The sequence below is a fragment of the Dendrobates tinctorius genome, unplaced genomic scaffold (genome assembly GCF_039654945.1).
Source record: "Dendrobates tinctorius isolate UK_male_01 unplaced genomic scaffold, ASM3965494v1 ptg000233l, whole genome shotgun sequence".
Lineage (NCBI taxonomy): Eukaryota > Metazoa > Chordata > Amphibia > Anura > Dendrobatidae > Dendrobates > Dendrobates tinctorius.
In genome coordinates, this window is record NW_027361900.1 from 3714002 (window position 1) to 3858180 (window position 144179).

Below are 144179 nucleotides of genomic sequence, written 5' to 3' on the forward strand. Positions count from 1 at the left end.
ATGACACAGGCCTTTTAGTTTATGATATTGTCATGCCTTCTGCATGACATTTATGTTTTCAGACTAAAGGTCCTTTCACACAGCCAACTATGCGCAAACTCTGAAGGAAGACGTATTGCTTCTGGAAAGAAAAAAACTTGGAAAGATATCTCACGAGATGAGCTTTATGCTTATATTGGACTAACACTTCTGGCAGGGTGTCAAAAAGCATATGCTGTACCTATCAGAGAATTATTTCTGGACCGACATTCTGATCCTTACTATAAAGCAACGATGTCGGTGAATAGATATTCGGATATTCGGAGAGTGCTTCGATTTGATGATAAGCGAAGTCGTCCTACGAGGTTGGAAACGGATCAACTAGCGCCTATTAGTTACATTTGGAATATTTTTATCGGGAATTGTACCAAGCTCTACAATCCTGGTGAAAATGTAACTGTGGATGAGTAACTTGTAGCCTTCAGAGGACGTTGTAAGTTCATTCAATATATGCCTAGTAAACCAGCCAAGTATGGACTGAAAATATTCTGGATGTGTGACTCTGCCACTTATTATGGGATAAATGGACTTATCTACTGTGGAAAAGAACTTGGCGCACCAGTGCACAGAGACCTTGGTGCCCACATTGTAAAAAACTTGCACTACCCATTTACAATTCTGGTAGAAACATAACAATGGACAATTACTTCACAAGTGTAGAACTTGGCAATTTTTTGCTTGCAAAAAAACTTACAGTGCTTGGTACTATGAGGCCAAATCGACGAGATATTCAACCGGTGATGAAGCACAGTCCACAGAGAGAACTTTATGACAGTGTATTTGGGTTTGGCGACAAATCAACAATGGTCTCTTACAAAGCTAAGAAGGACAAATCCGTTACATTACTCAGTACAATGCATCATGATGCCATTGTTGACATCAATACCCGGAAAAAAAAACCTGAAATCATCATGTACTATAATAAAACTAAGGGAGGTGTGGACAAGATGGATGAAATGATTGGGGAATACACATGCAAAAGGCAAACACAACGTTGGCCTGTAATCTTGTTTGCAAATATGCTTGATGTATCAGCCCTGAATGCCTACATTCTTTATTGTAAAATTCATCCCGATTTTCATGCTAAGAGGAGTGACAAGAGGCGCCTATTCTTGAAGGACCTTTGCCATGAACTTATAATGCCACACATGATGCAGCGAAGGGACACACAGTTCATGCCAAAGCAAAGTAATACCGTCATAGAAGGAAATTAAATTAGTCTGACATGACTTATTAGTTACAAACCCATGCTGACTAATAAGTCATGTCAGACTAATTTAATTTCCTTCTATGACGGTATTACTGATTGGGTGGATCAAGGAAATGCTGTAGATATAGTATATCTTGACTTCAGCAAAGCATTTGACAAAGTCTCTCATACAATCCTTATTGAAAAAATGACTAAGTATGGAATGGACAAGGCAACTGTTAGGTGGATTCATAACTGGCTTAGTGATCGGACCCAAAGAGTGGTCGTAAATGGCTGCACATCCAGTTGGAAGAATGTCTCAAGTGGGGTACCACAGGGCTCTGTCCTGGGCCCTGTATTGTTCAACATCTTTATCAACGATTTAGATGAAGGAATTGAGGGTAAACTGATTAAATTTGCTGATGACACAAAGCTAGGAGGGATAGCTAATACTAGAGAAGAGAGAGAGAGGATTCATAAAGATTTAAATAAACTGGAGAAGTGGGCAGCAACTAACAGAATGGTTTTTAACAGGGAGAAATGCAAAGTACTACATCTGGGCAATAAAAATGAAAAAAGCATATATAGAATGGGAGGAATAGGGCTAAGTGACAGCACATGTGAAAAAGACTTGGGTATACTAATAGATCACAGACTGAATATGAGTCAACAGTGTGATGCAGCAGCAAAAAAGGCAAATGCAATTCTAGGATGTATTAACAGAAGCATACAGTCTAGATCACGTGAAGTAATTATTTCCCTCTACTCCTCTTTGGTCAGACCTCATCTGGAATATTGTGTCCAATTTTGGGCACCACATTTTAAAAAAGACATCAACAAACTGGAGCAAGTTCAGAAAAGAGCGACCAGAATGGTGACCGGTCTGCAAACCCTGTCTTATGAGGAAAGGTTGCAGGATTTGGGAATGTTTAGTTTGCAAAAGAGAAGACTGAGAGGAGACTTAATAGCTGTCTACAAATATCTAAAGGGCTGTCACATTGTAGAAGGATCAACTTTATTCTCATTTGCACAAGGAAAGACTAGAAGCAATGGGATGAAACTGAATGGGAGGAGACACAGATTAGATATTAGAAAAAACTTTTTGACAGTTAGAGTGATCAATGAGTGGAACAAGCTGCCACGAGAAGCGGTGAGTTCTCCTTCAATGGAAGTCTTCAAACAGAGGCTGGACAGACATCTAACTGGGATGATTTAGCGAATCCTGCTTTGAGCAGGGGGTTGGACCAGATGGCCCAGGAGGTCCCTTCCAACTCTACCATTCTATGATTCTATGATTCTATGATTAAACGATTGAAGCTATGAAACGTTGTGGTGTAAGTTTTCCAAGAATTCAACATCGAGAAGAAAGAAAACGAAAGCGTTGCTTTATTTGTCCATCAGAAAAAGACAGGAAAACCGAGCGGTACTGCACCATTTGTGGAGAAAATGTTTGTAAAGAACATTCTTTAGAGAAGATAACATGCGAAAATTGTGATGGAGAGTAATAAAATTGAAAAGTAAAGGAAAAGTTAGAAACGAAAACTAGTTGCAGGTTTTGTTTACTTCAATTTACATGTTATTTCTCTTTATAACACTTATAATTGTGTGCATTTGTCATATCTGACTTTACAATTTTGAAATAAACTAAAAAAATGCTTTCTTATTTTTTTTTTGGTCAATTCCTTCCATATAAGTTGCAAACGGGCCTAAAAGGCCCGGGATATGTAAGAGTGAAGATTCCGAATGTCATGCATCGTAGGGTTAATCTTATCTAACAGTACATCTCTGTTATCTAAGCATGCTCAAATCCTAACTACAATCATAAAGATCTGAATATATATGTTATATAGTGAAGATTATCCCAATTAATCCTATTTAATAATACACCACTGTTATCTAAGCATGCTCAGATCCTAACTACAATCACAAAAAACCAGTGTATATCTGCACAGTTCCCTCAATATAGCAGAGTACAGTATATATCTATACAAATTTCTCAAGATATAACAACAAAAAAGGAAATAAATATGTATCATTGCAAAAAGATCCATCAGGATACATAACAATGAATAGAATAGCCATTCCATGCGACCTTACAGAAATATAACAGCATATTCAACTACAAACATAAGAGACGCATTGAGAGGTATCTTGAATGAAGATATATCTATTAGTCCTAGAGAAATATCCCAACAGCTCTCCAGATGAAAGTAAGGAAGTATACAGGACAGGATTACCAAGGATATGAAATGATGGAAGCGACATAATCTAAATAAAACAAACAAAGTTAATGAATAAAACATTAAAACACAAACCCACCCATAAAAACTACCACTAAAGGACCTACATAGGAATATCAATGAACAAAATTATCACAAAAAGGAGGCAAATCCCAAGCGTTCATTGAGGCCTAATGGACTCATGGTACCTAAACCATAGATCCATTGACTTTCTTTTTGGGCCAAAATCCTACTTAGATCCCCACCTCTGATGTCCAGGGTGAGTAAATCGATTCCCTTGACTACCAAACCACTAGCATTACATTGATGATAGCACCTAAAACGTCTGGGCAAGGTTTTGAGACTAGAATCATCTTCAGCATTAGCCGCCTTCTCAATGTCTCTCACATGTTCCCGTACTCTTTTTTTAAGTTCACGTGTGGTAAGACCAACATATATCCTACCACATGGACATTGTGCATAATAAATGACACCGTGTGATGAACAGGTAATGTGTTTCCTAATCTCAAAAGCTCTGGCTCCATCCTGACTAGAGAAGGAGTTACTTCTAGTCATATTCAAACATCCCTTACACACACCACATGGAAAGAAACCTGGTTTACCTGAGTTTTTAATCATTTTCTTCTTATAGTCACTAGATATATAGTGACTGTGCACTAAGATATCTGTCAGGTTTCTGGATCTTTTAGCTACAAAAGCCGGAGCCGAAGGGAGTAATTTCTTCAAGATAGGATCAGCGAGAAGTGTATGCCAATGCTTCCGTACAATATCTGTCAAATGTTTCCATTGATTATGAAACGTTGATATAAAACGCACAGTACTTGTATTGACAGATTCTTCTTGTTTTTTAGACGGCCCATAAAGCAATTGATCTCTATTAACCTTGGAAGCTCTTAAGTATCCCCGTTTGATAGATTTATTGCTATAACCTCTTTCAGAAAATCTCCTAGACAAATCCACTGCTTGTTTCTCAAAAGTCTGGTTATCCGAACAAATCCTTTTAATTCAAAGAAACTGACCTATGGGTATCCCTTTTATCATAGATCTTGGATGAGATGATTGCGCCAAAAGAAAAGTATTGGTTGCCGTAGGTTTGCGAAAAACATCCGTGTTCAGATGACCATCAGGGGAGGCCGAAATGAGAATATCCAGCAATTCCAAACTTCTTCCATATTTGAACGTAAGTTTCACATTAATGTCATTTTTATTAAGCCTGTCAAAAAGAGCACATAGATCATCACACATGATTGGATAAGTTAACTACCTTAAAATGATCTTTCCCTCTCCGTCCACGTTGAGGTCTGTTAAACATATCAGGAAATTTTCTCTTCTGATTATTGCTTCTTAATGAAAAATCTCTCCTATATTCACCATCGCTACAGTTCATCCAAATTTTGGTGCATAAAAATACTGTCTCATTACAAGAAATCGATGAAGAATTGGAGACTATACAGAGAAGTTTACAAAAAGATATCTCTAAGGAGAATTTTGAGAAATGGTTAAAGGAACTTGAGGAGGATTCTGCTAAATGGGATGAGGAGGTGAGCCTCAATAAATGAAAGAAATTTCAACGGGATTCGATTGATTTTCATACCGATAAGGTTTATAGATGGCAACAGAAAAAACGTTTGCCTCAAAGACATAGATCACGGGAGCCTTCAGAAACATCTGCCTCCGCTGCAAAGAGTAATGTTTCACTTAGTGATGGTGAATATAGGAGAGAGAAGCAATAATCAGAAGAGAACATTTCCTGATATGTTTAACAGACCTCAACGTGGACGGAGAGGGAAAGATCATTTTAAGGTAGTTAACTTATCCAATCATGAGTTATCTCCAGTTCAATTGAATGTATTGGAGAAAGGGTTAACGTTCTCACCATCTTCAAACATTGATTCATTTTCAGCGGTAAAGGACACACATTTGTTCTCAAGAAAATTGATATTGAAAAAACTACATTTCAAAAATCAAAGTAATGATATTTTTACTACTAAGGAGGAAGTTGAAGCTTTGGAGGTCCTTGAATCTCTTGAAGAAGAAAATTCCAGTAAACAAGTAAGTATGATACCTAGTCGCTTATTTGACAAATCAAAAAAGTTTCCAGCTTTGGGGATCTGTCCAGCTATTGGTATTTTTACACAACTAGTAACCAATGATATTGAAACCTTGTGTAAATCAAAGCAAGGGAAATCCAATCTTACCAGGAAAGATATGTTGGCTCTGGAGGAATTAAAAGAGTGGGATGACGTTGTTTTTAAAGCGGCAGATAAAGGCGGCAATTTAGTCATCTGGCCAGTTGATCTATATGAGAAACAGGCTAACTCACTTCTTAATGATACAAGATGTTACCGTAAGTTAACTTATAATCCATTGTCTTCATTTCAGGCTAAATTAGTCACTATTCTCGAGGAGGCCTTCTCACAGGGTATCATTTCTAAGAAACTTTTGGATAATATACGGAATTTACACCCTAAATTAGCTACCCTTTATCTCATCCTCAAATTGCACAAGGATTCACTTGATCCACCGGGACGTCCTATAGTGGCAGGTAACTCTAGCTTGTGTGAAATTATTTCTGACATTGTAGATTTTTTTCTAAAACCGCTGGCTGCAGAATTACCATCTTTTATTAGGGACACCACATCTGCATTACAAAGAATTGATCAGATTCAATTAGATGACAATATGCTGTTGGTAATGGCAGATGTGGAGTCCCTATATACGTCCATTAAACATCAGGATGGATTGGCAGCGGTCAAGTTATTTTTAGACTCCAGTAACATTGATTGTCTCATGGCCGATTTGATTTTGACTTTATTGGAATTTCTTTTGAATCATAATGTTTTCACTTTTAATGGAGGAACTTTTTTGCAATTACAGGGCACCGCCATGGGTGCTTCCTGTGCCCCGGCTTACGCTAATCTGTTTTTAGGGGCCTGGGAGCGGAGTATTTTTCAGGGTGACCTCATCCAGGATGTGGACCATGTCCATAACTGGATGAGGTACATTGATGATATTTTGTTTATATGGGAAGGCTCCGGTGATGATCTATGTGCTCTTTTTGACAGGCTTAATAAAAATGACATTAATGTGAAACTTACGTTCAAATATGGAAGAAGTTTGGAATTCCTGGATATTCTCATTTCGGCCTCCCCTGATGGTCATCTGAACACGGATGTTTTTCGCAAACCTACGGCAACCAATACTTTTCTTTTGGCGCAATCATCTCATGCAAGATCTATGATAAAAGGGATACCCATAGGTCAGTTTCTTTGAATTAAAAGGATTTGTTCGGATAACCAGACTTTTGAGAAACAAGCAGTGGATTTGTCTAGGAGATTTTCTGAAAGAGGTTATAGCAATAAATCTATCAAACAGGGATACTTAAGCGCTTCCAAGGTTAATAGAGATCAATTGCTTTATGGGCCGTCTAAAAAACAAGAAGAATCTGTCAATACAAGTACTGTGCGTTTTATATCAACGTTTCATAATCAATGGAAACATTTGACAGATATTGTACGGAAGCATTGGCATACACTTCTCGCTGATCCTATCTTGAAGAAATTACTCCCTTCGGCTCCGGCTTTTGTAGCTAAAAGATCCAGAAACCTGACAGATATCTTAGTGCACAGTCACTATATATCTAGTGACTATAAGAAGAAAATGATTAAAAACTCAGGTAAACCAGGTTTCTTTCCATGTGGTGTGTGTAAGGGATGTTTGAATATGACTAGAAGTAACTCCTTCTCTAGCCAGGATGGAGCCAGAGCTTTTGAGATTAGGAAACACATTACCTGTTCATCACACGGTGTCATTTATTATGCACAATGTCCATGTGGTAGGATATATGTTGGTCTTACCACACGTGAACTTAAAAAAAGAGTACGGGAACATGTGAGAGACAATGAAAAGGCAGCTAATGTTGAAGATGATTCTAGTCTCAAAACCTTGCCCAGACGTTTTAGACGCTATCATCAATGTAATGCTAGTGGTTTGGTAGTCAAGGGAATCGATTTACTCACCTTGGACATCAGAGGTGGGGATCTAAGTAGGATTTTGGCCCAAAAAGAAAGTCAATGGATCTATCGTTTAGGTACCATGAGTCCATTAGGCCTCAATGAAAGCTTGGGATTTGCCTCCTTTTTGTAATAATTTTGTTCATTGATATTCCTATGTAGGTCCTTTAGTGGTATTTTTTATGGGTGGGTGTATACTATGATTTATTTTTAATGGTTTCAACACTCCAATTAATTAATACCAACTATTAATATAGTTTCAATCAGTTATACTATATTCAGCTCTTTGAACCTTCCTAGAAGGTCATTGAAATTTGTTTCAACCACATGGTCAAATTGTCCAAGCAGAACAAATAACTGGCTTACACTTATCTACCAACAAAGGACCTTCATTGCCATAATTAGATTGGGTGTGTTAACTTTGCCCATGGATTGTCAACTGGTGAAATCTCATCTATTTGGCCTCAGGGGGTCATCTCACTGGCATCCAAGGATAGATACTGTTTAAGTCTCACACTTACTTTGGGACATCAAAGGCTTTAGAGAAGTTTTTACATAGAAAAGGAGGGTACTGATTAGCAGAGGGAGAGAGAGAAAGAGATGTGACAGACCAGAGAGGACTGAGATGAGACTATCTGAATAATGTAATGTATGAATAATGCCTGTTTCTGATTAATGCATACGTATTTATAGATTTATATTGTTTATTATTTGATCTTATCACTTTATATAGTAAATCAATTTAGTAAATTCAATTCTTGTGTGAGCATTTTCTTATTCATCACAATCCATTGGAACCCTTACAATACAAATTGGTGTCAGAAGTGGGATTGTTTTGAATAAAAATGTTTGCAAAATTGAATAAGTTTGTTAAGAGTAGGAAAGCCGTTGAGAGTAGTGTCAGATTTTTGCCAGAATGGGTGTTACCAGGAAAGTGGACCCCAATGGCACAGGAATGTAACAAGTATATGGAGGGACAGCGGTTATCAAATCCTCAGGATGTGGCTGCAAAATTTGATCTCCAAGGTATGATGCAAAAGAGCAGAAAGCTGCAGCAGCTGTTGGATGGATTTTTGTGCAAGTGTCTCAAAGCTTACAGGAGGAGATAGATGATTTGCGTTTAGAGCTGCATACAGCTATAGAGCAAAGGATTAGCTTGCAATCAGCCTTGAGAGACCAAATGAAACAGCATGACAATATGCAAAGGAATTTTGAAGCTTATGTAATGAAAAATGTGAATAAGAATAGGCGCAGGAGGAGACAGCGGCCAGTGTCAGATATTTGTACTGCACAGATTAGCACCATGATTGCACGTGAGAAATGGTCAGATTTGCTAGAATGTGATTTCTGTAACAGTGAGACAGATGAGGAAGAAAAGCAAGCCAGACCGATTGTGACTACTAAAACTAGGAGAGAAGTCACACAGCGTAGTGGAGATAGGATGGATGCAGGAAACGCAGCTACAGGAGCAGAAGCTTCAATGACCGAGGAAACTAGGAATTATACAGCCGGAGAATTAACAGAATTAGCTACCAGGTACAGGCAGCAAGCAGGAGAACCTCTGTTAGCATGGATTCTCAGATTATGGGATCAGGGAGCCGATACTGTAATCTTGAACCGTCTTGAGGCAATAGGACTTTGTAGTATTTGTACTGATCCTATGGTACGTCTAAAAATGAGACGTGCAAGGGACACTACAGAGACTTTCTCTTTGTTGCATTTGGTGAGGGATTCTGTGGCACAAGTGTATGACTCTCCCATGGAATTAATACCACAGACACGATGGGAGACTCTTGCAGATGGAGTTCAGAGATTGAGAGAAATCGCAGGCATAGGAGGTATAACTCGCAATCCTTTGCCTGATCTGAATGATCACTTTGCTGTTGTTGAGGATTGGAAGGGACCAGATGCTGCAATATTGACGGTATTGATGAAGAATAAGTGCATAGAAGGTGCCCCAGCGTCACACAAAGCCCCATTATTCACTATGTTCAGTGCACTTATGGGAAATTCCACTACTGTCTACACAGCATGCAATTTAATCTCCCAGCTATCTGCTCTAGAGAGAGCAAAAGTATCAAAAAATAGTACAGTAAAGAGAGTAGATCAAGAAAGGAGAAAAGAGGATGATGCCCAAATTAGAAAGAGCAAGACAGAGTTGTGACCTGATAGCTAGTGGAGTTCCATTCCAGGAGATAGATGGGATCTCTACAAGTGACCTGCTGAGGAGATGGCACGATCTGAGGAGAAAAGGTAAATTGCAACTCGCCAGACCCAAGAGGGTGGCGACAAATGAGATAGGGGGTTGGAAAGGTAGAGGTGGGACACCTGATGGAGGCATGCAAAGCCCCCACTGTAACCGCCCCTTGCACTCTTCCAATACCATGGCATACTACACCCCCTGCCAAGATTCCCTCATGGACTAATTATAAAAGTTGTGGAACATCTCTGAAAATTATTGTTTGAACAGTTTTGCCATGTTTTGATGTCTAATGATGTTGTTTTCATTCTAGAGTTTCTTAGAGAAATACTCCTGTGAGCATACTGTGACGTATGCGCTGGCTGATATATGAAGAGAAATACTCCTGTGAGCATACTGTGAAATATGCGCTGGCTGATATATGAAGAGAAATACTCCTGTGAGCATACTGTGAAGTATGCGCTGGCTGATATATGATGATAAATACTCCTGTGAGCATACTGTGACGTATGCGCTGGCTGATATATGAAGAGAAATACTCCTGTGAGCATACTGTGATGTATGCGCTGGCTGATATATGAAGAGAAATACTCCTGTGAGCATACTGTGACGTATGCGCTGGCTGATATATGAAGAGAAATACTCCTGTGAGCATACTGTGATGTATGCGCTGTCTGATATATGAAGAGAAATAATCCTGTGAGCATACTGTGAAGTATGCGCTGGCTGATATATGAAGAGAAATACTCCTGTGACCATACTGTGACGTATGCGCTGGCTGATATATGAAGAGAAATACTCCTGTGAGCATACTGTGACGTATGCGCTGGCTGATATATGAAGAGAAATACTCCTGTGAGCATACTGTGATGTATGCGCTGGCTGATATATGATGATAAATACTCCTGTGAGCATACTGTGACGTATGCGCTGTCTGATATATGAAGAGAAATACTCCTGTGAGCATACTGTGACGTATGCACTGGCTGATATATGAAGAGAAATACTCCTGTGAGCATACTGTGACGTATGCGCTGGCTGATATATGAAGAGAAATACTCCTGTGAGCATACTGTGACGTATGCGCTGGCTGATATATGAAGAGAAACACTCCTGTGAGCATACTGTGACGTATGCGCTGGCTGATATATGATGATAAATTCTCCTGTGAGCATACTGTGACGTATGCGCTGGCTGATATATGAAGAGAAATACTCCTGTGAGCATACTGTGACGTATGCGCTGGCTGATATATGAAGAGAAATACTCCTGTGAGCATACTGTGACGTATGCGCTGTCTGATATATGATGATAAATTCTCCTGTGAGCATACTGTGACGTATGCGCTGGCTGATATATGATGATAAATTCTCCTGTGAGCATACTGTGACGTATGCGCTGGCTGATATATGAAGAGAAATACTCCTGTGAGCATACTGTGACGTATGCGCTGGCTGATATATGATGATAAATTCTCCTGTGAGCATACTGTGACGTATGCGCTGGCTGATATATGAAGAGAAATACTCCTGTGAGCATACTGTGACGTATGCGCTGGCTGATATATGATGATAAATACTCCTGTGAGCATACTGTGATGTATGCACTGGCTGATATATGATGATAAATTCTCCTGTGAGCATACTGTGACGTATGCGCTGGCTGATATATGAAGAGAAATACTCCTGTGAGCATACTGTGACGTATGCGCTGGCTGATATATGAAGAGAAATACTCCTGTGAGCATACTGTGACGTATGCGCTGGCTGATATATGATGATAAATACTCCTGTGAGCATACTGTGATGTATGCACTGGCTGATATATGATGATAAATTCTCCTGTGAGCATACTGTGACGTATGCGCTGGCTGATATATGAAGAGAAATACTCCTGTGAGCATACTGTGACGTATGCGCTGGCTGATATATGAAGAGAAATACTCCTGTGAGCATACTGTGACGTATGCGCTGGCTGATATATGATGATAAATACTCCTGTGAGCATACTGTGATGTATGCACTGGCTGATATATGATGATAAATTCTCCTGTGAGCATACTGTGACGTATGCGCTGGCTGATATATGAAGAGAAATACTCCTGTGAGCGTACTGTGACGTATGCGCTGGCTGATATATGAAGAGAAATACTCCTGTGAGCATACTGTGACGTATGCGCTGTCTGATATATGAAGAGAAATACTCCTGTGAGCATACTGTGACGTATGCGCTGGCTGATATATGAAGAGAAATACTCCTGTGAGCATACTGTGACGTATGCGCTGGCTGATATATGAAGAGAAATACTCCTGTGAGCATACTGTGACGTATGCGCTGGCTGATATATGATGAATTGGGTTTGGTCTTGGTGATGCATAAATGTGCATTCCTCACCTGAGGGTTTGTAATAGACCTTGATGTTTTAAATGGCAAAAGACCACAGCAGATATAAGATGATTCTGTATGTGGGAGCCATTGTGAGAGGAACATACAAGGCAAAGAGGGAGTGACAGTACAGACAATGAATGTAAGACTGACCTAAAGTTAGATGACTGATAATATACTGGGGGTTGACAAGATAAATAGATGACTTATTTGTACTAAGTGTTTGTCTTTGTCACTGTATGTGCTTTGTGTATTTGTCATGGATATCCCTTGATTAAAATTGGTTCACAGCCAAAGAAAAAACCCACGTGGTGTTTTTATTTTTACTTTTTATTTGGTATATTTTTTATTTTAAGAGCTCATTTTCTGAATTTTAATTGTACTGTGTTTAGCATTCTTGGTTTTTAAAGGAATTGTTTTTTCTCTTTTCAGTCCACTACATGTTGGATTGGGGGGTGTAATTAACCTTTCGTTTGTTTGCAGGAGTGAAAGAAGAAACCTTGGCCATTTAATTAACATGTAAATACAGTGCACAGTAAATTGTTCATTCCTGCAGTAGTGAAAAAGGAGTCCATCTAATATAAGATTATATTTTATGACTTATTTTTGAGTTTTAACATTTTTTATTTTTTGGGAGCTCCCGTGCAAATTGGGTTTTGAAGAATATATATGTTAAATGATTTCAATGAATGCTAGTTTGTTAATGTCTTGATATAGCTTTGTTCACCTACACCTGAGTCATGCAATGCAAATGTGTGGGCACCCAAAGTGTGTGTTTGTCTATATGTAAAGGAGAATCTCTCCTGCTTACTGAATGAGTGCAATAGGTGAAGCCAGAGTGTGTGTATATGTAATGTGTATATTATGTAAAAATAATAATTTGCTTGGATTGGGTTAATAGCAAATTGGTGTGGGTTCTGTTTTCCTTAACATGTAATTGTACTGATTGTGATTAGTAGTAACATTATTTTGTGATCTCCATGAACACGATTGTACTGGTAATTATGATCATCGTTATTATGCAAATGTGATTGACATGAATCTGATGTGTTTGATCAGTGTATAAGTCCATACACATGATATATATTTTATGTAGTATTATTATCTAGAGTAGAAATATTTGCTACAGTAGAAAATTTCAAAGGTCATTCTGGGCACAATTTGGACCAACAAACCTACAGTAATTTTGTTTGATTAATTTGATCAAGGGGTGGAAAACAAGCCACCAGGACTGAGCTATTTTGGACTGTTGCTTTGGACTGAGTTAGCTCTGCCAAGACTTTGGAACTTTCAAGTATGATTGTGAACTTCACTTTCCCTCAGTGCAGGCTGTGTCTTGTGTGTAGACTGAAGATGTCCAAATGAGCGCTGAGACTGAGCCCAGATGATGCTGAACCGTCAACCAGGGTGAATCCTCATGACTGCCAGCTGATGCAAATGGCATATAAAGTGAGGCCCTGAACAGCTGCAGCAATAGAAGATTAAAAGTACTCTTATGCTCAGCCATGGACACCTGCACTTCCCTCACCCATTGCTTTGGAGAAACGAGGGGTTAATGTCATGAAGGGCAGGGACAGATTGCTCTTTAGAGTCTGTTCTTTTGCTAACCAGGGAAAGTAGTGAAGTCACCCCAAAGTGATGAGGGCATAATAATCCCCATGTTTCCCTGCAACAGAGACCCAGAGACCTCCTGGAGGATGACTGGTCGACATCTATCTGAATAATGTAACGTATGAATAATGCTTGTTTCTGATTAATGCATATGTATTTATAGTTTTATACTGTGTATTATTTGATCTTATCTCTTTATATAGTAAATCAATTTAGTAAATTCGATTCTTGTGTGAGCATTTTCTTATTCATCACAATCCATTGGAACCCTTACAATACACATGGGCAAAACGCTACTCAGACAACACAGGCTGAGGGTAAAACAGTGTGGCAATGCTTTATTGTACCACAAAACAGGCAGATAACACATGGAACAGTCCCAGCAAGTTCCCAAGATGGGGCACATTACAGAGTCTCACCCTTCCGCTGACCTGCTGGGATAATAGCTGCTGTGACTACAGATCTTCCAGGGTCACTACCCCAGCTGTGTCACACACACAGAGAGGAGGTAACAACAAGCGTAGGAAGATGACAGTCCATACAAGACCAGTTGATCCGAGGATCACAACCTGGCTTCATCTTCCAGGGTCGACTATTCCACCTGTGGCATGCACACAGAGAGGAGGTAACGACAAGTGTAGGAAGATGACAGTCCATTGAGTCCATACAAGGTACAAGGCCAGTTGATCCAAAGATCACAATCTGGCTTCTCCAAACATATCCATGGTTCAGTGACGGTCAATGGAGCAGATCTGTATTCTTCTAACCGATGCTGAAAACCCCTAGGTTGTTTCCTGTAGAATGATATATCCATGTCCCTTGTGATGATGTTGAGGCTGCTGTCCTGTCTCTTGTCCTTTGGATGTATAGATGTCTTGGCAGAATCTCTCTGGCTGTTTCTCTCTCAGTCTCTTTATACAGATGCATGTAACCCTTTTTTACACTTAACAAGTGTCCCTCATTCAGTATTTACATAAAGGGTAAGAATGGAGATGAGATCAAGTAGCATTACTTGATTATTTAAACTATTTGCATAGTTTTTCCCTCTCTGCTTTAGAAGTCAACAAACTGGCTCCATAACACAATGTATAATTAGCATATCAGCAAACATCAGTAGTGATCAAGGATAAGTGCACAATAAAAGTCAATATTACCGGCTTACACAAACAAGTCTGTTTTCTTGACCAACTAGAAATCAACACTTAAATTTAAAGCCAACATACAGATAACATTCTATTATTCTTCATTTGCTAAAATATAGTCGTATAGTTATTTAAGATACAATGCTGCATGTCTTCACAATGCCAAAAGTAAAAATAAAATTTTTAAAAAATATAAAAAACAATATAAAAGTTCAAATCACCCCCCTTTTCAAAATAAAACGATAAAAAAATCAAACATACACATATTTGTTATAGCCGTGTTCAGAATCGCCCAATCTAGCAATATAAAAAAAGAATTAACCCGATCGCTAAATGGCGTAACGAGAAAAAAGGTCAAAACGCCAGAATTACTTTTTTTGATCGCCGCAACATTGCATTAAAATGCAATAAAGGATGACCAAAAGATCGTATCTGCACCAAAATGGTATCCATTAAAATCGTCAGCTTGGTACACAAAAAATAAGCCTTCACCCAACCCGAGATCATGAAAAATGGAGATGCGACGGGTATGGGAAAATGGTGCAATTCTTTTATGCTTTACCTAATAAAGATGAGCTATTTTTACTGATATAGTGGGTAAGGAAAGTATTTAGACCCATTTACATTTTTCACTCTTTATTTCATTGCAAACGTTTGGTAAATTCAAATTCATACTATCTATTCTTGACACGGGAGGGGCTTATAAACTTCCGAAGTATATCATTTGGTGTTTGAGATCTGCCAATATGTGGCTAGTTTTCTGTTTCTGTGTAAACACCACCTCACCCTATATACTGAGATGTGGGGTACATGTTTTTTCTATTAGTCACTTTCCAAGTAACCTTCAGGGGGTGAATTATGGGTATAGTTTTACATTTGCAATAAGGTTTAGTTTTATCCTTTCGTCAGCAAACATGCGGAATGACAAGAGACAACCCATTTAAGAAGATTCAATTTTGATTAAAGCTATTCCAACATTATAACATTATGAACATAAAAAAGGCTTCTCCCCTGTGTGGATTCTCTGGTGCTTAACACAATTGGATTTATGGTTAAAACATTTCCCACATTCTGAACAGGAAAAAGGCTTCTCCCCTGTGTGAGTTCTTTGGTGGGTAACAAAATGTGATTTATGTGCAAAACATTTCCCACATTCTGAACATGAAAAAGGCTTCTCTCCTGTGTGCATTCTCTGGTGCTTAACACAATTGGATTTATTGTTAAAATATTTCCCACATTCTGAACAGGAAAAAGGCTTCTCCCCTGTGTGAGTTCTCTGGTGCTTAACACAATCTGATTTATTCATAAAACATTTCCCACATACTGAACATGAAAAAGGCTTCTCCCCTGTGTGAGTTCTCTTGTGGGTAAGAAAATGTGATTTCTGTACAAAACATTTCCCACATTCTAAACATGAAAAAGGCTTCTCTCCTGTGTGGATTCTCTGGTGCTTAACAAAATCTGATTTAGTGTTAAAACATTTCCCACATTCTGAACAGGAAAAAGGCTTCTCCCCTGTGTGAGTTCTCTGGTGACTAACACAATCGGATTTAGTGTTAAAACATTTCCCACATTCTAAACAGGAAAAAGGCTTCTCCCCTGTGTGAGTTCTCTGGTGGGTAACAAAATTTGATTTATGTTCAAAACATTTCCCACATTCTGAACAGGAAAAGGAAAAGGGCATCTCCCCTGTGTGTGCTCTCTGGTGTCTATCAAGAACCGATTTCAGATTAAAACATTTCCCACATTCTGAACAGGAAAAAGGCTTCTCTCCTGTGTGGATTCTCTGGTGCTTAACACAATCAGATTTATTATTAAAACATTTCCCACATTCTGAACAGGAAAAAGGCTTCTCCCCTGTGTGAGTTCTCTGGTGGATAACAAAATGTGATTTCTGTGCAAAATATTTCCCACATTCTGAACAGGAAAAAGGCTTCTCCCCTGTGTGAATTCTCTGGTGAGTAACAAAATGTGATTTCCATGTAAAATATTTCCCACATTCTGAACATGAAAATGACTTCTTTGCTTTAGGAGCAGTTTGTTTTTTAATGCCTCTTTTGTGACTTTGATTTTCCTTAGTAGTCAGTAATGAATCAGAAGATGGGACCTGTTTCATAGGATCAGGTGACAGATCTTTGCTTTGAATAGATGATATATCTGGAGTAACAGCAATCACTTCAGTTGTATCTTGTAAGATCTCAAGATCATCAGATTTAAAAATTGAAGATGTCAGCTGTCCCTCTGATCTCCTGGTACAGTCATCTGCTAAGATAAAAAAACTTTTTTAAATAAAATATCCTTGAGTTTTTTATATTTTTGAGCGTTTCTACTTATACCGTCCATAAAAATGGCAAGCTATGTAAAAAACTTTAATTATTTACCAAGACAATGACAGTTCACAGTCTAATAGGAAACCTTGTTGGATGAGCCAGTAGTGTGTGGTGTTCAACTGTTTGTTCATTCTGCCTCCCAAATATCAAATATAAAGAAACCAATCAATGTTATGTAGGCAAAAATAATACTAATTCTCATCTCTCAAAAAACAAGTCCCCATTCAGGTCTATCATCTCTCAATGGAAAAACAGAGGTTCCCACACTATTAGTGGCTTAAAGGCTGTTGAAAAGCAACAAGGTTTCCATAAACCAATCCAGCAAAATCCGCTCTCACTTCGGAGTCTTGCAGTGTGCGCAAACAACATTTAGGATCCCTGTATTTAGCAATATTATACTGAGAAGAACCCACTTAATTTGCGGTGTGTGTCTCCTGGAGCACAATCTGGGCACTATGTGCTGGATAATAAAATGGCTAATGTGTAATTTTCACTCTCCAACATCCACTGCATGTTAATTTCCTGAAAGTGGCGGTGGAGTCAAAATATTCACTCCTCCTATAGATTATAACCCTCAGTGAATTAATTTATAACATGGAATCACTTTATGGGGATTTCCACTGTTCTGGTTTTCTGTAATTTAGTTATATTAGGGCTTCTGCATATGGTGTGTCCAATCTCATCTGGGATCTGTTCCTGCTGTCCAGCAGGAGTAATCTGCTCCCTACTTCAGCCAATTGGAAAGTACCACACCCTACTAAAGCGCAAAGCACATGGCCGGAATCTGCCAGGCACAGCGCTGTTCTCCTCTGGTTCAGTCCTCTGTGCTCAGCTTGCGGCTTGTGTATTTGTTTCCTCCTGTGACCATGGCCCGTTTACTGACTACTCTTGTGTCTTCTGATTCTGGCCTTCTGGTTCTGACCCAGCTACCTGACTATTCTTCCTGCCATCTAACACCACAGAATAGCAGGTAACACCATGGTCCAAGCCTAGGGGTCCCAGTGTAAGTCCATATTCCATGTAAGGGTGTTAAAGGGCGATGAGCAAGGCAATCCTTGGGATATGGAAAGCAAAGAAGATAGAGCCAAGCATGTTCATGGTGGACATCTTTTGAGCTGCCAGGTGACCATGAACAGTGCTCCCAATACATTGTGTCTTCAAACTATTCCAGCTAGATCTGCATTCAAATAGCTAAATGGCGCTCCTTCCCTTCTGAACACTGCCATGTGCCCAGACAGTAGTGTACAACCGTATGTAGGGTATAGTGCGAAGCCGGAAAATAATTTGTAAGATCCATTTGTTTTCTATTATCCTTTGTGAAGAATTCCAAACTTACCACCACATAAAGTGACACACGTCAGATATTAAAAATGGGGCCTGATTAGGAACTACTGAAATGATCAAACTCCACAGTCTCCATCAGTAATAATGAGTAACTAGTGGTGAAACCTCTCTGGTGTAATTAGAGTATGAAGCCGCATAAACCATATGAAGCGCATCAATCCCTCTAATCTTCAATAAGGTCGCATCGCTATTATGACATGATCTATAGTGTTGGGGAATGGTTTTCAGATCCCCAATATCGGACACTGTCTTGGCCGCGCCAATGTCCCACACATGCTCGCGCACTCGAATCCTGAGTTCTCTTGTTGTCAGACCCACATATATTTTGGGGCAAGGGCACGTGGCATAGTAAATCACGTTTGAAGTTCCACAGGAAATTCTCTGTCTAGTCTGGAATTCCCTTGTCCCATCTGATGAGAAGAGAACTAGAGGGATTGATGCGCTTCATATGGGGATTAGGGGTGGTGACAACAAAAATTTTTTATCACAGATGGAACTCAGGTGGTTCATTCAACTGGACACCATGACCCCTAATGGACTCAATGAAGTTTTGAGCTTGGCCCCATTCCTATAGTCTTTGGAGATTTAACAATTATGCATCAATTGGTCCCGGATATTATTTTCTTTTTTGTTAATGGATTCCCAATGGGATGATTTGCATTATTCTCTTTATAGTATATTCCATATGGAGATATGGGTATATTTATAGGCATATAATATATAGGTAATGAGAATTCCTCCTGTCCTTTTTCCTCCACAGGTCTATATCACACTCCCTCCTTTTTTCTGGCAGTGTGTTGTTTTTATATTGTTTTTAATTTTTACTCTTTATTTTCACTAATCTTTTCTTGTATGTCAATAATTTATATTTAGTGACCTTGAGGACACCATATGTCTCCTTGGACCCTCACCCTGTACCATATCTATGTGAACCGCATCCAGCAGTCTCTACAGTTGGGGGAATCATGACCATATATTGTATTCTATGTATTTTATGTACTTAGTATGTGAGATTTTTTCACTGTTTATGTCATATACGATGCACATTTATATATATGTGATGACTTTTTTTACGGTCATGACCCGCTTAGGATTATTGTCTGCATGGACCTTAGGGTTCTTCCCATGTATGGGATATAATTATGAGCATATTATATCAAACATGTGAATCGGATCTAGTGGCCTTTATAGTTGTATGTGTCATGACCATATATTCGTTTTATGCATTTGATGTATTTAATATATGAGACTCTTTATCGCCTGGGCTATATGTGATGTATATCCATGTATGTATGTGATGATTCTTTTGTATGGCCATGACCCCTTTAAAAATCATTCATCTTCCCGGTATGGATTTTTGGGATTTCCATTTACCCTATATATGGGATACAATTATGGGCGGCTGTGTGCATCTCTCTGCGGTGGTAATTGTGCTGCTGACAGATGGGCGTCTTTATGTTGTACACGGGCGCCTTGATCTTTTGACCGGTGTCCTGTGTTCAGCATGACGCATGTTCTGTGTAGCGGTGCTTGCCGACCTCAGAGCGCATGCGCCGATGAGGCCGTGCTGATTGGTTGATCCCGGTCACGTGACCGCGGTCACAGGGTACATGAAGGTCCTGTGGAGATATGGTTACTATCTCCTTGATAAAGCGGCCTTTCTGCACCGCGAAACGCGCGTCAGGGGTCACTGCCAGACGCTTCCCCTCTTCCTCCTGCATCCTCTGGTAAGATTTTGATCTGACATTTATTTCTGTCTTTCATTGGTGGTCGCCCTTGTTTATGTCCAGATTCATTGCACCCTAAGGACATTATATGTCTCTCCTCCTTACTTTTTGAGCTTTGCTCAGGGGATTTACTTGGAGTAATCTGGGCCATATGGCCATTGATTTTTGTAGGGCGGTATTATATTTTGGGCTTCCACTTTATAGGCATGATGTCTAAAATACATATATGAGGACATTATTTCCATCTTGGATGGATGAGGGGATGGTCGGGTATGTGTTCATCTGCTTTATATTGGCACCTCATCATGATTTTGTGCACTTCTTTGTACGATGTTTAATAAAAATTATTAATATTTTTGCAGTCGTCGTTTTGCTCCCTTTTTTCTCCGGTGTTTCCATGTTTATAGGAGCTGATGTGACTGGTGCCAAGGGTGAACAAATTGTTTTGGTATCATCCATAGGCATTTTAGCATTTTACATGGGATTCTTGTTATTAATCCCAGGGGGTAGGTGGATCCTCCAGGTTGTAAGTTCTATAGAAATGGGCTTTCAATGCCCAAAGTCACTTGAACAGTTTTGGGTGGAGGAGAATGTTGTGGTCTAGAGGCAAAATGGCGATCATGGTAATACGGCCGGACTACACCACCGATAAAGCAGCCACAGCCGGTGACTGAGAAGAATCTGTGACTTCTCTGCATTCAGTGGTTACTACTCACCTGGGTAGTCATATGTGGGAATCTCCTCTTTACACCACTCATCACCCCTCACATATGTCTCTGTAGTATTAATATGGGTCAGATCTTCACCCTGAAACAAATATTGTAAAAGTCACAGACAGATGGAGAAGTCCCATCTATGATCAGCTCTAATCCTGCCATCTCCACTGTTCTCATTACACAAGTATAAAACATATAATACTGGTGGATAAAACAAGACTGAGCACAAGACCTTCACAGCCGTCTACACATCATAGGGGAGATCTCCTGACACCTTCTCTCCATCTACCTGATGATCCTGAGGAGCACTGGGATCTTCTTGGTGACAGGCCTGTGGTGGAAGAAGAGGACGGGGACATCTTTCTGGTGTTGTCCTCTTACTGGATAGATCTGGAGGAGACACATACAGGGACTGAATTCATTCTCTACATACAGATAATTATAGGCCGTGTGTATTTAGTCCTGTCTATTACCTGGTGATGTGAGGGGCTGGGGAACCTCCATTATGACGTCCTTGTACAGATCTCTGTGTCCTTCTAAATACTCCCACTCCTCCATGGAGAAATAGACAGCGACATCCTGACACCTTATAGGAACCTGACACATACAATGATACCGTCATCCCCCCGATCCCTTCATAGTGTTACTGTATAATGTCCCAGCATTCCCAGCAGTGTCACCTCTCCAGTCAGCAGCTCAATCATCTTGTAGGTGAGTTCTAGGATCTTCTGGTCATTGATGTCTTCATGGATCAGAGGGTGAGGTGGAGGTCCCGTGATTGGGCTTAGGGGTCTTCCCCATCCCTCAGACACAGGGTCCTGACAGCGATCACTAGAGGTCTTCTTCACCACTGTGTAATCCTGGTTATGGAGAGACACATTAATAAATCTCACTACAGACATTTCCAGAGTCCTCACCTCTCCAGTTCTGTCCATCTGTTATTCCCATAGATAAGAATGATGTAATGTGACGTCATCAGAATCTCTCACCTCTCCAGTGAGACGGAAGAGGATCTCTAGGGTGAGGTGTAATATCCTCTCCGCCATCTTGTCTCTGTCCATATCCATCCTTGATGGGTAAATCAGGAAAATTCTCTTCTGTAGAAGATCTTCACTGAGAGGATCCGATATTGTAGAGACCTGAATGAGAAGAAGATGAGCCGACATTTCCAGGTTTCTTCTTGTGGGAATTGGCTGCGATATCCCCTGTGCAATATATTTCTAGTATTAATGTGCTCAGTAATGGGGAATCTCCACATACCTCCACCTGCAGAGCCGCACTCCACATATATGGCTGCTCTGTGCACAGGACCTGTGATGAGGTCACAGGAGGGGAGGAGTCAGGGGTCACATGATCTCCGGAGTGAAGACACTCCATGGAGCCTTCTCCTCAGTCAGTGACATTCCCGCCATTATTTGCCCCTCACTACTGGCACAATTACCCCGCGCCGCCTTTTCTACACAGTGTTATGTGTGGAATGTAACGTGTGATTTCTCTGGAGGGAAATAGACCCCACACAGGAGGGAATTATCCCCAGTTACCGGCCGTCTACTATATGGTGGCATATGATTGTGCTTTCGACTCCAAACCAGGGGCTAAAATGCCCAAATCTCATTTATTTCCTCCCTTCCAGAGTCCGGCTGAGGCTCATACACGGCCATGCTCCTCTCCGGTCACCGTGGGGGGTTTGGTAGAAGGATGGAGGGTTGGGCCTGTGAGTCATGGGTCACCTTCCCTATCCTTTACCCCTTATACCTGACCTGATTATCCAATTATCTGGAGCTAAATGGTTTTACAAACTTACAGTGAGAGGGGAATATAACCTTATAAGTGTACGTCAGGGGGACGAATGGAAGACCGAATTCCATACACCTGAGGGGCAGATATAAAACCTGATGCTGCCATTCGGGGTAACCAATGCTCCGGCAGTCTGTGAAAATGTCATTAATTATATTTTTTCTCACTGATTGGTAGATTTATGGTAATTTTCCTGGATGATATAGTGAGTTACTCCCGTCCTCTGGAGGAGCATGCTGAGCATCTCAGACAGGTTCTCCAGGTTCTACGTGACAACTCTTTATTTAGTAACCTGGAGAAATGACAATTTGTGGTCCAGCAGGTCCAGTTCTCAGGACATTTGGCTTCTGCACTGGGGTCTCAGATGGACCCCGTTGCGGTCCCAGCAGTCCCTTCATTGGTTTTAACCAAGTAACCTGAAAGTGTTACAGAGATTTCTTGTAGTCGAGATACTGAGGAACAAACAAGCGAAAAATAGGGTCTTACCTGATAACCAGATATAATGGAAGTAGGGGAGTATTACACTCACCTGATGGAGTGGTGCCTTTATACCATGCTCAATGCATAAATCAGCTGCTGCAGGACCCGGGGCCAAAGACCGAGCAGAAGAGCTGATCCGGGTATAACGTGTCTGTACCTGCGCTGCTGATGGAGACGATCGGAGATGGAGATTTTCCTTAAAAACATTTATTCTAATAGGTTTTTCAAAGTCAACGCGTTTCACAGTCACGCAGGACGTCTTCCTCAGGACGAAACCTGATAGCGGATAAACATGTCAAGCTTGGAACATTTTATATGCAGTCTTTTGGAAAAAAAAGCCAAACAAAGCACAATATGTCAAAGTTCATGAGAAAGTTCATCACACAAAGATAAATTATGGTTCATGAAAAAACAAAAAAAAATTTACACACATTAATAATATTAAAAAGTACTTATGAATTAAGTGAGGTCACCTAAAAGAATGAATAAACATGAATGTGAAATGAATGAGAAAGTTCTTGCCAGTAAATAAATAATTTATAAATGGTGTTATTTAGTTGTGTCAGTAGTTTCCTATATGAGATGTGAGCTGGTGTTCTGTAAGTTTCTGAAGTCACAGGTATAGTGGTGTAAAGCTGTGCACCACTAGTGAGCTTGATGGATCAGCATCGGACTGAAAACATAGGATTATTGGAAAAGAAACCATTGAACTAGAAGACCAATGCGTAACCCAATGGTTAATAAGGTCTCTTTCACACATCAGTTTTTTTGCCATCAGTCACAATCCGTCGCTTTTTAAAAAAAACGGATCCAGCAATTGATGCCACCGGATCCAGTTTTTTCTCATAGACTTGTATTAGCGACGGATGGCTGTCCGTTTCATCCGTCGTTCGACGGATCCGTCAGAAATTCTTTGTCCATCGGTCGGAGAAAACAGACATAGGAAAGTTTTTTGTGTCAGTCGAAAAGTCAGACAGCGAATCCGTCGCTGGATTTTGTTTTTTAAACTGAGCATGCTCCAAGGATCATTTTTTAGCCAAAAGTAGCATTTTTCTTTCTTGCACGCACAAAAAATCTCTCTCTCTCCTCCAGACCCACAATGTAAAACTAGACTAGTGGATTAATAATGGATACATGTCTTATTGACGTCTCTCTATTATTAACCAGGTTTAATGTCCCCTTACAATAGCAAGGTGACATTAATCTCTTATTACCCCATATGCCACCCGCTACAGGGCAATGGGAAGGGAGAGGGTAAGTGCCGGAATTGGCGCATCTTACAGATGCGCCTTTTCTGGGGTGGCTGGGGGCAGATTTTTTTAAGCCAAGGGGGCCCAAAAACAATGGTCCCTCTCTAGGCTATTTATTTCTGCCCTCAGTCGCTGGCTTGCCCTCTCTGGCAATGAAAATTGTGCAGGACCCCACGCCAGTTTTTTCCGTGAATTAATCCTCTAATTTAACACCTACAGCTCCAAAATTTTACACACACACTACTAACATTATTAGTGAGGGACATATATAAATCTAATTCTTCTGCAATGATTTACTGTATGTAAACCAAGTCTCATGTCCTGTCGGGTTCTGTAATATTTTTACAGATGCCGATAATTGATTTTTCACCTATTCTGCTATCTATATCTCTATGAAATATAAATATATGTATATGTATATATATGTGTGTCAATGATATATATATTATATATATATATATACACTGCTCAAAAAAATCAAGGGAACCCTGGACACTCTTTCTGAGCAGACACATGGATGTCAGTGACTTTCCTATCATTTCTAACTGTTGTTTATTCCATTGACACAACAGCAGGAGAAATTGAAATACAATCAGTGTTGATCTCACAGAAGTGTGGCTGACTTGGAGTTACATTTTGCTGTTTAAGTGTTCCCTTTAATTTTTTGAGCAGTATATATATATATATATATATATAGTAAGGCAGAGCTCACTGAGTGCATTGGGGAATGCCCGCTTGACAGCGCTATAACATACAGGAAGACTCAATTTCCTTAAAAGTTCTCCTGGGTTTATTGCTCCATATCCCCAGCAGCACAAACACAGAGTAGTCAGCCTTTAGGTCCGGCAACATAAAATAATAATGTCCATAAACAGGGCTTTGTTTTCTCAGACCCTGATCACACACAGGCCAGGGCAATGTCCGTTAAACACTCAGTTCCATAGGACAGTACAGTCTTTTACTGACCGAGGTCAGTGCCACTCATGGTTGTTCGACCGTCCACTCTGGAGGTATCTCACAGGCCTCATTCCTCTGGTTCAGGAAAGCCAGCACTGCTTCCCTAGGCTGTGCAACATCCAGCAAGCAGGGTTGGCCTGGGGCCACACACACAGGGGGCCTTCTACCTTCCAGGTCACAGACAACTCTGTAGGTTTCCACCTGGACACATGGAAGTCTGTGCACAATCCAGACTCCCAAGCACTCTATCATGTGCTAAACACACCTTCATTATATAGGCTGCAACCTCACCCCCAGGTGAGGTATGGATCACATGCAGGGCCAGTTTTAGGCAAAGTGGGGCCCTAGACAAAGTTTAAAATGGGGCCCCAAATGCATGCTAACATATTGCACATCACACAGAGGCATTTTGGTTGTAGTTACATGCGCTGAGTTCAGGCCGCTAAATGAGTGTGATCAACAATATTGAAGTCATTCAACACTTGTTTCCCGGCTTCTTTCCACCATCTGAGAAAGAATGACGGTGACAGAACAATCATTAATGGATCACTAACAGATCACCATACAGTATCATGTTATCAGCAGCACATCTACAGTTTACACCACATAGTCCTCCATATCGTATAATACACTCCTCATAGAATCATAGAATCATAGAATCGTAGAGTTGGAAGGGACCTCCTGGGCCATCTCGTCCAACCCCCTGCTCAAAGCAGGATTCGCTAAATCATCCCAGTCAGATGTCTGTCCAGCCTCTGTTTGAAGACTTCCATTGAAGGAGAACTCACCACTTCTCGTGGAGCCTGTTCCACTCATTGATCACTCTAACTGTCAAAAAGTTTTTTCTAATATCTAATCTGTGTCTCCTCCCATTCAGTTTCATCCCATTGCTTCTAGTCTTTCCTTGTGCAAATGAGAATAAAGTTGATCCTTCTACAATGTGACAGCCCTTTAGATATTTGTAGACAGCTATTAAGTCTTCTCTCAGTCTTCTCTTTTGCAAACTAAACATTCCCAAATCCTGCAACCTTTCCTCATAAGACAGGGTTTGCAGACCGGTCACCATTCTGGTCGCTCTTTTCTGAACTTGCTCCAGTTTGTTGATGTCTTTTTTAAAATGTGGTGCCCAAAACTGGACACAATATTCCAGATGAGGTCTGACCAAAGAGGAGTAGAGGGAAATAATGACTTCACGTGATCTAGACTGTATGCTTCTGTTAATACATCCTAGAATTGCATTTGCCTTTTTTGCTGCTGCATCACACTGTTGACTCATATTCAGTCTGTGATCTATTAGTATACCCAAGTCTTTTTCACATGTGCTGTCACTTAGCCCTATTCCTCCCATTCTATATATGCTTTTTTCATTTTTATTGCCCAGATGTAGTACTTTGCATTTCTCCCTGTTAAAAACCATTCTGTTAGTTGCTGCCCACTTCTCCAGTTTATTTAAATCTTTTTGAATCCTCTCTCTCTCTTCTCTAGTATTAGCTATCCCTCCTAGCTTTGTGTCATCAGCAAATTTAATCAGTTTACCGTCAATTCCTTCATCTAAATCGTTGATAAAGATGTTGAACAATACAGGGCCCAGGACAGAACCCTGTGGTACCCCACTTGAGACATTCTTCCAACTGGATGTGCAGCCATTTACGACCACTCTTTGGGTCCGATCACAAAGCCAGTTATGAATCCACCTAACAGTTGCCTTGTCCATTCCATACTTAGTCATTTTTTCAATAAGGATTGTATGAGAGACTTTGTCAAATGCTTTGCTGAAGTCAAGATATACTATATCTACAGCATTTCCTTGATCCACCCAATCAGTAATACCGTCATAGAAGGAAATTAAATTAGTCTGACATGACTTATTAGTTACAAACCCATGCTGACTCTGTTTAATCACTTCATTCTTATCCAGGTATTGACATACATGTTGTTTAATAATTTGTTCAAAGATCTTTCCTGGTATAGAAGTCAGACTCACCGGCCTATAGTTGCCTGGGTCCACCTTCTTCCCCTTTTTGAAGATAGGAACAACATTTGCTCTTCTCCAGTCTTCTGGCACTTCTCCTGTTCTCCAAGAATTTTCAAAGATTATGGAGAGGGGTTCAAAAATTTCTTCTGCTATCTCCTTCAGTACTCTGGGGTGTAATTCATCTGGACCTGGAGACTTGAATTCATTTAGGTTAGCTAAGTGTTTCCTCACTATCTTTCTGTTTATAGATATCCTGGATTCTACTATTCCCTTAATAGGACAGTGAATAACAGTTGATGTTACATTTCCTTTCTGAGAAAAAACAGATGCAAAATAGGAATTTAAAAGTTCAGCCTTCTCAACATCCTGTCTTACCATTTCATCATTTTCATCCTGTAAAAATCCTATAGCATCTTTGACTTTTCTTTTACTTTTGACATATCCCCAAAATCCTTTATTATTGCTTTTGACATCTCTTGCAAGGCTCAATTCATTTTCAGCTTTAGGTAATCTGATTTGTGCCCTGCAGGTTCTGCAGACCGCATTATATTTTCTTTAGATATGCCTCCCTCTTTCCATTTTATAAACATTTTTTTCTTCCTTTTTAGCATGTGCTTAAGTTCTGTGTTCACCCATCCTGGTTTCCTTAAATGCATCCTATTCTTCCCTCTTTTCGGAATTGTTAACAACTGTGCTTTGAGAATGTCATTTTTCAAGATTTCCCATCCTTCCTGGACATTTTTGTCTTTAAGGATATCCAGCCATTGGATCCCTCCAATTCTCTTTCTGAATCCCTTAAAATCTGCCTTTCTGAAATCTAACCTTGACGTCTGAGTCTTCACAGGTCTTCCGCCTCTAGTTATCCAAAATTCTAAAATAGCATGGTCGCTACCTCCTAGGGTCCCAGCCACTTTTACCTCCTCAACCATTTCCTCCCTGTTTATAAGGATTAGATCCAAGGTAGCAGTTCCCCTTGTTTTCTCCCTTACCTTTTGGAAGATAAAGTTGTCAGCAAGAGAGGATAAGAATTTCCTTGACCTGTTAGTTTTGCCTGAGAGAGATTCCCAACAAATGTCTGGAGAGTTGAAATCTCCCATGACAACTATGTCATATTTTTTGGAGAACTTGGCCATTTGATGCATAAAGAGTTCATCCATATCTTCAGCTTGCACAGGCGGCCTGTAGTAAATGCCTACAATGGTGTCCTTTCCATTGTTCTGTCCTTGTATTCTTACCCAAACAGTTTCCACAGAAATCCCTGTCTCTGAAGCTTCAATCTCTGTGCAGATAAACGCGTTTCTAACATACAATGCGACACCTCCTCCTCGTTTATCAAGTCTGTTTCTTGCAAATAAGTTGTATCCTTCTAGTCTTGTATTCCAATCATGTGTATTGTCCCACCAAGTTTCAGTGATTCCAATGACATCATATTTCTTTTCCTGTGTTAGTAGTTCAAATTCTCCTTGTTTGTTGCCCATGCTTTGTGCATTAGTATAGAAACATTTTAGTTTGAGATTGGTTTCTCTTTCTCCAATATTTTTATTAATTAGATTCTTTCGTCTTTGTTCTTTCTTTCCACTTCTAATAGCAGAGTTCTCAATAGCATTTGCCCTCCATATATTAATATACACTGCCTAATCCTCCATATAGTATAATACACTCCTCATAGTATAATACACTGCCATAGTCATCCATGTAGTACAATTCACTTCCCATAGTATAATGCACCCCATAGTTCTTCATATAATGTATTCCCCACGGTCCTTGATACAGTATAATGCAGCCCACATATAGTATAATGCAGCTACCCCATAGAGCATAATGCAGCCACCCCACAGAGTATAATGCAGTCTCGCCATACAATATAATATAACCCCCACAGAATATAATGCATCCCCCTCTTATAGTATAATGCAGCCACCCCTTAGAGCATAATGCAGCTACCCCAGAGAGTACAATGCAGCCACTCCACAGAATATAATGTAACCCCCCATAGAATATAATGCAGCCCCTCCTCATATCGTATAATGCAGCCCCTCCATAGAATATATAGCAGCCCCCTCATAGAGAATATTGCAGCCCCCCATAGAATATAATGCAGCACCTTATATAGTTAATGTAGCCCTTCCATAGAATACAATGTAGCCCTCCTCATATAGTATAATGCAGCCCCCATAGAATATAATGTAGCCCCCTCATAAAGTATAATGAAGCCTCCATACAATATAATCTAGCCCCCCACAGAATATAATGCAGCCCCCCATAGAATACAATGTAGTCTCCTCATATACTATAATGTAGCCCCCTCAGAGTATGATGCAATCACCCCCATAGAATATAATAAATATAATACAGCCCCCCCATAGAATATAATACAGCCCACCTCCCCATAGAAAATAATGCAGCCCCCCATATTATACAACACAGCCTCCCCCATAGAATATAATGTAAAATGTACCCCCCATGGTATATAACACAGCCGCATAGTATATAGCCCAGCACCACATGGTATATACAGCCCAGCCACACATGGTATATACAGCCCAGCCACACATGGTATTATATAGCCCAGCCACACATGGTATATACAGCCCAGACCCACATGGTATATACAGCCCAGACCCACATGGTATATACAGCTCAGCCCCACATGGTGTATGCAGCCCAGCCCCACATGGTATATACAGCCCAGCCACACATGGTATATACAGCCCAGCCCCACATGGTATATACAGCCCAGCCACACATGGTATATACAGCCCAGCCCCACATGGTGTATACAGCCCAGCCCCACATGGTATATATAGCCCAGCACCACATGGTGTATACAGTCCAGCACCACATGGTATATACAGCCCAGCCACACATGGTATATACAGCCCAGCCCCACATGGTATATATAGCCCAGCACCACATGATATATATAGCCCAGCCACACATGGTATATATAGCCCAGCCCCACATGGTATGTACAGCCCAGCCCCACATGGTATATACAGCCCAGCACCACATGGTGTATACAGCCCAGCACCACATGGTGTATACAGCCCAGCCCCACATGGTATATATAGCCCAGCACCACATGATATATATAGCCCAGCCACACATGGTATATACAGCCCAGCCACACATGGTATATACAGCCCAGCCACACATGGTATATACAGCCCAGCCCCACATGGTATATATAGCCCAGCACCACATGGTGTATACAGGCCAACACCACATGGTATATAGAGCCCAGCCACACATGGTATATACAGCCCAGCCACACATGGTATATACAGCCCAGCCCCACATGGTATATATAGCCCAGCACCACATGATATATATAGCCCAGCCACACATGGTATATACAACCCAGCCACACATGGTATATATAGCCCAGCCCCACATGGTATGTACAGCCCAGCCCCACATGGTATATACAGCCCAGCACCACATGGTCTATATAGCCCAGCCCCACGTGGTATATACAGCCCAGCCACACATAGTATATACAGCCCAGCCCCACATGGTATATAGCCCAGCCCCACATAGTATATATAGCCCAGCCGCACATAGCCCCCTCCTCGAGAGTGGCCCCATAGTCCTGCACACCAAACGATTTATTAAAAAAAAAAAAAACAACACTCCTCACCTTCTCCTCGTGCTGCGCTGCTCCTGGCTCCTGTCTCCTGCTCTTCCTGGCACACAGTGAGAGCACGATGATGTAATCGCGCACCCACTGTGTCAGAGGCAGAGCAGGGAATGATGGGAGAGGGAGTGTCAGCTGACGCTCTCTCCTCCATCATTGCTGTGAACTCTACCGGGAGTGGGGGCCCTAGACAGCTGCCTGGTCTGCCTGCCCGTAACGCTGGCCCTGATCACATGGCTGGTCAGCTGGTCATGACCTCACAGCAGGTCCTGAAAATACCTGCAGGTCTTGAAGGAAAACAGGGGTACAGGCAGCACCCTCACCCAAAGGTAAGGTAATATGGGTAGCCTGACCCTCCCATCTCTCATAGCTATCCTCCACCCGGACTCAGGTGCACGAACCGTTATATTAATGCTCACGTGCACTAATAATAAAACACTCCGGGTTGCATCTCAGGGAGCATCCATCCCTGTGACATATATCGGCCATTCACAACCCAGCCAGTCACTGTTTCTGCATCACCACAGAGTGAACGCCTGCATGCATGACCTGGGGAGCCCACATAGCGCCCCCTAGCTGTCACAGGGGTCACTGCATTACAATATATACTGTAGACCTCTACTATGTGTATACATGTATTCTATCTATTCTATTGTAACCTTTCAGTGTGATTTTACTGTACACCGCACTGAATTCCCCTCTTTTCTCGAGGACACCGCTGCGTATTTCTTGAAAGTCACACGCATGGTCTGTGTGTAATCGTTTTTTTTCTTGCACCCAGACTTGCATTGATGAGTCTCGGCCATAATAAGGTGCAGCATGCTGCGATTTCCTCCACACGTATAATACATGAGAGAAAAAAATGCTTGATGGGAGCTGCCCTAAAGATTAACATTGGTCCGAGTGCTATGCAATTTTTTCTCACATAGCACTGGTCCGTATTTCTCTCTAGTGTGACTCTGGCCTAAGGACTAATTCCAGAGTATATAGATTGCAGTGCTAGGTAGAGAGGGGAGTCTATGTGGCTCTATACATATCAGTGCAAGGCATTCAGGCACTGTATGTGGGTATATAGATCTCATTCCATACATCAAGATGCTCCATTCCATTACTGTCTGCTGCTACAGCCTATTACATATATCCCTAGCCCATGTACTAGTGGCTAGGAATGGGTTTTTTTGCATCGTAATTGTGACAAGTGATTGCGCGCCCTTCAGGCGCACGCTGTGATTACAAACCACGCAATGGGGTGTAACCATGCATCAGACTGACCTCGCAATGGGGTGTAACCACGCACCAGACTGGCGTATGTGCAGACTAACAGCAAACATAAATACCTGGTGTACCTCTCCAGTCACTCCTACCTTGTGCATGAAAAGCTCTGTCATTAATACTGTTCGGGTAGAGCTATCCGATAGCGCTATCCATGAAGAAAGTGCACGGGTAGAACTATCCCATAGCTCTATTCCTAAAGGAAATGAACGGGTAGAGCTATCCGATAGCGCTATCCCTCAATGTTCCTGAGCGTAAGCTATTTCACATGGTTGAGCACACTTGGGATCTTCCCCCAAGGCCCTGCCCAATGTTTGGTCCATAGACAAACGGCTAGGAGTTAGTCCCGCTTTTGTGTACAAAATTTTTTGGCTTTTACAGTTGTTAAAATTCTTAATAAAAGACTTCATTGTACACACAGTTGACAGTAAACCATTTGGCAATGTTAGGAATAAGTTTACCTTGCTTCTGGGTCTCAAATATTTTGACCCTTACTTGTTGGCTTTTCTTTCCTCTGGAGAAAGCCACATATAACTGCCCGTGTGAAAACACTGGGAGAGGCAAATAAATTCCTACAATATCCAAGAACTGTCTCTGAGATTTATTGATGGTCATTGCAAAAGCCAACATGACAGGAAACTGACGCCATGGCATCTGGACTGGCAAGTGTTTTTCTTTGGAAATCAGGTCAATTCTTGGAATAAGAACTGCTTTTCCATCTAAAGCAACGGCATGAATAACGTTTGCTTTTAAGCTTTTCACATAAAGCCTTGTGCCATTTCAAAGGTTACGCTTTCTGTTAAGATTACGCAGGAGCATAATTACAGCTCCTGGTTTCAGCTTTAGTTCATGAGGGGGCATCCCAGTGGGATTCAAAGAGTTAAGAAACTGTACAGGGTAATCTGTGAGAATCACACCCTCCTTTTCTGCAATTGTGTCGATGGAGCGATGTTAAGTGCTCACCTTGAACTTGACTAAGAATTTTGTCATTCAAGGCGTGAACGTCATCATTCAATGGCACAAGAATTGCTTTATTGGCAATTGCTTCTACCGTTGCATCGGTAATCTCATTTGAGTCGCCAAAAATAGCTGTAATTAAATTAAAAGAATTCAGGATTTCAATTGTGTCTTCTGGTAGACCATATTCATTTGACAAGTCTAAGTAATCATGAATTGTACTCAACTTCGTCCTGAGACGTTCTCATATTCTGAAGTAACGTGGAACAGTGAAAACTGATTCCAGGATTTTGAATATTTAATGGTGGACTGTACAATTTGGCCTCTTTTTCCTTCCATTATTGGTAGGGTTTGACGAAAGTCACCAAAGTTTATGAAAACTTTTCCACCAAATGGTCTTTTTTTCCACATATGTCATGGAACAAATTATCCACAGCGTCGATATTAAAACACTGAGTCATTGTTACTTCATCCCAAATAACGACAGATGACTCCCTAAGCTCCTTTGCTTGAAGTGAGGCTGGCTTAATTTTTGACACATGTTGTCTTATTTGTTGTAATTCCAAGGCCAAACTTGGAATGGTAGGAGCTACCGTTTTGTAGTAATGTAGCCACCAAACCAGTGGAGGTTACAGATCAAATAGACTTCATTTCAGCTTGTAGTGTCTTGTGGAAGCAGTTGTACAAAAATGTCTTCCCACTGCCTCCTGGGCCGTCCAGAAAAAAACCAGTGTGAGCTAGTGTTGTCTGGCTGTGGTGCAGCATTGACTGCATCGAAAGCTGATTGCTGAGCTTCATTAAGCATAGCTTTCAATTGCTCAGCCTCCTGCTTTATTACAGCAGAATTCAGTTGGTTGGTCCAGTATTTCATCTGGAACATTTACTGGAGCAATCCATAGTCAGCACAGGACTTTTTATTGCTTAAGAGCACTTCATCAATATCATGAAGAGCAGTTGCTCAGCAATTTCTGGAATATACTGCCTGGTGCAATCCTCCATAAATTCGGTTTTATATTTTTGCCATAATGCCAATGGTTTAGCTGGTTTCCCATATACACAAATTATAGCAAATAATTTGCAAAGTTGGTAGGGCATTTTGGAAGCGATTGCATCTGTTATACCATCTTCCCATTCGGAATCGTCTTCCAAAAGATGCATTTTTATACATGTCATGTACGACTCCATTGACAGTCCTTAAGTCAGCATAAGACTTTGCTTCTCTTACGTGAAGTAAAAGGAGTCTTAGGTAACACAGCTCACCATCTGTTAAAGAGACTGTCTACATTCAGGCAATTGTTTTCCCAAATTGAGCCAGTTGTTTTTTCCATCCTTCTGGTACAGCTTTTCTATCCCAGACATAGTGTTCAGGGATGTCACTGTACAAATACTGACGGGCGGAAGCGTCAATTCTGCTTAGCTCAAAATAAGCCTGCAGTGTAGAGGCTTTTGAGTCTGAAATAGCCATATCCTCATTACCATCTTCAGAAAACACTTGCTGCATGTGTTCAAGGTGCACAGCCAGCCTTTTAATGGTATGTGAAGCATCATGCATTTTTTCTGATTCTCCACATACCCTCAGGGGAGCTTATATACCGAGAATCTAGGTACATGGCTGGTTCATTCCAGTTTAATGTATCAAACTTGATATTGGCACAGTCATGCCCTTTGTATACATATTTGAAAAGATATTTAACACTTTTTATTGAAGCACATATCTCAACATTGATATGGCAATTGTACTTGAGTAATAAATAAGGGTTGTATGGAACTACCCATCTATTGTCGATTTCTCGCTTTCCTCGTCTGATTTTCCCAGTATTGCATAAATGGTAATCTGGGTAACCATCAACATTGGGGTTTGACTCTGTATTAAAATCCTTTGGGAACTTTTTTGCGCATTGACCATCTGTCATGCATATAGCACCAGGTTGATCCTTACCACATGGGCCATGAATCATGTGCTTCATCACTGCCTCATGTAGTTTTGGATTTGCTGTCTCATTTGGGATTTCAGCAGAGACCAATTCATCAATTCTTTCTTTGTCCCTCTTGTCTCCTCTCCGAGGATTAAGAGCATGTGAGCATGTTGTAGTCCACGCTTTTGAAATTCTATTACATGCACATAGTCAACTACACGCCCAAAAATGTGCTTTTTCAATATCTCATTAAGCACGGCTTGGAGTTTGATTTTAAATACTCGTTTAACCAAATCTGGTCTGAACTCCGGCCTCTTCCATGGTTCTAAGTTTTCAGTAATTTCTTTCAACTTTGGGTTACAGGTCATCATAACACAAAGATCTGGCTTTCCGAATTTTCAGACAATTGTCATGGTGTCTTGGTAATTTTGCTGCATAGCTCTTGGGCTTCCAAAGAAACTGGACGGTAAAATTACTGGTGTCCCAGCTTTTAGCCCTTGGTGTAACGCAATATTATGGATGTGATCCGTAACGCCAGCATAACTGTCGACGCGTAATGCCTTTTGATTTGGTTTTATGTATTTGATCCTGTCGGATTCAATTTTGACGTAACTGTCAACGATAAATTGTTGCGTCAACTTCCCAGCATTTAAAAGGGGATTGAACTCGTCACGAATTGCAAGCCTGTATGCACAGTACTGCAACAGGGTGACTTTTTCTTGTCAATCTTGATCCACTGGTATGGATGGTAGATCAATGTCACCAATTCCTTGATGTTGCACACTTAGGGTAATTGGAGTTGTCAAATTTATTGTCCATCCACTGTCCCCATATGGGAATAGAAGTGGATGTGTCATTGCATCACACTTTCTGTGAAGATTATATAGCGGGGGTGTCTCAAACCAATGTCAGATATTTAGAGGTAGCAAATTGGTATATCATATACAATAAAACATAACCTTTAATGATTCTTTAAAAACCATACATCAAATCAAAACAAACATGTGCCAAAGTGCAATTGTGCAGTGTTCTATTAAAAACAAACCGTTTTGTACTAAATAAGGTACCATATGGCCCTAGACATTAATGTATTTCTTGTCCAGGTGTTTCAAAACCTGGAATCTCCGACCATATGAGCCTTGTATATTTGTAATTGTGTGCCGACCAGGCCTTTATGTCATCAGAATTAATATTACTTAATAGACATATATCCAGCCCGTATATAAATTAGCACAGCATATGTACAGCATCGGTCAAATGCATAAGCATAAAATCACCTCATGAGCAAATTGTATCCATTTATGATACCGCTATAGAAACTGAGACCGCTGTACTTATCTTTAAACGCTTCTATAAAGAACGGATGATGAGGTAAGGTCCATCTGAAAACCCAAAATCGTGACCCGATCTCCAGACTTGTCACCCAACGCGTTTCGTCGATGCCTAACTCATCAGGGGTATTGTGACACCTTCTTCTGGCGCATAGCACGCCCGTTGTAAGATAGCTGCCTTTTATAAATCGCGGCATACCGCGGCTTGTTGCCGTTTCCGGTTGCCCCGTACAGTACTTCCGGTTTGCGCATGACGCCGGCATCTGCTCAGGCAACTTGCCCCACTTCCTGGGTTTTCCTAAACAGGCGCCGCGCGTCATGTTGAGACAGGACCCGACCATACCCTGCCCCACTTCCTGGGCGTAACCGGGCATGTCAGTCTGCATATCAAGATATTGCGTGATTGGTCTAGGCAGTCACCTGACCATCACGTATCAGTAGGAGCCGCTCACTTTATTTTATTGCATCAATCTAATAGTGCGGCTTCATTTAATCAATCATAAATGTTGAATGCGTCCCCCTATCATTATTTATACGGGAACCGAATTGTTAAGTCATTTTATGATTGCATAGGCGTTATGAATCAGTACAAAACGCCAACACCCATATTGTGGACATTGTCAGGGATTATCTTGTGAATGAAAACAAATTCTTTACACTCCGTCATAGGAAAAGAAGCAGAAAAAAAGCAGAAAAAAGAGTCAGGATACCAACTGCAAAATATGTGTGATGTGGAAATTATTCAATTAATTTTGTTGCATGCTTAAGAAGGGGATACCACCAACCTCCATATATCTGTAGGAATTATAGAAAGGGTGCCCGCTAAATCTGGCCCTATAGGTCCCTAACTAGCTGTTCCCTACCTCACGCGGAGGTTGGCACCCTAAATTCCTGCGCAAATGGCGCCCCCACTCCTCGTCGGCTCTCCCTGAACTAAAAAGCCCTATTAAAACTCCCTACAAGAAGGAAGAAAAGGATAGTGTCTCATTCAGTCCTTTGGGATATACAGATTGTAATGAGAAAATCCAATAGGTTTCTCTTTGGAGTATGCGTTTATCCCAATCACCTCCTCTTGGATTTTGGGGGACCTTTTCTATGCCCATGAAACTGACTGCCTTCACGTCACCCTTATGTCTTTGATTGACATGGGTGGCTACCGGTGTATCACGTTTATGGATTATATCTCTATGGTGTTCGCCTACCCTAACCCTCAGCTCCCTCTTGGTCTTGCCGATGTATTCAAGGCCACAGCTACAGGTGATTTTATATACCACTCCTATTGATCTACAATTAATGAATTGACGAATAGGGTAGATCTTTCCTGTGACATTGCTCTGAAATTCTTTGCTCTGTTGAATAGAGGTACAATATTTACAGCTACCACATCTGTAACAGCCTTTCGGCTGTGTACCTAGCCATGTTGAGCTGTATGAGGTTTTCTGGGTATAATGGCTGCGGACCAACCTATCCCTCAAGGAGCGGCCCCTTCTAAATGTAATTTGTGGATTGTCCGAGATCAAGCCTCCAAGATCCTTGTCCATACATAGTATTGGCCAATGTCGGTTCAAAATGGCTCTCAGCTCATTTGCCCCATTGGAAAAAGTGGTGATGAACCTTATGATATTGTCTTCATTGGTTTGCTGTTTGGGTATAAGTAGTTCTTTTCTTTCCTTCTCTACCGTAGACTTATAGGCCCCTTTAAGAATGTCATCTGGGTATCCTCGTTCATGAAAACGAGATCTAAGGTCATCTGCTTGTCTCTTAAAGTCTCTCTGATCAGTACAATTCCTTTTCATGCGTAGGTACTGACCTTTAGGAATACCTTTTTTCAAGGGGACTGGGTGACTAGATTCCCATCTTAAAAGGGAATTCGTAGAGGTAGGTTTCCTGTATGTTTCTGTGACTATGCGGTCATTTTCTCCCCTCTTAATGACTATGTCCAGGAAGGGTAGTCTGTTGGCACTAACCTCACATGTAAAGCCAAGACCAATATCATTTATATTAAGATCTTTCACAAAAGTTCTAAAACTGTTCTCATCACCTCTCCAAATAACAAATACGTCGTCGATGTAGCGGAGCCATAGCACTATTTTGTCCTCCGCCACATCGACCTGCTCACCAAAAACGACATTTTCCTCCCACCAGCCCAGGAGCAGATTTGCGTACGATGGCGCACAGGGGTTGCCCATCGCAGTGCCCCTGAGCTGATGGAAGAACCTGCCATCAAAGAGAAAAATTTTTTTCGTGAGACAGAATTCCAAGGCCTGCATAACGAACAGGTTATGTCTCGTACATTGGACGCCTCTTGTCTTAAGGAAATAGTCCGCAGCCATTAGACCTTTATCATGGGGAATGGATGAATACAAGGCTTCTACATCTATTGAACCCAATATCATATCGGTGTCCAATTCGATGTGGTCAAGTTTCAATAAAAGGTCGGTGGTATCCCTTGTGTAGGAACTAAGTGATATAACAAATGGTCTTAAAAGGGGATGTCTTTTGTCCCAACATCTGATTTTGAATGTTTTGAAACGATTAAGGATTTACAGCTCTTCATCCGTAAACTTAAGTGGAAAAAACACTTTATAAATATGGATAAAAAAAGCTGCGCAGAATTGGGTATAGAGGCAGATTTACTTAATGATGTGAGATTTTTGTTCAATTTGGGGGATATGAATCCCAATGATTTGGGTGAGGGACCATTCACACAATTAAAAAATAAGAGTAAACAAATGCCACCTATTAGCAATGATATAGGGGCCCTTGACATATTTGCCAACTTGGTATCTAGAGATATCAAGGAACTGGGTAATGGGAAAAAAAGACGATTCCATAACCTCACCAAGTTTGAGATGGATGGGCTTCTGGAGCTGGAGAGAGACAATACTCTAATAGTGAAACCCGCAGATAAAGGGGGGAATATAGTGTTGATGGATGTAGCACAGTATAAAACCATGTGCTATTCACTGTTAGATAGATCTATGGGGTATGAAAGAATGGAACATAACCCCACAAACACTTTTTTAAATGATCTTAAGAAATTGGTGAATGGGGCCTTTCAAGCAAAACTCATTGATAAAAATGAGAAAGATTTTTTGATTCCACAACACCCGACTGTGGCAACATTCTATGCTCTGCCTAAGGTTCATAAAGGCCTTTCGCCTTTGAAAGGCCGACCGATTATATCGGGTATAGGAAGTCTAACCCAAAATCTGGGTATCTATGTAGACAAAATTTTAAGACCATTTGTTATATCACTTAGTTCCTACACAAGGGATACCACCGACCTTTTATTGAAACTTGACCACATCGAATTGGACACCGATATGATATTGGGTTCAATAGATGTAGAAGCCTTGTATTCATCCATTCCCCATGATAAAGGTCTAATGGCTGCGGACTATTTCCTTAAGACAAGAGGCGTCCAATGTACGAGACATAACCTGTTCGTTATGCAGGCCTTGGAATTCTGTCTCACGAAAAAAAATTTTCTCTTTGATGGCAGGTTCTTCCATCAGCTCAGGGGCACTGCGATAGGCAACCCCTGTGCGCCATCGTACGCAAATCTGCTCCTGGGCTGGTGGGAGGAAAATGTCGTTTTTGGTGAGCAGGTCGATGTGGCGGAGGACAAAATAGTGCTATGGCTCCGCTACATCGACGACGTATTTGTTATTTGGAGAGGTGATGAGAACAGTTTTAGAACTTTTGTGAAAGATCTTAATATAAATGATATTGGTCTTAGCTTTACATGTGAGGTTAGTGCCAACAGACTACCCTTCCTGGACATAGTCATTAAGAGGGGAGAAAATGACCGCATAGTCACAGAAACATACAGGAAACCTACCTCTACGAATTCCCTTTTAAGATGGGAATCTAGTCACCCAGTCCCCTTGAAAAAAGGTATTCCTAAAGGTCAGTACCTACGCATGAAAAGGAATTGTACTGATCAGAGAGACTTTAAGAGACAAGCAGATGACCTTAGATCTCGTTTTCATGAACGAGGATACCCAGATGACATTCTTAAAGGGGCCTATAAGTCTACGGTAGAGAAGGAAAGAAAAGAACTACTTATACCCAAACAGCAAACCAATGAAGACAATATCATAAGGTTCATCACCACTTTTTCCAATGGGGCAAATGAGCTGAGAGCCATTATGAACCGACATTGGCCAATACTATGTATGGACAAGGATCTTGGAGGCTTGATCTCGGACAATCCACAAATTACATTTAGAAGGGGCCGCTCCTTGAGGGATAGGTTGGTCCGCAGCCATTATACCCAGAAAACCTCATACAGCTCAACATGGCTAGGTACACAGCCGAAAGGCTGTTACAGATGTGGTAGCTGTAAATATTGTACCTCTATTCAACAGAGCAAAGAATTTCAGAGCAATGTCACAGGAAAGATCTACCCTATTCGTCAATTCATTAATTGTAGATCAATAGGAGTGGTATATAAAATCACCTGTAGCTGTGGCCTTGAATACATCGGCAAGACCAAGAGGGAGCTGAGGGTTAGGGTAGGCGAACACCATAGAGATATAATCCATAAACATGATACACCGGTAGCCACCCATGTCAATCAAAGACATAAGGGTGACGTGAAGGCAGTCAGTTTCATGGGCATAGAAAAGGTCCCCCAAAATCCAAGAGGAGGTGATTGGGATAAACGCATACTCCAAAGAGAAACCTATTGGATTTTCTCATTACAATCTGTATATCCCAAAGGACTGAATGAGACACTATCCTTTTCTTCCTTCTTGTAGGGAGTTTTAATAGGGCTTTTTAGTTCAGGGAGAGCCGACGAGGAGTGGGGGCGCCATTTGCACAGGAATTTAGGGTGCCAACCTCCGCGTGAGGTAGGGAACAGCTAGTTAGGGACCTATAGGGCCAGATTTAGCGGGCACCCTTTCTATAATTCCTACAGATATATGGAGGTTGGTGGTATCCCCTTCTTAAGCATGCAACAAAATTAATTGAATAATTTCCACATCACACATATTTTGCAGTTGGTATCCTGACTCTTTTTTCTGCTTTTTTTCTGCTTCTTTTCCTATGACGGAGTGTAAAGAATTTGTTTTCATTCACAAGATAATCCCTGACAATGTCCACAATATGGGTGTTGGCGTTTTGTACTGATTCATAACGCCTATGCAATCATAAAATGACTTAACAATTCGGTTCCCGTATAAATAATGATAGGGGGACGCATTCAACATTTATGATTGATTAAATGAAGCCGCACTATTAGATTGATGCAATAAAATAAAGTGAGCGGCTCCTACTGATACGTGATGGTCAGGTGACTGCCTAGACCAATCACGCAATATCTTGATATGCAGACTGACATGCCCGGTTACGCCCAGGAAGTGGGGCAGGGTATGGTCGGGTCCTGTCTCAACATGACGCGCGGCGCCTGTTTAGGAAAACCCAGGAAGTGGGGCAAGTTGCCTGAGCAGATGCCGGCGTCATGCGCAAACCGGAAGTACTGTACGGGGCAACCGGAAACGGCAACAAGCCGCGGTATGCCGCGATTTATAAAAGGCAGCTATCTTACAACGGGCGTGCTATGCGCCAGAAGAAGGTGTCACAATACCCCTGATGAGTTAGGCATCGATGAAACGCGTTGGGTGACAAGTCTGGAGATCGGGTCACGATTTTGGGTTTTCAGATGGACCTTACCTGATCATCCGTTCTTTATAGAAGCGTTTAAAGATAAGTACAGCGGTCTCAGTTTCTATAGTGGTATCATAAATGGATACAATTTGCTCATGAGGTGATTTTATGCTTATGCATGTGACCGATGCTGTACATATGCTGTGCTAATTTATATACGGGCTGGATATATGTCTATTAAGTAATATTAATTCTGATGACATAAAGGCCTGGTCGGCACACAATTACAAATATACAAGGCTCATATGGTCGGAGATTCCAGGTTTTGAAACACCTGGACAAGAAATACGTTAATGTCTAGGGCCATATGGTACCTTATTTAGTACAAAACGGTTTGTTTTTAATAGAACACTGCACAATTGCACTTTGGCACATGTTTGTTTTGATTTGATGTATGGTTTTTAAAGAATCATTAAAGGTTATGTTTTATTGTATATGATATACCAATTTGCACTTTCTGTGAAGAAAGCTGATTTGAACTGTTTGGTTTTCACTTTTCAGGTGAACTCTGATGTTCCTATTAAATGGGGGTTCACCCATTGCATTTTGATAAATTATAGCTACTTCATTACACCTTGGTGCATTGTAGCGCCTCTGGTCATCATTGTAGTCATTTATAATTGACATTGTTATTTCGAGTGGATTGCGATTTTCTAATTCAGCAACCCTCTCTTCCTCTATTTCAAATTCCCTCATCATTGTGAAGGCTCTTGTGAGTGGGTTAATTGCTTTCATTTTCTCTCCAAGAGATGACAGCAGTGCTGGGAGGCACTTTTTATTTGCTTGACTTCTTGTACTTAATGCTTCTTCACTGTCCAAGATGTAAATCTGGGCAAACTTGGGAGTACTACCCACAGCGGGATGCCATAGGGCAGTTCTGTGGTAAATTTGTCCATGAATTCGAAAACAGTATGGACCATGCCCAGGAGGTGGCGCTACTTGTGCTCCCATTGATGCCAAAGCAAGCGAGCTATTGTACTGCCTTATATTAGCCATAAAGTTCTTGGAGTGCTGATGCTCTCCTTTCATCAACTTGACTAATTGGTCATCTATATAAATGGGACTTTATTGGATGCACCCTCTCTTGCAGCAGGAAGGAAATGTTTTGTCCTACGCCATTTCATCTTTAAAATTTTTAGATTGGCAGAACTAACATCGAAATGTCAGTATGCCAGCATGGTGCTCTTCAGTACGTGTCTCATCAATTTGATTGAAAAGTTCACTAGCGGCAAATGTAACTTGCTGTCGTCGAGTGGCTTTTGCATTTTGGACACGTCTTCTATCTTGTTCTCGAATTTGTGAAATTTGTTTATCACTTTGTGCATTGCGTGTTGCTCATTGTCGTGCAGCATTAGGTGCTCTACGTGATTCAGTTACTTCATTCGTTTCTCTTGCTCTGGCCGCCCTCTGTCGGGCTGCATCAGCAGTTCTCCAACAATTTCTTTCTACTTCTGTTTCATTAAGATGCAGGTTACGCATCCGTATGTGATTCGCTTCTCTACGTGCAACAGTGTGCTCAATTTGATCCATCTTTGCAATGTTGCCTCACACTGTTGCCTCAGTGTTGCCTGAGTGTTGCCTCACAATGTTGCCTCACAGTGCTGCCTCACAGGCTAACGTTCAAAAAAGGCTTATGCCTTAACTCGCCACAAGGGAGAGCTCCTCTCCTTATTAGATATGTCACTTAACTCATATACAGGGCCTTACAGTACTTAGGTATCCATGGTTATGCCCACAGTTAGCTGCTAGTGGTAGTAACTATGGATACCTAAGTTACTGTTCAGCTGTGGATGACTCATTGTGCACAGACACACGGTTGAGCTGTGGATGACTCATTGTGCACAGACACATAGACACGTCCAAATTAGGTATATTGATTCTTTACTGTTAGGGCAGGGAGAATCTGGAATTCCTTGCATGAGGAAGTGGTGATGGCAAACTCAGTCGAGGGGTTCAAGATGTCTTCCTGGATGTCTGCTTGGATGTCTTCCTGGAGCTCAACAGTATTGTATCTTACAGTTATTAGGTTCTTTAGAAGGACGTAGATCTGGGGATTTATTCTGATGGAATATACGCTGAACTGAATGGACAAATATCTTTTTTTAACTATGTTAACATGCTTTACTGTGGGAACTCCACTGTGCAAAAAATGCGGACCAGCGTACATCAACAACCATCAGCCGCCCCATCAATCGCATCTGCTGCTTCCTCCTACCTCTGTTACCGTGCCAACTATTGAGACGCAGGTCTTTAACTGCAAAACCTTGTGTTCTTTACCCACTCCAGTCATGCTGACTGAGATGCCGCCTTCAGCTGTAATGGAATCGGACAAGCCTGCTTTTTTTGACTGATCAGAGAGAACGATCACATCACAAGTTTCTCAATCCACAGTAACATCTCCACCTGCAATTCTCTCAGTTTGTCTGGTTCACCGCACTCCGCCCTCTCTCAGCACTGCAGCCAGCCCATGGTTCCGCAGTTGTGATCACGATAAAGATAGCTTTGTCATGCATAGGAGGAAGCAAAGAGGTTGAACTCCAACAGATCCAATTTGTTGGCCACGGAAATGCTGCCTTTCTGCCTGATAGATACAAACAGTTTCCGAAAGCAGATAGCCGTCGCAGTCCCCCAGCACCAATTACCCAGTTGCTATTACTTTTCTAAGAAAGCTGTGCCTGTGCTACACCAGCATGTCACAGACATCACCCTTTCCTTGACAAAATCGCTGCCTGCCAGAATGCATTTCACCACAGACACTTGGACGTGTAAGCATGGCCAAGGGTGTTACATCTCGCTGACTGGGCACTGGGTGACTCTGTTGGCTGTGGGGACAGGTGCTGCTCCACAAGTCTTGGAATCCCCAAGGCTTGCAGGACAAACCACTACATTTTACACTTCTTCCACTGCTTCTGCCTCCTCTATCACCTCTAGGGCCTCCACCTGTGCCCTCAACCTCTGCCTTAACAAGACACGCGTTTCAAGTGCGGAGCAAACCCCCACCACCTCCGTACTGCACAGCCAGGGCTCTCTGCAATCAGGCAGTCTTAAAATTGATATTGCCATGATCCCAGTGCAGGTTTTGACCTGCACGTCAGGGGTTAATGTCTTGAGCTTAGTGCAGGCTTTGACCTGCACTCCTGGGGTTAATTATTGTGGCCTCTCTTTGGTTCAGGCAGAGCTTTTTATAGCCCTGAGAAACTCGAATCTCTGTCAGTTATACTTTTGCCTTTGGCCGAGTGTTGTGACCCCTGTGTGCCTGTTCGTTGTCTTATAGCTTGCTTATATGGTTCTGATCCGGTTCTGTCCCCCCGTTGTGAGTTTGCCTGTTGATTCTGTACTGTATATCTGCTTCTCTGATTTCTGACTCCTTGGCTATGTCTTGACTATCCGTTCTGTATTGCCCATCGGTAATTGTCGTGCTATCTCGTGCTTTGACCCCGGCTTGATCTGGTTTATGTCCCTGTCTATGCCAATTAGTAACTTTGTTCCGTAGTTACCTTTCTAGGAGTTTTCCTGCAGCTCCTAGCTCTCTGGAGTTTAGGCCATGCCCCCAGCAGTCACATGCTTCAGGTCCTGTGGGTCTGAAGCATGCATCTTCTCTGCTGCTGCCCGCTCCACAGGTATCTCTGAGCACAGTTTGTCTTACTCAGGACACGCACACTGGCTCAGTGAGCAAGTGCAGTGCGGTGTTCCTGACAGATATTTCTTGGAGATCGCAGTCATACAGCTGAAGAGTTGCGGACAGTTCTCCAGGCTCAGTTTGATCAATGGCTGTCTCCACTGAACCTGCATGCAGGGAAGGTGGTAACGGTGCAAACCTGGTGGCGGCCCTATGGCAAGGCAAGCCCACACGTGCCTTGCATGGCTCATGTCCTCAACCTTGTGGTACAGCATTTTCTCACTATCCTGGCCTGGGTGAGCTGCTCCAGAGAGCACGTAAGCTGTGTGCTCATTTACGCCGTTCGCACCCCTCTCCTCATCAACTTGCATTGATACACGGTGGATTTTCACTCGCACATGTTGCAGTGACTGTGGCAGCAGCAACAAGCCCTGACGCAGTATGCCATGTCGTATAGCCTGGGCCAACGCAGTATGGACATGGCGCATGTCACATTTACAGAGTGCGCACAGATTAAGAACCTCTGCACCCTTCTGCAGTTTTGAAATGGCTACTGTCACGGGGTATATCAGGCGTCTCCAACATGGTGGAGATGCCTGGTTATCGTGTGCGTTTCCTACGGTATCCTGGCCAAGTGTTTAGGGGTTTTCCCCTTCTCACTCTCTGTCTCCGTCCTGTACTCCAGTGCCCAGTCCTGTACTCCGTGTCTCCGCCCTGTACTCCAGTGCCCAGTCCTGTACTCCGTGTCTCCGTCCTGTACTCCAGTGCCCCGTCCTGTACTCCGTGTCTCCGTCCTGCACCCCAGTGCCCAGTCCTGTACTCCGTGTCTCCGTCCCGTATTCCCCTCTCGGTGCCTGGTCCTATACTCCATGTTTTCGTCTTGCCCCCACTCTGTACTTCCTACTCCCTTCTGTATTCCGTGCTCAGTCCTGCACCCCTCACTCAGTCTTTTGAGCCACCCCTCTTGGGTCTAGCAGTCGCGGCATCTGTCTTCCGAGGGCCTGCCCCTAACAGCCCCTGTATAGGGGTCGGCACCACCTGGCGCGCTCACCCCTGGGAGCTCCAGTGCCGCGATCCAGAGGGTCCACTCTCAGACATAACCTACCCGTCGTCAGTATACATCACAGTATAATCAGGCCATGGACCCTGCTAGCGCCTCGGCGGCCACCCAGAAAGAATTTCTCTTCTTGAGTGAAAATCAAACTAGGATAATGTCCTTTATGAAATCCATGGACACACGCCTTTTCCGCCTTGCAAACTACTGATCCGGGGAACACCCAGTTACTAGCGGGACTCCAGCAGGAGCTCGCGCAGCAGCGGAACGCCCAGTCACATATTCTGAGCTACATGGCGTCCGTGGACGACCGACTCCAATCCCTACAGTCCTCTGCGGCCGCCTCAGCCCTACCTCGGGACCCCCAATCCCATCCGCCACCACGCCTAGGGAAACCTCCCAGGTTTAGTGGCGACCCCAAGTTGTGTCAGGGGTTTTTAAACCAGTGTCGCTTGCACTTTGAGCTCCTGCCTCAGCAATACCCCTCTGATCGGGCCAAAGTAGCTTTCATTGCGTCCCATCTTGAGGAGGAGGCCTTAGCGTGGGTGAATCCCCTGTGGGAAAGAGATGACCCGGTGGTATCAAGTATCCATAACTTCTTGGATACTTTCCGCAGGGTATTTGATGAGCCTGGCCGTGTGGCCTCTACCACTGAGGCTCTTTTCAACCTTCGCCAGGGCTCCCTCACCGTGGGACAGTATGCTATCTGCTTCCGGACACTGTCCTCTGAACTGGGGTGGAATAATGAGGCTTTGGTTGGGGCGTTTTGGAGGGGCCTCTCCGGTAAAATAAAGGACAAGCTTGCCGGTCGAGACACTCCTACCATTCTGGAAGATCTCATATCTCTAGCTACCCGTATAGATTTATGGTTTCAGGAACGCACCCGGGAGTCAGTTAGGGAGAAGAGATCTTTTAGGCTATACCAAGTGCCCATCCCCCGCTCTCCGGCGTCTTCTAGTAATTCCACCTCTGAGCCCATGCAAGTAGACCGAGAAAGGTTGTCCGAGCAAGAAAGCAGGGAGAGAATGACGCAGGGCCTATGCCTTTATTGTGGTGGGGCTAATCATTTTGTGCGTACTTGCCCAGTGCGGCCGGGAAACGCCTCCGCCTAGGCCAGGTAAGACAGGCCTTCCTAGGTGACACCGATTCCTCTCTGCCCCTTACTATTTTGGCTCTAATTGTTTTAGGTCAGGAGCGCAGTTCTGTGGAGGCATATGTGGACTCGGGTTCGGCTGGTAACTTCATCCGGCTCAAAGAAGTGGACCAGCTCCGAATTCCGGTTGTTACGTTAGAGAATCATAGAATCATAGAATCATAGAATCGTAGAGTTGTAAGGGACCTCCTGGGCCATCTGGTCCAACCCCCTGCTCAAAGCAGGATTCGCTAAATCATCCCAGTCAGATGTCTGTCCAGCCTCTGTTTGAAGACTTCCAGTGAAGGAGAACTCACCACTTCTCGTGGCAGCTTGTTCCACTCATTGATCACTCTAACTGTCAAAAAAATTTTTCTAATAACTAATCTGTGTCTCCTCCCATTCAGTTTCATCCCATTGCTTCTAGTCTTTCCTTTTGCAAATGAGAATAAAGATGATCCTTCTACAATGTGACAGCCCTTTAGATATTTGTAGACAGCTATTAAGTCTCCTCTCAGTTTTCTCTTTTGCAAACTAAACAATCCCAAATCCTGCAACCTTTCCTCATAAGACAGGGTTTGCAGACCGGTCACCATTCTGGTCGCTCTTTTCTGAACTTGCTCCAGTTTGTTGACTGGAGCATGCCATCCACGCTCTACCGCCTCCGTGGATGGCAAACCACTACCTGAACCCATCACCATGGTCACTGTCGAGGTGGAGATACAAGTTGGAGCTCTTCACCGAAAAAAAAAAAAAAATCGCCTTTTATGTTTTGCCCAGTTTGTCCTACGCCATGCTCCTCGGCTTACCCTGGCTTCGTCTACATGAGCTGTTCTAGACTGCCGTTCCGGGGAGATCCTCCTCTGGGGACACTTTTGCCATGAACGCTGCCTGTTGCCTGTATCTCGCCCAAGTCCGCAGCAAGCTCCTATCGATCTTCCTGGGCTTCCTATGGCTTACCACTTGTACGCCGACGTCTTCAGTAAGAAGGAGGCTGAATCTCTACCGCCGCATCGTGCCTACGACTGCCCAATTGAGCTTTTGCCAGGAGCGACTCCTCCCAGGGGAAGAATTTAGCCTTTGTCTCCGGCAGAAACCGCGGCCAAGTCCGAATATGTCCAGGAAAACTTGGCTCGGGGTGTTATTCGGAAGTCATCTTCTCCTGCTGGGGCAGGATTCTTTTTTGTCCGGAAAAAAGACGGGTCCCTTCGGCCATGTATTGACTACCGAGGCCTGAACAGTATCACGGTCAAAAATAGGTATCCCCTTCCGCTGATCCCAGAACTCTTTGACCGCTTGAGAGGGGCCCGGATCTTTACAAATTGGATCTGTGGGGAGCCTATAACTTGATCCGGATCCGCGCCGGGGATGAATGGAAGACGGCCTTCAATACTCGGGACAGCCATTACAAGTGTTTGGTTATGCCTTTTGGTCTCTGTAATGCTCCGGCGGTTTTTCAGGAGTTCGTTAACGAGATCTTTCGAGACCTACTCTACTCATGTGTCGTCGTATACCTAGATGACATTCTCATCTTTTCCCCTGACTTATCCACTCACAGAAGGAGTGTTCGGCTGGTTCTGCAATGTCTACGAGAGAACAGACTCTGCGCAAAACTAGAAAAATGTCTATTCGAGCAAACCTCACTGCCCTTCCTAGGGTATATCATCACGGACTCCGGAGTAAAGATGGATCCCGAAAAGTTGTCTGCTGTGCTCAAATGGCCACGTCCAGTTGGAGTAAAATCCATCCAACGGTTCCTGGGTTTCGCGAATTACTACCGACAGTTCGTTCCCTTCTTCTCTTCGGTGACTAAGCCCATCTCTGTGTTGACCCGGAAAGGGACCAAACCAAATGCTTGGACTCCAGAGGCTGAAGAGGCCTTTCTCGCCTTGAAACAGTCCTTTGCTACCGCTCGGCCGTTAGTCAATAGGCCCTTCATCCTAGAGGTGGATGCCTCTTCTACTGGTGCGGGAGCGGTCCTTTCTCAGCGGACAACTTCGGGTCAAGTGGTGCCTTGTGGGTACTTCTCTAAATCATTCTCTCCCGCAGAATGCAATTATGCAATTGAGACCGGGAATTACTGGCCATTAAGATGGCTCTGGAGGAGTGGCGGTATCTTTTAGAAGGGGCAGTTCATCCCTTCATAATCTTCACGGACCACAAGAATTTGGCGTATCTTCAGTCTGCGCAAAGGCTCAACTCCAGGCAAGCCAGGTGGTCGCTATATTTCTCCCGGTTTGACTTCAAACTTCATTTTCGGCCTGGGGACAGAAACATCAAGGCAGACGCTCTATCCAGGTCCCTACAGTCACCTGAGGTTGAGGAGGGTTCGTTTCACATCATTGAGCCTGCCAAAGTTATCACCGTGGCGCCCGTGACGCTCTCTCCCATTCCGCCAGGCAAAACCTTCGTCCCGCAGAATAAGAGGTCGGAGGTCCTGTATTGGGGGCATTCCTCCAAGGTTGCGGGTCACGTTGGGGTCAAGAAAACCCTCAGCCTCCATTCGCGCTTCTACTGGTGGCCATCCCTTCGCCAAGATGTGACCGATTTTATAGCCTCCTGCACGACTTGTGCTCTGAACAAGGTACCAAGAAGTCTGCTGTCCGGTCTGCTCCACCCTCTGCCTCCTCCTGAAGCCTCTTGGTGACAGATTGGTATGGATTTCATCACCGATCTACCATGCTCTTCCGGGTGCACTACCATCTTAGTAGTGGTCGATCGCTTCTCCAAAATGGCCCATTTCATCCCGCTGCCCGGGTTGCCTACGGCCTCTGAGCTAGCCAAGGTCTTCATACACCAGATCTTTAGGCTTCAGGGGCTTCCTCAATGAATTGTCTCCGATCGAGGGGTCCAATTTACCTCCCGTTTCTGGAGAGCACTCAGCAAGCTCATGGGTATATCTCTGGACTTCTCCTCCGCTTATCACCCTCAGTCCAATGGGCAAGTGGAACGGATTAATCAGGTATTAATAGCCTACCTGCGTCACTTCTCTAACGCCCATCAAGACAACTGGGTGTCTCTTCTGCCGTGGGCAGAGTTCGCCCACAATAATCATCCCAATGAGTCCACCACTAAAATGCCATTCTTTGTGGTTTCCGACCAGAACCCTGGTGTTCCACTACCTCTCTCTACGTCCTCTGGTGTTCCCGCAGCAGATGCCCTCGCTACCGAATTTTCTCAAGTCTGGAAGGAGACCAGAGAGGCACTTGAAAGATCCAGTATCTGGATTAAGAGACATGCAGACAAGAGGTGCAGGGATCTTCCACCATACCAACCTGGCGACAAAGTTTGGCTGTCAACTAAGCATATCCGTTTGAAGATACCTTCTTACAAACTGGGTCCTCGGTACACCGGTCCGTTCGAGTTTTTGGGACGAATTAACAACGTGGCTTATAAATTGAAGTTGCCAGCTTTGCTTCGGGTCCCTAACGCCTTCCATGTCTCGCTCCTTAAGTCTGTTGTTCTGAATCGGTATCACTCAGTCCCACCTCCTTCTCCTCAGCCAGTAGGGGCCGATGACGTCTTTGAGGTGAAAGAAATTCTTGCCGTGAAAAAAGTTCGGGGGCGTACCATCTACCTCATTGATTCGAAGGGTTTTGGTCCCGAAGAGAGGTCCTGGGAACCCAAGGAGAATGTTAATGCTCCTCTTCTATTAAGGAGATTTTTGTCTAACCTCGGGAGAGGGAGACGTAACATGGTGGAGACGCCTGATTATCATGTGCCTTTCCTACGGTATCCTGGCCAAGTGTTTAGGGGTTTTCCCCTTCTCACTCTCTGTCTCCGTCCTGTACTCCAGTGCCCAGTCCTGTACTCCGTGTCTCCGTCCTGTACTCCAGTGCCCAGTCCTGTACTCCGTGTCTCCGTCCTGTACTCCAGTGCCCAGTCCTGTACTCCATGTCTCCGTCCTGTACTCCAGTGCCCTGTCCTGTACTCCGTGTCTCCGTCCTGCACCCCAGTGCCCAGTCCTGTACTCCGTGTCTCCGTCCCGTATTCCCCTCTCGGTGCCTGGTCCTATACTCCGTGTTTCCGTCCTGCCCCCACTCTGTACTTCTTACTACCTTCTGCATTCCATGCTCAGTCCTGCACCCCTCACTCAGTCTTTTGAGCCGCCCCTTTTGGGTCTAGCAGTCGCGGCATCTGTCTTCCGAAGGCCTGCCCCTAACGGCCCCTGTATAGGTGTCGGCACCACCTGGCGCGCTCGCCCCTGGGAGCTCCAGTGTTGCGATGCAGAGAGTCCACTATCGGACGTAACCTACCCGTCGTCAGTATACGTCACAGATACTGAGATAGTTAGCACTGATGCCACCATCATCAGCATCACTATTCCGATCATCTATATGCTGGAGCAGACTTTGAATAGCCTGCGGGAAGAGATGGTGGTCCCAGAAGAAGAGGAGGAAGCAGAGGAGGATGCAGAAGGGATACTGTCTCTAAGTTCAAGACTGTCGCCACACAGTTGGGTGCCAGGGGAGGGTGGATAACTGTGATCAAGGAGGGCTGGTGATAACAGACAAGCTGTTATCGAAGGTGCAAGATCCGAGGAAGAAATGGAGGAGGAAGAGGTGATGGGCGAGCAACTGTCAGATGAAGAGGATAATACTTCCCTCTCTGTTGTTCGTGGTTGGCGGGATGGGATGGAGGAAACGAGCCTCATTGTTACTCAGCCACCAAAACAGCATGGGATTGGACCTCATGGTAGAGCCCTACATATGAGCGCCTTCTTTCTGCACTATCTGCAACAAGATCCCCGTATAGTTATGATTAGGAATATTGCTGACTACTGGGTTGCCACTTTATTAGATCCATGTTATAAAACTAAATTTTGCCAGATGATTCCCACCTTAGAAAGGGAACAGCAAATGCTGGAGTATCGAAACACGCTTTTACACAACCCTAAGAGAGCTTTTCCCCAATACAGCAGTGAAGTGCACAGTTTGCATCGCAGCTGTAGACTTCCAACCTCCGGACCGTCAATTCCTCAATGACAAAACAGCAGCAGCAGCAGTGGTGGAAGTAGAAGAAGCAATTTCTGTGAGTCCTGTGACACTTTTTTAGGCCAACGCATGACGTGTGTTACTTGCTTACATATTTTGGCCAAAATATTAACTAATACCTCTCATATTTTTATATGTGTTTTTTGCACTTTATTTTTCAGGGTGCAGTTGGGCCCATTCGGTCTTGTAAACTGTGGTGTCTGTTCACATGGGATGCATTTGGATGGCGCTAGGCAGCCCGCCTGATCTAATAATATGGGTGTAACTAATAGGCTGTTAACCTGGATGCTGTGCATTACTGTTTTGTGATCAGCGCCGCATACAAGTCTTCATTGTGCATTAATATACCAAGTAAACTGCCCCTCCATACATTGGTAGGTTGTGAGCGGTTGTCTCATCTGTATTCTTGCACCTGTGTTGCCCCCATCCTAACTATATGGGCCCACTCACCCTGACAGTGCATTTGTTTGGAGGTCTGGGCAGGTCAGCATCTCTGCCTTTTTGCTGTGTTTTTGAACATTTGACATTTGCCTGAATTTTTATATCTACACGATTTACAAAATTATATTTTCTTGTCTTAACTCTATACTATTCGCTCCTCACCCAACCGCCTCCAAGACTTCTCCCGAATATCCCCCATCCTCTGGAATTCTTTGCCCCAATACGTCTTACTACCAACCACACTCAGATCCTTCAGACGGAACCTGAAAACCCATCTCTTCAGGAAAGCTTACAGCCTGCAATGACCCCACTACCTCCCCACCACTACTGGAGCTACCGCCTCACCATCACTGGAGCTGCTGCAACCCCCCAACCTACTGTCTCCTTCCCCACCATCCTGTAGCATGTAAGCCCGAAAGGGCAGGGTCCTCTCTCCCCTCTGTATCAGTCTGTGATTGTTAGTTTGATTACTGTAAGTGATATCTGTAATCTGTATGTAACCTTTTCTCATGTACAGCACCATGGAACCAATGGTGCTATATAAATAATACTAAGCTTTGTATTTTTGTAATTATTTGTATGTATACATGATTGATTACCACTTCTGTCTCTGTAAAAACAATCCCCTTTAACCCCTTTCTGATATCAGGTGTAAATGTATGCGGATGTCGGACTCCCTCCTTTTGATGTGGGCTCCAGAGCTGAGCCCACATCTTTTCTCGCACATGATGGGACAGAAATCCCGCACATCGGTGACCCTGTCGTGTGATTGCGGGTCACTGATGAGTTGGCATGACAACCAGAGGTCTCCAGCAGACCTCTATGGTTGTCACTGCCGGATCCTATGAGCGCTGCCCAGTGGTCGGCGCTCATAGCAAGTGAGCATCTCTGCTACATGCAGGTGATCTGATCATTGCCTGTATGTAGCAGAGCCGATCAGGTTATAGCAGCTTCTAGCCTCCCATTGAGACTATTGAAGCAAGCCTGTGGAGACATGGGGTGGTCAGCGGGCTGAAACCACATGGATCAGGGATCGCACCACCGAACGCCGGCTCTCCCTTTAACATGGGCACCGCACCCATTTAGCACTGCTGATCACACTGTTTCATAAACAATAATTATAAACAGAAAAAAAATGGAGCGCTGTATGGAGCACTGATGCCCCGCCGCCGCTTCTCTGTCCTCCTGCGGAGTCCCGAACGATTACCTCCTCCTGAGGTGACATGCTATAAGCTGACCACCAGAAATGAGGTCAGCACGTCACTTCCAGTGGAACGTGATGTGCGGCTCAGAGTGCTGTATTTTGTGGGCATACACAGCGATCGCGGGATAGAAAGCTTCCCAGCCGGTACAGCGGGATACGGACCCGAAATCGGGACTGTCCCGCGGGGATCGGGAGGGTTGGGACCTATGCTGGTGTGTTCTCCACAGAGATTTATCGCGCCAACTCCACATTTATGAGGTGGATTTTGGACGTTTGCCTCTCAGTTCTGCTCCAAAAACCTCAGTGTGAACACACCCCATATTGAAGCTCCCATAGAGATGAATAGGAAGAGTTTTCCAAGCGGTTTTTGAGGAGGAATTTGGAGCTGATCCACCAAAAAAAGCCTAGCCTAAAGGGGTAGCCTGTGTGTAGCTCAGAACAGTGCACAAAGAGGGGCTGTGTGTGGGTTTCCCATGCAGTGAAACTATTTGCACAGAGGAGGAGGAGGACGGGGGTTGTTCGGCTTCTCCTCGTAGTGCACAGAGGAGGGGGCTGGAGTGTAACGTCTCTCTGCCAGTGAGTGGGCTGCTCCCATCTGGGCTGCCTGTGCCCGGCCCCCTCTGCGCCTGCGCACTCCCCGCATTCCAGCATGGCGCTGCAGCCTGGCAGTGGAGGAGCTGCGCACTGAGATTGCAGCGGCCCCTGGGGACACGGAGCAGAACACGGGAAGACACGGACACCGGGTGATCTCCTCTCCCCTCCCGGCACCTGGGCAGTGAGGAGACATGCTATAAGCTGACCGCCGGAAATGAGGTCAGCAGTCATTTCTGGCGGTCAGCTTACAGCACGTCACTTCCGGTGGAACGTGATGTGCGGCGCAGAGTGCATACACCGCGATTGCGGGATACATAGCACTGCGTTGAGAAACATGTGATGGTGTCTCCACAGTGTTGGATGTTGATCTCCATGAGTTCATTCATCCTCATTTTTCACAGTCTTTTACTAGGCATTGCTCCTACTAGCCAGTTTCCTACTCCACACTGATGAGGGGCAATACCCCGAAATAGCTGTCTGTGGATGGATACCATGTTTTGGCATAGGTGGTTTCCTTCATTGGAGACTGCCCTTCCCGTGGTTGCTCCTTCCCGGGGAAAGACCTGGCTAGTTATTGCTTGCGTTGAGAAACACGTGATAGTGTCTCCGCGGCTTGGGTTTTGCATGTTTTTGCATATTTCCCTTAAGGGATGGGGGCATTGCTCTAGAATCACTGCGTTGAGAAACATGTGATGGTGTCTCCGCAGTGTTGGATGTTGATCTCCATGAGTTCATTCATCTTCATTTTTCACATTTTCTGAGTCTGACGGTGACGTGATAGAACCACGGCGCCTCCCAGTGGCCGAGGCAGGAACAGCCATCCCTGAGTCTGACAGCAAAGTGGCGGTCCGGCGCCTCCTAGTGGCCGCGACCGGAACAGCAGGCCCCAAGTCTGATGGCGACGTGACAGTACTCCCCCTCCAAGAGGGGCCTCCGGACCCTCAAAACCCGGTTTGTCAGGGTGAAGGAGGTGAAACCTTCTAATCAACCCCTTGGCATGGATGTCACTATCGGGGACCCAGGACCTTTCCTCTGGACCGTAGCCCTTCCAATGCACCAAATATTGCACGGACTTTCTCACCAAACGGGAATCAAGGATACCCTGGACTTCGTACTCCAAGGCACCCTTGACCAAAACTGGAGGCGGAGGGGACTGGACGAGATGAATTGGGGAGCGGTACATCTTGAGGAGGGATTTGTGGAAAACATTAGGCATTTTAAAAGACTGAGGGAGCTTTAAACGAAATGCTACCTGGTTAATTACCTCTAATATCTCATAGGGACCAATAAACCTGGGACCCAGTTTGGCAGATGGAACCTTAAGCTTAATGTTCTTGGTAGACAGCCAAACTTTGTCCCCAACTCCTAGGTGCGGCCCCGTGGACCGCCGTTTATTTGCGGCCGAAGTCTGTTTGACCTGGGAGCCTTTCAAGTTTGTGTTCACCTCCGACCAGATTGTCCTTAAGTGATGTATGGAATTCTCTACTCCCGGTGTCATGATCCCAGTGCAGGTTTTTGAGCTGCACACCGGGGGTTAATGTCTGGAGCTCTGTGCAGGTTTTGACCTGCACACTTGGGGTTAATGATTGTGGCCTCTTTCTGGTTCTGGGAGAGCTTCATAAACCCCTGGGTAGCTTCAATCCCTGCCAGTTATACTTTTGCCTTTGGCCTAGTGTGCTGACCCCCGTGTGCCTGTTTGTTGCTATAGCTTGTTATATGGTTCTGACCCGATTCTGTTTCCCGTTGTGAGTTTGCCTGTTGATTTTGTACTGCGTTATTATCTGTGTATGACTCATTGCCTGTGATCTGACTACTCTCTGCTCGCCCCTCTGGTACCTTGCAGCTATCTCTGTGTGTGACTCATTGGCTATGTCCTGACTATTCTCACTGTCTATGCCTCATGGGTAACTTTGTCTTGCAGTTACTCTGCTAGGAATTGTCTTGCAGCTCCTAGCTCTGTGGAGTTTAGGCCATGCCTCTAGCAGTCACGTGCTTCAGGTCCTGCGGCTCTGAAGTACACATCTATTCGGTTGCTGCCCGCTCCACAGGTAGCTTTGAGCACTGTTCACTTTACTCAGGACACGCGCACTGGCTCAGTGAGCAAGTTCAGTGCGGTGTCTCTGACATTATAACTGGCCCACCATTTTTTTTTTTCTCTCCTCACTTCTGCAGCATGGACCCAATGTGTGCTTTATCTGAGCAGGTGAAAAGCTTGACTCAGTCACTGCAGAAGCTTAGTTTAGAACACCAAGCTCTGGCCCAGTCCCAACGGCGGGTTGAGGACTCAGTTCAGGGGGTACTTTCCACTGGCTTCCAGCAGGTGGGGAATAGAGATGTTATTTTAGTCCCACCTGAATCCCCGGTTAAATTGCCAGATATATTTTCTGGTAACAAGGATGAGTTCAGGGCATTTAAGGAGGGCAGTAAGCTTTTTTTTTCTTTGAGACCCCGCTCCTCTGGGGATGAGAAACAGAGGGTGGGGGTGGTGATGTCCCTGCTTAGGGGGTCCCCACAAGCCTGGGCATTCTCGCTTTCCTCTTCTGCCCCTGATAGAATGTCTGTGGATGCATTTTTTGAAGCCTTAGGGCTTATTTATGATGAGCCTGATAGAGTGCGGTTGGCTGAGGACAAAGTAATGAGTGTCTGTCAGGGGGAGCACTCGGCCGAATGGTTCTGTACTGAATTCAGACGTTGGGCAGCGGAGATTTCCTGGAGTGATGCCTCCCTTCGGGGGCTTTTCCACAGAGGCCTGTGTGAACGCCTGAAGGATGCTTTGGCACTCCATCCTCCGCCTGACTCCCTGGAGGATGCCATGGTCCAAGCAGTTCGCATGGATCGCAGGCTGCGGGCTAGAGGCATTATGCAACGGGAAACGCCCTTATTCTTCAGTGGAGATGAGACCCAGACTCTTCCTATGGCTATGGAGGTGAGCGCTGTCACCTGTGAGGGAAAGGAAAGAAGATGCCGCCGGGAAAAGCAGTTGTGCTTCTATTGTGGGAAATCTGGACATTGGAAGAAGGACTGCCCCTCCTGTCCGTCATCCTCCAAGATGGCGGTAAACGACTAGGTCTGGGTAGTAATCGAGGAGGCTACCCAGACCTTCAGGTACAAATTTCCTCATGTCCAAAAATGGTGCTGCAGGTGGAACTGGAACTTGGTTATGGTCCTGTTCAGACTACTGCTTTTATTGACTGTGGTTCGGCTGTGAACCTGATTGATACCAAGGTTATGACTCTTAATAAGATAGGGACAGTCAGGCTTCATGATCCTGTTAAACTTGTGGCAATTGACTCATCTCCTCTTACCCAAGATGGTATCTGTTGCAGGTCTGAACTTTTTTCTCTAAAAGTGGGTTCCACTCATGTGGAGAAACTAAGTTGTCTGGTGCTAGATAACTTGCCTGCAGGACTGGTACTGGGGATGCCTTGGCTTCAACGCCATAATCCTACCATTGATTGGGTTACAGGGGAAATCACTCAATGGGGATGCAATAATAAATGTGGTAACCGGGGACATCTTGTTAACGCTGTTAAATCCGTGTCTGTGTCGTCTGTCGATCTGGAAGGTATTCCGGAATACCTGAAAGATTTCGAAGACGTTTTTTCCGAAATTGAGGCTGAGGCGCTGCCACCACATAGACCCTATGATTGTGCCATTGATTTAGCACCCGGAGCCAAGTTACCTAAGGCTCGATTGTTCAATTTGTCTGGGCCTGAGCGCCAAGCCATGAAGTAGTACATAGCTGAGAGTCTCCGCAAAGGGCATATCAGGCCTTCTGTGTCACCTGTGGCAGCAGGGTTCTTCTTTGTGAACAAAAAAGATGGTGGTTTGCGGCCGTGCCTCGACTTTCGGGAACTGAGCAAGATAACGGTTAGGAACTCTTACCCGCTTCCCCTCATCCCAGACTTATGCAACCAGTTAGCTGGGGCCCAATGGTTCTCCAAGTTAGATCTGCGGGGGGCCTACAATCTGATAAGGGTTCGGGAAGGGGACAAGTGGAAAACGGTATTCCTTACATCAGAAGGACTCTTTGAGAACCTGGTAATGCCATTTGGGTTAACTAATGCACCCGCTATTTTCCAAAATTTCATCAATGTTGTGTTTTCTGATCTGATAGGCCATTTTGTTATTATTTATTTGGATGATATTTTGGTGTATTCCCCGGACAGTCAATCTCACTTGCAACATCTAAAGACAGTTCTCCAGAGACTCAGGGAGAACCAATTGTTCGCCAAATTGGAAAAATGTTCATTTTTTGTACAGGAGCTGTCTTTTTTGGGGTTGATTGTGTCCTGTGAGGGGTTTCGTATGGATCCTAAGAAGGTGCTGACGATCACTGACTGGGTTCAGCCTCGAGATCTCAAGGGGCTCCAGCGCTTCTTAGGATTTGCGAACTATTACCGGAGATTCATTAAAGGTTTCTCACAAGTGGTGAAACCACTCACGGATCTTACCCAGAAGGGAGCTGATGTAAAAAATTGGTCTGTACTCGCTAAGGAATCCTTCTCAGCGATTAAGAAATGTTTTATGTCTGCCCCGGTGTTGGTGCAACCTGACCCGTCCAAACCATTCATTGTGGAGGTGGATGCTTCTGAAGTGGGGGTGGGGGCTGTGCTGTCCCAGGGTCCGGCCACCCTTACCAATCTCAAACCCTGTGCCTTCTTCTCCAAGAAGTTCTCTTCAGCTGAGAAAAACTATGATGTAGGCAATAGAGAACTTCTTGCGGTCAAGCTGGCGTTTGAGGAATGGAGGCACTTTTTGGAAGGGGCGGCTCACCCTATCACGATTGTCACGGATCACAAAAATTTGGCATACCTTGAATCTGCTAAGAGGCTTACTCCTAGACAGGCCCGTTGGTCACTTTTTTTTCACGATTTCAGTTCTCAATTACTTTTCGACCGGGGTCCAAAAATGTTAAAGCAGATGCCCTGTCCAGAAGTTTTGATCCAGTGTCTCCCCCTGAGCCGCCGTCCTCCATTCTTCCCCCAGGGGTGGTAGTGGCGGGGGTCTCAACTGAGTTGGAACAAGAAATCCTAAGGGCTCAGGCCCTAGCTCCGGCAACCAGGCCAAGCGATAAACTGTTTGTTCCAGATTCATTGCGGCCTAGACTTCTGCAGGAGTTTCATGATTCTAGGCTGAGTGCTCATCCAGGTATCACGGCCACTAGAGAGGCAGTAGCCAGGGGTTTTTGGTGGCCTTCATTAAGGTCTGATGTCAAGGAATTTGTTTCTGCTTGTGACATATGTGCCCGTTCCAAAAGCTCGCATAACCGACCGGCTGGGGAACTCATACCTTTACCGGTTCCTGATAGGCCATGGACTCATCTTTCCATGGATTTTATTACCGGCCTTCCACCTTCCAGGGGCAATACCGTGATCTGGGTGGTGGTGTATAGGTTTTCCAAACAGGCCCATTTCATTCCCTTGGCAGCATTACCTTCAGCAGAAACGTTGTCAAGATTGTTTGTGCAGCATGTGGTCCGATTGCATGGGGTACCCCTGAATGTTGTGTCTGACAGAGGTGTGCAGTTTGTGGCCAAATTTTGGAGGGCGTTCTGTATGAAATTGGGCATCTCACTCTCCTTCTCTTCGGCATATCACCCGGAGAGTAATGGTCAGACAGAACGCACCAATCAATCCCTGGAACAAATTCTCAGGTGTCTGACCTCCGCCAGACAGGAGGATTGGTGTGATGCGTTACCGTTGGCTGAATTCGCTTTTAACAACCGGGTGAGTCAGTCCACCAACATGTCCCCATTCCTGATTAACTATGGCTTTAATCCGCATTTTGGGGAGTTTTCTCGGGTGGATTCCGGTTGTCCAGGAGCAGAGGGGTCCGTTCAATGGTTAAAAAACCTCTGGGCTGAAGTCCGGTGTAATATCTCTCGATCCCAGGGGAGATACAAATATTTTGCGGACAAAAAGAGAGCCTTGGGAGACATGTTTCAGGTGGGAGAGAAGGTTTGGCTCTCCACGCGTAACATCAACTTAAAGGTACCATCAGTTAAGTTGGGACAAAAGTTCATTGGTCCGTACGAGATTATGGGGATAGTCAACCCTGTGGCATATAGGTTGCGTCTCCCCGCCTCCTTAAAAATATCTAATGTGTTCCATAAGTCTCTGTTGAAACCAGCAGGATCTGTCAAAGAGAACTCTGAGACTGTTGTTCCTCCAGTGCTGGTGGAGGGTCAATTGGAGTATGAGGTCGGACATATTGTGGACTCTCGGCGGGTGCGCCACTCTTTGCAGTACCTGGTCCACTGGAAGGGATATGGACCAGAAGAGCGCTCATGGGTCCCTGCTCGCTCAGTACATGCAGATCGCCTGGTTCAGGCGTTCCGTGCCAAGTACCCGGGGAAGCCTGGGGGTCCAGAGGCCCCCCGTTGAGAGGGGGGTACTGTCATGATCCCAGTGCAGGTTTTTGAGCTGCACACCGGGGGTTAATGTCTGGAGCTCTGTGCAGGTTTTGACCTGCACACTTGGGGTTAATGATTGTGGCCTCTTTCTGGTTCTGGGAGAGCTACATAAACCCCTGGGTAGCTTCAATCCCTGCCAGTTATACTTTCGCCTTTGGCCTAGTGTGCTGACCCCCGTGTGCCTGTTTGTTGCTATAGCTTGTTTATATGGTTCTGACCCGATTCTGTTTCCCGTTGTGAGTTTGCCTGTTGATTTTGTACTGCGTTACTATCTGTGTATGACTCATTGCCTGTGACCTGACTACTCTCTGCTCGCCCCTCTGGTACCTTGCAGCTATCTCTGTGTGTGACTCATTGGCTATGTCCTAACTATTCTCACTGTCTATGCCCCTTGGTAACTTTGTCTCGCAGTTACTCTGCTAGGAATTGTCTTGCAGCTCCTAGCTCTGTGGAGTTTAAGCCACGCCTCTAGCAGTCACGTGCTTCAGGTCCTGCGGCTCTGAAGTACACATCTATTCGGTTGCTGCCCGCTCCACAGGTAGCTTGGAGCACTGTTCGCTTTACTCAGGACACGCGCACTGGCTCAGTGAGCAAGTTCAGTGCGGTGTCTCTGACACCCGGAAGCTCCGACATCTTGGCCGAAAATGAACCAAAACATGGGTGCAAACCATGATTGCAGAAGAACGGGGTGGTTTTGATAGATTCCTGGTATTAGTTGTTTAGGGCGAATTCAGCTAACGGGAGATGTTCCACCCAATCGGACTGATGTTCTGAGATATAGCAGCGGAGATATTGCTCTAGAGCCTGGTTGGTACGCTCCGTTTGACCATTGGTCTCAGGGTGGTAAGCGGAGGAGAAGAATAATTCGACGCCAATGCGTTTGCAGAATGCCCTCCAGAATTTAGAAACGAACTGGGTACCTCGGTCGGACATGATATTCATCGGAGCGCCATGCAGTTGTATTACATGAACAATAAACAACTTACTCAAGGTTTTTGATTTAGGTAATCCAGACAGGGGAACGAAATGACATTGCTTACTGAACCTGTCCACCACCACCCAGATACATGTCTTCCCTTCTGAGGGCGGCAGGTCAGTAATGAAGTCCATGGAGATGTGGGTCCATGGACTCCCTGGGGAGGGCAAGGACTGGAGCCTGCCGGCAGGCCGATTGTGGGGGGACATGGCGCAAGCACAGATTTCGCAAGCTAGTATGTAATCCTTACAGTCCTTAACTACCATCGGCCACCAAAAATTCCTAGTCACTAGTCTGGTGGTATTATTGACACCAGGATGGCCTGCCAGGGCAGAGTCATGCGACTCCTTCAGAACTTGTAGATGAAACGGCTCTGGAATGAACAATTTCTGGGGGGGCGTCGAGTCAGGGCCTGGTTCTGGGAACCTACGGATCTCCTCCAGAAGGTCCAGAGACACGGGCGACACAACGATCCCATTGGCCAGTATTGGAACTGGTTCCGAGTCCCCAGCCTGTGAGGGGCAGAAACTTCGAGAGAGAGCATCAGCCCTTACATTTTTAGTCCCTGGATGAAACGTGATTACAAAGTCAAACCTAGAGAAGAAAAAAGCCCACCTAGCCTGCCTAGGATTCAGTTGATTAGCTGACTCCAAGTAGGTCAGGTTCTTGTGATCTGTGATTACTGTAATCTTGTGTTTAGCGCCTTCGAGGAAGTGGCGCCATTCCTCGAAGGCCCATTTTATGGCCAATAATTCCCGATTCCCTATATCATAATTTTTCTCAGTAGAAGAGAATTTTTGGGAAAAAAAGGCGCATGGACGGAGTTGAGTGAGGGAGTCAGTGCCTTGGGAAAGTACTGCTCCTACTCCAACCTCAGAGGCATCGACCTCTACCACAAAGAGACGTCTAGATCAGGCTGGATTAATATCGGGTTGGCATAAAAACAATCCATTAAAACAGAAAATGCCTGGAGTGTTTCAGGCTTCCAATTAACCACGTCTGCCCCCTTCCGGGTCAGGTCCGTGAGCGGTTTGGCGATCTCCAAGAAGCCTTTGATAAATTTTCGGTAGCAATTCATAAACCCCAAAAATCGCTGCAGCACTTTTAGAGTTTTGGGTTGCGCCCATTCACTAATGGGTCAGATCTTGGCAGGATCCATGCAGAACACCTTAGCAGAAACCATGTACTCCAAAAATTGTACCTCCTCAGCCATAAAAACACACTTTTCCAGCTTGGCAAATAGAGAATGTTCTCGAAGTCTCTGGAGCACCGTATGAACATGTTGCACGTGTGTAAGAGCATCAGCGGAGTAGATCAGGATGTCATCTAACTAAACCACTACATATACCCCACAGATATCCCTGAAGATATCATTCACAAAGTTTTGGAACACTGCAGGTGCGTTACTTAGAACGAATGGCATAACAAGGTACTCAAAATGACCAAGGGGCGTGTTAAACGCGGTTTTCCACTCATCTCCTTTTCTTATGCGGACAAGATTGTAAGCTCCCCGGAGGTCAAGCTTAGTAAACCAACGGGCTCCCAGTAGCTGGTTAAAAAGATCTGGGATGAGTGGAAGCGGATACTGATTCTTTACAGTAATAGCGTTCAGCTCACGATAATAAATGCATGGTCTGAGTCCACCATCTTTTTTTTCTACAAAGAAAAACCCAGCCCCTACAGGTGAGGTGGAGGGTCTAATAAAGCCTTTTTGTAGGCTGTCTGCTATGTAGTCATTCATGGCTACGCGCTCTGGACCAGAGAGGTTAAATATTCTCCCCTTAGGGAGACAGGAACCTGGGACCAAATCTATAGGACAGTCATACTCTCTATGAGGCGGTAATTTCTCAGACTCCACTATGGAAAAGACATCTTCATAGTCCCTGAATGCATATGGTATAAAGGGGGTTTTAATTTTAATTTGGTTCACTGTCAGCGACATACAGTGATTCTGACACTGTGGACTCCAGCGCACGATATCACCTATGTGCCAGTCGATAACAGGATTATGATGGTGCAACCATGGCATACCTAAAACAACCGCATGTGATAAATTGTGAATAACAAAAAATGACATCTGTTCCGTGTGTAATGTCCCCACTGACAGCAATTTCTGTAGTGACAAATTCCACCCCGCCCTGGATAATAGAAGTACCATTAATCGCAGTGGTGTGAATAGGGGCCTTAAGCCTTAGCAGAGGTACACCAAGACTCCTTGCAAGCAAAAAATCCATAAGGTTGCCTGCAGAGCCACAATCCACATAGGCCTTTACACACAGAAGTTTCTTAGCAAACAAGAGAGAGATGGGTAACAAAAGTTTAGCCGCATTTGAGGGCAATACCTGAGTCCCCGGGCAGGTTTGACCAGGGCTGACCAGGGGTCGACATCCCAGGAATGTTGATTTCCGACGCCCAGCATTTTCCTTGAAGTCTCCAGGCTGCAGCATGCTGGTATAGGAAGATGGGAGTGTTCCTTCAGGTTGTGCACAGAAGCAGGTGTTAGGGCAGGAGATTAGCTCAGGCAGGAGAAGAAAAAAGAAAAAAAAATTCAGGAGACTGCTTTTATATATGATAAACATACACACAAAAGCAGCCTATTTTGAGGCCGGATATAATGTGACGGCCGTCTGCGGTTCTGGGCTGCAGTAAGACAACACCCCGAGTAACCCTGATACCCTTTACCCCTATACAGGGATCTGGATTTATAGCAGAGCCCAGGAGGTCGCCGTCTGAATAAGAGCAGTGGACCAGAGCAGGACGGTCGCCAGAGAGGTGTTCCAATACAGAACCAAAAACGTAGTGGGATCTGAGTCTAAACCAGGCGGGCAGCAATGGTACAAAAACGGCAGACAGTAGCAGAGTCAGATTCAGGCCAAGGTCAGAGTCATTTACCAGGAGGGCGGCAGAGGTACAGAATCATTAGGCAGAAGCAGAGTCAGAAATCCAAGCCAAGGTCAGAGTCATAAACCAGGAGGGCGGCAGAGGTACAGAATCATTAGGCAGAAGCAGAGTCAGAAATCCAAGCCAAGGTCAGAGTCATAAACCAGGAGGGCGGCAGAGGTACAGAATCATTAGGCAGAAGCAGAGTCAGAAATCCAAGCCAAGGTCAGAGTCATAAACCAGGAGGGCGGCAGAGGTACAGAATCATTAGGCAGAAGCAGAGTCAGAAATCCAAGCCAAGGTCAGAGTCATAAACCAGGAGGGCGGCAGAGGTATAGAATCGTTAGGCAGAAGCAGAGTCTTTTAGTACTTTTTAGTTCAGGATATTTGTGTTTTTTGCTTTCTGTTTTCTCTGGTTAATGTTCATGTGTTAATATGCACTTACATTGTACATACACATTAACTTACTTTTTTCAGTTCCAATTCGTTTTTTATTCAGATGGTGATGCAGCAACCCCCTGACGACTGACAGAGGGGCGAAGCCTGCGCCCACCAGATGCCTGCGCAGGAGCCCCTTCTCTGTCACCACCATAACTCACGGGTGAACCATGGTGCCTCCTAGTGACCGCGACCGGAACAGCAGACCCAGAATCTAACGGTGATGTGACAGACAGGCGCCTCCTAGAGGCTAAAGCCGGGACAGTACGCCATAAGTCTGACGGCGACGTGACAGAACCACGGCGCCTCCCAGTGGCCGAGGCAGGAACAGCCGTTCCTGAGTCTGACGGCAAAGTGGCAGTCCAGCGCCTCCTAGTGGCCGTGACCGGAACAGCAGGCCTCAAGTCTGATGGCGACGTGACAGAGGGTAAAACAGTGTGGCAATGCTTTATTGAACCACAAAACAGGCAGATAACACATAGAACATGTTGTCCCAGCAAAATACCCAACAGAGTGCACATTACAGAGTCTCAGCCTTCAGCTGATTTGCTCCCAGGGTCGCTACCCCACCTGTGGCATGCACAGAGAGGAGGTAATGACAAGCGTAGGAAGATGACAATCCATTCAGTCCATACAAGGTAAAAAGCCAGTTGATGCGAGGATCACAACCTGGCTTCTCCAAACGTATCCATGGTTCAGCGATGGTCAATGGAGCAGATCTGTATTCTTCCAACCGATGCTGAAAACCCCTAGGTTGTTTCTTATAGAATGATAGATCTGCATCCCTCGTGATGTAAAAAGCATACGAAGTATATAGTTTGAAGTCTGGGATCTGCCTATATGTGGCTAGTTTTCTGACTGTTTCGGATAACATGATACATGATTTTAGTTTTTTTTTTTCGTTTAGTCTCGCTTGAATATAGGTCAACATTAAAGTCTCCTGATGAGTCGCCTTTGGTGAGGACGATGAAGCCCATAGAAATGAGAGGCTTGGAGAGTGAGTGTGTAAATGTCACCTCTCCCTATATACTGAGATGTGGGGTATATGTTTTTTTTTCTATTAGCCACCTTCTGACTAACCTTCAGGGGGTGAATTATGGGAATAGTTTTACATTTGGAATTAATAAAGTTTAGTTTTATCATTTTGTCAGCAAACATGAGGAATGACAAGAGACAACCCATTTAAGATTCAATTGTGGTTAAAACTATTCCAACATTATGAACATAAAAAAGGCTTCTCCCCTATGTGACGTCTCTGATGTTTATTAACAGTTGATTTCAAAGTAAAATATTTCCCACATTAAGAAAATGAAAAAGGCTTCTTGTCTGTGTGACTGCTCTGATGTCTAAGAAGAAGAGCTTTCCGGTTAAAATATTTCCCACATTCTGAACAGGAGAAAGGTTTCTCCCCTGTGTAAGTTCTCTGGTGAGGTGGCTCAGTGGTTGGCACTGCAGCCTTGCAGTGCTGTAGTCCTGGGTTCAACTCCCACCAAGGACAACATCTGTAAGGAGTTTGAATGTTCTCCCCATGTTTGCGTGGGTTTCCTCCCACATTCCAAAGACATACTGATAGGGAATTTACATTGTGAACCCCATGTGTGCAAACTGTAAAGGGCTGCGGAATATGTCAGCGCTATACAAAAAAGAAAGATTATTATTAGTAAGATTCCATTTCTGGTTAAAACATTTCCCACATTATGAACAGGAAAAATGGCTTCTCTCATGTGATCAATATTTATTTTCCATTTAACATGAAAAAAGTTTCTCCCCTGTGTGAGTTCTCTGGTGCCTAACACAATCTGATTTAGTGCAAAAACATTTCCCACATTCAGAACATGAAATAGGCTTCTCTCCTGTGTGAATTCTCTGGTGTCTAGCAAAATATGATTTATGTGCAAAACATTTCCCACATTCTGAACAGGAAAAAGCCTTCTCCCCTGTGTGAGTTCTAAGGTGAGTAACTGATTGTGATTTCCAGTTAAAACATTTCCCACATTCTGAACATGGATAAGGCTTCTCCCCTGTGTGAGTTCTATGGTGATTAACCAAATATAATTTCAGTGTAAAACATTTCCCACGTTCTGAACAGGAAAAAGGCTTCTCCCCTGTGTGACTTCTATGGTGATTAACCAAATCTGATTTCTGGTTAAAACATTTCCCACATTCTGAACAGGAAAAAGGCTTCTCCTCCCCTTTCTGAGTTCTATGGTGATTAACCAAATCTGATTTCAGTGTAAAACATTTCCCACATTCTGAACAGGAAAAAGGCTTCTCCCATGTGTGAGTTCTAAGGTGAGTAACTGATTGTGATTTCCAGTTAAAACATTTCCCACATTCTGAACATGAATAAGGCTTCTCCCCAGTGTGAGTTCCATGGTGCTTAACCAAATATGATTTCAGTGTAAAACATTTCCCACATTCTGAACAGGAAAAAGGCTTCTCCCCTGTTTGAGTTCTATGGTGATTAACCAAATTTGATTTCTGGCTAAAACATTTCCCACATTCTGAACAGGAAAAAGGCTTCTCCTCCCCTTTGTGAGTTCTATGGTGATTAACCAAATCTGAGTTCTCGTTAAAACATTTCCACATTCTGAACAGGAAAAAGGCTTCTCCCCTTTGTGAGTTCTATGGTGATTAACCAAATCTGATTTCTCGTTAAAACATTTCCCACATTCTGAACAGGAAAAAAGTTTCTCCCCTGTGTGAGTTCTTTGGTGTGCAAGAAAACGTGATTTCCACATAAAATATTTTTCACATACTGAACATGAAAATGACTTCTTTGCCTTAGGAGCAGTTTGTTTTCATAGGATCAGATGACAGATCTTTGCTGTGAATGGATGATGATATATCTGGAGTAATAGTAATCACTTCAGTTGTATCTTGTAGGATCTCAAGATCATCAGATTTCAAAATTGAAGATGTCAGCTGTCCCTCTGATCTCCTGGTACAGTCATCTGCTAAGATAAAGAAAAACAAATATTTTTTAATAAAATATCCTTGAATTTTATAATTTTGAACATTTCTCTTTAAACTGTCCATAAAAATGGCAAGCTATGTAAAAAAACTTTAATTATTTACCAAGACAATGCCAGTTCATAGTCTAATAGAAAACCTTGTTGGATGAACCAGTAGTGTGTGGTGTTCAACTGTTTGTTCATTCTGCCTCCCAAATATCAAATATAAAGAAACCAATCAATGTTATGTAGGCGAAAATAATACCAATTCTCATCTCACAAAAAACAAGTCCCCACTCAGGTCCATCATCTGTCAATGGAAAAACAGAGGTTCCTACACTATTAGTGGCTCAAAGGCTGCTGAAAAGCAACAGAGTTTTTATAACCCAATCCAGCAAAATCCGCTCTCACTTCGGAGTCTTGCAGTGTGCGCAAACAACATTTAGGATCCCTGTATTTAGTAATATTACAGTGAGAAGAATCCACTTAATTTGCGGTGTGTGTCTCCTGGAGCACAATCTGGGCACTATGTGCTGGGTAATAAAATGGCAAATGTGTAATTTTCACTTTCCAACATCCACTGCGTGTTAATTTCTGGAAAGAGACTCTGAGGAGTCAAATTATTCACTCCTCCTACACACATGGTTAAAGTTGTTGGTACCCCTCGTTTAATGACAGGAAAGCCCACAATGGTCACAGAAATAACTTGAATCTGACAAAAGTAATAATAAATCAAAAAAATCTATGAAAATTAACAAATGAAAGTCAGACATTGCTTTTCAACCATGATTCTACAGAATTTAAAAAAGTAAAACTCATGAAATAGGCCTGGACAGAAATGATGGTTCCTTAACTAAAATATTTTGTTGCACAACCTTTTGAGGCAATTTCTGCAATCAAATGATTTCTGTAACTGTCTATGAGACTTCTGCACCTCTCGACAGGTATTTTGGCCCACTCCTCAAGAGCAACTGCTCCAGTTGTCTCGTGTTTGAAGGTTGCCTTTTCCAGATGACATGTTTCAGCTCTTTCCAAAGTGGTCATTAGGATTTAGGTCAGGGCTCATAGAGGCCACTTCAGAATAGTCCAATATTTTCCTCTTAACCATTCTTGCGTGTTTTTAGCTGTGTATTGTGTCATTATCCTTTTGCAAGACCCATGTCCTGCGACTGAGACCAAGCTTTCTGACATTGGGCAGCACATTTCTCTCTAGAGTCCCTTGATAGTTTTGAGATTTCATTGTACCCTGCACAGATTCTAGACACCCTGTGCCCAAAGCAGCATGGAAGCATGGTTGAAAAGCAATGTCTGACTTCCATTTGTTCATTTTAATAGATTTTTTATTTATTATTACTTTTGTCAGATTAAAGTCATTTCTGTGACCATAGTGGGTTTTTCTGTCATTAAACGAGGGGTACCAACAATTTTAACCATGTGTATAGATTATAACCTTCAGTGAATTAATTTATAAAATGGAATCACTTTATGGGGATTTCGACTATTCTGGTTTCCTGTCATTTAGTTATATTAGGGCTTCTGCATATGGTGTGTCCAATCTCATCTGGGATCTGTTCCTGCTGTCCAGCTGGAGTAATCTGCTCCCTACTTCAGCCAATTGGAAAGTACCACACCCTACTAAAGCGCAAAGCACATGGCCGGAATCTGCCAGATACAGCGTTGTTCTTCTCTGGTTCAGTCCTCTGGGCTCAGTTTGCGGATTGTGTATTTGCTTCCTGCTGTGACTGTGGCCCATTTACTGACTACTCTTGTGTCTTCTGATTCTGTATTCTATCCTTCTGGTTCTGACCCAGCTACCTGACTATTCTTCTTGCCATCTAACACCACAGAATAGCAGGTAACACCATGGTCCAAGCCTAGGGGTCCCTGTGTAAGTCCAGATCCATGTAACAGTGTTAAAGGGTGATGAGCAAGGCAATCCTTGGGATAAGGAAAGCAGATAAGATAGAGCCAAGCATGTTCAAGGTGGACATATTTTGAGCTGCCAGGTGACGCAATACATTGTGTCTAGCGATGAGCGAGTATACTCGTTGCTTGGGTGTCCTCTGTTATGATTGAGTCACCGTAGGAGGCAGACACAAAAATAGAAGCTACGTCCAGAAAACCAGAGAAGTTGGCAACTATCAGATTGCAGACCCCTGAACCTATCAACACAACTAGCAGTAGCCGTGGGGGGTTCCTACGATGTCCTAGACCACTCGATCACAGCCGGAGAGATAAATAGCCTAAAGACAGAAAAGGAAATCTAAACTGCCCCAGAGCAGACCCCAAAGTAAAAGGCAGCCCCCAACATATAATGACGGTGAAGCAAGATGAAAAAACACTCACACAGATAGAAAGATAGGCTGAGCAAACGATGGGGCCCAAGCTAACTAAACAGAACAGGAAAGGAAGGTTGCTGTCTGCAATCTGCCAAAACCCTATCAAAGACATAAGCCAACAAGCTGATATGGAAAAAGACCCTGAAGCAGCTAGGCTTCAAAAACTAAATCAGCACTCAGGTATTTTCAGAAGACAGAGCTAAAGGAATTCAGCACACCCCAGCAGGGAATGGCAGAAATCCAGAAAAACAAAGCAAAACAAAGTCAAAGCACAAATGCAAAAAGCCGAGCAGAAAACTTAGCTTTAGAAGAGCAGGAATTCAGACTGGTCTCCAAAGATCCCACAGAGAAATCACCCGCAGGGCAGAAGGGCGTCGGCAGCCTTATATCCAGTCAGTAACTCCACTCAGCCAGTCATCATCATCAGACTCAGGTGTTTGATAATCAGGCTCACTACCTTTCTTTACCAGAAGAGTTCCTCGGGCCTCAGTAGTGAAGGGGAAAATGAACTCACAACAGTACCTCCCCCTTGAGGAGGGGTCACCGAACCCTCAACCACGCCACCAGGGCGATCAGGGTGAGCCCGATGAAAGGCACGCACCAATCTTTTGGCATGAATATCAGAGGCAGAGACCCAGGAATTATCCTCCTGACCATAACCCTTCCACTTAACCAAATACTGGAGTCTCTGTCTAGCCAGACGGGAATCCAGTACTTTCTCTACCTCATATTCCATGTTACCTTCAACCAATACAGGGTCTGGAGGTGCCACCCCCAGAACAACAGGTTCAACAAACCTCTTCAACAAAGATTTATGGAACACATTATGGATTTTAAATGTGACAGGAAGAGCCAAACGAAAAGAGACCGGATTAATAATCTCCAAAATCTTGTAAGGTCCAATAAATCTAGGTTTAAACTTAGGAGAAGCCACCTTCATAGCAATATTTTTTGATGATAACCACACCATATCACCAAACTTAAACTGGGGACCAATGGTCCTATGTCGGTTGGAAAACCACTGGGCCTTTTCCTGGGAGAGAGATAACTTATCCACCACTTGGTCCCAGATCTGGTGCATTCTCTCCACCACAGTGTCAACACCTGGGCAGGCAGAGGGCTCCACCTGCCCTGAAGAAAATCGAGGATGAAACCCAAAGTTACAAAAATAAGGTGACATCAAAGTGGCAGAACTAGCTCTATTATTTAAAGCAAATTCGGCCAAGGGCAAAAATGAAACCCAATCATCCTGATCAGCAGAAATAAAACATCTCAAATATGACTCCAAGGTCTGGTTTGTTCTCTCTGTCTGCCCATTGGTCTGAGGGTGAAAAGCAGAGGAGAAGGACAACTGAATTCCCATCTTGGAACAGAAAGTTCTCCAAAATCTAGACACAAACTGGACTCCTCTGTCAGATACAATGTTCTCAGGAATCCCGTGCAAGCGAACCACCTGTTGTAAAAACAGGGGCACCAACTCAGAGGAAGACGGCAACTTAGGGAGTGGTACAAGATGAACCATCTTAAAGAACCTATCACAAATCACCCAAATAACAGTCATCCTTTGAGAGACATGCATATCAGAGATGAAATCCATTGAAATATGGGTCCATGGCCTCTTGGGGACAGGCAAAGGCATCAACAACCCACTAGAGCGAGAACACGATTTAGACCGGGAGCACGTCCCACAGGACTGCACAAAATTCCTGACATCACGAGACAAGGAGGGCCACCAAAAAGACCGACTCACCAGATCTCTAGTACCAAAAATACCTGGATGACCAGCCAAAGCAGAGCAATGAACTTCAGACATCACTCTCTTCTTCCACTGGTCAGGAACACACAACTTTCCACTGGGACAACGCTCAGGTTTGTCCTCCTGGAACTCTTCCAGAGCACGTCTCAAATCGGGCGAGATGGCAGAAAGAACTACCCCTTCGCCTAAGATGGTAGCAGGCTTGGTCACCACAGGAGAATCAGCAAAGAAGCTCCTAGAGAGGGCGTCTGCCTTGACATTCTTAGTTCCAGGAAGAAAAGAAACCACAAAATCAAAACGTGTAAAAAACAAGGCCCACCTAGCCTGTCTAGGGTTCAAGCGCTTAGCCGACTCTAGGTAAATCAAATTCTTGTGGTCAGTGAGGACCACGACTTGATGCTTAGCTCCCTCCAACCAATGTCTCCACTCCTCAAATGCCCATTTCATGGCCAACAGTTCCCGATTCCCCACATCATAGTTACGTTCAGATGGAGAGAACTTTCGGGAAAAGAAAGCACAGGGAATCATTTTAGATGTTACAGGATCCTTTTGGGACAAAACAGCTCCTGCACATATCTCAGAAGCATCCACCTCTACCTGGAACGGAAGTGAGAAATCAGGTTGCCGCAAAATCGGGGCGGAGATGAATCTTCGCTTCAGCTCCTGAAAGGAAGAAACAGCCTCCTGAGACCAATTTAACACATCAGCACCCTTCTTAGTCAAATCAGTCAATGGCTTGGCAATACTAGAAAATTTTGCTATAAATTTCCGATAAAAATTAGCAAAACCCAAAAACTTCTGGAGGGCCTTCAAAGAAGTGGGCTGAACCCAATCGTAAATGGCCTGTACCTTGGACGGGTCCATTTCAATAGTTGACGGGAACAAAATAAATCCCAAAAAAGAAATCCTCTGTACTCCAAAAAGGCATTTAGATCCTTTGACATACAGGGAATTCTCCCTCAAGATCCGGAACACAGTCCGAATATGTTCCACATGAGAATCCCAATCCTTGGAGAAGATCAAAATATCATCCAGATAGATAATCAAAAATTTATCGACAAAATCTCGGAAAATATCGTTCATGAAGCACTGGAAGACAGAAGGGGCATTAGTGAGCCCAAAAGGCATCACCAGGTACTCAAAATGTCCCTCCGGAGTATTAAACGCCGTCTTCCATTCAGCCCCATGCTTAATGCGAATAAGATTATATGCCCCCCTGAGGTCAAGCTTGGTAAACCAGCAAGCACCTTTAACTCTGGAGAATAGATCAGAAATCAGGGGTAACGGATACTAATATTTAACAGTAATTTTGTTGAGGGCACGATAATCAATAAAAGGTCTTAATGATCCATCCTTTTTGGCTACAAAAAAAAACCCGGCACCTAAGGGTGATGAGGATGGTCTAATATGACCCTTCTCCAACGCCTCCTTAATATAGGATCGCATAGCCTTGTGCTCGGGTACAGATAAATTGAAGAGCCGACCCTTGGGAAATTTACACCCCGGGCTCAGTTCAATTGCACAGTCATAACTCCTATGAGGAGGCAGAGACGCAGACTCATTCTCACTAAATACATCATAAAAGTCTGCCAAATAATCAGGAACATCATGCGACTGAGGAGAGGTGGAAAACACCGGAGCCTCACTAAAGGCACACCGACAACCCCAACTCACCACAGACACAGATTTCCAATCCAAGACTGGATTATGAATTTGTAACCAGGGAAACCCCAGAACAATAGTATCATGCAGATTATGCAACACCAAAAATCTGCAATTTTCTTGATGGTCTGGGGTGACCCGCATTACCACCTGGGTCCAAAACTGAGGTTTATTTTTAGCCAAAGGAGTAGCATCAATCCCCCTCAAAGGGATAGGCGTCTGCAGAGGTGTCATTGGAAATCCACAACGTTTAGCAAAATCCAAGTCCATTAGGTTTAGGGCTGCTCCCGAATCCACAAAAGTCTTGGCGGAAAATGTGGACAGGGAGCAGATCAGAGTAATAGCCAGAAGAAACTTAGGTTGAACACCACCAACAGAAAACGTGTGTCCAAAGCATTTCTCTCGTTTAGGACAGACAGAAATAATATGCGAGGCATCTCCACAGAAAAAACACAACTTATTACGCCTTCTGAACTCCTGACGCTGCTCTCTGGAAAAAACTCTATCACATTGCATAGGTTCAGACATTTGTTCAACAGGTGGCAACACCTCTCGTGCAGCTTTGCGTTCGCGCAAACACCAATCAACCTGAATGGCTAATGACATAGAATCGTCAAGACCAGAGGGAACAGGAAATCCCACCATAGTATCTTTTACGGCTTCTGACAACCCCTTCCGAAAGAGAGCAGCCAAGGCATTATCATTCCAGGTAGTAAGTACTGCCCACTTTCAGAATTTTTGACAGTACAATTCTGCAGAATCACGTCCCTGGTTCAATGCCAGCAGGGTCTTTTCAGCCTGATCAATGGCATTAGGTTCATCATACAACAACCCCAAGGCCTGAAAAAATGCGTTCACATTAGTCAGAATAGGATCATCTGGTTTCAAAGAAAACGCCCAATCCTGGGGATCGCCACGCAGCAAAGAGATGACAATTTTAACCTGCTGCGCGGAGCTCCCTGACGAGTTAGGCTTCAAGGCAAAAAATAATTTACAATTATTTCTGAAATTCAAAAATTTAGACCGATCCCCAAAAAATACATCAGGTGTAGGAATCTTTGGTTCAGCAGCATGTGAATGAGCAAGGTAGGCGGAAATTCCCCGCACTTCCGCAGCGAACTGCTCCACACGATCAGACAATTGCTTTATCTCCATTGAGAGAAAAAAAAATTCCCCCTACGGCCTCAGAGATATAGAGGAAAAAATATACACCCTTTTTTTTTTTTTTAACAATTCTTTCCTGCTATTGAGTACTCTAGGATCTGCGGTATGGCGGGTGATTCTGCTATGATTGAGTCACCGTAGGAGGCAGACACAAAAATAGAAGCTACGTCCAGAAAACCAGAGAAGTTGGCAACTATCAGATTGCAGACCCCTGAACCTATCAACACAACTAGCAGTAGCCATGGGGGGTTCCTACGATGCCCTAGACCCCTCAATCACAGCCGGAGAGATAAATAGCCTAAAGACAGAAAAGGAAATCTAAACTGCCCCAGAGCAGACCCCAAAGTAAAAGGCAGCCCCCAACATATAATGACGGTGAAGCAAGATGAAAAAACACTCACACAGATAGAATGATAGGCTGAGCAAACGATGGGGCCCAAGCTAACTAAACAGAACAGGAAAGGAAGGTTGCTGTCTGCAATCTGCCAAAACCCTATCAAAGACATAAGCCAACAAGCTGATATGGAAAAAGACCCTGAAGCAGCTAGGCTTCAAAAACTAAATCAGCACTCAGGTATTTTCAGAAGACAGAGCTAAAGGAATTCAGCACACCCCAGCAGGGAATGGCAGAAATCCAGAAAAACAAAGCAAAACAAAGTCAAAGCACAAATGCAAAAAGCCGAGCAGAAAACTTAGCTTTAGAAGAGCAGGAATTCAGACTGGTCTCCAAGGATCCCACAGAGAAATCACCCGCAGGGCAGAAGGGTGTCAGCAGCCTTATATCCAGTCAGTAATTCCACTCAGCCAGTCATCATCATCAGACTCAGGTGTTTGATAATCAGGCTCACTACCTTTCTTTACCAGAAGAGGGAGTTCCTCGGGCCTCAGTAGTGAAGGGGAAAATGAACTCACAACAGTCCTCCGAGTATTTTGGCGTGCTCGGAGATTTATTTTTTGTCATCTCAGCTGCATGATTTGTGACTTATAGACAGGCTGAATACATGTGGGAATTCTAAACTAACGAAAATCTCCGAGCATGCCAAAATACTCGGAGGACACCCGAGCATGCTCAGGAAAACCCAAGCAACGAGTATACTCGCTCATTAATAATTGTCTCTGCGAATTATTCCAGCTAGATCTGCATTCCAATAGTTAAATGGCGCTCCTTCCCTTCTGAACACTGCCATGTGCCCAGACAGTAGTGTACAACCGTATATAGGGTATAGTGTGAAGCTGGAAAATAATTTGTAAGATCCATTTGTTTTCTATTATCCTTTGTGAATAATTTACCACCACATAAAGTGTACGGAGCAGAGTCGCATATGTACGAGGTGTACGGCGCGGAGCCATGTGTGTACGAGGTGTATGGAGCAGAGCCGCACGTGTACGAGGTGTACTGAGCAGAGCCGCACATGAGGTGTGCGGAGTGGAGCCATATGTGCATGGAGCGGAGCCGCGTGAATTCAGGGTGTACGGAGGGGAGCCGCATGTGTAGGAGGTGTATGGAGTGGAGCCGTGTTTGTACGAGGTGTACGGAATGGAGCCCTGTGTGTACAAAGTGTACAGAGCTGAGCTGTGTGTTTATGGAGCAGAGCCGCGTGTGTACGAGGTGTATGGAGCAGAACCGCGTGTGTACGAAGTATATGGAGCAAAGACGCATGTGTACAAGGTTTACGGCGTGAAGCCATATGAGTAGAAGGTTTACAGAGCGTGGCCGCGTGTGTACAAGGTGTACGGAGCAGAGCTGCATGTGTACGAGGTTTACCGAGTGGAGCCGTGTGTGCAAGGTGTATGCAGCGGAACCGTGTGTGTACGAGGTATACAAAGCAGAACTGTGTGTATGAGGTGTCCCGGATCCAGTGGGACAGTCGCGATTTTGATAGTCGGCCCCGGCCGGGAGCTTACTTTTCCCCGTGGACACAGGAGTACACGGCGGAGCCCCAAAGAGAACTTTAAAATTCACACGTGACATTCCACCGGAAACGATGTGCTAGAAGCTGACTGGAAATGAGGTAATTTCGGGAGGAGACTGTGACGGAACCATGGAGGCACTTCAGGGAATGCTTCAGATCCACCACCATGTCCCCCTCCGATAGCATGGACAGCGGGATCACCTTGGACTCAGGGAAACCGGCCATGTGAGTGGATCATGATATGTCCTGCATCGGGAGGCTCAGGTGGGCATTACAATGGGAGCCAGGCTGCTATAGTATCTTTATAGAATCTTTCTTTCTCTGTTTCTTTCTTTCTCTTTAATCTTTCTTTCTTTCTCTGTTCTTTCTTTCCCCTCTTCCTTTCTCTCTCTCTGTTCTTTCTTTCCCCTTTTTTTTTCTCTCTAATCTTTCTCTCTGTTCTTTCTTTCTTTTCTTTCTTTCTTTCTTTCTCTCTGTTCTTTCTTTCCCCTCTTCCTTTCTCTCTCTCTGTTCTTTCTTTTGCTATGTTCTTTCTCTCTCTGTTCTTTCTTTCCCCTCTTTCTCTCTCTCTAATCTTTCTTTCACTCTCTGTTCTTCCTTTCTCTCTCTCTGTTCTTTCCTATCTTTCTCTTTCTGTTCTTTCTTTCTCTCTGTTCTTTCTCTCTCTGTTCTCTTTCTTTTTCTTTCTCTCTGTTCTTTCTGTACCATCTTTCTTTCTTTCCCATCTCTCTCTGTTCTTTCTTTCTTTCCCCTCTTTCTTTCTCTGTTCTTTATTTCTTTCCTCTCTCTCCATTTTCTTTTCTCTCTCTCTGGTCTTTCTTGTCCTCAGTACCAGCTACTGTGCCCTCAGTACCAGTCTGTGTGATCAGCAGTGCCAAATGGGTGTGTTTTGGGCATGGACATGGGTGTGGCTAGTTGTGAAATGGGTGTGGTTGGGGCGTGGCCTAAAATTTGCTGCAAGCCTTTGTCCCTCTTTCCCGTCTTCAAAAGTTGGGAGGTATGGTATAAGAGCAGGCCTCAAGGGGATCCTTGCCTAGTTTGGGTATGACTTTAATTTGTTTCTTTAGATCTTTCTGGTATGACCCTCGTTAAGTGAATGGTGTTGTAATAATTTGTTAGCAGAGGGGAGATATGCTCCCTGAGGGCCCTATAAAACTCCCCACTAAATCCGTCTGGACCTGGTGCTTTCCCATTTTGAAGATGACTTATGGTTTGTTTCACCTCTCTTGTTTTTCTGCATTAATTACATCTTGTTCTTGTGTTAGCTCTGAAAGAGTGACTTGTTGGAGGAATTCTTTTGGTAAATTAGTATGGGAGGGTTTATATAATTCTTTGTAAAAGTTTTGTAGTGTTTCATTGATTTTTCTGGGGTCGGAGGTTACAGTTCCCTGGCCATCTCTTAATCTATCAATTGGATTCACCTGCAGACGCCCTTTTGCCAGCAATTTTCACGCTTTTTTCCTTTCATGAACTGGGGGTGTTTGGTTGCCTCTAGTTCATCATGAGATTTATTAGATCCCACTTTCTAGTTCCGGTTTGGAACTTGCAGCTCTCTGGCACCCCCCTTAACCACAGTTCAGTCAGAGAACTACACCTAGGATAAGTAGTTGCCAGAAGGGCCGCCTTGCTGTGCACTGGCTATTGGGTACCCTGCAGTGAGGGTGCTATAACTATTCCCAGTCTCAGGCAGGAAATCCACTTATGAATCTCCGTCCATCACTGCCAGAGTCTCCCCAAAGCCCAGAACACTTTGCTGCCACCAGCTCCTGATTTTATGGTTAATAATGGGTCAGGAGCCAACCAATCAGTAGCACTGACTTAGTCGGAGGTAGTGGCAATAATTTATTAGATAAAGGAAAACAAAGCTAGTAAATATTATAGCTTTTACTCCAAAAAGAAATAGGCAGTGTTTACAAAAGAATAAAGATATTACAAATGAGACAATTACAATATATACAGACAATTATAAAACAAAAGGGATTAAAGTGAAAACTTACATATTTCAGTTACTGACAAGCCATGTGGAGTGTGGGAGGGGAGACGTCCCAATGCATCAGGTCAGGTTGCACAGCCTCTGACAGCTGACTTCCCAGGCAAAGACCCTGTCCTAAGTGAGCTTCAATATATTTATGCCCTCTGTCCATGACATCTCTGAGGTAGCGGAGCTATGGAATGTACTCCCCTTTTCCAAAGTTACTAAGAACTTACTAAAATCTCATAACCGTCATAACTTGGGCTGCTAGGCTCGTAGGATGACAGCAAGACTATCAGTTTTCCGAGTATGAGATTGGCGTTAATTTGAGCCCAAACATGAAGTAGTTGTATGACCCGGATCAGGAGAAATCCATTTCTTGGATTCTGCTGATCCCGGGGCATAGAAAACTCACTGGTGTGTAGTTCTACTGATGCACATTCCAAAAATGTAACTTTCACCACTATATCACTTAATCGGTGCCATTATATTTTAAGTTGAATGACACTGTCCAGAGACAAAGAAACAAGTGCTTCCGGGTAAACCGGATTTAGCTGGTCATAGAGCTATTCTTTGTGTGGCTGGCACACACTAGGGTCTCGCGTTACAGCTGTATACAGGGGAGAGTGAGGGAGGAGGAATTCTAGCAGGGAGAAAGAGGGGCTTGCAGACATGTGCCTGCAGGGCTTTGTGTGTGTCCTCTATGCAAACCTAATGGGGGCAGGGAAGCGTCTGTGTGCTGAGCTGGGATGTCATTTACAAAACCAAGAAGATGTAGCAGAGCTATGTGTGCGTGGCTAGCACAATAAAGAAAAAATAGATCATATTTCCTCAGTTCCCATATCTCAGCAATTCAACCTCCTGCCTAGAGTGGAACAGATGCTCCCTACTATCAATACACGCTTCAAACTCTTGTTTGGCCAGCTTCCATTGTCCCCAGTTTTGAGTTGTAGGGCTCTGCAAGAACTCTGTATACAGATTTCTAAGCTTTACACTAAAATCTGAGTATTTTTCCGCTATTCTTTTTCTTTAGTGAGGCCACAAACATCATAATTTTGCCTCTTAGCACCCTTTTTGCCATATTTGATCCTTGTTATCCCACTGAAATTCTTCCCTCCAGCCCCGTAATTAATTTGTCATTAAATCCCTCATCTTTTGTAAGTTAAGCTGGAAATTTAAATATGTAATGTGTTCCTTTTATCTGGTTATCCACCAATTCCATATCCTCCGGAGCATGGTCAGATATGACCAGGTCATGGATCTCCATTGACTTCATTCTCTTTAATAGTCTCTCCGAGATCAACAGATAGTCTATCCTTGACCAGGATTGGTGGGCTTGAGAGAAGTAGGTAAACTCTCTATCCTCTGGATGTAACCAACACCAAACATCTCTCAATCCAGTTTGTTCAAGGAAGGAGGGGAGAACAGTCTCTCTATTTGGAGGGATCAGACTCTGGCTTTTTCTGTCCTCCTCCTCATTGTGAACAGTATTCATGTCTTCCCCAGGAATTATCAAAGGGGAGTTGTCCAAGACAATTTTCCTCTCCAGGTAATTAAAGAAGACTTTGAACCATTAGGACCATATACATTGTAGATTGAATAGATTTCTCCTCCATGCTCTATGGTCATAGAATCATAGAGTTGGAAGGGACCTCCTGGGCCATCTGGTCCAACCCCCTGCTCAAAGCAGGGGGTTGGACCCAAACCCATCTCCCCTGATCATCACACTCCTGGGACAGCAGATTAAATGCAAAATTACGATGGAATAGTATCACTTCCCCTGCGTGTCTACCTTGAGCTGCCGAGCCCACTACTTTCCCCACCCACAACTTGCTGAGCCTAAAAAAATCCCCACTAGCGTTTATACGATGCAGCGCTTGGCGCCACTAAGCCCCGCCCCTTCTGGTATCGCCGCCTACTATCGCACATGCACGCATGCGATCGGCGCACCCTATCTTTAGCATAGGGTGCGCAGATCGTGTGCTGGCCGTGCGCTAGTAGGATTTCAGCATGCGCTGCGCACTCTTGAAAGTGTGCCGAGCACGCCAAAATGCAACATGGTGCGTTCGGCGCACACCGGCGCACCTTCAAAAGTGCGCAGCGCACGCTAAAATCCTACTAGCGCACGGTCAGCGCACGATCTGCACACCCTATGCTAAAGATAGGGTACGCCGATCGCATGCGTGCATGTGCGATAGTAGGTGGCGATACCGGATGGGGCGGACAGGGAGCCAGCAGGGTGCGGGGCTTAGCGGCGCCGAGCGCTGCATCATGTAAACGCTAGTGTGAAACTAGCCTTAGATGGGTTTCTTGAAGCAATACAATATCTGGTGAGATATTCAGATGCCTCAGTATACCACTAATAGCGTTGTGGACTTTGCTTTTTTCTGAGGAAGTAAGAACCACCAAAAATAAGGGGGTCTGAATACTTTCTGTACCCACTGCATAAATAGAGGGAAGTCTCCACAGGTTAATAGAATCTATGGTATATATGTACATCAAACACATGAGATCACTTATACACAGACACACTGTTCACTATAATTATAATATATACAGTATATTGTATATAATTATAGTGAACAGTGTGTCTGTGTATAAGTGATCTCATGTGTTTGATGTACATATATATACGGTGGATTCTATTAACCTGTGGAGACTTTCCTCTATTTATGCAGTGGGTACAGAAAGTATTCAGACCCCTTTAAATTTTTCACTCTTTCTTTCATTGCAGCTATTTGGTAAATTCAAAAAAGTGCATTTTTTCTCATTAATGTTCACGCTGCACCCCATCTTGATTGAAAAAAACAGAAATGTAGAAATTTTTGCAAATTTATTAGCCCCTTAACCTCCAAGGGTGTTTTGCACGTTCATGACCGGGCCAATTTTATACAATTCTGACCACTGTCCATTTATGAGGTAATAACTCTGGAACGCTTCCATGGATCCCCGTGATTCTGACATTGTTTTCTCGTGACATATTGTACTTCATGTTAGTGGTAAAATTTATTTAATATAACTTGCGTTTATTTGTGAAAAAAACGGAAATTTGGCCAAAATTTTGAAAATTTCGCAATTTTCCAACTTTGAATTTTCATGCCCTTAAACCACAGCGATACGGCACACAAAATACTTAATAAGTAAAATTTCCCATATGTTTACTTTACATCAGCACAATTTTGGAACCAAAATTTTTTTAGGAAGTTATAAGGGTTAAAAGTTGACCAGTGATTTCTCATTTTTACAACACTATTTTTTTTTAGGGACAACATCACATTTGAAGTCACTTTGAGGGGTCTATATGATAGAAAATACCCAAAAGTGACACCATTCTAAAAAACTGCACCCCTCAAGGTGCTCAAAACCACATTCAAGAAGTTTATTAACCCTTCAGGTGCTTCACAGGAATTTTTTGAATGTTTTTTGAAAAATGAACATTTAACTTTTTTTTACAAAAAAATTAATTCAGGTCCAATTTTTTTATTTTACCAAGGGTAACAGGAGAAATTAGACCCCAAAAGTTATTGTACAATTTGTCCTGAGTACGCTGATACCCCATATGTGGGGGGAGCCACTATTTCGGTGCATGGCAGAGCACAGAAGGGAAGGAGCGCAATTTGACTGTTTCAACGCAAAATAGGCTGAAATTGAGATCGGACGCCATGTTGCATTTGGAGAGCCCCTGATGTACCTAAACAGTGGAAACCCCCCACAAGTGACCCAATTTTGGAAACTAGACCCCCAAGGAACTTATCTAGATGTGTGGAGAGAACTTTGAATTTCCAAGTGCTTCAGAAGTTTACAGCCGTAAAATTAAAAAATCATATTTTTTCCACAAAAATGATCTTTTCACCCCCCAATTTTTATATTAACAGGACCCCAAAAGTTATTGTGCAATTTGTCCTGAGTACGCTGATACCCCATATGTGGGGGCAAACCACTGTTTGGGGCGCATGGCAGAGCTCGGAAGGTAAGGAGTGCCGTTTGACTTTTTCAACACAGAATTGGCTGGACGCCATGTCGCACTTGGAGAGCCCCTGATGTGCCTGAACAGTGAACCCCCACAAATAAAACCATTTTGAAAACTAGACCCCCCATGGAACTTATCTAGATGTGTGGTGAGTACTTTGAACCCCCAAAAGCTTCACAGAAGTTTATAACGTACAGCCGTAAAATTAAAAAATCATATTTTTCAACAAAAATGTGCAAATTGCCTCTTCAGAGAAAAAGAGGACTTGAACTCTATAGCGCCACCTGTTGGTAGTAGCAATCCTGCAAGTCACAATCAAAACGAGTCTTGTAATATGACTTAGGATAAAATGATCTTTTCACCCCCAATTTTTATTTTCCCAAGGGTAACAAGACCCCAAAATTTATTGTGCTATTGTCCTGAGTACGCTGATGTCACGATCCCGCCGCTGACACCATTAAGTCACGGACAGAGGGATGCGATGCACTGCCAACACACGATCACAGGCACAGTGGGGCTTATCTTAGTTATCCCACCGCTGTCACCATGTGATAAAAAAACAGCAAGCTAGGCTTGCCCTAACAATTTATCACATGGGGGTTATTTTGGTTGTCCCAACACTGCCCACAATACTTCACAAAACTTTTCAGTTCCACTTTGGAACTCGCAGCTCTCTGGCGCCCCTTACCCTCAGGTCAGCAAGGGAACTACACCTGGGATAATTTGTCACTGGCCGGCTGCTTCAATGAGGTCTGGCCACCCAGCATGCTGCAGTGAGGGAATTATAAAATGCTCTGGCCGCAGTCACCCAATAGCTTATAAAACCCCTTCCGTCACTCTCAGCTGTACCCAGGGCCCAGATCACACCTTGCTGCCACCAGCTCCAAAGCTTCTCTGATTAAGTTATAAACTTAATAGAGGGGTTTGAAGCCAACCCAATTCAGTAGCAAATAACTTAAAGGCACGTGTTCGTTTTTAGAGCATGAAGACAGACTAATAAAGTTATCATTTATTCCCCAAAAGGGGGCAGTGATTACACAGATAAAAAAAGTTATAAATTTGAGACATTAGGTATGTATAATACAAATATAAATGGGATTAACATTGGGATCAACACTTACAGTTGCTTAATGGTCTTTAGGCTAACCATGTGGGGAGAGGCATAGCCACAAATCTCCCTGCATCTGGGGTCCTTTCAGCACGGGCTCTGCAGTTCGAATGCCTGATTTTTGGGAGGGAATACCTTATAGCTTTGAATTTGTGACATCATAAAAGAGGCGGTCTAGGGATGTTCTAGCTATAACTTTTATTTTTTTGCTAATGACACTGTATGGCAGCTCATTTTTTGCAGGACAAGATGACGTTTTCAGCGTTTATTTATATCCATCTTTTTGATCGCATGTTATTCCACTTTTTGCTTGGCGGTATGATGATAAAGCATTCTTAGCCTTGTTTTTTTAATGGGTTCAATAAAGGGGTTAATTAGTGGGAGTTTTATAGAGCGGGTCGTTACGGACGTGGCGATACTAAATATGTGTACTTTTTTTATTTACATAAAGAAATGAATTTATTGAGGAATATTTTTTTCTTTATTTAGGAATTTTTAAAAAATTATTTTTACACATGTTAATTTTTTTTTTTACTTTTTCACTTTTTCCCAGGGTATAACATTACTATATAGTGTCAGAGTGTACGAGGCTTCTGACAAGCCACCTCCCTGCAGGACCCCGCGGCCATCTTGGACCCAGGGACCTGTAGGGAGGAGGCCCAAGGAACAATGTGATCACATTGCATTGGTCTGAGGGTCTCATGGAAGCACGCAAGGAACCCCTTCCCTGCGCGATGCTTCCCTATGTCACAGGAACACTGCGATCATGTTTGATCGCAGTGTGCCAGGGGTTAATATGACAGGAGCAGTCCATGACTGCTCCTGGCACATAGTGCCAGTTGTGATAATCAGTTGACACTCGGCTGCGATCAACCGCATTTTCTCTGTGAACGTGGCTGATCGCGTATGATGTACTATTCTGTCCATGGGAATGATCATTTCCGGTGACTAACTCTTGAAGCTCGCCAAGATTGTGCAAAGCAGTCATCGAAGCAAAAGATGACTACTTTGAAGAACCTAGAATATAAGACATATTTTCAGTTGTTTCACACTTTTTTGTTAATTATATAATTCCACATGTGTTAATTCAAAGTTTCGATGCCTTCAGAGTGAATCCACAATTTTCATAGTCATGAAAATAAAGAAAACTCTTTGAATGAGGTGTGTCCAAACTTGGTCTGTACTGTACATCACCTCACTCTATACATTGAACTTTGGGGTACATGTTTTTTCTATTAGTCACCTATTGATTAACCTTAAGGGGGTGAATTATGGGTATAGTTTTATATTTGGAACTAATAAAGTTTAGTTTTATCCTTTTAGCAGCAAACATGAGGAATGACAAGAGACAACCCATTTAAGAAGATTCTATTTTGGTTAAAACTATTCCAACATTATGAACATAAAAGACTTCTCCCCTATGTGACATCTCTGATGTTTATTAACAGTTGATTTCCAAGTAAAATATTTCCCACATTAAGAAAATGAAAATGGCTTCTCCTCTGTGTGACTGCTCTGATGTCTAACGAGAATTGCTTTCCGGTTAAAACATTTCCCACATTCTGAACAGGTAAAAAGGCTTCTCCCCTGTGTGCGTTCTTTGATGGCAATCAAGATCTATTTTCCATTTAAAACATTTCCTACATTCTGAACATGGATATGGCTTCTCTGCTGTGTGAATTCTCTCATGTGTATCAAGACTTGAATTCTGAGTAAAACATTTCCCACATTCTGAACATGAAAAAAGCTTCTCTCCTATGTGAGTTCTCTGGTGATCAACCAAATTTGACTTCTGGTTAAAACATTTCCCACAATCTGAACAGGAAAAAGGCTTCTCCCCCGTGTGAGTTCTATGCTGAGTAACAAAATGTGATTTATCTGCAAAACATTTCCCACATTCTAAACATGAAAAAGGCTTCTCTCCTGTGAGTTCTTTGGTGCTTAACAAGATCCCCTTTCTGGTTAACACATTTCCCACATTCTGAAGAGGAAAAAGGCTTCTCCCCTGTGTGAGTTCTATGGTGATTAACCAAATCTGATTTCTGGTTAAAACATTTCCCACATTCTGAAGAGGAAAAAGGCTTCTCCCCTGTGTGAGTTGTATGGTAAGTAACAAAATGTGATTTATCTGCAAAACATTTCCCACAGTCTGAATAGGAAAAAGGCTTCTCCCCTGTGTGCATTCTCTGGTAACAAAATAAGATTTCTTGTTAAAAAATTTCCCACAATCTATGATGTTTATTAACAGTTGATTTCCAAGTAAAATATTTCCCACATTAAGAAAATGAAAATGGCTTCTCGTCTGTGTGATGTCTCTGATGTCTAACAAGAATCGCTTTCCGGTTAAAACATTTCCCACATTCTGAACAGGAAAAAAGGCTTCTCTCCTGTGTGCGATCTTTGATGGCGATCAAGATCTATTTTCCATTTAAAACATTTCCCACATTCTGAACATGAATATGGCTTCTCTGCTGTGTGAATTCTCTTATGTGTAACAAGACTTGAAATCTGAGTAAAACATTTCCCACATTCTGAACATCAAAAAGGTTTTTCTCCTGTGTGAGTTCTTTGGTGCTTAGCAAGAACCCCTTTCTTGTTAAAACATTTCCCACATTCTGAACAGGAAAAAGGCTTCTCCCCTGTGTGAGTTCTATGGTGAGTAACAAAATGTGATTTATCTGCAAAACATTTCCCACATTCTGAACAGGAAAAAGGCTTCTCCCCTGTGTGAATTCTCTGGTGTTTAACTAAATTTGATTTCCGGTTAAAACATTTCCCACAATCTGAACAGGAAAAAGGCTTCTCCCCTGTGTGAGTTCTCTGGTGTTTAACAAAATATGATTTCTGCTTAAAACATTTCCCACAATCTGAACAGGAAAAAGGCTTCTCCCCAGTGTGAATTCTATGGTGATCAACCAAATCTGATTTCTGGTTAAAACATTTCCCACATTCTGAACAGGAAAAAGGCTTCTCCCCTGTGTGAGTTCTCTGGTGTTTAACAAAATGTGATTTCTGGTTAAAACATTTCCCACAATATGAACAGGAAAAAGGCTTCTCCCCTGTGTGAGTTCTCTGGTGTCTAACCAAACTTGATTTCTGGTTAAAACATTTCCCACATTCTGAACAGGAAAAAGGCTTCTCCCCTGTGTGAGTTCTCTGGTGTTTAACAAAATATGATTTCTGCTTAAAACATTTCCCACAATCTGAACAGGAAAAAGGCTTCTCCCCTGTGTGAGTTCTCTGGTGTTTAACCAAATTTGATTTCTGGTTAAAACATTTCCCACATTCTGAACAGGAAAAAGGCTTCTCCCCTGTGTGAGTTCTATGATGATTAACCAAATCTGATTTCTGGTTAAAACATTTCCCACATTCTGAACAGGAAAAAGGCTTCTCCCCTGTGTGAGTTCTATGGTGAGTGGCAAAATGTAATTTATCTGCAAAACATCTCCCACATTCTGAACAGGAAAAAGGCTTCTCCCCTGTGTGCATTCTCTGGTGTGTAACAAAATGAGATTTGTTGTTAAAAGATTTCCCGCAATCTGAACAAGAAAATGAATTTTTTGCTTTAGGAGCAGTTTGTTTTTTAATGCCTCTTTTGTGACTTTGAGTTTCCTTAGTAGTCAGTAATGAATCAGAAGATGGGACCTGTTTCATAGGATCAGATGACAGATCTTTGCTGTGAATGGATGATGGTATATCTGGAGTAATAGCAATCACTTCAGTTGTATCTTGTAGGATCTCAAGATCATCAGATTTAAAAATTAAAGATGTCAGCTGTTCTTTTGAACTCCTGTTACAGTCATCTGCCAAGACAAAGAACAATTTTCTTTCATGAAATATCATTGAGTTTTATATTTTTGAACATTTCTACTTAAAGAAGTTGCCCACTACTGTAATTTTTTTTCATAAATCTTGTTATTATGTGCCACTAAAAACATCCACTGTGTTTATTTTAGCAATATTACCTTTTATGATGCTCTAGCAGCACAATTTCAGTGCTGGCTCCAGGTCTCATGGGCTTAATCGACAACTTCCTTTCTCCCAACTTACTGTGCTCTAATACTACAAGTTCCATGATGCATTGCACTGGCCTGTAAGCCAGCACCTAGCACACCCACTCCAAAACACACCCAAACCCCTCCCTCCTCTATCTTCAATCTGAAGCATCTTATTGTAAGGGTCTGTGCACACGTTGTGGATTCTACTGTAGATCCGCAGTGGATTTGGCCCTGCGGATCCGCAGCAGATTCTCCTGCATTGTACAGTACCATTATAGTCAATGTAAAACAAAAACCGCTGTGCACATGGTGCAGAAAATCCGCAGCATAAACGCTGAGGGTTCATTTCTGCAGCATGTCAATTCTTTGTGCGGATTCCGCAGCGTTTTACACCTGCTCCATTATAAGAATCCGCAGGTGAAAGCCGCACAAAATCCACTATAAATCCGCAGGTGAAACGCCGGTCATTTTACCTGCGGATATAACAAAATCCACACAGAAAAATCCGCAGCACAATCCGCCACGTGTTCACATAAAACACATTGCAAGCATCATGAGCGCACACACACAGGAGCGCGCACAGACACTGACGTTCTTAATAATAAGTCCCCGTGTACACACCGTTATAGTGCTGAGAGCTATAAGGCTGTGTGCACACCGGGCGGATTCCAGGGCGGATTATTCCACACAGAATCCGCAGCTCTTGGCAGATAATGCAGGTGCGTTATTGATGCGCTTTTCATGTGTTTTTTCATGTTTTTCACATACAGATTGCTATGAGTTTTTGTAAGCCAAATAAAGGTATGTTATTTAACAAAAAATGATTTGTGATGTCATTTCTGTCCGACCTCCTCTTTTACATTTGTCCAACCCACACTCCATTACACACACAGATAGAGAGATATGGGATAGATAGATAAATAAATAGATACAGATATGGGATAGATAGATATGGGATAGATAGATCCATATATCTATCTATCCATATATCTATCTATACTATCTATAGATATATCCATAGATATTTCCAGATATTTCTATAGATATTTCCATATCCATGTTTATTAATGAACAATGTTTCATTTTAAAAAATAAAAGAAAATGGCGTGGGCTACCACGCAATTTTCTGTGCCAGAGGGTGAAAGCCGACGGCCAGGGGACAATATTTGTAGTCTGGGAAGGGGATAATACCCATGGCCTTTTCCCAGGCTATGAATATCAGCCGGCAGCTGTCTTCATAGCCTTTACTGGCTATTAAAATAGGAGACCCCCCAAAAAATGACATGGGGTCCCACACAATTTTATAGCCAGAAAGGCTACGCAGACAGCTGCGGGCTGATATTCATAGCATAGGAAAGGGCCATAGATATTGGACCCCCCTGGCTACAAATACCAGCCCGCAGTCGCCCCAGAAATGGCGCATCTATAAGATGCGCCAATTCTGGCACTTAGCCCCTCTCTTCCCACTCCCATGTAACGGTGGGATATGGGGTAATAAGGGGTTAATGTCAGCTTGCTATTGGAAAATGGCCCGGTTAATAATGGAGAGGCGTCAATAAGACACCTATCCATTATTAACCTTATAGTAATAAAGGGTTAAAAAAACACACACACATAAGAATAAAGTATTTTAATGAAATAAAACACAACATGGAATTCATATTTTTTTTGCACGCCCAGATCCAAGCGATGCCCTTGGTCTCCTGTAATAAAAAGTAATGAAATAAACAAGCAAACCGTATACTCCCTGTCCGACACAGTCCAATTAATAACAAGTGTCCCACGACGATCTCCCCTACAGAACAGTGACATCAGGTGAGTGGGCCTCCCAGTGATGAACTGACAGGAGGCAATGGCTCCTGCAGTGCATCACTGAGGTTACATGAGTTCAGGCTCTCACTTTACAGCAATGCTGCATGAGAATTAGGATTATGGTTAGGGTTACGGGACCTCTTTCCCGGCGGCGGAGGGATACACAGCGGAGGATTACCTCTGCCTGTCATTTCATTGCTGGGGCCCCTGGAGAGCGGTCGTATCAGCTGATGCGACTGCTCTATATGGGAGATAGTCTTTGGACCCTCGTTATTACCTGGACTACAGCGGAAAGGTGAGTATAGGTTGCTTTATTATTTTATTTTTATTACAGGAGATCGATGGCTTCATGTAATTAGGTGATTGTACTCTGTTATGTGTTAAATGTTATATGTATGTTCTATATGTTGTATGTTCTGTATGTGTTTTTTTTTACATTCAACACATTAGCCGGAAGATGGGACTACTACTGTCTCATCACTGGCTAATGTGTCACTCACTGACAGTGTAGCAGGCATAACTCGATGGGACTTGTAGTCCCATCGGACAATGCCTGCCTGCATAAACACACATGCACACACACTCACACACACCCGCACAGCCCCGGCACCACCCGCACAGCACGCAGACCCCCCCGCACAGCCCTGGCAAAACCGCACAGCCTGCCCACCCACCCGCACAGCCGGCATAAAGCCCGCAGACCCTCACAAGGCCGGTCCACCCCCTGCACAGCCAGCAGACAGCCCGCAGACCCCCACATGGCCCGTCCACCCCCCGCACAGCTGGCAGACAGCCCGTAGACCCCCACATGGCCCGTCCACCCCCCGCACAGCTGGCACACAGCCCGTAGACCCCACACGGCCTGCCCACCCCCCGCACAGCTGGCAGACAGCCCGCAGACCCAAACACGGCCCGTCCACCCCCCACATAGCCAGCAGACAGCCTGCAGACCCTGACACGGCTCACCCACTCCCCCGCACAGCAGCCCGCAGAGCCCCGTGCAGCCTGTCCACCCACTGCATAGCCGACAGACAGCCTGTCCACCCCCTACACAGCCCTGTCCACCCCCTGCACAGTCCCGTCACTCTTGATGGGTGAGAAGACAGATGCTGCAGAGTGACGGGGCTGTGACGTGTGGTGCAGCACCGCCCACACACTGCTGTGACTCTTGATGAGTGACAGCAGTGTGTTGACGCTGGGTCACGCCTGCTGATGATGTCACATCAATTTCCAGAGTCAGGAAATTGACATGACATCAGCGGATGTTAGCGGCGGCTGCAGTCTGGGGGTCATGTGACCCGGAATCAGCTACCTGCATAACGCCGCTCACAGGCAGAATTGGCAACGCAAGGTAATTACAAAAATCATTAGGAGCCCCGGGGGATACAATGGGGGGTTACTAAAAAGTAAACTGTCCATAAAAATGGCAAGCTATGCAAAAAACTTTAATTATTTACCAAGACAATGACAGTTCACAGTCTAATAGAAAACCTTGTTGGATGAGCCAGTAGTGTGCGGTGTTCAACTGTTTGTTCATTCTGCCTCCCAAATATCAAATAAAAAAACAGATAAGGCAGGTTACAGTTAATGCTATAGTTAGGGTTAGTGTTGGGGCTAAAGTTAGGGTAACTGTTAGGCTAAACTTAGGGTTAGGGTTTCTTCTAAAGTTAGGGGTAGGGTAAAGAATTAGGTTTTACTCAATTGTCTGCCCAATAATTTGGTCACGTCAGTCACGTCGCAGTTTTGTATTTTTGAAAAAAAAATGAAAACTTATAAAATGGCCCTTCAGTTTTATAGTGGAGGAGGCTTATGCACTTTTATGTTCTGACAGCGAAGAAAGTATTGAAGAAAGCATACAGGATAGTATTACATACATAAGTATACATTAGAGTACAAATTATAATACTTTCCCCATTTTTTAATAAATGCAAATACACCAAACACATCCCTCCCCCTTCCCATAACAAGAACCCCCCCGTCACGCATCTACAATCCTTAGCCATGCATTACAATGTTGTACACTTTTTTATAACCCTAATATCCTATTTTTGATGAGTTCTGCGGAAGCCAATCCGGGAAAGTCCAACCAGCCCCCCCAGATATTCTCGTAGTGGTTCATCTTTTCAAGTAGACGCTTCGCTCCATAAGGATTACAAAATTAACTCTTTTTTACAAATTCCTTCCTAGTAGGAGGATTTTCATCTAACACAGTGTTTCTCAACTCCAGTCCTCAAGACCCACCAACAGTTCATGTTTTCAGGATTTCCTTAGTATTGCACAGGTGATAATTTCATCACCTGCTCACCTGCTCAAGCATTAATAGCATCACCTGTGCAATACTAAGGAAATCCTGAAAACATGACCTGTTGGAGGGTCTTGAGGACTGGAGTTGAGAAACACTGATCTAACCAGTGCAATGTGATAGTCTTCTTTGCAACATAAAGCAGTCTGGCTATAACTAGCCTACCCCATTCATCCAACGCCACCTCCTCTACATGTCCTAAAATACACGTCAATGGATCTCGAGTAATATTTGCTTCCGACACTCTTTCCACTAAATTTAGGACCCGAAACCAAAATGCCTGTAATCATGGACAAGACCATAGCATATGAAGGATATCAGCTTCATCCATCGTACATCTCGGACATCCAGAGTCTGCCCTTAGTCCAGCCTTTTTCATCCACACAGGTGTCCTGTGTACCCCATGTATAGTGTATAACTGCGACCCCCTCCCAGATCCACTCATAGATATTCTAGGGACATATTGTAAAACCGACTCCCACTGCTCATCCGATATGTCTCCCAAATCCCTTGTCCATTTGGATCTAGCCATCAATGGGTGTCTATCCAAAAACATATCCAGCAATCCCCTGTGAATTATCGATATAAGACCCCTAGTGCCCCTCTGGGGGCCAAGCGTATCCAACATACTGTCATTCTGTATCACTATCGGTGACTTTCTCCACTGTCTAGAGAATGCGTGTCGCAGCTGCAGATACTGGTAAAACATAGTATGCTCCAAAGGGAACTCTTCCCTAAGTGTTTCAAATGTTTTAAATGTCTCACCATCTAGCACAGCGGTGGGGAATCTTTTTTCTGCCAAGGGCCATTTGGATAATTATACCATCCTTCGGGGGCCGTACAAACTCTGCCCACAAAGTACATCCTGACTGTGGTACTGGCTTAATCTTTCATTGCATGCCCTTCAATGTTCAGTAGTGAACACTGCATGTATGTGCTCACAGAGCAAGAAAAATTAATGAGCTTGTGGCAATCAAAATACAGCTCCCTGCCCAAGAATGCAGTCCCTGAGAATCTGCTCGGGGGGCCTGATAAAAGGTCATCGAGGGCCGTAAATGGCCCTGGGGCCTGAGGTTCCCCACCCCTGATCTAGCAACAGCAACACATACCATATACCTATTCTTCTCCACTGTCCAAAATTCCGTAGACTTAGCAGTTCAGTCAGCCGGGGGTCAAACCAAATGGCTTTGTATCTCGGGTATTCCCCTATACCCCTCCATAGCTTTATTTTTTTCCACAGTTTCAGATTTTGGCATTTTAACGACACTAGTCAATGCCTGCCCAGAAATGCCCCAGAACATGACAGACTATTCAAAATCAGACCCATCATCGAAGACTTGACAGAAAAGTTCTTAAAGCTTTACACCCCAACAGAAAACATTTCCATTGATGAGTCCCTTGTAAAATTCAGAGGAAGACTGCACCTCAAGCAATTTATTCCTTCTAAGAGGGCAAGGTTCAGAATAAAGTTCTATAAAATGTGCGAGAGTTCAACCGGATACACATCAGCTTTACACATTTATGAGGGGAAAGAAAGCCAACTAAACCCACCAGGATGCCCTACTTATCTGGGGACATCGGGGAAAAATGGTTTGGGAGCTGATAACTCCATTTTTACAAAAAGGCTACAATCTGAATGTTGACAACTACTACACCAGCATACCCCTATTTAAAAGTCTGGTTGGAAATAACATAGGGGCTTGTGGGATCATTCACAAAAACCGTCAGGGGTTTCCACAATCATTGGTCAGCAAAAAGTTCCGAAAGGGGCAGTCAGGGGCTTTACACAATGGAGAGCTGCTTGCCATTAAGTATAAGGATAAAAAAGATATTTTTATCCTGAGCTCGATCCACACAGATGCCACAAGGGCCCCTGCAGACCAACAGGGATCCACTACTCCAAAACCTGTGTCTGTCATTGACTACAACAAATATATGGGGGTGTGGACCTTGCAGATCAGGTTCTACAACCATACTAGGTATCAAGAAAATCATATACCTGTATATACTTGTGTACAAACCGACCTTTGTATAAGCCGACCCCCTTAATTTTGCCACAAAAAACTGGGAAAACGTATTGACTCTTATATAAAGGCCGAGTGATAATGGTGGTCCAAGAAGAAACTCCATAGATAAACCCCCCCATATGCTGCTGCACAAGGGTTAATGCTGCCCTATAAGATGCTCCATACATACCCCCATAATATGCTGCTGCACAAGGGTTAATGCTGCCCCATAAATGCCCCCCATATGCTGCACCACAAGGGTTAATGCTGCCCCATAAATACCCCCATATGCTGCTCCACAAGGGTTAATGCTGCCCCATAAATACCCCCATATGCTGCTCCACAAGGGTTAATGCTGCCCCATAAATACTCCCCATATGCTGCTCCACAAGGATTAATGCTGCCCCATAAATACCCCGCATATGCTGCTCCACAAGGGTTAATGCTGCCCCATAAATACCCCCCATATGCTGCTCCACAAGGGCTAATGCTGCCCCATAAGATACTCCATAAATCGCCCTTATTTGTTGCTGCAACTGCAATAAAAAAAAAAAAACATACTCACCTCTCCGTCGCTGAGGGCCAGGTGCCGGTGTCCTGAGCCCCTGGCAGTGGCGATATTAGCCTGTCCCCTTTCCAAGCCGTGCCCCGCTGTGTCCCCTGGATCTCTGCGTTGACAGCAGAGGGAGCGCACTGACTATGTCATCGCGCCTTCTGCCGTCACAGCAGGAGGACCCGGAGACACAGTGGTGCACGGCTTGGAATGGGGACAGGTGAATATCACTCTGCCCCCATCATACTCACCCCTCCTAGGGCAAGGTCTTTTCTACAGCGGCAGCCCCTGCGTCTCGCTCTGCCATCTGCTTCCTGCATTCAGATGGTCACATGGTACCGCTCATTAAATATGCGCATATTCATGAATTTAATGAGCGGTACCACGTGTCCGCTGAATGCAGGAAGCAGATGGCAGAGGGAGACGCAGGGGCTGCAGAGAAGTGCCAGGAGAGGTAAGTATGGTCTCTGACACCCCAGCTCCCCCTCCCCGCCCACTCCCCCGGTATATGATTTGCGTATAAGCCGAGAGGGGGACTTTCAGCCCAAAAATCTCGGCTTATACACGAGTATATACAGTATCTGGTATAAAAAGTTAGTCATGTATTTGCTTCAGGTGGCCACATATAATTCTTTTGTGTTATACAAAAAAGCCGGAAATGCAGATACTTTCCTTGATTATCAGGAAAAGGTCACTGAAAATCTTGTTTCTGACAATTTTGTCCCCGCCAATCCTTTAGAATGTGAAGATGTCAGAAGACTCACTGAGCGACATTTTATTGCACTCATCCCAGTAGCTGAAACAAGAAAGAACCCCCAGAGAAGATGTCGTGTATGTTCCTAGAGAGGAATGAGGCATGATCCCCGCTATTATTACCCACAATGCCCATCACTGCCAGCCTTATGCCTCCATGACGGCTTTACAATCTTCCACACAGAACCACGTTTTTGAAATGTTTTGACATTCAAGCATTTGGATTATTTAGTGACAGACACATTTGAGTAGAGCTGACGTAACAATTTCCGGGGGTAGGTGGGGGGAGGTCTCCAGAGACACAAGCTGGGCACAATATATTGGGCACTACAATGACATTTCTGCAATTTTTTCTAAACCTTCCACTACGAGTTTCTGGAAATTATCCTTGTAGTGAAAATGGTCACTATATCCCTAGATGAATTCCCAGAGGGGTGTCATTTCCAAAATGTGCACAAGAAATATAATTCACCGCACACTTTTCTTGGATATTATGCAAAATTAGTGAATTTTATTCAAAAACATACAGTCCACAGAAAAAAAGTGCCAGGACAGAAAAATTAGTATATACAGCCTAGATTCCCATACCCAACGTTTCTATCCTCCCGGATCTTAGTTATGGGGTACTACAAAAACAGAGAGAGGACAATATAAGAAAACATATATGACAATATATACTTATGACTAATACATAAAAACCATATATACAAAATGGTTATGTACAAAAGGGGGAGACTGCTAATACAAGATGAAGGGAAACCACGGTTTAAACAAGGATTTTTAGTGATAGAAATCCAGAATTTGTAAATATGGAAATAAATACAGCAACACGAATTATGGAGCATACGTAGAATGTATTGTATTGGTAAATGAACGCTGTAAGCTAAAGCACAAGGAAGAAGAAAAAACAAGAGGCGATTCTGTTACCTTGGTAACTGTTTGTCACTCATTGTTGGCAGTGGTGGGATAACTAAGATAAGCCCCCGGCCCATGTGATTGCTGTGTACTGGCCAAATGTCATACAACCCCTTTTCCTGACAATGTCTATAATATTGTGACTATTGTGAGGCTTAGAAAAAAAATTACATCCAGCAAAATGACACCGGCGATGACGGCGCCTGCACAGTAGCATCTATAAGTAAGACATAGAGGTTACTGGACAGAGGCCGCTGGTGACATTTTAATGGATGTAATTTTTTTCTAAACCTCACAATAGCCACAATATTATAGGCATTATCACCAATAATATCAATGCTATTATATGCATTATGTAATAATGGGGGCAGGTCAGTGAGGGGTCAGCGACCTGTCATAAGCCAATACAGATGAGTATGTAATCAGAGCACCACATAAAGCCCCACCCACAGCCCCACCCACAGCCCCGCCCCAGAGCACGAGAATCTCATTACCTGAAAACTACAAATACAGATTACACAACAGTAAACCAGAGTTGCCCTCATTTATGGTGGACCATTGGAGCTACTATGGATCCTGAGGAAAGATTAGAGAAATACTATTGCTCCCCATTTCAGGAGAGATTGTGCAGTAATCTGAATTCCTTAGGATCAGAAACAATGTAATGTATGACGTGGAGTGAATCCATGAAACCAGGGCTCGAGCCAACACATCTCCTGCAGGCAGGGCCGTATTTGCCATTAGGCACTGGAGGACCCGTGCCTAGGACGGGGCTTAGCGGTGTGGCAGCACCTGAGCGAGTGTTTTTTTTTTTTTTTGGTTTAAATTTGGTCCGGTGTCGGCCCTTATCCTCGTTTACTCCCCCCCCTGCGCCATCCCCTGCCATCATACTCACCTCCTCCAGGCTCCAGTGGTGTCTGTTTCAGGCTGTTCCGATGGTCCTGCACGGCTGCCAGGATGTCTGTCTTCTTCCTGTCTCAGCATGCGGTCCAGGGGGAGAATGGGGGCCAGGGGGAAGACTGAGCAGCGGGGTGGGGGGGCAATAAATGATCCGGGGGGAGAATGGCGGCCAGGGAAAAAACTGAGCAGCGGGGGAGGGGGGGATGAGCGCCAGGGGGGGCAATAAATGATCCAGGGGGGAGAATGGGGGTCTGGCGAGACTGAGCAGCGGGGAGGAATGAGCGGGGGAATGAGCGGGGGGGGTTTAATGAGTGCCAGGGGGAGAATGGGGGCCGGGGGGAGACTGAGCAGATTTTTTTTAATACCTGCAGTAGCGGCAGCAGCAATATATGGGGGCATAAACTGTGGGGCATCTTCTGTGGGCAGCATATGGGGGCATAATCTATGGAGCATCTTATGGGGGCAGCATATGGGAGCATATTCAATGAAGCATCTTATGGGGGCATATTCAGTGGAGCATCTTATGGGGGCAGCATATGGGGCATATTCAATGGAGCATCTTATGGGGGGCAGCATATGGGGGCATATTCAATGGAGCATCTTATGGGGGCAGCATATGGGGGCATATTCAGTGGAGCACCTTACGGGGCTTATTCAGTGGAGCATCATATGTGGGCATATTCAGTGGAGCATCTTATGGAGGCAGCATATGGGGCCATATTCAGTGGAGCATCTTATGGGGCAGCATATGGGGCATATTCAGTGGAGCATCATATGGGGGCATATTCAGTGGAGCATCTTATGGGGGCAGCATATGGGGGCATATTCAGAGGAGTATCTTATGGGGGGCAGCATACGGGGGCATATTCATTGGAACATCTTTTGGGGGCAGCATATGGGGGCATATTCAGTGGAGCATCTTATGGGGGCAGCATATGGGGGCATATTCAGTGGAGCATCATATGGGGCAGCATATGGGCATATTCAGTGGAGCATCATATTGGGGCATATTCAGTGGAGCATCATATGGGGCAGCATATGGGCATATTCAGTGGAGCATCATATTGGGGCATATTCAGTGGAGCATCTTATGGGGGCAGCATATGGGGGCATATTCAGTGGAGCATCTTATGAGGGGCAGCATATGGGGGCATATTCAGAGGAGTATCTTATGGGGGGCAGCATACGGGGGCATATTCATTGGAACATCTTTTGGGGGCAGCATATGGGGGCATATTCAGTGGAGCATCTTATGGGGGCAGCATATGGGGGCATATTCAGTGGAGCATCATATGGGGCAGCATATGGGCATATTCAGTGGAGCATCATATTGGGGCATATTCAGTGGAGCATCTTATGGGGGCAGCATATGGGGGCATATTCAGTGGAGCATCTTATGAGGGGCAGCATATGGGGGCATATTCAGTGGAGCATCTTATGAGGGGCAGCATATGGGGGCATATTCAGTGGAGCATCTTATGAGGGCAGCATATGGGGGCATATTCAGTGGAGCATCTTATGGGGGAGCATATGGAAGCATATTCAATGGAGCATCTTATGGGAGCAGCATATGGGGGTATATTCAATGGAGCATCTTATGGGGCCTATTCTATGGAGCATTTTATAGGGCATAAACTATGGAATGTCTTATGGGGCCATAACCTCTATGGAGCAGCATATGGGGCATATTATTCCATGGAGCATCTTATGGGGCCATTATTAACCTCTGTGCAGCATTATATGGGGTGCATTTTGTATGGAGCATCTTATGGGGACATCATGAACTGTATGGAGCATTATATGGGGCTCCTGATTCAATATGGATATTCACAAAGGGGTCACTTTGTGGGATTCTCTGGATATCTGAAAGAAAGACTTTAAGCACTGGCACTTTACTTATCTCTGCATATCCATTATACACATTCCATTGCTGTTAGTATTGCTACATGTGTGTTTTTTCTGTACCTGAATTCCTTATCATATGGAGCTCTTTTATTATGTGACCCGTCTTTATGTACTTCATTGTCTATATTATTAACTTTTCAGAATAAAACTATTTTTTATTATTTTCCTTGGTGGATGTCTTTACTCCATGTGTTTTTGTATACAATGAATCAATGTATATTACAGCCATCAGCCACGCACAGCTTAGAGATCTATCATGGCAGAGGTGGAATGTTTGTCCTGTAGATTATCACAATCCTCCTTGAAGTTAGTTGGTTTTAATACAAATTGAAAAGTCAGGATAAAGGGAAACTCTGCTGTTATTGGACAGAAATTCACACTTGGCCTCACTGCACATTTACTGTTGTTGATCATAAAAGGGAAGTTTGGCCAGAAACACTGGACCTGGTCTTGTAGGGACCATGAGACATTCAGCAGCACAGAAGGGAGAGAAGATTCATCCGATAAGATCTCAGGGATCTAGGAAGCCAACAGCATCATTACCCTCCGCTTTCTCTTACAGGCCCAGCATAATACCTTTCTTCAATTGATTTTGTAACTTGTCAGCACATTCTACGTACGCTGTCATTTGGCTTTATAGTTACAGATCTGGGCAGGTAACGGTCAGCATCTTCTAATGTGAAGGAGAGAATGGCTAATGAAATCAATTATTAAACCTTATATAAGTCAGTTCAGATATGGTGTACCAAGATGGCGTCTGTGTCTTCAGACACCTTGGAAGGAATCCTTGGAATGCAGAAGCTGAGATACTGGATACCATATATGGAAGTGAAGCTGAAATGGACCTATCATAGACTGACACTGGCTCCTCAGAAGATTGTGCGACACCCATTTCCTGTCTCTTTGTCTTGAGAATAAACTTCAGTTGTGTGCAAGCCTTTGCTGAGAAAGGAGTAGACATCTAACTCTGTGTTCAGTGTGACTCTTTAAGAGCACACTGCCTATATTGGGTCAGGTACAAGCAACCATATAGCTCTCTCTTTAAGGTATCACCCTCACACTAATCCCAGGGGGTAGGAGGATCCTCCAGGTTGTAAGGTCTATAGAAAAGGGCTTTCAATGCCCAAAGTCACTTGCACAGTTTTGGTGGAGGAGAAAGTTGTGATCTAGAGGCAAAATGGTGATCATGGTAATACGGCCGGACTACACCACCGATAAAGCAGCCACAGCCGGTGACTGAGAGGAATCTGTGACTTCTCTGCATTCAGTGGTTACTACTCACCTGGGTAGTCATATGTGGGAATCTCCTCTTTACACCGCTCATCATCTCTCACATATGTCTCTGTAGTATTAATATGGGTCAGATCTTCACCCTGAAAAAGATATTGTAAAAGTCACCGACAGATGGAGAAGTCCCATCTATGATCAGCTCTAATCCTGCCATCTCCACCGTTCTCATGACACAAGTATAACACATATAATACTGGTGGATAAAACAAGACTGAGCACAAGACCTTCACAGCCGTCTACACATCATAGGGGAGATCTCCTGACACCTTCTCTCCATCTACCTGATGATCCTGAGGAGCACTCGGATCTTCTTGGTTACAGTCCTGTGGAAGAAGCGGACGGGGACATCTCTCTGGTGTTGTCCTCTTACTGGATAGATCTGGAGGAAACACATACAGGGACTGAATTCATTCTCTACATACAGATAATTATAGGCCGTGTGTATTTAGTCCTGTCTATTACCTGGTGATGTGAGGGGCTGGGGAACCTCCATTATGACGTCCTTGTACAGATCTCTGTGTCCTTCTAAATACTCCCACTCCTCCATGGAGAAATAGACAGCGACATCCTGACACCTTATAGGAACCTGACACATACAATGATACCGTCATCCCCCGATCCCTTCATAGTGTTACTGTATAATGTCCCAGCATTCCCAGCAGTGTCACCTCTCCAGTCTGCAGCTCAATCATCTTGTAGGTGAGTTCTAGGATCTTCTGGTCATTGATGTCCTCATGGATCAGGGGGTGAGGTGGAGGCCCCGTGATTGGGCTCAGGGGTCTTCCCCATCCCTCAGACATAGGGTCCTGACAGCGATCACTAGAGGTCTTCTTCACCACTGTGTAATCCTGGTTATGGAGAGACACATTAATAAATCTCACTCCAGACATTTCCAGAGTCCTCACCTCTCCAGTTCTGTCCATCTGTTATTCCCATAGATAAGAATGATGTAATGTGACGTCATCAGAATCTCTCACCACTCCAGTGAGACGGAAGAGGATCTCTAGGGTGAGGTGTAACATCCTCTCCGCCATCTTGTCTCTGTCCATATCCATCCTTGATGGGTAAATCAGGAAAATTCTCTTCTGTAGAAGATCTTCACTGAGAGGATCCAATATTGTAGAGACCTGAATGAGAAGAAGATGATCCGATGTAACATCATAAGAATCCTGTGTAATAATACAATTACTGGAGATAATAAGGGAAACATATGAGGAGATTTATTATCTTACAGGGTTTAGTTTTCTTCCCTGACATCTACTAATAAAACCTATATATTTAGGCCACAGACAACAAGCAGTTTCCTCCTCGGAGTCGGCAGCTGAACACGTTCCTCATAGACTCATCCTCCATAACGCTAATTCTCGTCTCATTACTGACACTGGAATCGGCATTAGCAATACTGCAGGAGATATTCATTACACGCGACATGAGAAATAACTCCTTCATGATGAGGACGACATCTTCATCTTCTACTGCGGCTCTAGAGACAGATGTGGCCAGAGTCGGTCACTGCCTCCATCCCCACCGGCCGTCTATATGAAGGTTTCCCGTCTTCCCCGCACTGGAATCTTCTATCACGTTAGATCTCAGCTCTGAGTCACACACAGAAGTTTGAGGCTTTTAGAAAAGATTTTTAGCTTCCACAATCACAACGGACAGAAATGATCTGATCCCAAAGTCTCCATGTACAGTGATTTATGGGGTTTATTTCTGGCCTTAGGCTTTCCTATATTACAAGAAAAACTCCAGAAAAAGCCGATATTAAAATGTTTCTAAAGAAAAATTGGCTCCAACAATTCTTGTAAGAAGAAAAAATTATGCAAAAAGCAGAAGACACATTTTATAATTTTTAACATGTTAAACTTTTATTAAAAAGAAATGAATCTTTTTGGGCCCCAGAACATAGATGTTCACCGCAGGGACGGCACAGATGAGGCTTCAACAAAACCACTTGCTGCTGTGAAAAGCAAACATGACATCTAAGAAGGTGTGACAGAGTTTGGCTGAATGCCCCTCCGCCCCCAAGTACTCGATAGTATGGGGCGGCCTAGTTACTCCGATACTTACATGCCTAATAATGGGGTCTGGGCTGCAAAGTATGAAGGTCTATTAGGCCGGGCCAGAGGCAACGTCCAATAAGTTACCTTATAACGCCCCCATACACATTAGAGTAAAGTTCTATGAAAGCTCTGATTTCGGGGGGGTTTGGCCGACCATATAATGTATTTGGGGGCCTCCCGACAGATGATGTCAGGGCAGAGAAGGATCCGGCATCCTGAATTTCAGAGGATAATCCATCTGTTCTTCCTGTAGATAATCCTCCTCTAGAGGAGTCTGGAGGCGACTCTCTCATACAGTCCACAGGAAAGCTGGAATATTTGTATGTATGGGGGAGTCGGGAGAGATCGCCGTCTGCCAAATGACCGTTCAGCCAACTCTGATCTCATGTGTATGGGGCCGTTAGTATTACACTGACAGGCAGTGATGATACACGGCACTACAGGAGTACAGGGCATCACCGGAGCCATCAGAGGCTTGTATGTTGTATGATCGCACTGATCAGAGGGGTTTAAAAAAGGTTTAAAGTGGAAAAAATATCTCAGTTTCAGCAACAAGAAACATCCATCACTATATGGAAAGCAGAGTCACTGCACAATGTTAGTTACGTCACGTCCATAACTACTTTATTATACTCTATTATCCTGTACACAGTGGAGTAGATAGAAATCACAGATCACACAGCAATAGCTGGAATTGGACCCTCCAACGTAAAGAAAAAAAAATCTATCTATATCTATATACACTGTTCAAAAAATAACGGGAACACTTAAACAACAGAATATAACTCCAAGTAAATCAAACTTCTGTGAAATCAAACTGTCCACTTAGGAAGCAACACTGACTGACAATCAATTTCACATGCTGTTGTGCAAATGGAATAGACAACAGATGGAAATTATTGGCAATTATCAAGACACCCTCAATAAAGGAGTGGTTCTGCAGGTGGGGACCACAGACCACATCTCAGTACCAATGCTTTCTGGCTGATGTTTTGGTCACTTGAATGTTGGTTGTGCTTTCACACTCGTGGTAACATGAGACGGACTCTACAACACACACAAGTGGCTCAGGTAGTGCAGCTCATCCAGGATGGCACATCAATGCGAGTTGTGGCAAGAAGGTTTGCTGTGTCTGTCAGTATAGTGTCCAGAGGCTGGAGGCGCTACCAGGAGACAGGCGATGTGGAGGGGGTATATGAGGGCAACAACCCAGCAGCAGGATCGCTACCTCCGCCTTTATGCAAGAAGGAACAGGAGGAGCACTGCCAGAGACCTGCAAAATGATCTTCAGCAGGCCACAAATGTTCATGTGTCTGCACAAATGGTTAGAAACTGACTCCATTAGGATGGTTTGAGGGCCCGACGTCAACAGATGGGGGTTGTGCTCACAGCCCAACACCGTACAGGACGCTTGGCATTTGCCACAGAACACCAGGATTGGCAAATTCGCCACTGGCACCCTGTGCTCTTCACAGATGAAAGCAGGTTCACACTGAGCACATGTGACAGCCGTGACAGAGTCTGGAGACGCCGTGGAGAGCGATCTGCTGCCTGCAACATCCTTCAGCATGACCGGTTTGGCAGTGGTCAGTAATGGTGCAGGGTGGCATTTCTTTGGAGGCCACACGATGTTGGGCTGTGAGCACAACCCCCATGGAGACACAATTGTGCCTTTACCTGGAGATAAATTCCCAGTGGGGGCAATTTCCAAAATGCAATAACTTAAGTGGGGAATTCAGCTCTTTTCGCACTTAAGGGATCTGTATATGGAGTCTACAAACTACAGTGGGGGAAATAAGGATTTGTTACGCTGCCAATTTTGGGCCTATAGTCACATTTTTGTGAGGAAAAAAGTACAATTGTCATTTTTTCCTTCCACATTGCTTAAATTCCTGTCACACTGTCCGAATTCAGATATTGTCCTGTCAGAAAGGAGAATACAGGGAGCAAAAGGGTTAATAGGACTCACAGGAGGAACCAGCCCAGAAAGCAGAAGATCCAGGAGTGTCCGCCACATATATGACTGCTCTGTGCACAGGACCTGTGATGAGGTCACAGGAGGGGAGGAGTCAGGGGTCACATGATCAGGGGCCTCAGTGTGTGCAGGACTCAGTGTGCTGGAGCGCTCCCGATAATCAGCTGCGTGTGTCGCGCTGTGTGATAGTCACAGCACCTGCATGGAGGGCGACACATGCAGCTGATTATCGGGAGCGCTCCAGGGATCCGGGGTCCCGATGCAGCTATTTGGTAAGGCATGTTTGACACATCAGTTTTTTTGTTCAGTCAAAATCCGCTAAAATTGCGGCTAGCGGATCCGTTCCTGTACTGACCACAACGTTTGTCACCGGACCATTATTTTAACGGATCCATCAAAGGAAGAATTTTAAAGGAACCGCTGCCCAGGGAAGGAGAGAGCAAGAGCAAGAGAGAGAGTGAGAGAAATTTTTCAGCCGCCAGAACAGAGTTTAGGGTTAAATTTCCGGCTGAGTGAAGTCTTTCGGGCATGCGCAATGAGAAGTGCAGATCCTGCCGCCCGAAAAAACGTTGCATGGTCCGTACGGCCATGTCGGCGGACGTCAAAATTTTGGAGGATCCGCAAAAAAACGGATCCAACGGATGGCCATCCGTCAAGATCCGCCGGTAATGCAACTCAATGAGAAGAAAAACGGATCCGCCAAGAAAAATGGCGGATCCGTTTTTTTTTTGCAAAACGGCGGATTTTGACTGATGGACACAAACGGATGTGTGAAACAGGCCTAAGTGATATTAGCCAATAACAACTTCTCCGACGATATTCGCTCATCTCTAGTAATAACAGCTCAAAGAAATTTACCGAACTTTTCATTAAGTTTAATAGCGAGACCCTATTAAATATTGAGCACCAGCGGAATGAAGCATTGACAGTGGCATGTAAAAGTGTGGGCGCCCCGGGTCAAAATGACTGTTATTGTGAGCAGTAGTAAGATGAAGATGAAATGATCTCTAAAAGGCCGAACCTCTAAGATGACACATGGCCTTTGTATTTTAGGCAAAAATAATAATAAAAAAAAAATATATATATATAGACTTTTTTACAATTTCATAATTACAAAAAGGAAAAAGGGGCGATGCAAAACTTTGGGCACCCTTGGAGATTTGTGTACTGAGATCATTTTGACCAAGATTTCACACCTTAATTAGCTTGTTAGGGTTATGGTGAGATCACATGGTGACCAGGAGCTACAGTCTGAGGAAAGGGCTAAAAAGCCTTCACTAGACCCCTGTACAGCTGTATAATGAGGCCCAGGCTTTATAGTGAAGGGACAGGAGTGAGGGCCTGTTCCCAGGAGCTACAGTCTGAAGAAAGTGCTAAAAAGCCTTCACTAGACCCCTGTACAGCTGTATAATGAGGCCCAGGCTTTATAGTGAAGGGACAGGAGTGAGGGCCTGTGCCCAGGAGCTAGAGACCGAGGAAAGGGCTAAAAAGCCTTCACTAGTCCCCTGTACAGCTGTTTAACGAGGCCCAGACTTTATAGTGAAGGGACAGGAGTGAAGGCCTGTTCCCAGGAGCTACAGACTGAGGAAAGGGCTAAAAAGCCTTCACTAGTCCCCTGTACAGCTGTTTAACGAGGCCCAGACTTTATAGTGAAGGGACAGGAGTGAAGGCCTGTTCCCAGGAGCTACAGACTGAGGAAAGGGCTAAAAAGCCTTCACTAGTCCCCTGTACAGCTGTATAACGAGGCCCAGACTTTATAGTGAAGGGACAGGAGTGAGGGCCTGATCCCAGGAGCTGCAGTCTGAGGAAAGGGCTAAAAAGCCTTCACTAGACCCCTGTACAGCTGTATAATGAGGCCCAGGCTTTATAGTGAAGGGACAGGAGGGCCTGTTCCCAGGAGCTACAGTCTGAGGAAAGGGCTAAAAAGCCTTCACTAGACCCCTGTACAGCTGTATAATGAGGCCTGGGCTTTATAGTGAAGGGACAGGAGTGAGGGCCTGCTCCCAGGAGCTACAGTCTGAGGAAAGGGCTAAAAAGCCTTCACTAGATCCCTGTACAGCTGTATAATGAGGCCCAGGCTTTATAGTGAAGGGACTGGAGTGAGGGCCTGCTCCCAGGAGCAGCAGTCTGAGGAAAGGGCTAAAAAGCCTTCACTAGTCCCCTGTACAGCTGTATAACGAGGCCCAGACTTTATAGTGAAGGGACAGGAGTGAGGGCCTGATCCCAGGAGCTGCAGTCTGAGGAAAGGGCTAAAAAGCCTTCACTAGACCCCTGTACAGCTGTATAATGAGGCCCAGGCTTTATAGTGAAGGGACAGGAGGGCCTGTTCCCAGGAGCTACAGTCTGAGGAAAGGGCTAAAAAGCCTTCACTAGACCCCTGTACAGCTGTATAATGAGGCCTGGGCTTTATAGTGAAGGGACAGGAGTGAGGGCCTGCTCCCAGGAGCTACAGTCTGAGGAAAGGGCTAAAAAGCCTTCACTAGATCCCTGTACAGCTGTATAATGAGGCCCAGGCTTTATAGTGAAGGGACTGGAGTGAGGGCCTGCTCCCAGGAGCAGCAGTCTGAGGAAAGGGCTAAAAAGCCTTCACTAGTCCCTTGTACAGCTGTATAACGAGGCCCAGACTTTATAGTGAAGGGACAGGAGTGAGGGCCTGATCCCAGGAGCTGCAGTCTGAGGAAAGGGCTAAAAAGCCTTCACTAGACCCCTGTACAGCTGTATAATGAGGCCCAGGCTTTATAGTGAAGGGACAGGAGGGCCTGTTCCCAGGAGCTACAGTCTGAGGAAAGGGCTAAAAAGCCTTCACTAGACCCCTGTACAGCTGTATAATGAGGCCTGGGCTTTATAGTGAAGGGACAGAAGTGAGGGCCTGCTCCCAGGAGCTACAGTCTGAGGAAAGGGCTAAAAAGCCTTCACTAGACCCCTGTACAGCTGTATAATGAGGCCCAGGCTTTATAGTGAAGGGACAGGAGTGAGGGCCTGTTCCCAGGAGCTGCAGTCTGAGGAAAGGGCTAAAAAGCCTTCACTAGACCCCTGTACAGCTGTATAATGAGGCCCGGGCTTTAAAGTGAAGGGACAGGAGTAAAGGCCCTTTTACATTTAGCGATGCACCAGCGATCCGACGAGTGATCCGACCCGGTCAGGATCGCTGGTGCATCGCTAAATGATCGCTAGTGAGCTTTCACACAGAAAGATCTCACAGCGATGCAGCAGCGACGCAGCGCACGATACTTACCTTTCACACACAGCGATCCTGACGTCCTCCCGCCCGCGTCCAGCATCGCTCGTCTCACACAGCAGGAAGCCCCAGCAGGAAGCAGACGACGAGAAATGGAGCCGGACATTCTCGCGCGATCAGCGATTGACAGCGGGGGAGCCGGTCGTTGGTAAGTATCACACATAGCGATATCGCTAGCAATATCGCTATAACGTCACAAAACCGGTGACGTTTTAGCGATATTGCTAGCGATATCGCTTAGTGTAAAACCCCCTTAAGGGCCTGTTCCCAGGAGCTACTGTCTGAGCAAAGGGCTAAAAAGCCTTCACTAGACCCCTGTACAGCTGTATAATGAGGCCCAGGCTTTATAGTGAAGGGACAGGAGCGAGGGCCTGTTCCCAGGAGCTACAGTCTGAGGAAAGGGTTAAAAAGCCTTCACTAGACCCCTGTACAGCTGTATAATGAGGCCCAGGCTTTATAGTGAAGGGACAGGAGTGAGGGCCTGTTCCCAGGAGCTACAGTCTGAGGAAAGGGCTAAAAAGCCTTCACTAGACCCCTGTACAGCTGTATAATGAGGCCCAGGCTTTATAGTAAAGGGACAGGAGTGAGGGCCTGTTCCCAGGAGCTACAGTCTGAGGAAAGGGTTAAAAAGCCTTCACTAGACCCCTGTACAGCTGTATAATGAGGCCCAGGCGTTATAGTGAAGGGACAGGAGTGAGGGCCTGTTCCCAGGAGCTACAGTCTGAGGAAAGGGTTAAAAAGCCTTCACTAGACCCCTGTACAGCTGTATAATGAGTCCCAGGCTTTATAGTGAAGGGACAGGAGGGAGAAAAGTGGGGAAAGGAGCCAGAAGAGCCGGACTGCCCATCACTAACCTGCAGAGCCGCACTCCACATATATGGCTGCTCTGTGCACAGGACCTGTAATGAGGTCACAGGAGGGGAGGAGTCAGGGGTCACATGATCTCCGGAGTGCAGACCTCCATGGAGCCTTCTCCTCAGTCAGTGACATTCCCGCCATTATTCGCCCCTCACTACTGGCACAATTACCCCGCGCCGCCTTCTCTACACAGTGTTATGTGTGGAATGTAACGTGTGATTTCTCTGGAGGGAAATAGACCCCACACATGAGGGAATTCTCACCGGTTACCGGCCGTCTACTATATGGCGGCATATGATTGTGCTATCGACTCCACACCAGGAGCTAAAATGCCCAAATCTCTAATGTAACCGCTATAAGAGAAGATATAACAAATTTCCCCTAAACTCACACAGCGGAGGAGGCCTCACTTGGAGCAATGTGACTCGCGCACAGAAAATCTATTCCCGGTTCTGTGATAAGTTATCGGCGAACAGGAAGAAGAAAGGTCTGAATTACAGCCCAGACTGGAGGAGAAACTGCAGTAGTGAGAATTGGCCAATCAGCGCTCTTCACCCCTATACTTATCTACACAAATACAAGATATGAAATGACAATTAGACGCCATTCTCACCACCAGAACGGAGAGGCGCTAACTTGGAGTAAAGCCGCGTTTTATCACCATGCCAATAAGCCTAATAAGATGCCGCTCGTAAGCTCAGAATGAGAGAGTCACTGCATATAATCTCCTCTATAAAAGACCCTAAGGGTCAGATCTCAGCCCACCCCGATGTCATGTATAGCACTTATAATGAATACTCCCAGAGTTTGTATTCGCCCCCACAATCACCCCCCCTCACTACTGGAGTCATTCCTTCACACACTACATCTACCTAACCTGACTGAGTCCGAGGCACAACAACTCCATTTACACATCTCTGAGGAGGAAATAGTTTCAACACTCAAAAAACTAAAAAGAGGAAAGGCCCCGGGGCCGGATGGTCTTACAGCAATATATTATAAAAAATGCAGCGATGTGCTGACACCACATATAAAAACCTCTGTAATTCACTACTAAATGGCTCACAGCTGCCCCCTGAGCTCTACGTGGCGCATGTAACCGTAATCCCTAATCCTAAGAAAGATCATCTCACCACAAATTATAGACCTATATCCCTCTTATACATTGACTTCAAAATCTTTACATCCATTGTGACTAACAGGACCAACAAAATCCTCCCTCACCTCATCCATCGGGATCAGGTTGGTTTTATACCAGCGCGACAGGCCCCAGATAATATTAGGAGAGGGTTAAATATTATTCATATAACTAACCTACAGTGAAAGCGACTTCTCCTGCTTGCATTAGATACTGAGAGGGCTTTCGATTTGGCGTCCTGGACATATCTCTTTACGGTTCTATCGGAAGTCGGATTCTCCCCTAAACTTATAAAGTGCCTCCAATTGTTATATGATAGCCCTATCGCTTATGTAAAACTCCCGTCACCACATCCCCCTCCAATTAATATTCAGAGGGTACCAGGCAGGGCTGTCCTCTATCTCCGGATCTTTTTGCACTTGCAATGGAACCCATTGTGGAAGCAATAAGGAGAGATCAGAATATCCTGGGCCCTGAGAATATGGGAGACCAATATAAAGTCAGCCTCTCTGCGGATGATCTCCTGCTAACATTAATAAGTCCCCACACTACACTCCCTCACTTGATTTCCCTCCTTCATAAATTTGAGAAGATCTCAGGGTTAAAGATTAACATTGATAAATCCGAAGCATTATTTGTAAATTTTCCTAAGACAGAGCAAACTAATATAGCCTCCCATTTTGGGTTTATACACAAAGAACATTATCTAACATATCTGGGTATCAACTTAACAGCCAACAGGTCACCTCTGTTTAGGTGGAATTACACTCCACTGATCCAAAACTTCCAGAGGGACCTGGATAGATGGGCTTCCTCAAAGTTATCCTGGCTCGGCAGAATACATGCATTAAAAATGGTGTCACTGCCTCGCTTCTTATATCTATTTAGGTCCCTCCCAATTATGGTACCAGCCAGAATGTTCACTCATTTACACTCTATGATGTCTAAGTTTCTTTGGCTCGGAAAACAACCCAGAATTGCGCAAAAACTTATGTTCCGTCACAGAAAAGAAGGGGGTTTATCCCTCCCTAATTTTACACTTTATTACAAGTCGGCACAGATTGCTCCATTAATAAGTGCGTGTTCATATCCCAATAGTCCGAGATGGGTTATTCTGGAATCATTTCTCTCCAAACCATTCTCTTTATCAGGCCTAATGTGGACCACAGACCGACTTCCACGGGGGTTAATGAATGTGGCTCCTTTTACAGTCCACTCGTTGCTTCTTTGGAGGAAAGTCCGGTTTAAATATAACTTACAATCAAGCCCTTCTCCCCTGACAGCTATATTACAAAACCCCATGTTCCCGCCAGGCCTTGAGCCACAATTTTTTTCTTGGTGGAAGCTGAAAGGTATTCATGTACTTAAACATTTGTGTTCCCCATTTAATATCTTACTTGACAGACAGGAATTTGTTCAAACATTTGAACCTCCAGTTAGGGAGGTAATGCGACTGAACCAGATCTTCCACTTTGCAAAGCAGATCCTCCCGAGCGGTACTACTCTCAGGGCAACCAGTTTTGAAAAAAAATGTCTAAATGACCCTTTGGGCAGGGGAACGATCTCATTGATCTACTATGCTATAAATTCTCCACAAAATGATAAAAAATTGAAGTATATGTTCCAGTGGGAGGAGGATCTGAGGTTTGAACAGTCAATTGATGAATGGTATCGTAGCTGTGACACCCTATCAGAAGGTAGTCACCAGACTTCCCTTGTGGAGACCTCCTTAAAACTATTGCACAGAGTCTATTATGTACCGGAAAAAATTCACAGCATTTTCCCCAATATCTCAGGAGACTGCTTTAGGGGCTGTGGAATATCTGGTGACATGAGACATATTTGGTGGTCTTGTACGGTGGTTTCTGAGCTTTGGGAGAAGGTGAAGTGTCTGATAGCACAGATGTATGGTGGACCGGTTGTTCTGGAACCTTCTACCCTTTTACTGGGAACCAGGCCTTCCCGGCTTCCAGAAAGCTTTCAGAAGCTAGTAAACTACTTATGTATGGCCACTAAAATCCACATTGCGGTAAAGTGAAAGTCGCCCTCACTGCCAATATCTATGGTGAAAGAGAAGATGAACGACATTATGTTATTCTCATTTGTGGCCCCAGCGTTTCTTGTAGAATAAATCCCTTTCTCACACAGTCCTGTAGTAATGACTTTGTTCTCACGTTTTGTAGGAGGGTTCGTCTGACTCCATCTTATGTTATCAGTATAAGTGTGAGAGATGAGAGACCGACGACCGCAGTTTTACCGTGTGTGTCCGGCGTCAGTTCTACAGTGTGAGATGTGCGGGGTCTGTGACCGAAGCTGGGGTTATACGGGTGTATACAGCATACACAGGGGTTTGCGACTGAAGCTGGGGGTATACGGGTGTATACAAAGTACACAGGGGTCTGCGACCGAAGCTGGGGGTATACGGGTGTATACAGCATACACGGAGGGGTCTATGCCCGAAGCTGGGGGTATACAAGTCTATACAGCGTACACAGAGGGGTCTGTGACCAAAGCTGGGGGTATACAGGTGTATACAGCGCACACAGGGGTATGCAACCGAGTCTGCAACTGAAGCTAGGGGTATACAGGTACATACAGCGTACACAGAGGTGTCTGCGACCGAAGCTGGGGATATACGGGTGTATACAGCATACACGGAGGGGTCTAAGACCGAAGCTGGGGGTATACGGGTGCATACAGCATACACAGAGGGGTCTGCGACTGAAGTTGGGGGTATACGGGTGTATACAGCGCACACAGGGGGGTCTGTGACTAAAGCTGGGGGTATACAGGTGTATACAGCATACACAGGGGTCTGCGACCGAACCTGGGGGTATACGGGTGTATACAGTGTACACAGGGGTCTGTGACCGAAGCTGGGGGTATACGGGTGTATACAGTGTACACAGAGTGGTCTGTGACTGAAGTTGGTGGCATACGGGTGTATACAGAGTACACAGAGGGGTCTGGGACCGAAGCTGTGGGTATACAGGTGTATACAGCATACACAGTGGGGTCTGTGACCGAAGCTGGGGGTATACGGGTGTATACAGTGTGAGAGACGCGGGGTCTGTGACCGAAGCTGGGGGTATACGGGTGTATAAAGAGCACACTGAGGGGTCTGCAATCGAAGCTGGGGGAATACAGGTGTATACAGCATACACTGAGAGGTCTGAGACTGAAGCTGGGGGTATACAGGTGTATACAGTGTGAGATGCGGGGTCTGCGACTGGAGCTGGGGGTATATGGGTTTATACAGCATACACAGAGGTGTCTGCGACCGAAGCTGGGAGTACACAGAGGGGTCCACACAAACGCGGCTCCACTCCGTACACCTCGTACACACACGACTCCGCTCCGTACACCTCGTACACATACGGCTCCGCTCCGTACACCTCGTACACATACGGCTCCGCTCCGTACACCTCGTACACACACGACTCCGCTCCGTACACCTCGTACACACACGACTCCGCTCCGTACACCTCGTACACATACGGCTCCGCTCCGTACACCTCGTACACACACGGCTCCGCTCCGTACACCTCGTACACACACGGCTCCGCTCCGTACACCTCGTACACACACGGCTCCGCTCCGTACACCTCGTACACACACGGCTCCACTTTGTACACCTCGTACACACACGGCTCCGCTCCATACACCTCGTACACATACGACTCCGCTCCGTACATCTCGTACACACACGGCTCCGCTCCGTACACCTCGTACACACTCGGCTCCGCTCCGTACAACTCGTACACACACGGCTCCGCTCCATACACCTCGTACACACGCGGCTCCGCTCCGTCCACCTCGTACACACACGGCTCCGCTCCGTACACCTCGTACACACACGGCTCCGCTCCTTACACCTCGTACACACGCGGCTCCGCTCCGTACACCTCGTACACACACTGCTCTGCTCCGTACTCCTCGTACACATGCGGCTCCTCTCCGTACACCTCGTACACACACGGCTCCGCTCCGTACACCTCGTACACACACGGCTCCGCTCCGTACACCTCGTACACACACGGCTCCGCTCCGTACACCTCGTACACACACGGCTCCGCTCCGTACACCTCGTACACACACGGCTCCGCTCCGTACACCTCGTACACACGCGGCTCCGCTCCGTACACCTCGTACACACACGGCTCCGCTCCGTACAACTCGTACACACACGGCTCTGCTCCGTACACCTCGTACACACGCGGCTCCGCTCCGTACACCTCGTACACACACGGCTCCGCTCCTTACACCTCGTACACACACGGCTCCGCTCCGTACACCTCGTACACATACGACTCCGCTCCGTACACCTCGTACACACACGGCTCCGCTCCGTACACCTCGTACACACACGGCTCCGCTCCGTACACCTCGTACACACACGGCTCTCCTCCGTACACCTCATACACGGCTCCGCTCCGTACACCTCGTACACACACGGCTCCGCTCCGTACACCTCGTACACACACGGCTCCGCTCCGTACACCTCGTACACACACGGCTCCGCTCCGTACACCTCGTACACACACGGCTCCGCTCCGTACACCTCGTACACACGCGGCTCCGCTCCGTACACCTCGTACACACACGGCTCTGCTCCGTACACCTCGTACACACGCGGCTCCGCTCCGTACACCTCGTACACACACGGCTCTGCTCCGTACACCTCGTACACACGCGGCTCCGCTCCGTACACCTCGTACACACGCGGCTCTGCTACATCCACCCTGTAAACCCCTCCTGACCCCACATAAACTTCCCCTCATCCAGCACCATGACAACCAGAACAGCAGAGTCCTGCCCACACTGAGGCCCCTGATCATGTGACCCCTGACTCCTCCCCTCCTGTGACCTCATCACAGGTCCTGTGCGCACAGAGCAGTCATATATGTGGCAGACACTCCTGGACCTTCTGCTTTCTGGGATGGTTCCTCCTGTGAGTCCTATTAACCCTTTCGCCCCCTGTGTTATTCTTTCCTTAGTTTCCCTGTCTCTGTGTTTTGGGTCGTTGTTCTGTTCTAAGACCCAGCCTCCACCCATCTTCAATGCTGTTACTGAGAGAAGGAGGTTGTTGGCCAAAATCTCCCGGTACATGACCCCATCCATCCTTCCTTCAATACGTTGCAGTTGTCCCGTCCCCTTTACAGAAAAGCACCTCCAAAGTGTGATGTTTCCCCCACTAGGCCTCGCAGTTGGGACTGTGTTCTTGGGGTTGTACCCATATATTACATATAGATAGAAGATTCCAGTGCGGGGAAGACGGGAAACCTTCATATAGACGGCCGGTGGGGATGGAGGCAGTGACCGACTCTGGCCAAATCTGTCTCTAGAGCCGCAGTAGAAGATGAAGATGTCGTCCTCATCATGAAGGAGTTATTTCTCATGTCGTGTGTAATGAATATCTCCTGCAGTATTGCTAATGCCGATTCCAGTGTCGGTAATGAGACGAGAATTAGCGTTATGGAAGATGAGTCTATGAGGAACGTGTTCAGCTGCCGACTCCGAGGAGGAAACTGCTTGTTGTCTGTGGCCTAAATATATAGGTTTTATTAGTAGATGTCGGGGAAGAAAACTAAACCCTGTAAGATAATAAATCTCCTCATATGTTTCCCTTATTATCTCCAGTAAGTGTATTATTACACAGGATTCTTATGATGTTACATCGGATCTTCTTCTCATTCAGGTCTCTACAATATCGGATCCTCTCAGTGAAGATCTTCTACAGAAGAGAATTTTCCTGATTTACCCATCAAGGATGGATATGGACAGAGACAAGATGGCGGAGAGGATGTTACACCTCACCCTAGAGATCCTCTTCCGTCTCACTGGAGAGGTGAGAGATTCTGATGACATCACATTACATCATTCTTATCTATGGGAATAACAGATGGACAGAACTGGAGAGGTGAGGACTCTGGAAATGTCTGGAGTGAGATTTATTAATGTGTCTCTCCATAACCAGGATTACACAGTGGTGAAGAAGACCTCTAGTGATCGCTGTCAGGACCCTGTGTCTGAGGGATGGGGAAGACCCCTGAGCCCAATCACGGGGCCTCCACCTCACCCCCTGATCCATGAGGACATCAATGACCAGAAGATCCTAGAACTCATCTACAAGATGATTAAGCTGCTGACTGGAGAGGTGACACTGCTGGGAATGCTGGGACATTATACAGTAACACTATGAAGGGATCGGGGGATGACGGTATCATTGTGTGTGTCAGGTTCCTATTAGGTGTCAGGATGTCGCTGTCTATTTCTCCATGGAGGAGTGGGAGTATTTAGAAGGACACAGAGATCTGTACAAGAACGTCATAATGGAGGTTCCCCAGCCCCTCACATCACCAGGTAATAGACAGGACTAAATACACACGGCCTATAACTATCTGTATGTAGAGAATGAATTCAGTCCCTGTATGTGTTTCCTCCAGATCTATCCAGTAAGAGGACAACACCAGAGAGATGTCCCCGTCCTCTTCTTCCACAGGACTGTAACCAAGAAGATCCCAGTGCTCCTCAGGATCATCAGGTAGATGGAGAGAAGGTGTCAGGAGATCTCCCCTGTGATGTGTAGACGGCTGTGAAGGTCTTGTGCTCAGTCTTGTTTTATCCCCCAGTATTATATGTTTTATACTTGTGTAATGAGAACGGTGGAGATGGCAGGATTAGAGCTGATCATAGATGGGACTTCTCCATCTGTCGGTGACTTTTACAATATTTGTTTCAGGGTGAAGCTCTGACCGATATTAATCCTACAGAGACATATGTGAGGGGTGATGAGCGGTGTAAAGAGGAGATTCCCACATATGACTACCCAGGTGAGTAGTAACCACTGAATGCAGAGAAGTCACACATTCCTCTCAGTCACCGGCTGTGGCTGCTTTATCGGTGGTGTAGTCCGGCCGTATTACCATGATCACCATTTTGCCTCTAGACCACAACATTCTCCTCCACCCAAAACTGTTCAAATGACTTTGGGCAGTGAAAGCCCTTTTCTATAGAACTTACCTCCTGGAGGATTCACCTACCCCCTGGTATTAGTGTGAGGGTGATCCCTTAAAGCAAGATCTATATGATTGCCTGTACCTGACCCAATATAGGCCGAGTGCGTGCTTAAAGAGTCACACAGAACACAGAGTTAGATGTCTACTCCTTTCTCAGTAAAGGCTTGCACACAACTGAAGTTTATTCTCAAGACAAAGAGACAGGAAATGGGTGTCACACAATCTTCTGAGTAGCCAGTGTCAGTCTATGATAGGTCCATTTCAGCTTCACTTCCATATATGGTATCCAGTATCTCAGCTTCTGCATTGCAAGGATTCCTTCCAGATTGTTGTCTGAAGACACAGACGCCATTTTGGTATAGAACTGACTTAGGCTAGTTTCACACTAGCGTTTCACTGACCTGCGTCGGTCTGCGCACGGCCGCCGCTAAGCTCCAACCCAGGCCGCGCCTCCTCCCGGATGCTCCGCCTATGGGCGCAAGACGCTGCATGTGACCTGCGTACCCTATCTTTAGCATTGGGTACGCAGGCCATGCGCAGGTATGCGTTTGCTGGCGCATGCGTCCTTTTGAGGGTGCGCCGAGCACACCAAAATACAACACGATCCAGGATAGGGCCAAGTCTGTGATGCCAAGAAATGAGAGAATCTGTAGCAGGAGGGAATGGTCCACGGTGTTGAAGGCTGAAGACAGGTCCAGGAGAAGGAGGACAGAGTAGTGTCGCTTGCTCTTGGCGGTTAGTAAGTCATTAGTGACTTTAGTTAGGGCAGTTTCAGTTGAGTGATGCGCTCGGAAGCCAGAATGTAACCGGTCAAAGAGGGAACAGAAGGAGAGGTGGGAGGACAGTTCAAGATATACATGCTGTTCCAGTAGTTTTGAGGTGTAAGGGAGGAGAGATATTGGGCGATAGTTTGACACAGAGGATGGGTCAAGGGGGGGCTTTTTGAGGATGAGTGTGATTGAGGCATGTTTGAAGGATGAGGGAAAGACACAATTTCTGTCCAATAACAGCAGAGTTTCCCTTTATCCTGACTTTTCAATTTGTATTAAAACCAACTAACTTCAGGAGGATTGTGATAATCTCCAGGACAAACATTCCACCTGTGCCCTGATAGATCTCTAAGCTGTGCGTGGCTGAGGGCTGTAATATACATTTATTCCCGCCTGCAGGAGATGTGTTGGCTCCAGCCCTGGTGTAATGGAGTCACTCCACGTCATACATTACATTGTTTTTGATCCTAAGGAATTCAGATTACTGCACAATCTCTCCTGAAATGGGGAGCAATATTATTTTCTCTAATCTTCTGCTCAGGATCCATAGTAGCTCCAATGGTCCACCATAAATGAGGGTAACTCTGGTTTACTGTTGTGTAATCTGTATTTGTAGTTTTCAGTTAATGAGATTCTCGTGCTCTGGGGCTGGACTGTGGGTGGGGCTGTGGGCGGGGCTTTATGTGGTGCTCTGATTACATATTCATCTGTATTGGCTTATGACAGGTCGCTGACCCCTCACTGACCTGCCCCCATTATTATATAATGCATATAATAGCATTGATATTATTGGTGATAATGCCTATAATATTGTGGCTATTGTGAGGCTTAGAAAAAAAATCACATCCAGCAAAATGACACCAGCGGCCCCTGTGCAGTAGCCTCTATCTCTTACTTATAGATACTACTGTGCAGGTGCCGCCATCACCGGTGACATTTTGCTGGATTTCATTTTTTTCTAAATATCAAAATAGCCACGAGTCTAAACAGTGGAAACCCCCCCAACAAGTGACCCCATTTTGAAAACTAAACCCCCCCCAAGGAAATGTGTGGTGGGCACTTTGAACAACCAAGTGCTTCACAGAAGTTAATTACGTAGAGCCGAGAAAATAAAAAATCATATTTTTTCCACAAAAAATGATCTTTTTGCCCTCCATTTTTTTTTCAAAGTGTAGCAGGAGAAATTGGACCCCAAAAGTTGTTGTGAAATTCGGCCTGAGTATTCTGACACCCCATATATGGGGGTAAACCACTGTTTGGGCGCATGGCAGAGCTCGGAAGGGAAGGAGCGCCATATTGGAGAGCAGATTTTGCTGGAATTGTTTGTGGGTGACATGTCACATTGTCTGAGCCCCTGAGGTGCCAGAACAGCATAAGCCCCAAAAGTGACTGCATTTTACCAAATACTTCCCTGAATGAATTCTTCTAGTGGTGCAGTGAGCATACTGACACCACATCTGTTCCATAGAAAATTATACCATTGGGCAGTGAAGACAAAATAATGAGATTTTTACCACTAAAATGTTGTTTTACCCCAGATTTTACATTGGAAAATAGGTAGATAGGTAAATGGTCGCTACACCCATAGATGAATTCACAGAGGGGGGTCATTTCCTATTCCCAGAGGGGTGTCATTTCCAAAATGGGGTCACTTCAGGGGGGATTCTGCTGTTATGGCACTTTGGAGAGCCGCTAAGTGCCAGAACAACAGAATCCCCCCTGAAGTGACCCCATTTTGGAAATGACACCCCTCTGGGAATTCATCTATGGACAAGGGGGCGGCACGGTGGCTCACCAATGACAACATCTGTAAGGAGTTTGTGTGTTCTCCCCGTGTTTGGGTGGGTTTACTCCGGGTACTCCGGTTTCCTCCCACATTCTAAAGACATACTGATAGGGAATTTAGATTGTGAGCCCCATCGGGGACAGTGATGATAATGTGTGCAATCTGTAAAGGGCTGTGGAATATGTTAGCGCTACATAAAAAATAAAGATTATTATTATAGTGACCATTTTCACTACATGGAGGATTTCCAGAAACACATAGTGGAAGTTTTAAATGCGGCCATTGTGTAGCATTGTGGGCGGCACGGTGGCTCAGTGGTTAGCGCTGCAGCCTTGCAGCGCTGGAGTCCTGGGTTCGAATCCCACCAAGGACAACATCTGCAAGGAGTTTGTATGTTCTCCCCGTGTTTGCGTGGGTTTCCTCCGGGCACTCCGGTTTCCTCCCACACTCCAAAGACATACTGATAGGGAATTTAGATTGTGAGCCTCATCAGGGACAGTGATGATAATGTGTGCAAAATGTAAAGCGCTGCGGAATATGTTAGCGCTATATAAAAATAAAGATTATTATTTATTATTATAGCATGTTCGCATATTGGTGTGAGTAAGACTTTTGTAAGCAATGTGACCGGGAAAAATTATGTTATTAGACATTTCATGAATTGCAGTACTAAAGGTGTTATTTATAAAGTCACTTGTAAGCGCGGATTGGAGTACGTGGGAAAAACGATTCGAGAATTTAAGAGGGGAATTGGCGAACATGTGGGAGACATAACACATAAGAGGGACACTCCAATCTCAAGGCATATTCATGGTATGCATGAGGGGCAGATTTCATACCTTTCTTTTACTGCCATTGATAGGGTCTCTAAACCACAAAGAGGCGGCAATTGGGATCAATTGCTGTTGCAGCGTGAGGCTAAGTGGATATTCTACTTGGATACTGTAACACCTAAAGGCCTCAATGAACAGATCAATTTTAATTGTTTTATTTGAATCCCTTCTTTTGCCTTTTTTCCAATTTTTTTGATCTATAGTTTGGATTTTTCTTTAAGCCTGAATCACTTTTCTGTCACCCATTATTGGGGATTGGCATATGTGTATACATTTATATTATATGCCTATATATGCATTTCATGTTGCCGCTTATTTTGTTGTTTTGCGCATTATCTTATACTGGCACTTAATTGGGCGCCATTTGCTCCTTTTTTTGATATTTGGATATGCTATAATATTGCGTGCTTATATGAATATATGGTTTGAATTATTGTGCCTCTCCGGTGCTCTCATATATGATTGGCTTTTTCTGTATTGGCGACGCTGGGGGCGGCGCCGCACTCTTAGGAGTGTGGCAGGATATGTTCCCTGCTAACCGGATGTGTGGCGCCGTTTGTTTTGATGGATGACACCGGAAGTGTGGCAGGATAGTTTCCCTGCTAACCGGAAGTGTGGCGCTGTTTGTTTGATGGACACCACCGGAAGTGGGGCATCCACCATCTTCCTCTCACCGGAAGTGGGGCGGCATCGGTTCTGGGAAATCTACTGAGGCGGTGTCTAGCGCGAATTATGACGCGCGCTCCTTATCTGAGTCGTCTTATGTGGTATGTCTGACACGCAAAACATGAGTGTGTATGGATAATTTGAAATACGCCATTTGTGTATGTGGTTTGTTACCGGAAGTGGGGCATCCACCATTTTGCGATTGCACCGGAAATGGGGCTTCATCCGCCCATTGGACATGGGTTTTTCCTTTCCAGTGATGTCATTGTGGGGCGTCTTTAGCGCTGGTTATGGCGCGCGCCCTGGGAGTTTTAAATCTTGCAATGGGGGATGACTGGTATGCGAGGTATGATCAAACATATATGTGTTAATTATCTAATTGTGGCAATATGTGTGCATTAACACAATGAGATATACTGTATATATACAGTGCCTACAAGTAGTATTCAACCCCCTGCAGATTTAGCAGGTTTGATAAGATGCAAATAGGTTAGAGCCTTCAAACTTCACACAAGAGCAGGATTTATTAACAGATGCATAAATCTTACAAACCAAAAAGTTATGTTGCTCAGTTAAATTTTAATAAATTTTAAACATAAAAGTGTGGGTCAATTATTATTCAACCCCTAGGTTTAATATTTTGTGGAATAACCCTTGTTTGCAATTACAGCTAATAATCGTCTTTTATAAGACCTTATCAGGCCGGCACAGGTCTCTGGAGTTATCTTGGCCCACTCCTCCATGCAGATCTTCAAGTTATCTAGGTTCTTTGGGTGTCTCATGTGGACTTTAATCTTGAGCTCCTTCCACAAGTTTTCAATTGGGTTAAGGTCAGGAGACTGACTAGGCCACTCCAACACCTTGATTTTTTCCCTCTTGAACTAGGCCTTGGTTTTCTTGGCTGTGTGCTTTGGGTCGTTGTCTTGTTGGAAGATGAAATGACGACCCATCTTAAGATCCTTGATGGAGGAGCGGAGGTTCTTGGCCAAAATCTCCAGGTAGGCCGTGCTATCCATCTTCCCATGGATGCGGACCAGATGGCCAGGCCCCTTGGCTGAGAAACAGCCCCACAGCATGATGCTGCCACCACCATGCTTGACTGTAGGGATGGTATTCTTGGGGTCGTATGCAGTGCCATCCAGTCTCCAAACGTCACGTGTGTGGTTGGCATCAAAGATCTCGATCTTGGTCTCATCAGACCAGAGAACCTTGAACCAGTCTGTCTCAGAGTCCTCCAAGTGATCATGAGCAAACTGTAGACGAGCCTTGACATGACGCTTTGAAAGTAAAGGTACTTTACGGGCTCGTCTGGAACGGAGACCATTGCGGTGGAGTACGTTACTTATGGTATTGACTGAAACCAATGTCCCCACTGCCATGAGATCTTCCCGGAGCTCCTTCCTTGTTGTCCTTGGGTTATCCTTGACTCTTCGGACAAGCCTGGCCTTGGCACGGGAGGAAACTTTCAAAGGCTGTCCAGGCCGTGGAAGGCTAACAGTAGTTCCATAAGCCTTCCACTTCCGGATGATGCTCCCAACAGTGGAGACAGGTAGGCCCAACTCCTTGGAAAGGGTTTTGTACCCCTTGCCAGCCTTGTGACCCTCCACGATCTTGTCTCTGATGGCCTTGGAATGCTCCTTTGTCTTTCCCATGTTGACCATGTATGAGTGCTGTTCACAAGTTTGGGGAGGGTCTTAAATAGTCAGAAAAGGCTGGAAAAAGAGCTAATTAATCCAAACATGTGAAGCTCATTGTTCTTTGTGCCTGAAATACTTCTTAATACTTTAGGGGAACCAAACAGAATTCTGGTGGTTTGAGGGGTTGAATAATAAATGACCCTCTGAATAAACTTTTCACAATGTAAAAAAAAATTAAACAAAGAAATAACATTCTTTTTTGCTGCAGTGCATTTCACACTTCCAGGCTGATCTACAGTCCAAATGTCACAATGCCAAGTTAATTCCGAATGTGTAAACCTGCTAAATCTGCAGGGGGTTGAATACTACTTGTAGGCACTGTATATATATATATATATGCCCTCTTCCTTCCACTCTCTGCAGACAGCAGATAGCATAGAGAGCGGGAGGATGTATTTCTCTTAGCTATAGCACTATGGCACTTTAAACAAGTTAGTCCCCTGAAGAGTTACTTGGATGAAACGCGTTGGGACGCTCCTTATAGGGAAAGTGCAGGGCATGTGCAATATAGGGCTAGCTGTGGACTGCCCTTGTAAGGGCAGGAGCCTGGGGATCAGTTAATGGTTAGCATGTAAGGGAATTGACAGGGTATTGTCTTCCCATCGCTACCTTCCTGTTGGTATACAGAGTATCCCTGGTGACTCCTGACCGTCTGCATAAACCGGTGAGATTGTTCCTTTTTTGAAATCTCGTTCCTTTTTTTGAAATCTCGTTTATGAAAGGCTATGAACCTGTGGTCTGGCCTTTAAAAAATATACATGTGTATACATGTGCAATTGGCTATAGCATTGTGCTACCTTTTCATTCATGCTGTATCCATTATATAGGTTGTTGTCTGTTTTATCAGTTACATTCTATATCCCTTTTGTGATGCGTTTGGGTGCTTGCAAATATCCTCTGAGGATCACCCATTTATCTTGCATCTTTTTTTACATTCACTTGTGGGTGACATTATTTTTGGTATTTTTTAATTAGACGGTTAGAGTGATCAATGAGTGGAACAGGCTGCCACGAGAGGTGGTGAGTTCTCCTTCAATAGAAGTCTTCAAACAGAGGCTGGACAGACATCTGACTGGGATGATTTAGCGAATCCTGCTTTGAGCAGGGGGTTGAACTAGATGGCCCAGGAGGTCCCTTCCAACTCTACGATTCTATGATTCTATGAAACCTCCGACCATAGACAAATGTCGGCTCTGCACAAAGCCCTGCTAGTGCGGACGTTTTTCTACCGTTGGCAGTCATGAAGCGGTTAAGTTAAGGGTACCATCATTTCTGTCCAGGCCTATTTCATGAGTTTAATTTTTTTCATTCTGTGGCAGCATGGCTGAAAAGCAATGTCTGACTTTCATTTGTTCATTGAAACCAGGGGAAGAGTCTTGAGGAGACCATTTGCATATTCCCAGTGCCTTCTGGGATAAGTGAAGAGTCTCCGCAAACTCAACGATCACTGGGTTTTGGCCGTTGCAGCTGAAAAGAGGAAATCGGAAAACCAGGGGAAGAGTCTTGAGGAGACCATTTGCATATTCCCAGTGCCTTCTGGGATAAGTGAAGAGTCTCCGCAAACTCAACGATCACTGGGTTTTGGCCGTTGCAGCTGAAAAAAGGAAATCGGAAAACCAGGGGAAGAGTCTTGAGGAGACCATTTGCATATTCCCAGTGCCTTCTGGGATAAGTGAAGAGTCTCCGCAAACTCAACGATCACTGGGTTTTGGCCGTTGCAGCTGAAAAGAGGAAATCGGAAAAACCGCGCGCCGAATTTTGGCTCATCTTTCATCGTTTTTAAGAAATCTCAATATGGAAGAGGCCAGGAGCCATTTGGTGAGCTGCATTTCTTGCTACATGTTCACAGATTTACCAGTGGAAAAGCCAAACTTCACATGCCACAAATGCAAGCTTGTGTCCCTGTTGGAGGAAAAGTTGCAAAATCTCGAAGAGAGGTTAGCTACGTTGAAGATCATTAAGGAAGGCGAAGAGTTCTTAGACAGAGCAGAATTATCTCTTCATGTTACAGAAAGAGAAGAAATTCGAAGTGCACCTGAATAAACAGAGGAATGGAGACATGTGACCCGGAGAAGCAGGAGGATCGGGAGGCAGTCAGCACCCATACTGCTCAGGAACCAGTACCAGGCTCTCACGCAGGAAAACGATGAAGAAATACATCAGGATAAGACTCTGCCAACAAACAGCAACCTTGTACGCCTTCAGAGTCCTCCTGGATGGAGAAAGAAAAATGTTGTGAAGAAGAAACGGAGAGTGGTGGTCATGGGGGATTCCCTGTTGAGAGGAACAGAGGCCGCTATCTGCAGACCGGATATAACTTCAAGAGAAATGTGCTGTCTTCCAGGTGCAAAAATTAAAGATGTGTCTGACAGGATATCCGGACTCTTCAGACCTACAGATGACTACCCATTCCTGCTACTACATGTGGGGACAAATGACACCGCAAGAAACGACCTGGAAACCATCTGCAGAGACTTTGAAGACTTAGGCAAGAAAGTGAAAGAACTGGGAGCGCAGGTGGTCTTCTCTTCCATCCTCCCAGTGGATGGCCATGGAACAAGGAGGTGGAATAAGATTCTGCAGGTGAACAACTGGCTACGTCGATGGTGCCGTCAGCAACAATTTGGATTTCTGGATCACGGAGTGAACTACTTATACGATGGACTACTTGCTAGAGATGGGGTGCACCTTACGAAGACTGGAAAGCAGGTATTTGGAAGTCGCCTTGCTACACTTGTAAGGAGAGCTTTAAACTAGAACAACATGGGAAGGGAAGCAAAAGACCAGAAAAAGCCATACACCTGACAAATGCTATTGAGAACTCTGCTATTAGAAGTGGAAAGGAAGAACAAAGACGAAAGAATCTAATTAATAAAAATATTGGAGAAAGAGAAACCAATCACAAACTAAAATGTTTCTATACTAATGCACAAAGCATGGGCAACAAACAAGGAGAATTGGAACTACTAACACAGGAAAAGAAATATGATGTCATTGGAATCACTGAAACTTGGTGGGACAATACACATGATTGGAATACAAGACTAGAAGGATACAACTTATTTGCAAGAAACAGACTTGATAAACGAGGAGGGGGTGTCGCATTGTATGTTAGAAACACGTATATCTGCACAGAGATTGAAGCTTCAGAGACTGGGAGTTCTGTGGAAACTGTTTGGGTAAGAATACATGGACAGAACAATGGAAAGGACACCATTGTAGGCATTTACTACAGGCCGCCTGTGCAAGCTGAAGATATGGATGAACTCTTCATGCATCAAATGGCCAAGTTCTCCAAAAAATATGACATAGTTGTCATGGGAGATTTCAACTATCCAGACATTTGTTGGGAATCTCTCTCAGGCAAAACTAACAGGTCAAGGAAATTCTTATCCTCTCTTGCTGACAACTTTATCTTCCAAAAGGTAGGGGAGAAAACAAGGGGAACTGCTACCTTGGATCTAATCCTTATAAACAGGGAGGAAATGGTTGAGGAGGTAAAAGTGGCTGGGACCCTAGGAGGTAGCGACCATGCTATTTTAGAATTTTGGATAACTAGAGGCGGAAGACCTGTGAAGACTCAGACGTCAAGGTTAGATTTCAGAAAGGCAGATTTTAAGGGATTCAGAAAGAGAATTGGAGGGATCCAATGGCTGGATATCCTTAAAGACAAAAATGTCCAGGAAGGATGGGAAATCTTGAAAAATGAAATTCTCAAAGCACGGTTGTTAACAATTCCGAAAAGAGGGAAGAATAGGAAGCATTTAAGGAAACCAGGATGGATGAACACAGAACTTAAGCACATGCTAAAAAGGAAGAAAAAAATGTTTATAAAATGGAAAGAGGGAGGCATATCTAAAGAAGAATATAATGCTGTCTGCAGAACCTGCAGGGCACAAATCAGATTAGCTAAAGCTGAAAATGAATTGAGGCTTGCAAGAGATGTCAAAAGCAATAATAAAGGATTTTGGGGATATGTCAAAAGTAAAAGAAAAGTCAAAGATGCTATAGGATTTTTACAGGATGAAAATTATGAAATGGTAAGACAGGATGTTGAGAAGGCTGATCTTTTAAATTCCTATTTTGCATCTGTTTTCTCTCAGAAAGGAAATGTAACATCAACTGTTATTCACTGTCCTATTAAGGGAATAGAAGAATCCAGGATATCTATAAACTGAAAGATAGTGAGGAAACACTTAGCTAACCTAAATGAATTCAAATCTCCAGGTCCAGATGAATTACACCCCAGAGTACTGAAGGAGATAGCAGAAGAAATTTTTGAACCCCTCTCCATAATCTTTGAAAATTATTGGAGAACAGGAGAAGTGCCAGAAGACTGGAGAAGAGCAAATGTTGTTTCTATCTTCAAAAAGGGGAAGAAGGTGGACCCAGGCAACTATAGGCCGGTGAGTCTGACTTCTATACCAGGAAAGATCTTTGAACAAATTATTAAACAACATGTATGTCAGTACCTGGATAAGAATGAAATGATTAAACAGAGTCAGCATGGGTTTGTAACTAATAAGTCATGTCAGACTAACTTAATTTCCTTCTATGACGGTATCACTGATTGGGTGGATCAAGGAAATGCTGTAGATATAGTATATCTAGACTTCAGCAAAGCATTGGACAAAGTCTCTCATACAATCCTTATTGAAAAAATGACTAAGTATGGAATGGACAAGGCAACTATTAGGTGGATTCATAACTGGCTTAGTGATCGGACCCAAAGAGTGGTCGTAAATGGCTGCACATCCAGTTGGAAGAATGTCTCAAGTGGGGTACCACAGGGCTCTGTCCTGGGCCCTGTATTGTTCAATATCTTTATCAACGATTTAGATGAAGGAATTGAGGGTAAACTGATTAAATTTGCTGATGACACAAAGCTAGGAGGGATAGCTAATACTAGAGAAGAGAGAGAGAGGATTCAAAAAGATTTAAATAAACTGGAGAAGTGGGCAGCAACTAACAGAATGGTTTTTAACAGGGAGAAATGCAAAGTACTACATCTGGGCAATAAAAATGAAAAAAGCATATATAGAATAGGAGGAATAGGGCTAAGTGACAGCACATGTGAAAAAGACTTGGGTATACTAATAGATCACAGACTGAATATGAGTCAACAGTGTGATGCAGCAGCAAAAAAGGCAAATGCAATTCTAGGATGTATTAACAGAAGCATACAGTCTAGATCACGTGAAGTCATTATTTCCCTCTACTCCTCTTTGGTCAGACCTCATCTGGAATATTATGTCCAGTTTTGGGCACCACATTTTAAAAAAGACATCAACAAACTGGAGCAAGTTCAGAAAAGAGCGACCAAAATGGTGACCGGTCTGCAAACCCTGTCTTATGAGGAAAGGTTGCAGGATTTGGGAATGTTTAGTTTGCAAAAGAGAAGACTGAGAGGAGACTTAATAGCTGTCTACAAATATCTAAAGGGCTGTCACATTGTAGAAGGATCAACTTTATTCTCATTTGCACAAGGAAAGACTAGAAGCAATGGGATGAAACTGAATGGGAGGAGACAAAGATTAGATATTAGAAAAAACTTTTTGACAGTTAGAGTGATCAATGAGTGGAACAGGCTGCCACGAGAAGTGGTGAGTTCTCCTTCAATGGAAGTCTTCAAACAGAGGCTGGACAGACATCTGACTGGGATGATTTAGCGAATCCTGCTTTGAGCAGGGGGTTGGACCAGATGGCCCAGGAGGTCCCTTCCAACTCTAAGATTCTATGATTCTATGATTTTCATAGATTTTTAATTTATTATTACTTTTGTAAGATTCAAGTTATTTCTGTGACCATTGTGGGTTTTTCTGTAATTAAATGAGGGGTACCAGCAATTTTGACCACGTGTGTAGGAGGAGTGAATATTTTGACTCCACCGCCACTTTCCGGAAATTAACACTTAGCGGATGTTGGAGAGTGAAAATTACACATTTGCCATTTTATTACCCAGCAAGACACACACCACAAATTAAGTGGGTTCTTCTCACTATAGTATTGCTAAATACAGGGATCCTAAATGTTGTTTGCGCACACTGCAAGACTCCGAAGTGAGAGCGGATTTTGCTGGATTAGTTTATAGAAACTCTGCTGCTTTTCAACAGCCTTTGAGCCACTAATAGTGTGGGAACCTCTGTTTTTCCATTGACAGATGATGGACCTGAGTGGGGACTTGTTTTTGTGAGATGAGAATTGGTATTATTTTCGCCTACATAACATTGATTGGTTTCTTTTTATTCGATATTTGGGAGGCAGAATGAACAAACAATTGAACACCGCACACTACTGGTTCATCCAACAAGGTTTTCTATTAGACTGTGAACTGTCATTGTCTTGGTAAATATTTAAAGCTTTTACATAGCTTGCCATTTTTATGGACAGTTTAAGTAGAAATGTTCAAAAATATAAAACTCAATATTTTATTAAATTTTTTTTTTTTTTTATCTTAGCAGATGACTGTCCCAGGAGATCAGAGGGACAGCTGACATCTTCAATTTTTAAATCTGATGATTTTGAGATCCTACAAGATACAACTGAAGTGAATGCCATTACTCCAGATATATCATCATCCATTCACAGCAAAGATCTGTCATCTGATCCTATGAAACAGGTCCCATCTTCTGATTTATTACTGACTACTAAGGAAAATCAAAGTCGCAAAAGAGGCAATAAAAAACAAACTGCTCCTAAAGCAAAGAAGTCATTTTCATGTTCAGAATGTGGGAAATGTTTTACATGGAAATCACATTTTATTACTCACCAGAGAATTCACACAGGAGCAAAACCTTTTTACTGTTCAGAATGTGGGAAAAATTTTGCACATAAATCAAGTTTTGTTACCCACCAGAGAATTCACACAGGGGAGAAGCCTTTTTCCTGTTCAGAATGTGGGAAATATTTTGCACATAAATCAAGTTTTGTTACCCACCAGAGAATTCACACAGGGGAGAAGCCTTTTTACTGTTCAGAATGTGGGAAATATTTTGCACAAAAATCAAAGTTTGTTATCCACCAGAGAAATCACACAGGGGAGAAGCCTTTTTCCTGTTCAGAATGTGGGAAATGTTTTAATCAGAAATCGGTTCTTGATAGACACCAGAGAACTCACACAGGGGAGAAGCCCTTTTCCTTTTCCTGTTCAGAATGTGGGAAATGTTTTGAACATAAATCACATTTTGTTAGACACCAGAGAGCTCACACAGGGGAGAAGCCTTTTACTTGTTCAGAATGTGGGAAATGTTTTAACAATAAATCCGATTGTGTTAATCACCAGAGAATCCACACAGGGGAGAAGCCATTTTCCTGTTCAGAATGTGGGAAACGTTTTAACACTAAATCAGATTGTGTTAAGCACCGGAGAATCCACACAGGGGAGAAGCCTTTTTCATGTTTAGAGTGTGGGAAATGTTTTGGACGGAAATCACATTTTCTTTCCCACAAGAGGACTCACACAGGGGAGAAGCCTTTCTCATGTTCAGAATGTGGGAAATGTTTTAGGAATAAATCAGATTGTGTTATGCACCAGAGAATGCACACAGGAGAGAAACCCTTTTCTTGTTCAGAATGTGGGAAATGTTTTAACACTAAATCAGATTGTGTTAAGCACCAGAGAACTCATACAGGGGAGAAGCCTTCTTCCAGTTCAGAATGTGGGAAATATTTTAACCAGAAAGCGCTTCTTGATCGCCATCAGAGCAGTCACACAGAGGAGAAGCCATTTTCATTTTCTTAATGTGGGAAATATTTTACTTGGAAATCAACTGTTAATAAACATCAGAGATGTCACATAGCGGAGTATACTTTTATATGTTCATAATGTTGGAATAATTTTAACCAAAATTGCACCTTCTTAAATGGGTTGTCTCTTGTTATTCCTCATGTTTGCTGATGAAAGGAAAAAGCTAAACCTTATTAATTGCAAATGTTAAACTATACCCATAATTCACCCCCTGAAGGTTAGTTGGAAAGTCACTAATAGAAAAAACATGTACCCCACATCTCAGTATATAGGGTGAGGTGACGTATACACACTCACTCTCCAAGCCTCTCATTTCTACGGGTTTCATCGTCCTCACCAAAGATGACTCATTAGGATTTGGTGCAGATACAATCTTTTGGTCATCCTTTATTGCATTTCAATGCAATGTTGTGGCGACCAAAAAAAAGTAATTCTGGCGTTTTGACCTTTTTTCTCGTTACGCCATTTAGCGATCGGGTTAATTTTTTTTATATTGATAGATTGGGCAATTCTGAACGCCGCTGTAACAAATATGTGTATGTTTGATTTTTTATTGTTTTATTTTGAAAGGGGCGAAAGGCGGGTGATTTGAACTTTTATTTTTTTTTATATTTTTAAAAACATTTCTTTTTTTACTTTTGGCATTGTGAAGACATACAGCATTGTATCTTAATTAACCAGACGACTATTTTTTAGCAACGAAGAATAATAGAATGTTATCTGTATGTTGGCTTTCAAATTTAAGTGTTGATTTCTAGTTGGTCAAGAAAACACTTTTGCTTGTGTAAGCCGGTAATATTGACTTTTATTGTGCGCTTATCCTTGATCACTAGTGATGATTGCTGATATGCTAATTATACATTGTGTTATGGCGCCAGTTTGTTGACTTCTAAAGCAGAGAGGGAAAAACTATGCAAATAATTTAAATAATCAAGTAATGCTATAATAATCTCCTCTCCATTCTTACACTTTATGTAAATACTGAATGAGGGACACTTGTTAAGTCTAAAAATAGGTTACATGCCTCTGTATAAAGAGACTGAGAGAAACAGTCAGAGAGATTCTGCCAAGACATCTATAGATCCAAAGGACAAGAGACAGGGCTGCAGCCACAACATCATCACGAGGGACACGGATCTATCATTCTATAGAAAACAACCTAGGGGTTTTCAGCCTTGGTTGGAAGAATACAGTTCTGCTCCATTGACCATCACTGAACCATGGATACATTTGCAGAAGCCAGATTGTGATCTTTGGATCAACTGGCCTTGTACCTTGTATGGACTCAATGGACTGTCATGTTCCTACACTTATTGTTACCTCCTCTCTGTGTGCAGGCCACCATCTTGCTCTCACCGGAAGTGGGGCGGCATCGGTTCTGGGAAATCTACTGAGGCGGTGTCTAGCGCGAATTATGACGCGCGCTCCTTATCTGAGTCGTCTTATGTGGTATGTCTGACACGCAAAACATGAGTGTGTATGGATAATTTGAAATACGCCATTTGTGTATGTGGTTTGTTACCGGAAGTGGGGCATCCACCATTTTGCGATTGCACCGGAAATGGGGCTTCATCCGCCCATTGGACATGGGTTTTTCCTTTCCAGTGATGTCATTGTGGGGTGTCTTTAGCGCTGGTTATGGCGCGCGCCCTGGGAGTTTTAAATCTTGCAATGGGGGATGACTGGTATGCGAGGTATGATCAAACATATATGTGTTAATTATCTAATTGTGGCAATATGTGTGCATTAACACAATGAGATATACTGTATATATATATATATATATATATTTATATATATATATATACATGCCCTCTTCCTTCCACTCTCTTCAGACAGCAGATAGCATAGAGAGCGGGAGGATGTATTTCTCTTAGCTATAGCACTATGGCACTTTAAATAAGTTAGTCCCCTGAAGAGTTACTTGGATGAAACGCGTTGGGACGCTCCTTATAGGGAAAGTGCAGGGCATGTGCAATATAGGGCTAGCTGTGGACTGCCCTTGTAAGGGCAGGAGCCTGGGGATCAGTTAATGGTTAGCATGTAAGGGAATTGACAGGGTATTGTCTTCCCATCGCTACCTTCCTGTTGGTATACAGAGTATCCCTGGTGACTCCTGACCGTCTGCATAAACCGGTGAGATTGTTCCTTTTTTGAAATCTCGTTACTTTTTTGAAGTATCGTTTATGAAAGGCTATGAACCTGTGGTCTGGCCTTTAAAAAATATACATGTGTATACATGTGCAATTGGCTATAGCATTGTGCTACCTTTTCATTCATGCTGTATCCATTATATAGGTTGTTGTCTGTTTTATCAGTTACATTCTATATCCCTTTTGTGATGCGTTTGGGTGCTTGCAAATATCCTCTGAGGATCACCCATTTATCTTGCATCTTTTTTTACATTCACTTGTGGGTGACATTATTTTTGGTATTTTTTAATTAGACGGTTAGAGTGATCAATGAGTGGAACAGGCTGCCACGAGAGGTGGTGAGTTCTCCTTCAATAGAAGTCTTCAAACAGAGGCTGGACAGACATCTGACTGGGATGATTTAGCGAATCCTGCTTTGAGCAGGGGGTTGAACTAGATGGCCCAGGAGGTCCCTTCCAAACTCTACCATTCTATGATTCTATGAAACCGCCGACCATAGACAAATATCGGCTCTGCACAAAGCCCTGCTAGTGCTGACGTTTTTCTACTGTTGGCAGTCATGAAGCGGTTAAGTTAAGGATACCATCATTTCTGTCCAGGCCTATTTCATGAGTTTAATTTTTTTCATTCTGTGGAAGCATGGCTGAAAAGCAATGTCTGACTTTCATTTGTTCATTTTCATAGATTTTTGATTTATTATTACTTTTGTAAGATTCAAGTTATTTCTGTGACCATTGTGGGTTTTTCTGTAATTAAATGAGGGGTACCAACAATTTTGACCACGTGTGTAGGAGGAATATTTTGACTCCACAGCCACTTTACGGAAATGAACACTTAGTGGATGTTGGAGAGTGAAAATTACACATTTGCCATTTTATTACCCAGCACATAGTGCCCAGATTGGGCTCCAGGAGACACACACCGCAAATTAAGTGGGTTCTTCTCACTATAATATTGCTAAATACAGGGATCCTAAATGTTGTTTGCGCACACTGCAAGACTCCGAAGTGAGAGCAGATTTTGCTGGATTGGTTTATAGAAAACTTGTTGCTTTTCAGCAGCCTTTGAGCCACTAATAGTGCGGGAACCTCTGTTTTACCATTGACAGATGATGGACCTGAGTGGGGACTTGTTTTTTGTGAGATGAGAATTGGTATTATTTTCACCTACATAACATTGATTGGTTTCTTTTTATTCGATATTTGGGAGGCAGAATGAACAAACAGTTGAACACCTCACACTACTGGCTCATCCAACAAGGTTTTCTATTACACTGTGAACTGTCATTGTCTTGGCAAATAATTAAAGTTTTTTACATAAACTGTCTGTAAAAATGGCAAGCTAAGTAGAAATGTTCAAAAATATAAAACTCAAGGATATTTTATTAGAAAATAATAATTGTTTTTTATCTTAGCAGATGACTGTCCCAGGAGATCAGAGGGACAGCTGACATCTTCAATTTTCAAATCTGATGATCTTGAGATCCTACAAGATACAACTGAAGTGATTGCTGTTACTCCAGATATATCATCATCCATTCACAGGAAAGATCTCTTATCTGATCCTATGAAACACGTCCCATCTTCTGATTCATTACTGACTACTAAGGAAAATCAAAGTCACAAAACAGGCATTAAAAAACAAACTGCTCCTAAAGCAAAGAAGTCATTTTCATGTTCAGAATGTGGGAAATGTTTTACATGGAAATCACATTTTGTTAGGCACCAAAGAACTCACACAGGGGAGAAGCCTTTTTCATGTTCAGAATGTGGGAAATGTTTTAACCATAAAGGGCACCTTGTTATACACCAAAGAACTCACACAGGAAACAAGCTTTTTTCTTGTTCAGAATGTGGGAAACGTTTTGCACATAAATCATATTTTGTGAACCATCATAGAACTCGCACAGGGGAGAATCCTTTTTTATGTTCAGACTGTGAGAAATGTTTTAACCATAAAGGGAATCTTGAGCAACACCAAGGAAATCACACAGAGGAGAAGCCTTTTTTATGTTCAGAATGTGGGAAATGTTTTAACCAGAAATCACATTTGGTTAAGCACCAGAGAACTCACACAGGGGAGAAGCCTTTTTCATGTTCAGAATGTGGGAAATGTTTTAACTATAAAGGGAATCTTGAGCAACACCAAAGAATTCACACAGGGGAGAAGCCTTTTTTGTGTTCAGTATGTGGGAAATGTTTTATCCGGAAAGTGCTTCTTGTTACACACCAGAGAACTCACACAGGGGAGAAGCCTTTTTCATGTTCAGAATGTGGGAAATATTTTAACCGGAAAGTGCTTCTTGTTAGACATCAGAGCAGTCACATAGAGGAGAAGCCTTTTTCATTTTCTTAATGTGGGAAATATTTTACTTGGAAATCAATTGTTAATAAACATCAGAGACGTCACATAGGGGAGAAGCCTTTTTATATTCATAATGTTGGAATAGTTTTAACCAAAACTGAATCTTCTTAAATGGGTTGTTTCTTGTCATTCCTCATGTTTGCTGACAAAAGGATAAAACTAAACTTTATTAATTCCAAATGTAAAACTACACCCATAATTCACCCCCTGAAAGTTATTCAGTAGGTGACTAAGAGAAAAAATATGTACCCCACAGTTCAGTGTATAGGGTGAGGTGACGTATACACACTCACTCTCCAAGCCTCTCATCTCTGAGGGTTTCATCGTCCTCACCAAAGGCGACTCATCAGGAGACTCTTTAATATTGAACTATATTCAAGCGAGACTAGACAAAAAAACCCTGAAACTATATACTGTGTAAGTTTATAAGCCACTCCAGTGTCAGGAATAGATAGTATGTGACAATACAGTATAATTCTTGTGTTTTTCTCCTATAGGGACTGCCCTAGTTTGGTAATGTAACTGCTGTTAATTAGTAGTGCAGACAAATTGTCCTAGACTAAACTCAGTCTTCAGACGGCCCAATATGTACCACTCAGGGAAAACTTACCTGCTCCAAAGATCATTAGCAGCTTCTAACTAATGGCCATGCTGCAGTCTGTCAGGGAATGAGTGCAATATCGGTATAAAGACTAGGGATATGTGCAATCATAATGTTTGGGAGATCTGTGCCATTATTTAGTGTGAATATGGAAATTATCTCTGAAAGGTAAGTGTTCCCTGAGCGGTATATACGGGATTATCACATACTATCTATTCCTGACACTGGAGGGGCTTATAAACTTACACAGTATATAGTCTGAGGTTGCCCAATATGGGGCTAGTTTTCTGACTGTTTCGGATAACATGATACATGATTTTAGGGTTTTCTTCGTCTAGTCCCACGTGAATATAGGTCAATATTAAATAGTCTCCTGATGAATGAATGAATCCAGTGAATATTCATGCCAGCAGGAAGCCGGTGGCTGACACTGCGCGCTACTGAAGAGCAATGAATACTCACTGCTCTCTGTGCGCACAGTCCCGGTGAGTACTCCGGCAGCTGCGCTCTGCTTGAGAACAACACATGACGTCCCTGCCATGTGCTGCTTACAAGCATAAAGCAGTTGCTGGCATTGGAGCAGACGCTGTGAGGGAGCGCAAGGATAGGTAAGTGTAATGGTTTTTTTAAATGTCTTCTGATGGGGCCATGCATACAAGGATGGGGGTGGTGGCCAATTATAAGTATTGGGCCCTGCATACCAGGACCGCAATGGGGCCCTGCATATCAGGATAGGGATGGGGCCATGCATAATAGTATAGGGATGAAGGCGATAATTACTGCCAGGATAGGAATGAGGAGCCATGCATACCAGGGTAGGGATGAGGGGGCCATGCATACCAGGATAAGGGATGAGGGGGCCATGCATACCACAGTAGGGATGAGAGATCCATGCATGCCAGGGTAGGGATGAGGGATCCATGCATACCAGGATAGTGATGAAGGGGCATGCATGCCAGGATAGGGATGAGGGATCCATGCATACCAGGGTAGGGATGAAGGGGCCATGCATGCCAGGATAGGGATGAGGGATCCATGCCAGGATAGGGATGAGGGATCCATGCATGCCAGGATAGGGATGAGGGGGGGCATGCATGCCAGGGTAGGGATGAGAGATCCATGCATGCCAGGGTAGGGATGAGGGATCCATGCATACCAGGATAGTGATGAGGGGGCATGCATGCCAGGATAGGGATGAGGGATCCATGCATACCAGGGTAGGGATGAAGGGGCCATGCATGCCAGGATAGGGATGAGGGATCCATGCATGCCAGGATAGGGATGAGGGGGGGCATGTATACCAGGGTAGGGATGAGGGATCCATGCATGCCAGGATAGGGATGAGGGATCCATGCATACCAGGATAGGGATGGGGGGGGCATGTATACCAGGGTAGGGAAGAGGGGACCGTATATACCATGATAGGGGATATTAAGTAAAGAATTTGCTACAATTTTTACCTAATTTCCTCCTCTAAAACCTAGGTGCATCCTATAGTCCAAAAAATACAGTATATATATTTTTTTTTCTCAGCTCATTCCTCATGTTTGGCCTCATTAAAATAAAACACACATACTCCACTGGCGTGCCAGTGGCTGACACTGCGTGCTACTGAAGAGCAATGAATACTTACTGCTCTCTGCAATGAACAGTCCCGGTGAGTACTCCGGCAGCTGTGCTCTGCTTGTGAGCAACGCATAACGTCCCTGCCATGTGCTGCTTACAAGCATAAAGCAGTTGCTGGCACCGGAGCAGACACTGTGAGGGAGCACAGGATAGGTAAGTGTAATTTTTTTTTTTTTTTTTATGTTTTCTGATGGGGCCATGCATACCAGGATGGGGGTGGTGGCCAATTATAAGGATTAGGCCATGCATGCCAGAACCGAGATGGGTGCCAATCATACCAGAATAGGGATGGGGGCCCTGCGTACCAGGACGAGATGAGGGCCCTGTATACCAGGATAGGGATGGGGCGATGCATACTAGTATAGGATGAGGGTGATAATTCCAGCCAGGATAGGAATGAGAGGGCCATGCATGCCAGGGTAGGGATGAGGGGGCAATGCATACCAGGGTAGGGATGAGGGGGCCATGCATGCCAGGGTAGGGATGAGGGGGCCATGCATGCCAGGGTACGGGATATTAAGTACAGAATTTACTACATTTTTTGCTTCAATTTTTTTCCTAATTTCCTCCTCTAAAACCTAGGTGCGTCCTATAGTCCCAAAAATACGGTATATATATCTTTTTTTCTCAGTGAGCTCAGTCCTCATGTTTGGCCTCATTAAAATAAAACCACTCATACTCCACTTCAGTGATGTCGAGACTCACTGTCCCGGGGCTTATGTGAGGTTGTTACATCACACGAGCCCGGCACCCAATCAGCGGCAGTATTCTGACTCTTCCTGCTGGCTGTGAATCCCAAGGGTTCTAACTATCAGCTTCTTAGATAATTGTATAACTCGTACTCACACCACCAGGCGTTTTCAGGTAGTTTTAACTCCACCGGCAATGCAACTGCAGAAAGACCAAGAATACCTCTTTGTGGCGTTTTGACTTTTTTTTCTCATTACGCCGTTTAGCAATCAGGTTAATTTTTTTTTATATTGATAGATCAAGAAATTCTGAACGCGGTGATACCAAATATGTGCATGTTTTTTTTAATTGTTTTATTTTGAGTGGGGCGAAAGGGGGGTAATTTGAACTTTTATATTTTTTTATTATTTTTAAAAACATTTTTTACTTTTGGGATTGTGAAGACATACAGCATTGTATCTTAATTAACCAGACGACTATTTTTAGCAAACGAAGAACAATAGAAAGTTATCTGTATGTTGGCTTTAAATTTAAGTGTTGATTTCTGGTTGGTCAAGAAAACAGACTTTTGTTTGTGTAAGCCGGTAATATTGGCTTTATTGTGCGCTTATCCTTGATCACTAGTGATGTTTGCTGATATGCTAATTATGCATTGTGTTATGGAGCCAGTTTGATGACTTCTAAAGCAGAGAGGGAAAAACTAAGTAATGCTATAATAATCTCATTTCCATTCTTACCCTTTATGTAAATACTGAATGAGGGACACTTGTTAAGTCTAAAAATAGGTTACAGGCCTCTGTATAAAGAGACTGAGAGAGAAACAGCCAGAGAGATTCTGCCAAGACATCCATACATCTCAAAAGGACCAGAGACAGGACAGCAGCCTTTTTAGATCATGGCACCATTACGAGGGACACTGATCTATGATTCTACAGGAAACAACCTAGGGGTTTTCAGCCTCGGCTGGAAGAATACAGATCTGCTCCATTGACCATTGCTAAACCATAGATACGTTTGGAGAAGCCAGGTTGTGATCCTGAGATCAACTGGTCTTGCATGGACTGTCGTCTTCTTACGCTTATCATTACCTCCTCTATGTGCATGCCATAGGTGCGGTAGTGACCCTGGAAGATCTGAAGTCACAGCTGCTATTATCCCGGTGGGTCAGTGGAAGGGTGAGACTCTGTAATGTGCCCCATCTTGGGTACTGTGCTGGGACTGTTCTATGTGTTATCTGCCTGTTTTGTGGCTCAGTAAAGCATTGCCACACTGTGTTACCCTCACCCTGTGTTGCCTGAGTAGCATTTTGCCCATGTTAAAAGGAGAGCGGGAGTTTGGCCGGACGATCCCTGGTCCATGCATTTTCGGCTAGCGGGCAGCGCTCATAGAAATAGACTTCTGCTGGAGACCTCTAGTTGTCATGCTAACCCATCAGTGACCCACAATCATGTGATGGGGTCACTGAAGGGCGGGATTTCGGCACGCTTGCTGGCATGTGCCAGAAAAGATGTGGGCTCAGCACTGGCGGCACATCAAAGGGAGGGAGTCTGACATCGGCATACATTTACACCTGATGTCAGAAAGGGGTTAAAGAGGGTTATTTTTACAGAGACAGAAGTAATCAATCATGTATACATACAAATAATTACAGAAATACACAGCTTATAATGTTAAATAGTATAGAGTTAAGACAACAAAATATAATTTGTGTAAATCATGTGTAGATATAAAAATTCAGGCAAATGTCAAATGTAGCGCCATCTAGTGGCTATGTGCAAAAGTGCCATCATAGAGTAAATTGTATCCTAAGAGAGCGTCACTATCGAGGTGGAAATGAAATGAAAGGGAAGGTGCCGTGATTTTTGATAATTTATTGTAAAAATGAAAATTATCTAAAAAGATGTTTTCATCTAAGCTTGACTCTGTTATGTTTATGTTTTTTTACTGTTTTAGTGCAGCCACTGGGCGCTGCCATTTTACCTTGCAGGTCTGTAATGGCTGCTGAACGACACTTTCCATCCTCAAATACGGCAGTCCCTGGGCATAGGAGACAGCGATCGGATGCTGACCCTATCTCTAACATTGCAGCCGCATCAGCTGTGAACTGGGTACGCCTCTGTGGGCTGCTCAATTCACAGCTGTAGTTGTGGCCAGATGCCATTTTATTAGAGACCAGCGCTATCCCCTGAGCTCCATTTACACTCTATCACAAGCCCTATTATGCCGGATGCTGTACTGTTCACTGCCAGCATAATAGGTCTTGGATGGTCACGTTGCACTTACCGTAAGAGCTGCAGGAGATCAGGAAAGGATACCGGACGAGCTCCTGGAATCCTGACGAGCTGCTGCCTGCTGTAGACCCGACAAACTGCTGCCTGCTGTAGACCCGACGAGCTGCTGCCTGCTGTAGACCCGACGAGCTGCTGCCTGCTGTAGACCCGACGAGCTGCTGACCGCTGTAGACCCGACGACCTGCTGACCGCTGTAGACCCGACGACCTGCTGCCTGCTGTAGACCCTACAAGCTGCTGCCTGCTGTAGACTCGACAAGCTGCTGCCTGCTGTAGACCCGACGACCTGCTGCCTGCTGTAGACCCGACAAGCTGCTGCCTGCTGTAGACCCGACGACCTGCTGCCTGCTGTAGACCCGACGACCTGCTGCCTGCTGTAGACCCGACGAGCTGCTGGAGACAAGATGACCTGCTGTATACCAGGTGTGCTGCAGCAGCGACAGGAGTGGGGTGGTGACATCATCCATTGGTAACTATCAGGGCTGAAGAGGTGAAGGGCCAGGAATACTGCTTTTTGTACAGAGGCAAAAATATGAGAGGTGGTTGATGGTATATGTCAGGGGGGAAGTAGCATATGGAGGTTGTGCATGACATACAGGGGTGAGGTGGCATATGGAGGTTGTGCGTGGCATATACAGGTGTGAGCTGGCATATGGAGGTTGTGTGTGGCATATACAGGGGGAGCTGGCATATGGAGGTTGTGCATGGCATATACAGGGGGAGCTGGCATATGGAGGTTGTGCGTGGCATATACAGGGGTGAGCTGGCATATGGAGGTTGTGCATGGCATATACAGTGTGAGCTGGCATATGGAGGTTGTCTGTGGCATATACAGGGGTGAGCTGGCATATGGAGGTTGTCTGTGGCATATACAGGGGTGAGCTGGCATATGGAGGTTGTGTGTGGCATATACAGTGGTGAGCCAGCATATGGAGGTTGTGTGTGGCATATACAGGGGTGAGCTGGCATATGGAGGTTGTGCAGGGCATATACAGGGGGAGCTGGCATATGGAGGTTTTGCGTGGCATATACAGGGGGAGCTGGAATATGGAGGTTGTGTGTGGCATATACAGGGGTGAGCTGGCATATGGAGTTTGTGCGTGGCATATACAGGGGTGAGCTGGCATATGGAGTTTGTGCGTGGCATATACAGGGGTGAGCTGGCATATGGAGGTTGTGCATGGCATATACAGGGGGGAGCTGGGATATGGTGGTTGTGCGTGGCATATACAGGGGGGAGCTGGGATATGGTGGTTGTGTGTGGCATATACAGGGGGGAGTTGGCTTATGGAGTTTATGCATGGCATATACAGGGGTGAGCTGGCATATGGAGTTTGTGCATGGCATATACAGGGGTGAGCTGGCATATGGAGTTTGTGCATGGCATATACAGGGGTGAGCTGGCATATGGAGTTTGTGCATGGCATATACAGGGGTGATCTGGCATATGGAGGCTGTGCGTGGCATATACAGGGGGGAGCTGGCATATACTCCTCACACAATGTGCCCATACAATACTCAACACGTGCACAGTAGGATGACTCTACAGTGTCCCTAACGTGGTATGATGCAGCAACCGTGTCCACACCATAGTATCATGCCCCCACAACCACTAAAGCAGTATGATGCAGCAACCGTGTCCACAACATAGTATCATGCCCCCACAACTACTAATGCAGTATGATGGTGCAACCGTGTCCACAACATAGTATCATGCCCCCACTAACACAGTATGATGCAGCAACAATGTCCTCAACATAGTATCATATCCCCACAACCACTAGCGCAGTATGATGCTGCAACAATGTCCACAACATAGTATCATGCCTCCACAACCATTAGCGCAGTATGATGCAGCAACCGTGTCCACACCATATTATGATGCCCCAGAACCATTAGCGCATTATGATGTAGCAACCGTGTCCACAACATAGTATCATGCCCCCACAACTACTAATGCAGTATGATGCTGCAACCGTGTCCACAACATAGTATCATGCCCCCACTAACACAGTATGATGCAGCAACAATGTCCACAATATAGTATCATACCCCCACAACCATTAGCGCAGTATGATGCAGCAACAATGTCCACAACATAGTATCATGCCCCCACAACCACTAACACAGTATGATGCAGCAACCGTGTCCACAACATAGTATCATGCCCCCACAACCTCTAATGCAGTATGATGCTGCAACCGTGTCCACAACATAGTATCATGCCCCCACAACCACTAATGCAGTATGATGCTGCAACCATGCCCACAACATAGTATCATGCCCCCACAACCATTAGCGCAGTATGATGCAGCAACCGTGTCCACAACATAGTATCATGACCACACAACCACAAACACAGTATGATGCAGCAACCGTGTCCACACCATATTATGATGCCCCCAGAACCATTAGCGCAGTATGATGCTGCAATCATGTATACAGCATAGTATCATGCCCCCACAACCACTAACATAGTATGATGTGACCATTGCGCACCCCATTCATTATGATACTGCAACAGCCCCCTCCAACGCAGTATGTTGTTCCCACAGTGCCCCAGCAAAATATTTAACCACGGCTCCCCAACACCGTATGATGCCAACAGTCTTCCCCCACATACATTATGAGGCCCCTACACCGTAAGAATTCTCTACATCTCCCCACACAGTATGATGCCTCCACAGCCCCACAAAACAGTATGATGGCCCCCACAGTACCCCATACACAATGTGATGGCCCCCAAAGTCTCACACCGTATGATGGTCCCAGCTGCCTCCAATATAAGTATGATTTCCCCCACAGTTCCCTACACAGTTTGATTACCCACACAGTCCCCTCACACAAAATTGAGGCCCCCACACACAGCATGATGTCCCCATAACTATGTACACAGTATGGTGACCCCCACAATTCCCTCCACAGCACACACAGTATGATTGCTCCTACTCAGCATGCTGGCTCCATTCCAAAAGAATTCACTGACAAAATTGTTTAAAAATTGTTCTCACCCAGCCCAATTCCTCCAGTGCCCTTCACCCGTCTGTGCAGGGGTGATCTAGTCTCCTCATTGTGCCTTCTGGCTGACACTCAGATCTACAGACTGAATACAGTTCTACCATTGAATTCCACTGTATTGGCCTCGGATGCAGATACTGGTGAAATTTAGCCACCAGCACAGGGAGGGCAATGTTGCTTGACACCACCCCCCCACACTCACGGCTCCCATCATGGCTGCATGGTTTGCCGCTGTTAGCTTGAAGCGGGTGGCATACTGCTATCATTTAGACACTTTTGTCCATGAATGATAACTTTGTGATCGGTGGGGGTCCAACTACTGAAAGCAGGGTTCTGCAATGAGCCATCAGAATGGAGCGGTGGCGGCACATGCGTTCCGCCGCTTCTTGTATTGTCTATAGGATTGCTAGAGAGAATCAAGTAGAGCTGTACGCATGTGACAGC

General features: G+C 44.3%; 3 protein-coding genes and 1 pseudogene across 3 annotated transcripts; 1 reads left to right on the forward strand and 3 right to left on the reverse strand.

Annotated features, from left to right (window-relative positions):
* Positions 1-15047: 15047 nt before the first annotated feature.
* On the reverse strand, positions 15048-43213 carry LOC141060272 (uncharacterized). The gene is made up of 4 exons (XM_073556493.1): positions 42679-43213; positions 33268-33393; positions 32766-33023; positions 15048-17081 (listed from the first exon to the last, which is right to left on the reverse strand). The coding sequence occupies exons 1-4, from the start codon at positions 43211-43213 to the stop codon at positions 15805-15807; spliced, it is 2196 nt and encodes a 731-aa protein (XP_073412594.1). The 3' UTR covers positions 15048-15804.
* A 24318-nt stretch (positions 43214-67531) lies between these two features.
* Positions 67532-87066, reverse strand: LOC141060273 (uncharacterized; annotated as a pseudogene).
* Positions 87067-87307: 241 nt separating this feature from the next.
* On the reverse strand, positions 87308-88873 carry LOC141060212 (uncharacterized). Its single transcript, XM_073556453.1, has one exon. The coding sequence runs from the start codon at positions 88610-88612 to the stop codon at positions 87308-87310; it is 1305 nt and encodes a 434-aa protein (XP_073412554.1). The 5' UTR covers positions 88613-88873.
* Positions 88874-121879: 33006 nt separating this feature from the next.
* Positions 121880-135554, forward strand: LOC141060275 (uncharacterized). The gene is made up of 3 exons (XM_073556494.1): positions 121880-121895; positions 129705-130984; positions 134569-135554. Exons 1-3 carry the CDS (start codon positions 121880-121882, stop codon positions 135499-135501), a joined length of 2229 nt encoding a protein of 742 aa, XP_073412595.1. The 3' UTR covers positions 135502-135554.
* The last annotated feature ends 8625 nt before the right edge of the window (positions 135555-144179 follow it).

What these genes read in the sequence shown, in the direction of transcription:
- LOC141060272 (XM_073556493.1), bottom strand. Translation starts at nt 43,213, where the DNA reads ATGAAAGGAGAGCATCAGCACTCCAAGAACTTTATGGCTAATATAAGG. An exon ending in CATCAGAGTTCACCTGAAAA is followed by an intron (nt 33,394 to 42,678) that starts GTGAAAACCAAA and finishes ATTTAATTACAG; the next exon opens with CTATTTTTGGCGACTCAAAT. An exon ending in AATTCTTAGTCAAGTTCAAG is followed by an intron (nt 33,024 to 33,267) that starts GTGAGCACTTAA and finishes CCGTTGCTTTAG; the next exon opens with ATGGAAAAGCAGTTCTTATT.
- LOC141060212 (XM_073556453.1), bottom strand. Translation starts at nt 88,612, where the DNA reads ATGATATTTCATGAAAGAAAATTGTTCTTTGTCTTGGCAGATGACTGT.
- LOC141060275 (XM_073556494.1), top strand. An exon ending in AGAAGCCATTTTCATTTTCT is followed by an intron (nt 130,985 to 134,568) that starts TAATGTGGGAAA and finishes TTAGCAGATGAC; the next exon opens with TGTCCCAGGAGATCAGAGGG.